This window comes from Cyclopterus lumpus, chromosome 13 (assembly GCF_009769545.1).
Source record: "Cyclopterus lumpus isolate fCycLum1 chromosome 13, fCycLum1.pri, whole genome shotgun sequence".
NCBI lineage: Eukaryota > Metazoa > Chordata > Actinopteri > Perciformes > Cyclopteridae > Cyclopterus > Cyclopterus lumpus.
Window position 1 is genome coordinate 11,175,602 of NC_046978.1, and position 106,915 is coordinate 11,282,516.

At 43.2% G+C, this 106,915-nt stretch overlaps 6 protein-coding genes across 8 annotated transcripts in view; 3 read left to right on the plus strand and 3 right to left on the minus strand.

Annotated features, from left to right (window-relative positions):
• Positions 1–449: 449 nt before the first annotated feature.
• zmp:0000001236 (mastermind-like protein 2) lies at positions 450–35,721 on the plus strand. Its single transcript, XM_034549167.1, is given in 9 exon segments — positions 450–633; positions 1,314–1,488; positions 1,491–1,685; positions 1,687–1,710; positions 1,712–1,771; positions 27,543–28,754; positions 33,821–33,985; positions 34,109–34,217; positions 34,303–35,721. Coding segments are annotated over 8 exon segments (2,739 nt in total). The 5' UTR covers positions 450–633; positions 1,314–1,353; the 3' UTR covers positions 35,142–35,721.
• Positions 35,722–40,398: 4,677 nt separating this feature from the next.
• On the minus strand, positions 40,399–65,146 carry yap1 (Yes1 associated transcriptional regulator). The gene is made up of 8 exons (XM_034549184.1): positions 64,452–65,146; positions 63,094–63,323; positions 54,695–54,813; positions 53,430–53,543; positions 48,044–48,201; positions 45,789–45,916; positions 44,512–44,624; positions 40,399–43,247 (listed from the first exon to the last, which is right to left on the minus strand). Exons 1-8 carry the CDS (start codon positions 64,650–64,652, stop codon positions 43,012–43,014), a joined length of 1,299 nt encoding a protein of 432 aa, XP_034405075.1. The 5' UTR covers positions 64,653–65,146; the 3' UTR covers positions 40,399–43,011.
• A 3,372-nt stretch (positions 65,147–68,518) lies between these two features.
• On the minus strand, positions 68,519–75,906 carry cep126 (centrosomal protein 126). Its single transcript, XM_034548709.1, is given in 11 exon segments — positions 68,519–69,023; positions 69,120–69,178; positions 69,271–69,463; positions 69,629–69,716; positions 70,067–70,184; positions 70,628–72,491; positions 73,413–73,584; positions 73,669–73,780; positions 73,877–74,022; positions 74,743–74,862; positions 75,861–75,906. Coding segments are annotated over 11 exon segments (2,991 nt in total). The 5' UTR covers positions 75,896–75,906; the 3' UTR covers positions 68,519–68,939.
• A 1,257-nt stretch (positions 75,907–77,163) lies between these two features.
• On the plus strand, positions 77,164–85,410 carry trpc6b (transient receptor potential cation channel, subfamily C, member 6b). The gene is made up of 11 exons (XM_034548347.1): positions 77,164–77,221; positions 79,144–79,912; positions 80,088–80,273; positions 81,555–81,771; positions 82,339–82,566; positions 82,968–83,232; positions 83,364–83,559; positions 83,810–84,052; positions 84,294–84,350; positions 84,650–84,725; positions 84,823–85,410. The coding sequence occupies exons 2-11, from the start codon at positions 79,166–79,168 to the stop codon at positions 84,987–84,989; spliced, it is 2,382 nt and encodes a 793-aa protein (XP_034404238.1). The 5' UTR covers positions 77,164–77,221; positions 79,144–79,165; the 3' UTR covers positions 84,990–85,410.
• Positions 85,411–88,304: 2,894 nt separating this feature from the next.
• pgr (progesterone receptor) lies at positions 88,305–93,086 on the plus strand. Of its 3 annotated transcripts, none has more exons than XM_034548166.1 (9): positions 88,305–88,862; positions 88,995–89,182; positions 89,719–89,828; positions 90,766–90,882; positions 91,099–91,404; positions 91,717–91,861; positions 92,040–92,170; positions 92,493–92,650; positions 92,774–93,086. In XM_034548166.1, exons 1-9 carry the CDS (start codon positions 88,305–88,307, stop codon positions 92,927–92,929), a joined length of 1,869 nt encoding a protein of 622 aa, XP_034404057.1. In that variant the 3' UTR covers positions 92,930–93,086. The 3 variants fall into 3 exon arrangements, with proteins under 3 accessions (XP_034404057.1, XP_034404058.1, XP_034404056.1); XM_034548167.1 differs by having other exon boundaries at positions 88,305–88,396; positions 88,766–89,182; XM_034548165.1 differs by having other exon boundaries at positions 88,305–89,182.
• Positions 93,087–93,945: 859 nt separating this feature from the next.
• The window catches only part of LOC117741569 (rho GTPase-activating protein 42), a 70,804-nt gene continuing 57,834 nt past the window's right edge, over positions 93,946–106,915 (minus strand). The window contains 18 exon segments of the mRNA XM_034548679.1: positions 93,946–95,229; positions 96,029–96,108; positions 96,207–96,269; positions 97,412–97,568; positions 97,810–98,199; positions 98,386–98,536; positions 98,851–99,010; positions 99,182–99,287; positions 100,085–100,143; positions 100,330–100,414; positions 101,115–101,189; positions 101,369–101,431; positions 101,740–101,779; positions 102,072–102,150; positions 104,942–105,051; positions 105,603–105,703; positions 106,060–106,165; positions 106,167–106,190. Coding sequence (XP_034404570.1) covers positions 95,141–95,229; positions 96,029–96,108; positions 96,207–96,269; positions 97,412–97,568; positions 97,810–98,199; positions 98,386–98,536; positions 98,851–99,010; positions 99,182–99,287; positions 100,085–100,143; positions 100,330–100,414; positions 101,115–101,189; positions 101,369–101,431; positions 101,740–101,779; positions 102,072–102,150; positions 104,942–105,051; positions 105,603–105,703; positions 106,060–106,165; positions 106,167–106,190 — 1,938 coding nt within the window. The 3' untranslated portion in view covers positions 93,946–95,140.

Consider the following 106,915-nt stretch of genomic DNA (forward strand, 5'->3'; position numbering starts at 1 on the left):
ATGTCAAGAAGCATTTGAAGCGCCCTTCTACTGTATAAACCATATATACATACATATATATTCCTATATATATACGTAAATACTATTCCTATGTATGTGTATATATACATATGAATATATATATATATATACATATATACGTAAATATATTCCTATGTATGTGTATATATACATATGAATATATATATATACATATGAATATATATATAACATAGGAATATAAATATATATATTTCAAACGTAACACTAAATCTGCCTCTGCTTCATCAGCTACTTTCTACCTGCACGCGCACCATTGGTGTCACGCCCCCCGCTGTGCATTGCAGTTCTCCCTTCGCTCCACTAGAGGGTGCGTTCGGACCCCGCAGCGTCCGCGAGAGTGTATCATGTGAAAGGAGGAATGTTCATACAATGAGGGTCTGTGTATTGTAGTTCCGCTATTGCCTCTCGGTGCGCCACACGGACAAACGCTTGTCAATGGACTACTTGAGACGGCTCTCAATCGGCGTCTGCGGCGGCTCCGCGCGGTTCGGTGGCGTGCTCTTTTGACTTGTCATCTGCAACCAGATCCTCGTCCTCCGGGTGGAAAGAGAAAGACGGGAGAGAAAGGACTCAAATCCAAACAAAAATGCCGTGAGTCTCGGAAGTTTCGTGAATGTCGTGCGTTGGTAGATTCTCTTCTTCTGGCGACAGATCGCTCACTCTGAATTCTACAGTTTGCGGTCTCACTCCTTTTTTCCTTCCCTCTTTCCCCCCCGGACTATTTCACAAGTGTAGCCACATTTGAGATAAAGTAGGATGCCACAGTAGCCACGGATCTCCCCCCCCCCCCCCCCCCCCCCCCCCGATGGAACTGAAGTTGTGCGTGCTGTGGTTTTGAATCATCCAAGGGATTAATATCCAATGCAATTTATGTTGAAGCAAGGAGTGGATCCGTTTCCAGCTGTGAATCCACGAGCTCTTCGTGTTTGTAAATCATTTCGGTTTTAATTACAAGCCGACACGACAGCACCCCCGAGGCAGCGGTCACTAATACAATTCAGCAACATTGGGACTTTTTTTGAGTAGCCATTGTGTGAGTTTAGACTGCGCGTACCTCACTTTACAGGCCAGTGTCTTTACACCCCTCATCACTGTAATATTCCTCTCAGTTTGACGAGATAATTGTGCAATTTGTCCTTGAACAAATACCATAATTCCCTCAAGTGAGTGATTGCGTGCAGTGTAGTGTTTTTCTCTCCACATGGGACCATAGCTGAGTGCATACGTCTGCTTGTCTTCCATGCCCGTCCCGTGGTCCATTATAAGCTCAGTGGACCTCAGTCTCTCCAAACTTGACGGGGACTTGCGGGCATGGGAGAAGCGACCCCTGCTCACTCTGCTGCCGGGGCATTCGCACCCATGTTGGGTGTCGGGTTAGGAACCATGCCCGCTGGGGTCGGCAACGGCCCGGCGGTGGCCACCTCCAGAGGCTCCGCGGTACCACAGCCTGCCACAGCGCCATTGTGGAGCGTTTGCGCGCCCGCATAGAGCTGTGCAGGCGGCACCACTCCACCTGCGAGACCCGCTACCAGAGGGGCCAGGCCGAGAGCTCCCGACCGGGAGCCACGAGAGCCACACTTCACCTGCTCAACATAGTCCACCAAGGGCCCGGGAACCGAAAGACGAAGGGCAGCCGGGGATCGGAACCAGCAACCTCCAGAGTACAGCTAGGGTCAACGGAGAGCTAAAGGGCGCTGAGGGCGACCAGAAGATATCCACGCGCATAGCGGTGAGTTGTGGGGAGACCCAGTTGGTGATGGTGGTGATAATGAATGATGATGATAAATCTTGAGGATGACACCATGGTGAATATGTTTATCATGGTGGTCATGATTATTTGTGCTGCTGTTACAGTTAAAGCTCTGCCCAAACATACAGGACAGCAAAACTCAGACCCTGAGACATTACAAGCATTTGTGATAATCTGCCGGTCAGCTGAGAGCTGTAGTTGATGTTTCTATAGAAGAAATGAAAGAGCTCTGCTGTGACCCGAGAGGAACAACCCGTTAAGGCTCTGTCCCACCTTAAGACATTAAAATCAATACCCAATGACAACCATGTCTTAAAACAAGAGTGATACTAGTAATAGTAATAGTTGATGCTCTTGCTGATGTGTGTGTGGGGGGGGGGGGGGGGGGGGGGGGGGGGGGGCTTGAAGTGAATGGGATGGTACAGGAGCACAAGAAGTGGTTTGCCAAAGCAATCCATTCAGAGGAAATTGTTTTGGGGTCATGGGGATGTTTTGCATTTAGCGCAAATCATGTCAGCATCTCTCTACTGTGCAGCTGAGGGATGCAGACGCTTTCTGCAGCTTTTTTTACACCATTTAATATGCGCCGATCTCTCATTGTGCTGTACAGATATGTCAGTTTGCTTTGTGTCGCGTGCATTACCTACATTCTCAAGAGGATGCCACCTGCCATTGAGCAGGTTTTCTCAAAGTGTTTCTTTAAAAACAGCTTCTGTTTCTGAGGGGTTCCTATATCACGTCAGGAGCGGCGCGACCTTAATTCGAGAATCTTCAGAGAAAAGGTTATTGAGAATAAAGGACAGTATAGTTTTTGGATATTGTCCTTGAACAACAGACATAAGGTAGGGACACGGCGGGGCGTTGTGTGTGCCTGCTGGTGCTGATAGGACGGGCTTCCTGTTGTGAGATGCAAGATTTATTTAGTTGTTTTCTTTCATTGGACATGAGGGAGTTCAGCATCCAGACGATGAATTATTTCCCAAGCAGCGTTTTAATATGATGTCTAAAGGGTGAGAGCTCGCAGATGTTCCCGCTCTAGATTTGCTGGAGATGCTGGATGGAAAAATAAACAATGTAAAAAAAAAATGTTTTTCCAGTAAAGCCTAGAGGAGGCAACAATGATTTGTTCCGTCAGCTCATTCATTGTCATCACAGGAATTGGCCAGGCTATAGCCTCCACATGCCATGATTTTCACATGCAAGAAAAGTCAATTTTTCCATGATTTACAGTGTGAATATAAAAAGCAGTTTAGTTAGCTTTGCACATATTTAGTTTTCATGCTGTCAGGTGCAGAACAGCCCTGGAACATGATGATGGGAGGCAAGACACAACATTACAGATTATATTGACTGTCTAAAAGAGGTCAGGGAACATCATTATCATGTGCCGCTTCATTTTTACTGATGTTGACTCTGGAGTAGCGTGTTCTACATAAAACTGATGACTGCAGCAAGATGGTGAGGAGGAAATGAGATCCCGTCGTACATGTTTTTGTCAACCCTGAGGTTAATAAGTTTTTCACAATTCGTGATGATTGGGTGAAGCAGAACAGCAGCCATTGCAGAAATCCCCCTTAATACATTTATACAGCATCTTTCCAGCATAAATACAGCAGTTATTTCTTGAATTTATTCAAATCAAGCCAAATAACTTGCAACTAAATACTAAAAATACAAATATATATATATATATATATATATATATATATATATATATATATATATATATATATATATAATCTCTAGCTATAAATGGAGTGCGACTTGTGTTTCAGATACTTCCTGAGGTGCAGTTGTACTTCACTACATTCTTCTGAATTAAAGAGTAAGGTTTCTACAATGGACACATCTGTGCATGTTATTGACTGTTCACATTGGAATTTGTGCTTGAAATGTACACCGAGCGAGGGGCAAACAACACAATGGATTATGACTGGCTGGGAGCGCAGAGTGAGCAGCACTTAACAACGGTGCTCATTGAGGCCAGATTAACAAAGGATATTCTTTTAGATGAAATTGGAGAAATGGGGAAGAAGAAAGACGAGAGCTTACTTATCTGATGACTCAGGAAAGTGATTTCCCATAATGCCCGCGTGAACTCGTCGAAAGCCTTTTGGATATTTATGGATTCATAGAGTATGTTCCTTTTTTTCTTTACAAAGCGTTTTTCAATCTTTCCCTTCATACCTGTATCAGTGGATACATTCAGTGCAGAAAATGGGTCAGGATAGAGCTTACAACACATTAGCCCCGTGTTACGATGTACAGATGTTAAGTTTCGTCAGATCAGCATTCAGTCAGCCATCTTTCATTGCCTTGACAACCAATGATACAGCCCTGCTGCATGTTGCATGCCATGCACTGTCATGCCCTATTATAAGGCCTTTAACGAAGGGCTCACTAAGCACCTTCTTGAAAGATGCGCTGGCCATAAAACTGTCTGAACCGCAAGGCCCCCATATAAATGTTTAGAGCCACTGAATACATTTCCTGCACGTGTTTACTTAAAGTCAAACCGGCCTTGAAAAAGCAGTAGGCGAGGGATGCCCGGTGATTAACAGCCCTGTGTGCACTGGGAGGATTTTGTTATTACCCAGTCTTGTTCTAGTGACAGATCTGAGAACTATAGGCCTCGAGTTCGCAGGGAAAGTGCTTTGTATGCTGATGTGTTTGCCTGTTGTGTTTGCCTGTTGTGTTTGCCCACTTTCAACTCCACGTGTATCGCGCGGCGGCGGCTCTTTTTTTTTCAAAAGGCGTTCTGGTCATCTCGTGGTCTAAAACTGAAACCGCTTAACCCGCAACGCCCCCGCTTAAAATCTGGCCAAATAACTTTGTCTTTGTAATCCTCTCCTCTCTCCTTATGTTTCCTGTCACCATCGACTGTGAGTGTCCCCGAGGAGGCACAGTGCCCAAATACTCTTCAAGCTTTATGTGTTTGGCACAATTGCAGGATCCTGTACAAAAGGTCAGCACTGGCCACTGGTCGGTTGTGCTTTTGTTGACCGATCAGATGTTCCTAACTCGGGGTTCAGGACCTCCACCAAAAGGTCGCAAGATAGATCTTATGGGTTGCAATATTATTAAGAGGGTAGGAAAGCATAAACAAAACAATGCTATTAACTTTTTCAGACTTTGCTCTACCCCTCTTTGTTCTTTTGATATTCCCATCTTCTGGTCTTTAGAAATGATTAAAATGACTTTGTTGGACAGTTGGACTATAACGGTGAGGTGGGGTCGCAGTTTGCGTCATTTGGTCACAAACCCAAAAGGTCTGCAGAATACAAGACAAATGTGCAGAATGACACTTTATTTTAATAGTAATTCATTATGTTTTTGTTCTTTTTTGTTTTTTTGTATGCATCACATCCTGTACAGCACACGTTTTTGTGTGACCCCTTTTTGTATTTACATTTCAAGTACATGTTGTTAAGCCAACATGACAATGAAAATGAATCGCCACGCCTCTTAATTCAGTGGATCAGAACAGCCTGCTCAAATAGCACGGAGAAGAGTAAATGCCGCGTTACTTTCTCGTTGTCATGTATGATTGATGAAGAGTGTGTGTGTAAGAGTGGGGTGGGGTGTGTACTGTAAGTGCTTCCTGGCATACCCTGTTTGGCTGTTGAACTGCCTGAATCAGAGCTGCCGGTGGTCTGATCCCAGCCTGGCTCGGCTGAGATGTGTAACAATTAGCCCAGGTCTATGGGGGCCACCCACAGTGAAGCCCACACCTTTACCCAGCTCCGTGGATGAAGCAGGGATCCATGTTCATCCCACAGATCACTTCCATGTTATCATGGGAAGGCGAACAATTAAAAAAAAAAAAGAAATGTTATTTTATTTTCGGGCTGGCTGGCTAGTTGGTCTGGATGCTGAATTACCCACGGCTAAATCCCCTTAGCCGTGGGTGCTGTTTTATTGACAGCACGGCTACTCTGTAAGCCTGATGTGATTACGCTTGTCCCTTTTTGTATAGACTGTAGCTGTGAGATGAGTCGTGCAGCTCATAGTGCTCTGATTAAAAGACATTAAGATAGGCCTTCATATACTGTAGTAAAGCCATCTGTTAATCTCCTCCTTCTATTTGGGATTAGTGCTCGTTCCAAGATAGACTTTAAACACAGCTGCAATCCAATTCTACTTGTGCATAGTGCACTATGTAGGTGTGGAAGATGTATTGAAAATGTCCTGTCATCTAAATGTGTTTTTTTTTTTTTTTTTTTTAACAAAGATCCTGTGCACTTCGAAAGCAATAAATGCCACAATATATAGTGTGTGATAGTTTGACAAAAAGTAGTTTCATCAAAAGGGTGTTTATTGACAGTTTCACATACTCTAGCGATGTAATACTTCTTAATACAAACGCTGTGAACCTGTCCGATTGTGTACACCAAATGATACCTTCTGAGAGCAAAGCACACTATGACATGTGATTGGGTTTAGGAGTTATTTGCTACTAAATATGCTAGATTAATTCAGGCAGTAACATTTGTCCGAGGAGTTGAAATACGACTCCCCCCTCCGTACACTTCTGTGTCGTGTCTTCTGATCCACGCCACATAAACAGCAGGAATCATCATTATATTTTGCTCGGGGACACATGACAGCGGCTTTTTTAACTGATTCGCATCAGCCAGATTTACTGACTCGTGTAATAAAAGTGAGGACCATGTAACATTATGTTCTGGACATTCCACAGACGTATCCGATGGCAGTTCGTAAACTTTTAGCACCAACTAGATCTGCGCGAGCACAGCTTGTCTTTGAGGAAGGGGGGAAGTAGTAGGTTCATATCGCACACAAAGCAAACGCTGTGCCTCGTCCGTTTCCAGGAAATTGCTGCCTCTGGATGACCGTTGTTTGGACAGTATGTTGATTCTGACTCTGTTAATGGCTGCAGTATCATCTTCTGGCTAAATCGTGCATGAAATGAATGTCCCTATTCCCCAGTAAACATAGGTTTATGATAACATCAGCATACATGTGTTTTAAACAACTAACGCATAAATTGTGTGGTCGTGATTGCTATGTCCTCGAGGGAGAGCGCGGCACCGGCTTCTCATTTGGTCGTCATCCCAGACTCCAAACAAAGTTCACTGATGAATGTCATTTCTCAGAGGGGCTTTATTTTTCAATCCCTTTTTTGAGTTATTGATTGTATTTACTAAATATATTATAGACGCTGAAGTTACAATCTGATAAACTGCAGCTTTTACTATGTCATGATGGCATAAGTCTGGACCTTCAACAAATCATTAGTTCTAGTATGATAGTGTCCCGAAATGAACCTTTAGATTTTCGTTGTTTTTGTCTTCATTTTGAGGCCATCTTTTGTGCTAAGCCGTCATCGTGGCTCTCTTTTCCTTGTCCGTCCAGCCAATGGTAACCCAGTTCCAAACGTTGTTTCAAGTGTTGTTAATGCCAGAAAACATGTATCACTTCCTGTGCACCAGTGGATTTTCCCCAAAAAACTATGCGACATTATTTACAGTAAAAGCTTTCATGAGCTTAGTGTAATAGTTATATCAGTGAATGATGGAGAACAATGAAATGTCCGAGAGGCAGAAAAGCAGAGTCAAGGTTAATGATGGGCACTTATTGATTATGCTGTTTTAGTAATTCATTACAACTGGGGAAGCATAAAGGTTCCTTTTTAATTCAATTCAGTTTATTTTGTATAGCCCAGAATTACAAATTTGCCTCAGAGGGCTTTACAATCTGTACACATACGACATCCCTGACCTTTGACCTCACATCGAATCAGGAAAAACTCCCCAAAAATAACCTTTCACAGGGAAAAAAGGGAAGAAACCTTCAGGAGAGCAACAGAGGAGGATCCCTCTCCCCGGATGGACAGATGCAATAGATGTCATGTGTACAGAATGAACAGCATTACAGAGTGACAACACATTCAATGAATATGACAGACGAAGCTCAGCAAATGCAGAAGCAGCAGTAAGGTGCCGAAACGCTGCTCTGTGAATCTGGGACATCTCTGTACCTGGCAAGATTTGCATCGCCTTCTCCTCCTGAAATGAGCACACGTTCAGTCTTTTTCTAGACTAATTTAGACTTAGGTAGCAAGAAAAAAACTTGCATAGGAAAAAGAAGAACACAAAGAGAAACATATGAATTGGGGAAGACAAAGCTTCCAGACACCCAGCAGGGCAGTGAGGATGTGCGTGTCAAATCAAAGGCATTCATGGATCATCTGTTCTACAGTATGTCTAGTAGTGGTGTCTTAAAAAAAATCTTCCTCATCCCACTCAACCAGCATCTCACACACACACACACACACACACCCACACACACTGAACCCACCCCACCGCACACGCCTTATGTTTTATTCAGCAGCCTATGGGAAGGCTGTATCTGTCTTTGAAGAGGGCTGCCGAAATCATGTAGTAGACCCGTCTCCTCCTCAGTCTTCAAGGGCTGATACAATATAAGTGTGTACATGCTCAGAGGAACATGGGCCTGTCTGAGAGTCCAGGTGGGCAGGGTCTGCTCTGCTGCTATGATGTATATAACAGCCCGGTCTTTAGGGTCAATTTAGCCTGTAGTCGTACGGGAACGGCTTCCCTGTCTCGGGATAAAAGCCTTTCCTCCAGAGACATCTGGTTGAAGTCCTTGGCTGTGGTCCGCGGCCTCTAGCAGAGCTTGCAAGGTAACGTGGCCTTCAGTTAACGTGGTAGAAAAACACACCATCAGCATCAACCTTGCAACATCTCTCCTCCCCGGTGGTGCAGGTTGCGTTGTTTTTCTGTCCACTCTGCTAATTTACACCCAGGGCAGTAAAGCATAGCAGGTCATGCATCTGAGTTTGGCATTGGTTATTCTCGCATGATTAAAAGAGCAAGTATAATGTGATGAAACTGTTAATTGATTAATCATATAGTTGATCAATAAAACAATTGTCTACAGCAATTTTACATTTTTAATAACACTTCAAGTCAAAATCAGGCAAACGTACCAAATGTGTGTATGGTTTCATCTCCGCAAATGTGAGAATTTGCTGCTATTCTCAGTGGGATGTTATTGTAAATGGAATGTTTTGTGGTTTTGGACTGTGGGGTGGAAACAACTATTTTAGGACGCCCTCTCTCTTGGAAACTGGGATGGACATTTCTAAGTCCTTTCTGACATTTTGTATCACCGCTTGATTAATCAGTTCAGTTAAATGTTCTTATTTGGCAGATTGCAACCAACTGAATACCCACTCCTTACGTGATATGAATCCTCATTATCGTCATCATTCTAAGCAAACGAAAACACACCAACTCTTAGTTTCACATGATTATACACAATTATGAATATTATATTACATATCTGTGAATAGACCCCCACGAAATGCTACACACTGGCCCCTTTTAATTGAAAACAAAATCTACAGATGGGCCTATAAGAAAATACAAGCTACTTGGAGCCTTACATGTGTCTATATGGTATTCATCGAACACACACTATAAAACTGAGTTCCAACGAGGGTGCACAATTGTTTAAATTTTCTTGCTGATCCTCCAACGGCAAATTAGACTGCGCAATAGACTCTTGTGACTGAATACTCGTTTCATGTTTTGAATATGAATTACCCCACTATTCAGTGTTTCATCCAAGGGAACATTTCACTGGGTTGAAATACCTCCATTCCCAAGGGGGTTGGATTAGAGAGTCCCCACTGTATCCCTTTGTTGTTGAGTTGTGCTTTCAGCATGCATCCCGTTGTTGCCGGCACTTTGTTTGAATTCCAAGCAATATGTGGACCTCGAGACACAAACTCTCATCCGCGCCACCGAAATCAACAGGGACTTTTTTGGAGGACTAATATATATATATATATTAGGGCTTCATCGTAGCTATTTAATCCATTTGACTGAGGAAACATGTTTTTTTAAATTGAATTTTTTAAGGCTTTTCATCGTGGAATTTAGATAAACATATATGTGAAGCTCGGGGGCAACCACTTAGCAAGAAAGGCCCGTGTTTATGTACATCTATATCTTCACAGGGGCCTTGTAGAGGTAGCCGCTCATGCCTGATGCGATTTCTTCTGCTGGGAGAGCTCTTTGAGGTTTGTCAGGTTTTTCCTGCTTGACTTAATTGAAGGGAGGGAAGGATTGTGTGTGTGAGTGTGAGAGAGAGAGGGGAGAAGGAGGGGGGTGTATGGTAGTGCTTTGGAGTGTCTTTCCACAAGTGCTTTGCTACCCTGTGCTGAAACTGGAACCCTGTGGGAACGAGCATGTTCAGGTGTATTTTATGTGCGGTGCATGCGAGGTGACTTGAGGGGACAAGTTGCATGCAAAATGTAATAAAAGCGGTATTCATATATTCGGCATTCAGTTTGTGCACCAACTCGACAGCGCTCGAGGTTTTGTTTTAGAGCCGACTGTTGTGCAACGCCGACATAAACAAGACCGTATCTATGACTGTTCTCACACTTATCTGACGATCGGCTTACCTGATATGTCGGCGTTTCCTGGACTTGTTGTAAACAGATCTGAATATCACAGCCGCTGGGTGTGGGGACGTGTTGCCACGTTAACATAATGTCTTCACCTTGCTGTAATTCTGCTGTAATTCTGTAAACAAGATGTTTTCATTAGACAAAACCTTTCCAAGCCGAGTGTGAGCAGCCATCTCGATTCCTCCGCCGAAGAACAATTGGGTTCAGAGCAAAGCAGCTTTCTTTGTGGGACTTCAAACAGACGGTTCTCCCCAGGGTCATTACCCCGCTCAGGAAATGAGAAAGTGGGCTCCTGATGTCACTGGCAAACCCCTTTGCACAGAATTCCGGGTTGAACTGGAACTGGAAGTGAGGAGGGGAGGGCCATGCCAGATCAGAGTTCAGACATGTTTACATTACAGCTCAGGATATTTCTCAGAGCCTGCTGGAGTTCCCAGGCTCCACAGTGCTGCAAAGAGGCTCAAGCATTCACTTTTTCTTCTCTTCTCTCCCTCCCGCTCCTGTTTTCTGGGGTTGAAGTCATAGTTCAACCCCATTTGCATAGTGGTAATGTTCGCTTCTTTGCTACAGTTGTCCGGTGGGGGGTGGGGGGTTATTATAGATGTGAAATATATGTGAGGCGAAAGTCACAACTGCTGTTGGCACACAATGTTTGCGTGTCTGAAACGATGCTGATGACATTGTTTGAGAAATAAATGCTGTGAACTAATAGAAGAAATCCGCTCCAGTAAACAGTGTTACAGTTCCTCCGTCTCTAGTACTTGACTTTTTTTTTCATCATCCTCTTTTTCCTCCGAAGAAAGAGTGTTTAATATGCACACGCCCTTTCTTTGACTCGGCGGTGACGATAACGATTTGTGGCAACGTTGATTGCTGTCCTATCTTCTAACATGAACATTTGCATTGGAGTCAAACGAACATACTGAGCTTATGTCGGAGTTGTATTCAATATTAGATTATTTCAGAATTGCCAGCTTGATAGAGATTCGGGCTTTTTTTTTTTCGACAGCTGCCTCGTTAAATCAATGCAGTGCAATGTGGGGGGATTTTCTCCAGGAGCATTGTGGATGGCACCCCTGCCTCGCTCTGCCTTGTGGAAAGGATTTTTCCCTTTTTTTTTAATTAATTTTTTTATTTGCATAGATTGAGCCTTTGCTTCTACGGTTGTTTTGGAGAATATTGTAGTCTCCTAGATCATTTCTGATATCTGGGAAGGTGGAACATTGCTAATAAAAGAAATACGAGTGTTCAGACATCAGACTGACAGACTTTATTCAGAGGAGAAAACAAAGGAAAACTTTGTTCCCCATACTGTCGGTTGTAAACATCCATTACAATTGAACTGTGACCTACCGTGCTTGCATTGGGGTGTCTGCGCCCACAGTTTCCCAATGCAACAAGGGATTACTAACAACAATAGGGGTGCATTCACTTTTGTCTGATCACTTGACCGCTCACTATTGGCCTCTCGGGCTTGTTGCAGCGAGGCCACTGTGATCCCAAATGAGTACAATAATATTAAAGCCAATTTGTTATCAGACATATGAACTGGAATTTCCTCTTCATGTTGCAATTTCACAAGCTGCCCCAGCCTTCTGAGTGGGACAAAAAAAGCTCAGGGAACATTTACATCATTGTCCTTTTTGGGGCATTAACATTGTCGGCTATGAATTAAGAAAATAGCTGCTGCCCAAAAACAATATAGGTATCAGCCTTCAAAATCTTACAGTTGTCAAATCCTAGCTCAAATGCTTCAGACGGCTAGACCAGCCCGTCTACAGCATCAGATCCGGGTCTAGGGGAGGAACATAGATGGTCTTGTTTCCTGCCTCGCCTCTGCCAATACGGCTGGGAAGTGGCAGCTGGAATGTTTGTGTTAGTGCTCTGCTGTGGTGAGGTGTCACGGTGCTGAGTTATGCTCATGGCGCCTGCTCTCCCTCTCCACCTTACCTCGAGGTACACAGACACTGCTGTGGAATGAGTGAGGTGAACCCGGGGGACGATCTCTGGTCTTCATCTGCCTCGTCGAATCATCCGTGCCGTGGGTTTAACAGGGAGCAGGCCTTCAGTGACACAGGGTCTGCATGGCGTGCTGGATATTTTAGTCCAATTCCACCCTCTGTTTATTCTGGCATGTATTGGTGAGCTATCTGCTTATTGATTTGAGGATTCTGTTTTGATCCTGATACGGCTGCCATTAACAGTCATGCTATTTGTTTTAATATCAAACAAGTGTGTACAGTAGTTAAAGGCAGTTTTTGGAATTCATTTTTACCTGCAGATGTCATAGTGCAGGATGTTGTATGGCCAACATGTTGTCCCCCCCCCCCCACACACAATTCAAACGAGGCCAACAGCTGATTAAAAAACTCGATGAAGCGTGTATAATGTTATGCAATGTCAGCGCAATGTTATCTTTGCATGACAAGTGAGAGAAATCTGTTTTCCTACCATGAAAGGATTACGTGAAGGGGTAATGAGCAGAAACATGGAGTCTCACACGGAGATCTGTGTAGCAGACAGTACCAGCGTCTTGCCTGGATGATTCAATTCAGTTTATTTTGTATAGCCCAATATCACAAATTACACATTTGCCTCAGAGGGCTTTACAATCTCTACACATACGACATCCCTGTCCCAAGACCTCACATCGGATCAGGAAAATCTCCCCAAAAACAATGAATGAGGGAACATGAGCCTTCTGAGTTTTAGTTTAAGTTCTTCCTTCATTCCAGCCAAATTGATTAAGTTGTGTAACCATAGCTGTAACCATCATCTTGACTTCAAGCCGTGTAATTTGCCTAACATTTGTGGCAGCTCGGGGACTGTGATCCTGAAGTTTAAGTATCAGGCACTGTGGTGTTGTACTGGATTACATAACAGTGCATTTCTATAGTTATTAAGTGTATTTAATCTTCAAGGGAAATAACCATATTATTAAAGGGAAGTTCAGGGAGGTGATTACTACTATCTCCGTAAGGGCTTTCATACTCTCCTTCTTCCGTAAAAGGCCTCTTTATGCTCTCACTGTATTATATTTAGTCTTCCTAATTTAAATTGTTGTTTTGGCCCTATTTACTGAGAAAAAAACATCTCGGTAAAGAAAAAGTACAATTGTATATTTAATCCATTTGCTAAAGTCAGGTGGTGAATATTGCCTCCGGAAGATGAGATTGAGTCTTAAAGCAATTAAGGAGGTGAATCCTATAATTACACTGGAGCTGCTTTTAAGCGGCCTTGTTGTAAATCCAAATAGGGCATAATGTTTTGAATAAGCATATAGAATATGTCTTTCAATCAGGGGGTTGGTGGTTCAATCCCCGCCCTAGTCGATGTGTCCTTGAGCAAGACACTTAACCCTGAATTGCTCCCTGTAGCTGTGTCTACGGTGTATTAATGTAACATGATTGTAAGTCGCTTTGGATAAAAGCGTCAGCTAAATGACATGTAATAATGACATGTAATATAAGGTAGCAACGTTAGGGCAAGAGCAGATCATATGCGTAGTCTGCTGGTCTCCCCAAGATCGACTTTGATTAAATGTATATGCTTGCTAAGTGGACCCTTAGAACAAACCTGCACCATATCAGAATATATTTGACACAAGGAGGGGAGATATGCGTCAGGTGTCAAGTGGGGCCTTTCAATGGTCATAAATCAATGAATTATTGAACTCTTCTCCATCAATCAATTTCCCACTATCAGCTGAGATGCCTAAAACACATTTAATCACCCGATGCAAGTACGTAGCCAGAGGGAATGGTCCCTGTAATAGGACCCCGTTACATTTATTTGAGCCGACTGGTTATTTTGAATTGATGGCAGACGATCATTAAGCAAGTAAAGGCTCATTCTCCTGCCGCTCTGCTTGCAGAGAAAAGGGTGATGCTGCATTCTTTTCAGAGCTGTTGGTGAGAAAGTGGGGTTATTATGTGTGCGTATGCATGATAACAAGAGGGAGAAAGCGAGTGAAGAGAGCATTCCTTCCTCACTCCCACTCTCCACCACCACACCCCCATTGCTACTCACTGCCACCCCACCCCCAGTTTCCTTCCTGTGCTTTTTTTAGAGTCTATTGGAGGTTTTTTTTCTTCCCCACATCCGGCAACAAAGCCAGCCTTTTTATGCCATAACCTATGCTGTTCTGTGGTTCGGCTTCACACGGGCATGGTCAAATGTGATACATTAATCGAAGCCCACTCAGTTTCCTAACTTCCCGTCCTTGTTCACTTCCCTTGACAGATTGCTTAGGGAGTTGGGTGGGGGGTTGTCCTTGAAGAGCAAAATGAGTTTCTACCATGTACTGTGGAATATTTTCTGTACAAAGTGTCCTGTAACAATGAAAACTACTAAATGAGCTATTGGTTGTCAAAATGTGGAACATCAGCCTTAGCACTAAATAGGGATTTATATAATATGCCAAGTATGTCACTTTTTTTGTGTGTGTTTTTTTAGCACCTCATGGAACTGGCGTGTAACTCTCAAACTCACTTGTATATATCGGGCTGCAGATTCTCCTCAAGGGGGAGTGCTTGGGTGTGTAGGAAGGAAAGGGATAGCAATAGCAGTAGCGGTTTGGACAAATTTAGACAAATATGAAACCTTCATAATAATTGGTCTAAAAGGTGTCAAAAATTAATTTTTGGAAAATAGGGGATTTTTGTTTTGCAGAGCCAGGGTAAGCCACTGGGGACAAATAGGCAGCAAGGCTGAGTGGAAGCACAATATCCAGCTCATGATGTTGCCCCTTACATGCAAACAGTGCATCTCATTTTTAACACATGCACCACCTATAGGTGAGTGTTAGAACTGCAGTTCTGTGTCAGTGCTATATCTGCAGGAACCTTTTAAACCCCAAGCTATTTTCTAGGTTTCTGCTCGAAATAACATACCTAAACTAAAAAGGGTGTATCTCTGCAACCACAAAGGCTATTTGAATAATGTTGGTGTTATAATAAAGGCAAACCATGTGTGCTGTTGTTCAGATGTGTAAATATTATTATATGTGTTACTGGTTAAGAGTAAACAAAGATGAAAGACAGCAAAAGTTGAATTTCCATGTTCGCCTAGGAAAAAAAGCACTTTCAGGATGATTATCTCTTGGAAGGATGCACAGCAAAGGTTAAAAAGGTTTTAGTACAGATTAATTAGGCAAAATGGGCATTTGGGAAATTTGAATTTTCTCATGTACCAAACCATATATTTCACTTGTATATTACTTATGGTGTTCAATACATCCAAATATCAGTCTTTGTTGATTAGAAGAAGGAAAAAAAAAAGCCAAAGATAAGCACCATTTGTGACTGTAAGCGCTAAAGCGATTCATATCTCGGAGATGCTTTGGTGCAGAAGGATTTGGAAAAGATATTTAGAATCTGTGATGAGTCGTCTTGCTTTTTGCTATCTGTTTTTTTCTGATAGCACCGAGCTACGGGTTGCTAGTTCCGGAAACGTGCTGAGTGGGCTGACTCCTGACAAAATGATGATTATGATATTTTCATAATTCTTTCAGTTGGTGTTTGAGTTGTGTAGAAATGGCTTACTGAGTCTTGTAGCCCAAATTCTCTTGTTTAATTTGATGTATAACATCAATATATTTGCTCATGTTTATTGTAAGGTTTCACACAGTCTAACTATAATGTGTAAATTGCCCCCCAATTGGGTGCCGTGGGGTTTAAAAGGTTACATTGATCTTGTGGCCCTGCCATGAGATGGTAGATGTGGTGTCATGTGCTTTACATCAATAACACCGTTTGTCTTTGTTTAAGGAAAATTACCAACGATACAGTATTTGTCCGCCAAACAAAGATCATTTTTGAGGTCTTTTTAAATGTTAATTTAAATGGAACACTGCCCTAAAGAATATACAATATTTAAATGTATTTAGCCAAACACTCTTTTCAATAGTTACAACATTAAAACAGAATAACTTTTCAAAGCACTGACTAAAATACTGACACTTTATCAGCATTTGTCCTCATTGTCATTCCCAGTGAATTAATTCCCTTGGTGAGAGGGAATTTTCCCCCTCTATTATGCTGCCTCGGCTGAGTTTGAATCACTGAGCTCATCTGTTTTGCCTGAAGTAGTCAAAGCGAGGGAGAAAAAAAACCAGCTGTCTAGTCAGTGAAGAGACGCCTTGCCAGTTGAGCTGTGAAATCCACACAAGCAAGCAGGATAATCTCTTCCACCTAGACCAAATATCATCATTTGCTGGGATGGAAAAGCAGATAGTTCCATATGTGCAACCGTGACCTAATAGGGTATAATTTAATGTGACTGCATTATGTATACTGTAATGAGTACACTGACATTGACACTAAAGGTATGTATTTATTTTTGTTAGAACGGTAGCAGCATACTCATACTGAGGTAACCCATACACTGCTGCATTTTATACTGAAATAATGCACGATAACTTGCTCAGCCTCCGATAACGACATTATTTGAGCTGGGGTAACTGGAAGTGAGAGATTGATTAACTTGTATTTCTACTTCCCAATCCAATTCCTCCAACTTGTACCATCACAGCAGTCTGACAGTTTATCTTTCCCGACAGCCTCCGTCCGGTTAGGTTATTGTTGTTCTGCAGGCCGGGTGGACGGAGCATGACTAGAATCTGTGCTTCCCTCTTTGGCAGTTGCTGTGACGATAGCCACATGGATGTGAATCTCTCGTCTCGGCAGTTTTCTTTGCCGTGTTTTCAGAGTTCACTGTCAATTAAGCTGTGTCATACCAAGCATACATACAAGGGACTTAATATGTGTTACGAGTTTACCAAGTTGTTTTTCTCAGTTGAAGTTCGAAAAAAAAATTAGCATTTAATTATGAAGAATTGTGTCAGTGGCTGTAGTATTTGAAACTACTGACAAATGAACACTGACATGTTCACCATCAAGAACACTATTATTTCTAAACAACGGACTAATTGTTTACTTGACCAGATGCCACTGTAGGTACAGGGGACCTGCTTTTAATTGCTATGGACTATTTTGGGATGAGAACGGAGGCTTAGGGGATCATTTCTTACCACAAGTGTCTTTATCAGCACAAATCTCTTAATCAGGTTGAGATCACAACGGTTGCTTAGTGTTTCCCTCAGCTTTGAAGTAATGGCAATGAGCACATCATGGGAAAGTTGTTTTTTTCCACACGGACAGATTACCTGAGAGACGGGTCTCTCTCTCACCAGCTGCGACATGTAAAAAGACCTAAAGTGTTGAGTCACACGGCCCACTTAGACAAACACAAGAGCTGGCTGCAGGTAGAAACTTGCTCGAAGACGCAGGCTGCTGCAACCTTCAACTCTTCCTGCCACTGAGAGCTTCAATGACACTGGGGAGCTCAGTGTCATTGAAGCCTGCAAGGCTCTATGGGATGGCAATTTAAGGCAACTCTTTTTTTTTTTTATGTACAGGAGAATCCACTTTTTTTTTTTTTAGACCACATTTCAAATTGTGGCAGCAGTAAAAAAAGACTCCTGTTGCCTTTAAACAAAATGCTCAGATGGTTTCTCTCTGTACACAGGAAGTGACAAACGATAACTTAAAGCTGTACAAATCCATGTTTGACCACTAGCGGGCAGAACTGACAAAGTCTTGACATATTATCACCAAGTTACTAATGCATTAACAAACCCTTGCCTTCTACACATTCAGTTGAAATATTAGCATACATGTGGAGTTATTCCTCTGGCCAGAACAGAATTCTAAGTCCAATATTCACTCTTCTTTTAGCTCTGTTTTGGTCTCCACGAAAAACTAGTCAACATTGTTTGTCTGCTTGGTGCTGGGAATGAAACGTAAAGTGGGTTTGTCAGAGCTTGTACATATAATTGATTGTAACAATGAATTCAGCATCATGCATGACTGTATGAAGAAAACCTAAATTCCAAGAAATCATGAAAAGTATGACCTCATCACAACATTTGGCCAGCAGTGTACCAAGTTATCTAGTGCAGCTATTCATTCTGATTCCTGTAGTTTTCATTTTTTTTGTGGTAGTCAAACTTGATCCAAAGACTTTTCGCCTGTCAACAGTATGAAGACCAGTTGTTTTTTAGGCCCCAGCTACCCAGAATCAAGGCCAACAGTTTTAAGTTTAAGTGAATTGTTTGTTTATCATGGATGATGATATCGTACTAATATCTAACATATATCAGTGTCATGTTTTGTTTTTGTCCTTCTGGGAAATGTCAGGCTGATGATACATTTTTAGAGATCACAAATGTTCTGCACTATGATCCCCAATGCTCCCCTCCCCCACCCCCATGACACACACTTTTTCCTGGGTTGGAGTCTGTGAGAGCGTTGCAGTGTTTTCTGAGCCCGTCTCTGCCAGCACCGGTCGACACAGACCTTATTTGGAATGTCAGCACTGATAGGAGTGGGAGTCAAACAAAGCTTCCCACTCATTTATTTTCTCTTCTTACTTTTTAGCTGCAGCAGTCCGTTTCCAAACTGAACTAGCAGAGTGTGTGTGTGTGTGTGTGTGTGTGTGTGTGTGTGTGTGTGTGTGTGTGTGTGTGTGTGTGTGTGTGTGTGTGTGTGTGTGTGTGTGTGTGTGTGTGTGTGTGTGTGTGTGTGTGTGTGTGTGTGTGTGTGTGTGTGTGTGTGTGTGTGTGTGTGTGTGTGTGTGTGTGTGTGTGTGTGTGTGTGTGTGTGTGTGTGTGTGTGTGTGTGTGTGTGTGTGTGTGTGTGTGTGTGTGTGTGTGTGTGTGTGTGTGTGTGTGTGTGTGGTGAAAGCTGAGAGAGATGACAAAACTCAACAAGTATCCCCTTTTCAACTAGTGGATTTTTCAAAGCTTTCTCCATTGAAGCGGTTTAAAACACAAAATGTGCCCCCACACCCACCCTCTAAATTTTAGAGTCTAAAAGCATGAGGCTTATCAAGACCTGGCTGAGTGAAGCAGCATTAGCACAGCATTAACCACTCAGCCCAGGTTTCCCACGGGATATAAAATGGATCCTTGTTTCACTGGGAAATCGCCACAGCAATGCTGCTAGAGAGCACTTTGCTGCAATCACATCAGACATTGAAGCATATTGTTTCCTGATTTGGAACTGCAGGCGCTGTGCTCCAAAGGGGGCTTGGAGGAATTCTGAATGCAAATCGCTGAGTGATGAAACAGCCCATCAGTAGAAAGATAATCTCATCAGTATTTGCTGCAGATCCTCAAACAATGCACACTAGTTGGCTGCTTCGCATTAGCTAGTGAAGCTCGTTGATGGTTTTTCTTTCTAGTGGCCAGAGTTATGGCTGGAATGGCTCAGGACTGTGTTGCTCAACTCAGCAGTGGCACTGTTGGCTCTCACCGTGCTGCAGCTGCATGCTGAAGAGCAGCCAGATGTTTGAGATGGTGAAATGAGCCTAGCGAGCAGGAAACGGCTCTGCATGCCATAGGAATCGTCTTTGAAAACAGGAAGGGAACTTGTTCCCTGCTTATGGGCCTTTTCCTGTGGCATGACCGGAGGCAGGCCTTGTGTTTGACGGTTGCTGGGAAAAAGGTACTTGTGGTTGTATGGCAAAGGCCTTTTAAGGGTACAAACATTTCCGGAGAGCCTCAGACCTGTTTAACAAGGGATTCGTTTTCAGAGAAGCTGAAATCCCATTTTTTCGACTCTCGTATCAGTTTCACCTCTGTAGTTGTTGCAGGCTTGTGTTGTGTGATATAGACAACAACAAAACAATAACTATGGAACTTATTGTGTTAACTAACCAATGTCATATCTCTACAGGCTGTCTAAAGACTCATGATTCAGTGCTGGTATTATTCTGGTGTACTTTCTTTAATTTAATGAATAACTAATCCTAACATGTAGGATTGCCAACTTGAGGATTTTGTTAAATGTTTTGATACTCTCAGTGACCTCTGGTGTCTGCAGGGATTGTCAATTTGTAATTCGTAAGCTTTTGCTGTTTAACGTTCTGATTTGTTCAGCGTCCCACACCCTCAAGTTTCCAAGCCTGAAAATAGTTTACCTCTGACATTTGAATCGACACAGCACACATACAGTATTCCAATTTCTTCATCACAGATGCATCGTGTCCTTTCATTTTTAGTGCGCAGCGTTCAGCACTTTAGATGTGGATGGGAATAGTTCAGAGCTGATAGAGGGTGTTTCCAGCTCATAGGGTGTTTAAGCATGTGTTACCACTAAATTAGACCCTACAATAACAGCTTAGCCTATATTGCTGTTGGAGGGCATGACATGTATCGGTGACGAGCTTGGAAACTGGCGGGAGATCTTCCTGTCCATCGCCTTTCTCTCTCTTCCAATTACAGAGGTGGTAGGCAGAAAAAAATATGCTGTGACTAAAGATCAGGATGTGGCAGTTAAATCGAATTTGCTCAGTGGCCAGTGAATTTGAAAACATCCTGTATTTTCCTACATTAAATCATTTATCAAAAGGATCCCTTCTCCTCTGGAAGCTACAGTGCTGCATGGGGATGCTCCTGAGTGTGGGAGCCCTCAGTCCTCCTCTGTAAATTTCCCTGTGGTTGAGAATGACATGTGGATGAGAGGCGACAGCAGTGTCAGGAGCTCTGTGAGCCACATGGCCATGGGTGATGTGATGTGACGGCTTGTCACTGCGATGTTGGTGACCTGTGGTACGTCTGCAGTGGCGTGGCCTCGCCGGTGCTGCAGTGATGCCTCGGCAGAGTCTGCTTGCCTGCCTGCCCCCCCCCCCCCCCCCCCCCCCGCACACACACCCCGCACACACACCCCGCACACCCCCCATATTTGTTCCCAGGATCACTTCACTGCTTCACTGTCATCCTGGGAATCCCGACTGCCAGGAACCGCAGCTCTTGAACTCTCCCTGACATGAGAATATACTCAATACATATTATGTGCAATTAATTGGCCATTCAACCTACCTGAGCAGGTCAAGAATAATTGGATGGAATATTTGTGTTATAAATCCGCTTGACTAATGACTCTGCTTCGCATACTTTGTCCATTCACTCTCACTTGAGGATTTTTATCATTGTAATGGCTGTGCGGTGACTGCAGAGATACCAGCATTGCTTGTCGACTTTTTGTTGAGGGGCCCCACATATTTCCTTCTGCGGCCCGTACATATTTTCGGAGGAGCCTCCTTTAGTCCCCGGGGATATCACATTAAACTCATCTGCTTGATTTTGAACAAAAGATACGCCAAAGTAGAAAGTGATTGGAATGCTGGCTTTGAATCTCTGCATTTGGATAATGGAGAGCTGCTATTTGAATGGGAAGTGTCTCCAACAGGATTTGTTTTGTGTGCAAGCTGCCTCTTATTAAAATAGCAAGTTTCTCCATGGAATGCTGGAGCTGAGCTACATTAACTCCAAAAAATAAAATTGGCCTTCAGTAAACATAATGGATGATTTCTCTTCAAAGGAGCTCTTATCATCTCTTCTCATTTCCCAGAGGCTGCCACAAAGCTGCCTCTTTCTCTTTTTTTTCTCTTTTCCTGCTGCTGCTGCTGCTGCTGCTCATCCTTCTCTCCTGCCTGCTCTCTGGAGGGCAGCCTCAATCTAATACAACTGTGTCAGGAAGTGTGGGGATGCAAAGTGCTGATGAGCCAAAAGTAGCCCACCTCTGCAGTGTGCTGCTTCGTCCCAACACGCGCCAGCCTGATTAGAGAAGCACACCATGAACTATATGCATATCCCTGTGCAACCTTATGGCACACGCCCTATAGAAACATGTTTCTTTTGTTATTGGAATATGATGTTTCCAAGTGTTCTGTTTGGAAAAAAACGTTAGAACTTAACATGTGTAAAAAAATGATAAAACATTTCTGAGTATCCTTCTAGTTTAGATATACTGTAGGTTCCGTTATAATTGTTTGTTGGTGCCCCACAAATTTTGAGCATTTCCTCTATTTTTTAGTGCTTTGCAAATATTTGTTTTTAATGAAATCTTTGCAGGCCTTAACACCCCCCAACAACTTGTTTAACTTAAACTCCCATTAAAATGCTTAATTGTCAGCATTGTCAGTATTTTTTCTCCTGCTGGCATCATCTAATCATGGTAATTGTGAAACTTTTTTGTTGTATCATTGTGTCAAATAAATTGCGCACACCTTGCGGTTACCTGAAATGTGCTGAATAAAAAAACAAGCCATGACTTGATAACAGAGAAGAATGGGGGAAAAAGAGAACCGGTTCCAGGAAAGGCAAAGCAGCCGCCCTGACCTCATTTGACTGAAACTATAAATTGCCGTGTGAATGTACATATTATATCATAGCCGCCTCAGCTTCCTTACCTTCATTTTAAATAATTAAACTTTTCAAGCTATCCAGGATGTTTTATTCAATTTCTCTGGATATAACATAATGGCTTACAGCTTTAGGCAGCTAGTAAGCCCTATAATTAAATTGAGCCCTCTACACTTTCTCAGCATTCTGCAAGCAGATAGCTGAATTGTGTATGACATTGGCACTGGTCTGTGGGCTCTTGTTTCTTATCTGGCAATAAATGAGCTGAAATCCCCTCTCGCAACAGTATGCAACCTGCAGAACCGCATAAATATTATGTCTCCCTAGGAACACAATAGTCGTATTTATTCCTTTTATTTTGGGACTGTTTTTTCCATGTCTAACGGCGAGAGGGAGGTTTCTAACTCTCACAGGAGCGGATTGCAACATGTTTCGGGCTCTGGTGAATAGATTAAAGGCTGGCGAGCTCCATCTTTTGTTGAGCCACGCTCTCGTGCTCAAACACAAAACCTTCGAACACTCGTAAACCTATACCCTTGGAGCATGCGTGGCTCTGAGGGCTGTGCCACTGGACTGACAGATGGTACCAGGAGGCCTGGTGTTGCGTCCCTGTGATGGTTGACCCGGAGCCCCATCCACAGCGCTCAGCATCACCACACTGCTCAGCTTGACACGCGGGCTACCAGCCCTCCAGCTCCCAGGAATAGATAGCCTCTTCTGACATGGCCAAGGTCAGGCTCCTCACTGCTACAGTCAAAGGGCATCGATAAGCAGCATCGGAAATGTAATGCTCAAAAATGACATTTTGATTCGCTAACATTTTCTTCTGGGAAATTGCAACTACAAAAAGTTACACCAGGTCAGATTCTTCAAAACACTGTATGGTGTGTGTGTTTTTTCCTGATTACTGGAGCTGTGAGAAGTTTACACGAGTGTTTCTAACTGCCAGAGAGCACATTCAGTTGTTGGCCTTTAAGTGTTGCAATAATAAAATCCTGCCGGGTGAATGACATTTTGCAAACTATCCATTTTAAACAGTTATTCTTTCCTCTCCAAGATGCTCAGTATATAATACATATGTTTGAGCCTCTCGTGCAGCAGGAGTCACTTTCAAAGGGATTCAGAGCTTCTAAGCTCATTAAATGTTAATCAAAAAATCTATTTTCAGATCACATGGAGATCTGTCATGAGGATTTCAGGCCAGCTAGGAGGCCACTGCTTCTGAGTGCTGAGTGAACAGGATGGCCCTTTCTTTGTTGGACATGGGAAAAGTGTGTTTGAGCATATATATATATATATATATATATATATATATATATATATATATATATATATATATATATATATATATTGTGTATATGTAAAAGTAATGTACCCAAATGAAGGACGCAGTCACGACAGTGATCCAACCTTGACAATAACTCGACTGCACTTCTTGAGAAGCTTCAGTTTTGAGTCCATTTTTAAATGGCACAGAGGCAGTAGTGAGACAACCCAGGCTGTCTCACAATGGCTTTTTGCAACGCATCCACCGTCCTTTCCATTATTCATGATGTGTTTTCTCAGACAGGGCCTTGAACCATGAGGAGTACTGCTGTCTGTCTTCTCCAGAAAGAGCCCTCTGGAACGAGAGAAAGTGTGCATGAGCTGCACACACTAGAGGGCCTGTTCTCATCTGCATTTGGAGAAAAGCAGATGTCCTGTCGTCTATAGAGACACAATGTTTAATAGTCTGGATGTCGGTGTAGATGGCAGAAGGGAGCTTGTGAATGAGACCTACTGTGGATGAACTTATGGAAAATAACCAAGTTCAAATGGTCTCTGTATTAACTTTGCATCATACGGCCAGTCATTACATCATCTGACAAGATTTCTGTTTCGCTATTCTCTGCTAGGAACTTTTCTACTGAGGTTAACTTTTGTGGAGGAGTAACTTCACAATAATAGTTGCTTTTCTTTTGCAAGCATTGCATTTTCCACTACATTTTTGATGCACAAATGCCTAAAATGATTTAATTACAGACATACAAATGTGCTGTTAGCAAAGACTGAATTGCACTACACTCACAGGACCATGCTGCTTTTTTTTGGGACCACTAAGAGCATATATTATGCATTTTACATTATTAGTTAATTAATTAACAACATTGTTACCATTCATTGCAACCTTTTTAGAACCCAAGCCCTTGAGTTAGGTAATACATAACATTGAACTATTTGTCACCTGTAGTTTGTTAAAATTCAGTTGCTTCATGTTATAACACTCTAACATTTCAAAACGAGAACATTTTATTGCAAGAAACGACTAAATTAATGGGAATCTTTTCACTACCTGCCTCTTAATTGTTTGACTAATGAGTTTGTGCATATTTTCATAAATCTTCTGATGGCCGGGTGTCTTTAAATACACCAGCAAAAAGAGCTTTAAACCTGTCACAACATAAAGTTGTTTAAAAGTAAACTAAGGGGTACCATGCACCCCAGCTCTGTTTGTCTTAAATGGGATTACATTACATTACATGTCATCATTTAGCTGACGCTTTTATCCAAAGCGACTTACAATAAGTGCATTAAACCATGAGTCCAAACTCAGAACAACAAGAATCAAGAAAGTAACGTTTCTTCAACAAAGCCCAAACTACAAAAATACCATAAGTATTACCATAAGTAATACCATAGGTAAGTACCATTCAAGTGCCACTGAAGTGCTAATCGGTTTTTATTCAAGGTATAGTCGGAAAAGATGTGTTTTTAGTTTCCGACGGAAGATGTAGAGACTTTCTGCTGTCCTGATGTCAATGGGGAGCTCGTTCCACCAGTGAGGAGCCAGCACAGCAAACAGTCTGGATTTTGTCCAGTGATTAGCTCGCAGTGGTGGAGTTGGGGTTTTCTTCTCAATCACACCGGTTGTTGTCATGGGTCTCAAAATGTGGCACCTTTTTCATGTGGCTGTCCAATCGGTACTGATCATAAATGTAGTCCACTAAAGAAATATATTCCCCAGTGCATGCTGTATTGACAGATGAAGCCGATCTCTCCTGCTGTGGAGCCGCCTGTGCCTCGTTCTAGCAGGATGCATTGCACGTGACGGCATCCAACAAAAACTTTCCATGCCGACATTTATTTCAGCTGAAAGATTCCGTTTTTTGTTGTTGTGCTTCTTCTGAGGGGAATTTGGTGTTTGCTCACGGCAGCTCCAGTTCTGGAGGGTCCCTGCTGGTCATATCCTCCCCGCAGCTACTGCGGCCTCTCTGCGGCTGAATACAGCCCATATCAGTCAGCCGAAACAATGTCAAATCTAAACTGAAAAACAATCTGCGTCCATAACAATCCTATTTTGGGATGCCATTTTTGCTGTCTGAAAGGTGAGGTGAACAAGGACGTTTCTGAGCGACGTTGTGCCCCAAAGCTTTCAAAGCTGAGGTAGCACTCTTTGGTTCTTCTTGCTTCCGAGTGCGTTGACGGGATGCGCCCCAGAGACACGCAGAACATCAGTAACCACTGCAGTCCTTTTTCACTCTATACAACTCTGATGGGTAGCGATAAAGTTGAAAATCTGCAAGTACGAAATAAAAACTCAATGACCAGTCTATTTGCAATCATACTTAACATTTTCCAAAGCATAGCAGTGTCTACTTCCTCAGCTAAATGCAAAGCCTGAATAGAATTGATCATTTCAATGTCCCCTCTCTCAGCACGCACTTGTCCAATATGTTTTAAACGTTAATTAGCCTGAACAAAGGAAGCTCGGCGAGTCACAGACATATTTGTACCTCGATTTAACTGCGAAGCTGCATCTCTGAACAATTGAAGCATTAGCAGAGGCAATAGAGACACAGAGTAGAAGTGTAGTGAAACTGCAAGATTCACTCACAACCCTCAGGCTATGAATCATCTTAATGTAATGTGCGCCAGCAGGTGGAGATGACTCAAATGTGTTCCCACAGTGAAATATGCAATGCACTCCTCTCCCGTGTTCCTGTTGGTGAACAACCCAAGCCATTTTGTTTCCATGCAGGCACCACATGAAAAGATGGTCAGATAATCAGTCATGTGTATGTGTATACAACAGTGCGCCGGAGACTGCTAATGGATGGTCTATTTCTGAATTAGTGTTAATGACTCAGACTCGTGAAGGGAAAACAATTTGTTGTTTGACACGACGATGATATCTGCAACTGAAAATGTAAATAATCAGTTTAGCTATATTTGCCCTGATAACATGTTGTTATAGTTTTGAATGCTTCTGTTTCATGGAGATGTTACTGAGTGGTTTGAGGTGTGAGTCATGGTGTGTGCTTATTACCGTAAATAAAGACATGGGGAGAGGACAAAAGGAAGTCAGATATCTGCACCAGCATGTTAAGCAGAATCTCAGCCACAAAGGAGAAACTCTATCTAAGGAAGCACAATGGAAGAAAGATATAATGTATGCAAATGAGGGAAACAAAGACCCCGTTCTTCTCTCTGCAGTCTTTCGACTGTATCACATTTCTAGCTATCTTCTCACCCCATCCACTGCGCTGCACTTGCATTACATAAAACCAGTGTGCGTCATCGATGCATTGCAAGTGTTTACATATAACTGCACACATGTGTGTGTTTAGTGAATGTGTCTGGTCGTGGGATTTATGTCAGAATAAAGCATTTGAGATGTCATCACTGTCATCAAATCAAAAGTTATTCTACTAAATTGAAAAGACACTGTCTATTAATAATTGTAATCTTCTTGTCAATTTCAGAAGCTGGTCAAGTGTGCAGCATCTATAGGCCTTGGAGCAAATTGTGTAATTAAAGTAATTGACATGGTGATACTTTTTGAGCTGGATGTCAAAAGATTGTATGTGCCCATCCTCAGAACTATCACCATGATTTAAGATAGCTTTTGAATGGAGTGAAATAATTAGTCTTGTTATGAAAATTATTTCTTTTGTGTTACTCTTCAAACTGCATTACCATGGAGTTTTTTTTTATTTTTAAAAAGCACTTAGTTAATGAGTGCATGAAATGAAGCTGAGGTGAAGGTACCAAGGATATTCTTAAGTGATTTTAATATTCCATTTGTTTGTGTTTTGCAGCTTCAAGGATCTTTGCGAAGGAAGATTGAGGGACATGCCCCAGGACACGCACAGAAGCAGAATGGGCTCTCCTGTGGGTTTTCTGGACCAGACTTTAAGCGGGTGCGTTTGGATACCGGTGGCCTAGGACATGGGGCTTGCAACCACAACTTAACCCAGTCTCATTCCCTGCAAGGGTCCTCCTCCATGGGCATGCAGAGGAAGAATTACATGATGCCCCATGGTGTGGGCTCAGACATATTCAACATGACCCTGAAAGAAATGAAAAAAGAGCCCATTGAAGTCCAGTCTTGTGGCCAGTCGAATGCAGAGATGATTTTTGACTTCAAAGATGAAGCTGGTGGTCAGATTGACCCCGACCTCCAGGATCTTTTTGATGAGCTTACAAAGACTGTGCCGACGCTGAATGACTTGGAATTTGAGAAGATGCTGAAGCAGGATGATGCATTCGGTTTGGATCTAGGTCGGCCAAGCTCCGCAGGAGCAGCTGCCAGTCTATGTTCCCCCATGGATAGGCCCATAAAGTTGGAGCACGCCCCAGATTTTGGCCAGGTTCATGGTGGCTCGCCTCAGCTTCGACCAGCCTCAGCAGGACCTTCTTTCACGTTGACCAGCACCTCTTCTACTACCACGTCGCAGAAAGCTAACACTCAGGCAGGCCACCCCAGGGCCCTGCCCTGCTGGCCAGAAATATCCCACGCAGAGCAGCTGAAGCAGATGGCAGCAAACCAGCAGCAGCCAAGCTCTCTGCTCCATCACCACCACCAAACATCACCTGCAGGGTTGACCAACTGGGCTCCTGCCATGAGCACCCACTCCTCCAGCAGTGCCTTTCCCCAGGACAAGGTCTCGACCGCGGCCGTGCTTAGCCAGCAGAGGATTGGCTCTCAGAGTAAAGGGATCAACAACTGCCTCTTCAAGTCAAATGGCCACAATGGCTCCCATCATTTGGACATGAAGGGTCTCAGCACCAAGCCCACGTTGCATTTCAGCCCCAAAGCACCCCATTCTGCCAGCCAGCCGATGCCTGTCATGGCAGGCTTGGTGAACAAGGCTTCAGCCCAGCAGCAACAGTCTCCATCGACTGGCCAGAATCAGCCACATTCAGCTCTCCACTTCCAGAACCAACAGATCTCCACACCAGGGGCTCTTTGTCTGCAACCCAAGCCGGTTCCCGCAGGGCTGCCATTCAAACTGTCACAACAGCATCAGGTAAGGACTCTGTCAAATGACTTCACACAAGATTGCTCTTATGCAAACACCTTGTTTTGGGAACAAAACAGCCTTGGGCTTAGGCTGAGCAGTTTTGATCATATCAGAAAGCAACTGTGATCCGCCTTTACTGTAAAATTGTGTTAGCCAGGTCGTCAAGCAGAAGAAAGTTATATCTACTTTAATGTACAACCTTGTCTCCTAGAAATTGATGTTCCAATACAACTTGACAGCATTTCCAATTATGTTGCAAGGAAAATGTATTTTTTCATATACACCTCCCTACAGAGGTTAGGATTAGAGACATATTTGAAATGAATACAACAACAACAAAGTAATTCAGAAGAAAATAAGTTTCCCTCGAAATGTAATTCACAATAGAGTTTTTTTTGTATGGAAAGGTGTGCCATCTATTCAAAAAAAAGATCAGGCATTAGTTTAGCTAATGGCAATAACCATAATCTAGATATAGTGGTTGACTAAGTACACATTTCTTGGACCATTGTATTCAGCAGATGTTGAATGACTGGCCTGTGTATGACACTATTTACAAAGTAAATACTTTTTTCTAATGAAGGCATAGTAACACGCTCTCGTCTTCCTCATCAGTTGTTTTTTGCACTTTGCTCTCCTCAGCCAACCTGCTGTCTCCAACCTCAACAATGCAAAGCTGTTTGTTCTGCGACTTACTTCCATTGTTCTAGCTGCTCGACTGTGCCTTTTGCTGTTCCGACTCCCTTGAATATGTATTTCCCCTGAAAGTGTTTTGACGATGACACAGATTGCCAGAGCATGGTAGATTAACATGCAGGACTTCTAATTTCTCTGCTTGTCATGGTGGCTCCCCATCAGGGCACAGATATGCACAGCGGGATTTGCTAATTGGAGGTTGTTGGCTACAAGGGACAAGTGGTGGAAAATGACAGTAATCTGCTTAGCCCGGTGCCCGGAGGTTGAATCGCTGATTTGTTATGATTGGGGAGATTTAGACTGTCCCCTCTTTCATTTTGGCTACAACAGTATGTGTCGCTGTCTTTGTGTGAAATGATAATGTGAGCCACACAAGAGAGCTCTCATAACCTCTACATATCACGGGAAATGCTTGAGTGACCGGGAGAGGGCGGGAAGAGGCACAGAGGCAGGGAGTTACTCATGACATGGGAGTAAACAAGATAGGATGACAAATAAATTATCGCATATGGCTCAAACGGAACCAGTTTCACCACTATACTGTACAAGCGAGCCATTCACACTTTAAACTGAGCGTGCTGTGTGTGTTCATGGGCCGTCTCAGGCTTCTTCTAAAATGGTTGCATTATCAGAAGGAATACATTTGTGGATTATCTTAAGTTAACTATTTTCTGTAAACATACAGTCCATTAATACAATGTTGGAGTTGAATTAGCATTATTATTAGCTTTATTGTCAGCATTGGTGATGATCAGTAATAATATTTGTGTGGTTCTAAACATTTAAAGCGGTACAAAACACAGACAATTACAGTTGGGTGAAATGAGGAGACTAGGCTGGAAGTAAAATAATGAAAAAGCTTTAAATGGATTTTAATAAATGATTTTTAAAAAGCAAACTTTTTTTTCTGCAACTCTCAGAAAGCTCCTGAAAATAAAAGTGGTTGGTCTTTAAAATGCTGAGGACATGCGGGTACGGCTTTTTCCCAAGGACACTGTGTATTAATGTGCAGTTTGTTTGAACAAATAATATATGCAAACATGATGCTCGGGTTTTGATTACAGAACAACTGTGAAGAAGAAACAAAGGCCACCGTATAGTTTTAGAACAAGTGTTCTGGCTAATAATGGAGTTTTTCTTTTTGAGTCGGCATGGAAGGGGTTAAACGTCTGGCTAATGAGGAGGAGACAATTCACAGAGGAGTAGAGAGGGGAGTCTCTTCCCACCGTGAATTGAATTGGTAATGCCAGGGAAATAAAGGTCCGGAAAGAGTACCCGATCCCCTGCGTAACACTAGCAACGAGCAGTGGGCTTCCTCCCACTGAGTGAAGCTGAGGACCTTTTTTAAAAACAGCCAGAGATGTGAGCTGTGGCGCATGTTTGAGGATTCTTACAGTTCAATAATCGGTTGCTCAGTCAAACATGTCAAAATTCAAACCCACCACTCTGCAACTCCCTAGCTATGAGGTCACACACCCCAAAAAAGAAGGATGAATACGTTCTCTGGCAGCTTACAGTAGAGGACACTAATGCATTATGAAACTTGAGTAACTGTGGTTGGCATGGCAATGCCAGTCCAAGGACACATTTTAGCTAGTCGCATCAGCATTGTAGCTGTGTTGTGTATTTAAGTTAAAGATGTATTCATGACAGTGTAACTAGTGAAATGACAACGTCCTTGTGTAGTGACAGTTACTAAAGGTCTCTCTGTTATTTATTGTGTTGTAGTATTGAATTTGCAGAACGATTATTGGTTTCCACCCACCCCATTTAAAAAAAAAAAAAATAAATAAATAAAATAATCTGTATGGAGATTTTCTGATTAACGAAATGCAATACAAGCGGTTCGTACAGATGAATAAAGTACTTTTTTAAGGGAATACTTCATTCTTTTTTTTATGATTTTGTATAGATTTATACATTTCTTTTTAGCTATTTAGTTCTTGTCAGCACCGTAAACTCGCTTTATAACAAGTTTAACCTTTTTGTATATTTAACTTTCAATCTCTTTATAGTAGTCTAATATATGTTTGTATGTTTATTGCATAAACCTTTATATTCAGATCAACATTTACAACATTTAGCAAACAATTTGAGTGACTTTGTCCTCCTGCTCAGCATAGCAAGGCACCGTTGGAGCAAGCGAAGACACTTTCATCATCCTCATAAGCTTCAGCTAATACAGATCCATTTAAATACGACACGGGAGCTTTTGCTTTCTGCAGAATATTGTTCTGCGTTCTTTTCTTGGATTGTAGAATCCCGATTTACAACTTGAAGGAATACTTCATCTACAAAATGAACATTTGTATATCAATTACTCACCCCGTGTTCCCTTCAATTCCTGAAGAAAACTGTTTGGAAATAAATAAATTAAAAAAGCTTTGAATTGAAGTACATAGTGGCCGCTTTTGACAACGGCGAAACTATGTAAAAATATCAGTTTGCAAACACTCACATAACTTGTGCAGTATAATTCCCCCCCCCCCCCCCCCCCAATTTACTTCATCAAGTCTTGGGGTAAGTAATTAATGCTCAAATGGTCATTTTGCAAAAGAAGTATTCCTCTTAAGATCAAGGTTTTGCTCGCAGTAAATAATCGACTCTCCTGCTTTTGTTGGTGATCTGGTGGCACCACATCCCTCAGTCAGGAGAAGAGCGGGGCCATGGGGTTGAGCCTGCCAGGTCATTCTGGCAGTGCTGTGAAGGGAGTACTTGTTCCCTGGGAAAAGGAGCCGCGGCCAAGTCCAGATGCCGAGGCGCTCCCCAGGGACCGCGTCCTGAGTCCAGGCTGGAGGAAGTGCACTGTGAGAGCCGGCAAGGCTGGGCCTGTATCACTGTCAGCTGCCTGCACTGCCGCAGGATGGGAGACTAAATCACTTCGCTCCTTTGCCGAGGCCTGAGCCACATGTGGTATTCGTTAACAACAAGCTTGTGAAGAATGAGAAGGGGGGGGGAGACATGGAAAACAGCTTTATGACACATCGGGATGACGGAGGGGATTACTCAGTTGTACATGCTCAAACACCCCTCATTGGGGTTTTCTTACACCAAAGATGGAATAAGCCCTCTCCAGTGCATCTCTGCGGGGGAAATGTATGTGACGGTCTCAATTTCTCACAGTCTCGATAAATGGAGAAAGTGAATCAAAGCCAGTGACTGCTTTCTAGCGTAACAAGAGAACCCAGTGTTTTTGATGTTTTCGACCCTGTGTAACCGCATTGCCATGCTTGGTTTGCTGTACGGGTTGAACTCGACGAGGAGGTGAATATTAGCTCATGTGAAATGGCTTGTGACTCCTGATGAGTTTCAACTTCCCTTATTCTCTAACCCTGTCTCGTTAGTTCTCCAAATGTCAGTCCCATTCATTATCCTTCGCACACCCTCTATTTTGTCTGTTTTTCTCTCTGGGACCCTGCAGAGATTCATCCTCGGCAAATAATCTGCTGTCTAAGTAATAGCTTCTGCTAAACCTACTGTTGGATTTCTAATTCATTTCACCCTGGGAAACATTTAAAGTCAACACAATGACTGCCATTGTACACACAGCGTGTGTTGACTCGCATTTGGTGGACATTAACCTCCTTCGTGACAAACGCTTGCATTTAGTTGAAGCCTGAGCATAGTGAGAGTGTCCTTGTGTCCACAAAAAAAGGTTTTACTTGGAGCGCTTGGAGGGTGTGCACAGCTGCCGGAAGAAAAGCTATGTAAAATATGTATCGCGAGGACGTATAACATCTCAAACACCGTGATGGGTAAAGTTGATCTGCAAACGCGTACGTTCAGGACAAGACTTCAAACAAAAAGCTAGTTTGGCTATCGCGATTTAATTTGAGTGCTGCCGACTACAACATTTTAATCAATGTGATCGTGTCGGAGCCAAATGGGTTTCTAGTGGATGGAATGCCTCCTCGTCAAACAACACAGTGATCAGTAAAGGAGAGCTTATTAAATGGAGGTAGTCATGGTGCTGGCGCTTAACTCCCCATTGGCACACATTTCCTGCTGTCTCAGGGATTCTTTCCACTCTCTTTAGACACAATTATCAAGGGAGAAGCAGGCCTTGAGGAGAGCTCTCCCCCCTTCTAAAAAATAGCCTCTCTCCCTCTAAGTCTCCCTTTTTCATCTGCAGAGGGAGTAGCCTTGACCACATTATGGAGGTTGAATAGCATCTTTGACCCAGATCTATGATGACTTGTAGAGTTCTGCCCTCTAGTGGTCAGGCCATGTTATTGCATTGTTTTGGTTTTGTGCTTTCATAGCACTTGTCTCCAAACTCCCAGGATTCAGCAGAAAAGATGCAAAAAGATCTATTTAAAAATTCAAAAAAAGTCCACTGACACTAGTATTAACCATCATGTGTCTCTTCTTCTCAGGGTGTTCCTCCTGGTCCGAGGCTGCCAACCAATGGGAACTTAGGAGTCATGTCAACCCAGTCGCAGCCGCTGGTCCCAGTCCCCAACAACCAGCAAAAGGGCCCAGCCAAACCTCAGGCCATGCAGAGACAACTTAATCAACAACAGCACACCATTAGCAATTCAGTAAGCTACTTCTTAAATCATCCAGCTTTCACCGATTTAATAAGCAGCCCAGCCTTTTGTGAGAATTTGGTAGAGTTGATTACTCACATAATCTTTATTCACAACTCTGTCTTTCCCATTAAGGACAAAGACAATGCACACGATCAGTTCAATCGTCATCTCACAAGACCGCCACCTGATTACAAGCAGTCGAGAGGTATGGTGGGAGTTCAGCAGGGAAACATCTTCACAGGTACGCGACAGTCCTGATTAGTCAAACGTGCTTTACATGATGACGAGACACCATTGTAATCATTGTTTTCTTGATTTGTCTGTAGGTCAAAATTCCTCCCAGTCTTCCAGCAATGGCCATGAGAATGACATACAGTCCATGTCTTGTCACCTCCCAAGTGGGTCTGGTTCCAAGATGAGTCCGTCGGACCGCAGATTCGGTATTGCGGCTGACTGTCGTCCGAGTCCTTGTATGGGCCAATTCCAGCAGCATAACAATCTGAATCGAATTGGATTGAATCAAAATAAAGCTCGGTTCCTGGGTCCAAACACGCATGGAAATTCATTTGGGATGAACAATGTAGCAGGTGTACAACACCCAAGAACGACAGCTGACCTGCATTCCTCGGGGGTACCAGGTCAGGGTCTCGCAGGCTTGATGAAAAATGTCAACATGGGCTGGGGCTCGGCCAACAAGCAAGTGACAACTGGACTCGGTGTTAGGCGGATACCCAATCCTCTCCAGTCTCAGGGTGCACAGCTGGACATGCCAAACCTCCCGTACCAACAGAGGATCATAGGCCCTCCCAACCAGGTAGCACCAGACATTGGAATGCTCCCTCTTAACCCTTCGATAAGAGACACAGGCCCAAGATCAAGCCAGTCAATGATGGGATCTCCATCAGCCGTGATGAACCTGAACCAGGCCTCTCCTGAACAGAGGGTACCAGCAGGCCACTTTGCAGAGCCCAGTCCCAGCTCGAGCAGCTTCCAGAATAACCGAGCTAACAGACTGACCTTTGACTTCCTCCCAGAGGGAGATAACACAGTTCCAGGGATCAACACAGACTCGGACTTCATAGACTCTCTGCTCAAGTCTGGTTCTGGAAATGATGATTGGATGAAAGATATAAATTTGGATGAGATTCTGGGCAGTCACTCTTGAATTTGCGTCACAGATCGCTAAAGATCAACCCGCTGCTCAAAGTATAGAGGTTATGGACGAAAGGTGCAAGGAGAAACATTTGTAAATAATGTTCAAATGGAATTTTATAAACTCATATTATTTGTTATCCAACTATAGTGTTTTGTATTGTATTTACTGTGAAAATGAATTTGTGTTATGTCCTTAGTACTTTGCATATTTTATTCCTGGTATATTGGCTGAGAAAGTACTTTTCTTTGCAGTCTTTGCAGTCTGTGGTCTGTTTGTCATACTCATGCTGTATAGGATACAATGCCATATTCACACTGAAAAGAAAACATTGCTGTGTTGCTTTTCAAGTTCACGTTGATAATCCAAGTTAAGTTTCTAAATCTGCATCCACTATATAGCATGATATGGTATTCACCTTCAGACGTTTTGCTACCATGCACACAGAGAATCTTGCCACAACAAATGTGTTCTTACTTATTGTTCATGCTTTTTCATCTGTGGTAGTTGTTGATGCAATTTAAGTAATGTAACCATTCTTCTTTTTTTTTCATGTGATATTTAATAATTATTGGGATAGTAATGTGACATTATGATCATGAACATAAATGTAATTAATAAAATTGATTTCAATAAACGATTAAATAAAAAGTGATGTTTTGGGGGGGCCATTTTTTGACATTTCCAACTCTGGGCCAACGCAAGAGGCAAAACATATATATGTTTAGTCTCTTCATTATGTGTGGCTGTTTCGGCTATTGCATAAAGTAAACCAGAGTGTCATCCCGCATTCCCTTTAGAAGTGCATTGCAATTTTTGGATGAGTTCGACAAATTGGAGAGGACTGAAAATGTTGTTTTTGAAATGCTAAGCTAAACCAATATGGATGGAAGCAAATATGTTTGTAAATGTTCTGGGGGGAGGGGGGAAGGTATGGACGCCCATTTCCGCCGAAGTGAGGAAAAGATTAAGATCCTGTAAGTCATAATTATGAGATGCTAAGTCATTACTATGACTTAGTATCCAACTTCAGGCGGGGCGTAACAACGCAGAGCAGGGAATCCATGGTGACGAAACGGTGAACCAGGTGAAGTGGAGATACGGTTTAAGTTAACTCCACTTGTCACTGTAACTGCAATACAACCTCCACAGGTAAGGAGGCTAACAGCCGCTCGACTAACGTTACATGTAGAAGTGTGATATTTTAAGCTATTTTCACCGCAGTGTCTCGGTATGTTTTACTCGACCACAGAGCGCTGGTTAAGCTAGCAGCAAACCGTTGTAAAATAAGCTAAAGCTGTCTGCGAAACGCAACTTTGTGTTTGATGTCAGCGATTTGTTATTGTATTGACATTTTGAATTTTTGACCGTATATATACTTTCTGATGTAAACATTGACAAAACTTACACTATATAGGTTACTTTAGTAGGTCATACTAGACTGTATGATTGCATTTTCAAATACTGGCATGCACCAAGATTAAGATAGTAAAACCAAACTGTTAATGTTACAAAAATGTATTTGACCAAGACTTCACTGCAGTTACAGCAGCAGTCTGTCCTAAAACTAATTGGAACGAATACCAATATTAACAATATTTTGTGACTCGCCTTTAAGCTACATTTACAACTTTCCTTGTAATACATGCTCACAGGATGGATAATCTAAGTGACTTCTTGAGACAGAGAACTGTTCCTGAGGAAACAATAGAGACCCTGGAGCATGAGATGGTATTTAACTGCAAAAGCAGAGTATTTGAGTCAAACAACTGTTAAGACTGACATTCTGAGAGCAAAACCTCAACTTCAAGTCTTCAAAACTCTAAACACATTTTCTCCTTGGCACCCTATTTGCAACTTAACACAGCACCCCTTCAACACACTGAACACAGTTCTGTACAAAAGACCCAGGAATCTGATAATACTCTTTCAAAACACTGCCATTAAAAGTGCCACACCCATAAACTAATTGACAAAGCACCTTATCTTTAATTTAGCAATGCGATGTGCCACCTGGTAAGATGCACCTTATCGCTTAAGGTGCATCTTAAGCAATACTACAGGTATCACAACAGTAATGGAAAACTAGAATATAGCAGGAGGAAGCTGGTTTTCAAAGACAATTGAATGTACGGAACTGAAAATTCATGCTTTCTATTTTATCTCAATAAATGTTTTTACTGTGTTTATGCACTATATTTAGAATATGCTCTGTTCTGGTTTTCGGAGCAAAATGTACTTCACTCTAACGTTCAACTTTTCAATTCAGTTTATTTTGTATAGCCCAATATCACAAATTACAAATTTTCCTCAGAGGGCTTTACAATCTGTACACATACGACATCCCTGACCTTTGACCTCACATCGGATCAGGAAAAACACCCCAAAAATAACCTTTCACAGGGAAAAAAGGGAAGAAACCTTCAGGAGAGCAACAGAGGAGGATCCCTCTCCCCGGATGGACAGATGAATAGATGTCATGTGTACAGAATGAACAGCATTTACAAAGTTACATAAACACATTACATGAATATGACAATGTATGAATAGAACTCCAATCCATGAAACAGAAGGAGGTAGAGAGGAGGGGGGGCGGGGCGCATCAGCAGGGCCAAGGCAGGAGACCGGCTCACCAGGCATCAGACACCTCCAGGTCCAATGGACCCTATGAGACGTGAAGTCACAAAGACTCCGGGGAGGAAGCAGAGTTAATAAGGTGCAATGGAGAGATGTAAATGGTACTACAAGCTCCTTAAGATATGATGGTGCATCAACAATCAAGGCTCTGTAGGTGAGGAGAAGAATTGATAATGTGATTCTTGATTTTACAGGCAGCTAATACAGGAGTAATGTGATCTCTTTTCTTGGTTGTTGTGAGTACACGAGCTGCACTCACTTATGTGAGTGGTTGTGTGAATTGTGTGTAGTGTTGAGTCCAGTTTTCTAAATCGTGCTTACACAATCGGAAAAAACTGTAAAGAATTGAATAGACTCGCAAGAAATATAGACTGCATTCAAACGTTGATTAACCATTTGAATGTTAACGTTTTGAATGACCCCTTTTGGTCATTGGTTTTAATATAATTATTTCCTTATGCCGTTGACTGATTAGTTGGTCTTCAAACAGCAATGGCAGTTGCGTTGCGCTCTGCATCACCGTGCGGTGTAACTTGTTCTTTAACAGAGAATAACCCAAAGAGATCTTACACAAGAGAAAAAGTTGGGTAAGAGATGGATGTTTTGGAGGCTCCTCCAGCTTTGTTGGAGTTAAAGGAAAACTATTTTTAAGGGCATATCACACTTGCTCCGATATGTGTTTCCTCTCTCTCACTCATTGTATTCTTTCCCACCCTATTAGTAGGCCACGTCTGCTAAGATACTACAATACTACCCGTGAGTATTATCTTTTGTCAGGGATACGCAGATGTTTTGCATTGGGGCTAATTTCAGGAAACGCTTTGCACCGAAGTGGCCGTTGTTCTGTTTGCCTCAAGTGCATGAAGAAGGTCGAAGATCAAAAACGTGTTTATTATGAAACAGAGTGCAAGGAAAAAGGAGTGTTTTTGTATCCACTTTGTCCTTCCAGCACCTACGTCTCTCAGCCAGGTAAGCATGCAGTTAACATTGATTGCTTTCAATTGCCAAAATCACATACCATACTAAACAGCACATCGGAGTAAAAATTACTATTTTTACATTTTCACTGATTACTTGAAAGTTGATTTCCGGAGCCTACATTTATTATTTTCTCTGCCTGGATGCTGGTAGTGTTGTTTTGAGTCCAGCGGTTAGGTCTGGTATTACATATGTAAATAATTAGTTTTATTTAGTGTTTTAAAAAAATATATGTATAGAAATAGTATACTATGGCGTTAAAAGAAAGTCACGGTAAAGAATACCATGAAGTTGTGAAAGATTCATAAAAAAGCATAATGTGCCATAAAATAAATCATAATATATTATGTTATAAAAACATGTAACTGTTTAAATATGCTAAAAAATAAAATATAGAAAATGCCATAAAAAGTCATGCATAAAGTTAATGTATATTATCGTATTAAAAAAATTACATAATATAGCTTGGATGGGTGAGAATCACTAGAGTCAATATTATCCTGGTACTTAAGCCACAATATGATCTTACTGCCACTATAAACATGTTGTACCATGCTGAGTATTGCAATAACATAGATTGCGATATATTGCAATGTATTACCTTTTTTCATTGAATAAGATAACGTTTTCACTCAGACAAATGGGTCATAAATGTTGCATCATGCACTTGGCAAACTAGTCCAATCAGCTGACTTTACCCATGACATCACCAGAAAAAAAGCTCAGCACCATCTAGTGGACTCGAAAAACTATTGTTAAAGGTTAATTTTGTATTTGCAAGGTAATAGTTTGCATAATAAAATATGGATACTTTGCGGCAGTGTATTGCCACGCAAAATATTGTAAAAAAGTAATAAAGGTCATAATAGTGTTGAAGAAGTTGTGAAATACCATTGTATATATCTTTTTTTAAAGGAATAGTATGTAAATGGCATTTCTAATAAGTCATAAGATTCAAAGCATAGTATGTTGAAAATAATTAACAGAAAAGAACTGAATGTAAAGAAATATCTGTAGTGTCCGAAAAAGCAAATGTCATGTCAAAGTAATAAAAACGTAGAAAAAGTTATTTAATAGCCCTAATATAGTATGTCGGAAAAAAAATGGAAAAGTTAGTGTAGTAAGTCAGAAGTCATTACAAAGTAATGTATGTAAAAAAGATTAACTCAGAGCATAGCATATTAATACTAATAATAAAAAGTCATACGATAAGTGACTGTCAAAAAGCCATAGTAGAGTATGTCCCAACAAATTACATTTTACAAATTGCATTTTATAGCATGCCATAAAAATGTTTGTTTGTAAAATCTTAAGTATTAACTCCAGCTGCTACATGTAGAGGAATAAAAGTAAAATATTTCCCTCTGAAATGTCGTGGAATAGAACTCAAGTACAGTGCTCGAGTAAATTAAATGAGTTTCTTTCCACCACTGATTTAGTTACTCAGTGAGGAACTGAAGCAAATGAAAAGCACTTGAAATCTTTCAACATTAGAACATTTCTTGTTAATATAAAAAGACAATTCTTGACTTTACTAGTCATAGACAAAGCAAAACACAACATGATGCATGAGCTAAGAATGTTAATTTGTTTAAAATAGATTCTTAAAAAAAAAAAAAAACGATGAAATACAATGCCACACAAGAAAAATATTACCACAAAAGTATATACTTTATTTCAGGCCAATTTCAAAGTATCATATGAAGCAAGATATAATGTAACAGAATGTATTGTTCTAAAAACACATGCACATATCTATCAAAAAAAAAAGATCATTACTGAATATAAATTCATTTCATGTGCATTTAGAAAAGTCTAAATACAAAATCCTTTAACTTGTGTGATTAGTTCTAGGGCTACAATGACAGTCAACAGCTAATATGCTCAGACAATTACACACTAAGTAAGCATAAAATCAGGTTTGTGTGACAAAATGCGGCATTGCGTCACAATGAAAACTGAAGCCGTGCAATACAAGCACTGTAGTGTACCACTCGTTTTAGTTGCATTGTTCTCACCAACACTGTTTATCCATCTTAAATTTATCATTAACACATGATTTAATGATCAATAAAATCCAAACTAAAAAGAGGTTTCTCACACAGAATAAAAAATTGTTCATGATCTCTGATCTAAAAAAAACTAAAAAAACAAAACAATATTGTTCCATCAAGTTAATGCCACCAACTATTTGTTGGCAACATAATCAGTGCGACACCCTCCAAGGGCATGCACAGCAGGCTGATTATTCAAAGGTTACTGCAGTCATGCAAGGATGTCGTCATGGTGTAAACATCAAAATAATGTGATTATGAGAGAATTGTCAGTGGGTTGTCTCCACTGCAGCTGTAGCAGTTTCCTACTCCGATAATGTAAACATGTGAGCGCTTATAGAAGAATCACTTACTGCTCCGTTCTGAAACCTCATCCTTAAATCTCAGGGTTAGTCACTCAAAACAACCACCTTGTCTCAAGAAGAAAAAGAAAGAAGAAAACAAAGAGTCTCTCAGCTAGACCTATTCATAGACATGTCCATTAACACTTTAAACCTACATCATTTTCTCATTAGCTTATACAGTGTGTTCAGAGGCTGATTTACAAATCATACTGGTTCTGGACTCTGTGAAAATGGAAGCAAAATTAAGTGTTAGCGTCATTACAAAAACATCTTTGGAATCTGCCACAACAATTCCTGACTGAGATAACCGATTGTTTTTTTTAATCATTTCACACACAAAAACACAAAAAAAACAATCCGCGTAACTCACCGCCGTCAGTCAAACCCTGGCCTTCTACACGACCCTCAACATGGCTCTCAAACCTGCTTCGACTTGCCCTAGCTATAGTCCCTAACCCCTCATTTCAACACATGGCGTCGCACAGAGGGGCTCCGCCGCCCCGTAGGAACTGTTGGTTTGTATACTGTACATTGTCACAAGGTTCAATTGATCAAAGAGCTGTAGTTTTGCCAAGAGATCTACCTTTTTGGTTACTGTTTAGGAAAGATAGTAAAAGCTGCATGTGATCATAAAAAAAAAAAAACTAACACTAATATGTATAAAGTAAAATTGGAAACAAGTAGCGAATCAGCAAAATGGTAAAAAAAATAAAAAAAAGAAGAAAAAAAAAGCCCAAACTGAATCATTCTGTGTCTTGGCAGACTTCATTTTGGAGAAATAGTGTGCTATGAACACATTCAACTCCATTAGGAAAAAAAAGTATTAATTAATCTATGAAAGAAATTAAAAACAAGAAGCAAAATGCCATTTGATAAAAGATCATACATATGCAGTAACCTACAAATAAAAGAATACTAAAAAGATTAAACAAAGAATGACTCATGATTTAGGCTTGGATAAGACTGAGATACTGAGAAGAAAGAAAAAAGCAGAAATCCCTAAATCCCCTTATGCGTTTATAAAATACAATTTTGATTATTGAACATTAGATAGAGGAAAGTGTGGCTGATGTAAGCGAACACAGCCTTATGCTTATTGCTGCATTACAGAAACTTAGTAATTGTTCATGTTGCTCGCATCTTAAAAAAAAATACTACTGAAGGCACTTGATCTATCAAAGGTTTAACTTAGACTTGCTGGCACAGCCAAGAAGCAATGTAGTCGGGCCCCAGGCTACAACCCCCCCCAAAGGCAACATGTCCAAACTGGGCCTCACATTACCTTTACTCCAAATCAGTATTGTTCTTTATGCTTCAAATACATCATTTTTGGTTTCTCAGGCTCGTTGAAAACAAACTAAAAAAAGGATAAAAACGTACATGGCCAAATATAAAGCTATATAAGCTAGATGCAATAGTCCCACGCGTGCTGCTTAATGCTATATTGCAAGAAAGAGAAGGCACCAGAGACTCCAGGCGATTAATCGATGACGGCAGTCCTTGCATCAGAGTTCATGCAGCCGCCCAGCTCAGCTTTGAGGGGAGACCAGGGGTGGAAACGACCCCTGCCCTAGGTAAAGACGCCCTAGATTCACTGACAGATATGTGAAAGATTTGGGGACCCTTGCGTTATTGTCTGTTCATGGGCCAGCCTTGAAGACACAGACAAAATAAAGAGATAACACACCAGTGAAAAGAAAAGAACAATACTGCCTCAAAAAGAGGTTGGCCTTACATGCCGAGACAGAAACCGAAGTCCAGAGGGGCTCGCTGAAATGTCTTGTCGAAGCATCTACGACTCCTTCACAGATAAGAGCAGGCAGCAGTTCAGTGTGGGGAGAGGAGTGAGGAGGGTCCTGCTCGGATCGTCTATAACCACGTGAGGAAGCTCTCCTTGTCAATCTTGGTAGCTGCCAGCACCGTTTCCATGTCATTGAGGATGTCGGAGCTCAGGGCCTCCTGGAGACTGGGCATCAGCTCCTCGCCCTCCACCGCCATGCTCTCACTCTCCAGGGTGCCCAGGTCTACGTCTGTTCCCGGGATGGCGTCCAGGTAGTCGGGGAAACGACTGGGCTGTGTTGCCATGGAGGGTGGAAGAGGGTCCCCTAATGAACGGTAAACATATGTTAGAAAAGGGGACATCATGAAACTGTAGAGATGCTCCAATCTGCTTTTCACAGCCTCTACCATTGCTGATCCTCGCTGAACCACATGGACCAATGCAGAGGTTTTCTCTCTCCATTTTACCTTGCTGTGAAAACATCTCCTTCAAACCACTGTATTTATTAAAGTTCATCACACACACCTAAGGAACCACATGTGCAGGTAGGAGGCGGGACTACACGAGGCATGCTCTTGTTGCACAACACTGTTTTTACCCATAACCACAGGTGTGTTGTTATTTTCCAACCTGGATCCTGTTTTACCACGTTTTTGTGTCAATCTAGCTGATTTCTGGTGAATTAATTGGTCCAGTGGGGAAAAGAGACCTACATCTGAACTGATTCAGTCACGGCTTAATACAGTATGTGGATTTTTTTTGACAATATGGGTGGAGGTCTTTGAATTTGACAGCCGCCCATATTTCTTTGAGCCAGAATATACGGATGAAGATCTCCCGCGAATTGGAGAGCAGTCTAGGAGAGACACGGAGGAAGAATGGAACAGTAGGACCGGTTGCTGGCTCCTGGTCGTACGTCAGATGGGGGTGAGGTAAACGATTCTGCATGAGAGTATCTCCAGCCACTTCTTGACCACTACCGTTGCAAAGGTGCGCCACATTTTTCTCGCAAGCCGATCAGAGCAGACTGGAATTGTTGGGGGAGGGGGGACTTAAAGCAACGGGCACTTAAACTGACCATTTTACATTACTTTTTTACATTTAATTATGTAAGCATGTTCTAGTATAAAACTCAGACAACAAGTACGAACCTGCATATTAGTATAATATATCCCCTTTGGATGATTTAGATTAGGCCAACAAGAGAATGTTTGGAAGAACTTGTCAGCTTAGTCCATTAGTTTAGGTAATTGAACCACATTCCTATCTTTTTGTACATACTGTAAATATGAGCAGCCATGTGAGAACCCTCCCCACCCCCCCCCTCCAAAATAAAACAGTCACATCAGACTCCTAGATTAGGGGGAAGACAGCTAGGACATCTGCCTCATGGTGGTGGAAAAAATTGTGAAATACAAACGAGCCAAGATGGCGATTTCTTTTCAACATGGGATCATTCTGGTCTGCCTAATCGGCGAACATGAATACAAAACTAAGCCGGGAGAAAAGAACTGAGCACAGACTACAGAAAGTTAAACAGCCACGCAAAGACGAGTCAGAAAAGATGCCCATTTGGTTTCCAGCCTCACCTGTGTCCATCTCATCCACGCTGTTGAGGAAGTCGTCTGGAGTGCGCGGGACGCTGTAGCTGCTCATACTCAAGCCGCTGTCTGTGCTCTCATCCCTGGAGTGGTAGGTCCCGCTACAAATATGAAGATAAAGCAAAGCTCTGTTGTAAACTCTGCACAATCGCTAATAAACACAATGATTTCCATCAAACCCAAGTGAATAAAAAACCTTTTTGTCTCGGCAGAGTTTGTGGATGACCTTAATGACCTTCACTTCACTACTTTGAAACCGAACTACGTGAATCTAATTAACTGGTCCAACAAAGCAAACACACTGTTATTAAAGGCGCAGAGGCTGAAAAGTAACAGAGTGGCCTTAATTCCCTCAGGGACCTTCTGCATACAGTCACAGTTTCCACAGTGATATTTGAACGACTATGGTGAATAATCCACAGTGGCACTGAGCTTCAATATCTTGCGCTCTGTGGCAGAATATAGGAAAGGAGCCACAATGTAAGAGACAACAGAGAGACCAAGAGGCCGAGAGAGGACATTTGACAAGTCTATACTAATTAGCAGAGGAAAAATATGTAGGCAGAGTATGGCAGAGGCAGGATGAATGAGACCATTGTGAGAGTAAAGGAGTGGAGGCAACGGGGGGAGGAGGGGAGATTAGGTTGGGCTGTCTACTGACTGGACCACATGTTCTCGTGGCCTGCTTACTATTCAGCTCTTTTCTCACTTCCTCCGCTCACAGAAGAACGAGAGCTTGAACTACTAGGAATGATTTCCCAGAATGCCATGGAGCAGCATTTACAGATAGGAAGGGACAAGGGTTATTTTTTATTATTTTTGTCTAACTAAGTGCGGCCGTTTTCAGATCTAGTGTCAGTCCATCAGGTTTAGTGTTGTTACTTATCAAATTGTAAAAGTTGTTCATCTCCACCTAAAACAAATATGATAAAACCACACTTTATTTAAACATGGCTATTTAGCTTCTGATGGCCTCTACTGCAGCAGTTGTACACCAGGGGTCATCATTGTGTCATGACCGCTGCCCCAAAGCTGCAGGTCTGCATGAGACATTACCATGTGAGGAGGGTTAGCCCAGAGACTGGCCTTCTGTTTGTCCTGCTTGTGTAACTGGAGGAGCTCTCACCAGAGCTCAAACATACATCAAGGCTGACGAGCCGGACCAGAATGGAAGCCCTCGCCAACTGCACATCAGCTGTGCTTGTACTGTACTGTCGGAGAAACGATGAGAAGGAGGCTGCCTCTGGGTTTTGTATTGAACCAACCTGTTGAGGAATGGGTCAGAGCTGTTGGCGGTCATGGTACGGGCGTCCTGGGTCATAGGGGAGGACACAGGGTTTGTGCCGCCATCTTGATCCATACTAGTAGGCAGCTGATTCCTTATAGCGAGCTCCTGCGGACGATAAAGTACAAAACCCATGAGCGCCACAATCAACCCCAAACCCTAACCCCAGAGGCTAATTACACACAGCTTCGTAAAAAAAAATTCCTTTCACCCCTGCTGCCACCGCATTAAATGGTAAATTAAGGAATTACACACAGACGGCCAACATGGTGCGCTCCATTCCTCCCCATACAGGGTGTCAAATTACACGAGGGGCCTGACAACAGTTGGACACAATTGTTTTCTACATATGCTCAGATCATGCTCCGATCAGATAAGGCAGCGGATATGAAGTCATACTCTTTTTCGCCTCCTTCCTCTGGAAGTCCTTGAACGGGAAGGTGAAGTGACTCGACCAATGTCACCGATTGAGAGCTCATTAAACGTTTACGGGGTCATAGACGACAAGAGAGGCAGCCACTGGAAGGTTGTTAGTAGAGACGGAAAACCGCCACAGGACACCTTGAGGGCTTATTAGAAGCTTTTATTGGGCGTAGTTGAGGAGAAATGGACAATGTTCTCCGAGGCAAAGACATAAAACAAGATTACCTTTTTCCCCAGCTTTACTCGCAGCAGTGCTGGAAGGCGTTTACTTCTCAAACTACTACATTTGCACACACGTGAACAATCTGGTGTAGATTAAGCGGGGTTATGAGGGCTGTGTATTGTCAACAATTTCATAAGCTTCCTTTTTTGAGCGTTACCGAGCAGCGTTAGCACTGGACTGCCACCAGCAAGTTGCATACATCGCTCCCCCGTTCTTCATCATACTGCTGCCATGTGGAATCCATTTGGGTGTGGCAAGTTTTGCCCTAAAGTTGAACTCCCTCCACAAGCATATAGCCTGTGCACACACACTTGCAATTTCCTACTACACTCGTGCTCTCCTATATTTGCGCACACAGGGTTCGCCTCCAACCTCCTGAAAAGTTACAGACATTTGGGGTTCACCAGATTCTAGTCAATAAATAGCCTGATAGAGGAGCTCTTGAGATGTAAAGCACCTGGTCTGCAGTCCCATCTGTTATTTTCCATTAGACTTTGTTTAACAGGATAGCGAGGATGTCTGAGGTTTGGATAACTGGGCTGCTCATGTGTCATGTTTTCCTGACGAGGTCAAAACTCCAGCAACACTTGTAGTATATAGAACAACTGGTCAACGATTAAAGTTGTTCTATATACTTGGGTTGCTGGAGTTTGGACCTCTCCGTGCACCTTGGAAGTAGCCGTGCCAGAAACCCCCACTCTGCGTCATAATGTTTTCCTAGTAGGGAAAGCAGGAAATAGAAAATGCATGCACTGAAATAACCTGGTTACTATAAAACCTTTGGTTTTGAACTAGTTTGGTTTTAATGCATCTGTTGTGCAGGTAAACAGTTTAGGGCTTTGACGTGGCTAATAAATAGTGATACTCCAGCAGAAACCATATTGTGTCAATTGCATTTCTCTCAATCCCTTACCCCATTAGGCTAACTAGATTTCTCCTTTGCCCGACATGTCAGAATGTCGACAATAACCAGGTCACTTGAGCACTTTCAGTAAGGAAAGTCAAAATCATCTTTTCCCAGCTCCAGCCAGGAGCACGTGCACACGCGGGGCACTTCCTAAATGATGAACTTTAAACAACCCATGGGACTGGCTTGGTAAACAGGTCACCAGCACCCTCATTCATAATAATAAAGCTCTCCTTCTGGCGATATGACACGGCCTTGAGTAAACGACTGGTCTCGGCTGCACCACCCTGTGTGGGCGGCGCAGTGACACATCAGTTAGGAAGTGATAAAATTACCACATATGACTCACGGGACATCATTGCAGGGTGCTCGAACAATAAAGAACGATCAAAGGAGCATGCACCGCTTTACCTATGAATGGTGACTCATATTTTAAAATATAAGGGCATAATCAGGATAGTTCCATCACATTTAAAAGATAAACATTTTCCCGATGATCTCATTCAACTGGGAGCAGCTAGGGATCCGGTGTCCTGCTGCTACACCGAGGGACGTTCACATACTGAACGTATCAACCTTGAGACCTTTTGTTACAAGTTGGCTGTTCCTCCATGAGGCCACGGCGCTTCCCGAAGGCCTCAGGACTTTTTCTTTATAAAAAAAGCTTTAACTTATTCCTGACCTGTGGTCTCTGCCGAAGCAGCTCCTGTTGCTTCAGTCTCAGCCTCTCCTTCTCGATCTGCTGCAGTCTCATCTGGTTGTTGCCTCCCATGACTCCGGGAGGGAGCTGCCCTCCCTGCTTCACTGGAGCACTCTGGGAGATCCTCTGCTGGTTCAGGGCTGCAAAAGAGAAAGCGATGAGTTAAAATCGGTTGCTGCTGTAGTATAGTGTGGTGTTCATTTTTTAAATATTGCATACTTTTGTTACCACTGTATAAATGTTATAGGGTTCATTTTAAACTTTGCACAGCGAGACTGTAAATGGTGCATCTAAATTTTTTAAAAGTGGTCGGTGGCTGCTTGATATCAAAGGAACTAGAGGTCAATGGTAGACTGGTGAATCCACTATATCCTTGTCCAGATTGAGCAGTCTATTTTCTGAAAAGTAAAAACCTAAAAACAAAATGGTCTTTGGAGCAAACAGGGGAAATCTTCAGGGTCTCAATTAAGTGGGATGAGATCTTTTTTTTTCCCATCCCCTTTCTAGGTTTAGGCTATAAAACGATACCAGCAGTTTTAACAAGGACAATTGTCAAAATCGGATGCAGGTTCCCCGTTGGACTAAAAACACTACCGTATCCAGATCGTACACCGATTAATGCCTGGCTGCGTAACAAGACTGACAACTTGAGCGTTTCTGTTGACGTGGTGAACTTGTAAAAGAGCGAAGCCAGTGCAGCAGGTTATGTAGGACAAGGGAAGTCTCCTACCTTCCTGTAAGACCTGATCCTCTCCCACTCACTGACTAAGACAGGCTCTGTTACTTTCGTACATTGCATCAGTTATGACTTGTCCTTTCATTGTGCGTTTTATTTCCTTCTCAACAGATTATCCTGCAAGACCGACTGTCTCTTAACCCTGGCCTGACCGGTCTGTGTACCAATCAGACAAATGCATTTTATAACAGATTAGGTTCCGTAAACCCTATCAACTTTCGTTTGAATGTTCCTTCACCCGAGAAATGTAAGTGCATTGAGCCCCGACAAGTTAACATTATCAGAACAAATGCGTGTGTATTGAAAAACACAGCTGTCCGCCCCCCCCCCCCCAGTGAAATCTTTGTTATTCTTTATTCTAGAGAGGGTGGGTCTAATAAACATGAGTATGAAAGCAGCACAGCAATGCAGCAATCTATGCATGCAAAGCACACTTTGTCGCTACAGTGGGGAAAGAAAAGCAAATGTGCTCGACCACGAGGGGTGTAACAGTAATGGCACCAATGGGGAAAGCTGTTTGCGTATGCGGTTGAAGCACCAACCAAAACAAAGCCTTTGACGGGGGGAGGTGGGGGGGGGGGGTTGTCCTGCCCGCCTCGGCACCTCTCACATCACCATTCAATCACTGTCTGTTTACACTATCTCCAGAGCTGAATGAACCGTGGCTCAGGGCTCTCCCTGGGAAGCTCTGCAGGCCCTGCCCTGCCTGCAGTCATCCCCCTCTCTCACTCTCCGTCCATGCTGCCTCCCCCAACAACCCCACCCCACTTCTGCACACAAACACAGAGCCATGGAGCCACCTCCTCTCTCCCACACACGCATATCAACTGAAGCCATGGGAGAGTGTGTTACTTCTCCCCGCTTCTTATCTTTTACAGATACTGAGGGCTTTTGAGGCTGCCTAGCTCCACCGTCGGGGCACCATTAGCAGTTCTCAAGGTAGATGGTGCTGCACATGGGCCTCGTCAGCAGCTGTAGTTCTGCAAAGGCCTGAGCTTTGAAGCAGAGGCACGAGGAGAAAGATTCATCGATACACAAGGCTGCACATTAAAAAGGAAAAAGTATGGTTTCAAACCACCAGGGTCTTTATTTTCACAGTCTGACCATCGCTTGGAACAACATTGCAATCGAAATGTAGTATCACTAATATGAAGTCCGACAGGGCATTAAACCGCAATCAGACAGCTACACTTATTTGGAACAGAAACTAACTTTTTGTTTTACTTCATTACCATGACTGACTTAAATGTATTGACACTGACGTGCTCCAAGATTAAAGCAACCACAATGGAGAGTACTACGTTATCATAAACTAATATCATAATGTCAATGTAGCCAGATTAGCTACGTCTATAATGCCAAGTCGAAGCCAAAGACTATGCAATTAAAAAGTGAGTCTATTTGATACACAAAACCGTATGTTGACGAATGGAGTCTTACAGCCGAGTTTCTACTGAACCACCACGTCAAGGACTCCCTCACAGACCAAACAGCTAACAGTAACCAATGCTACTGGAGGAACTATGCCCAAACAATGAGCATATCGCTGCAGGGAATTACATTGGTGTCTGAGATAGCCGCGAAGGACAGGTTCAGTTCAGGGCCAGAGTGATAGCAGAAAAGAAACGGAGCCCAGACTCAGCTGAAGAGACGTGTGCGAGTGTATGCGTGTGGTTTTGAAAGGGGCGGTTGAAGTCAGCAGCACATATGGCCGGCGATAGCTGGTGGGCCGGGCAGATTAGAGACAAGTTAATGCTGTCTGCCTTTTGTCTTCTTCACGCGTCCCTGCAACACAGGCCCTTATCAGCCGGATCACACCGTCAGGCATATTACGCCACGAGATCACCTGGGGCTGCTAGGGTTCAGGGTGTGCCACCTGTGGGAAGTTCTATGTGAACAGGGCACAGTACCTTTTGAAGGCATGGTAAATATTTGTCTGTTGTCAATTTAACAAGTCTTTAAAAAAAAAAAAAGCAAAAAAAGAAATACTACTTCTTTTTTTTTTTTAAAGGCCCCTTGCGAAGCTGTTGGGTTTCTATTGTCGAGATAAGCAAAGTGGAGAAACAGTCTGGATGTGATAAAAACACTGTTATATCATCTTGTACAGCAGTAATGTCTGAGTAAAGACAGCAGCCTGTGTCGACCTGGCTCTGCATGGCGAGGAGATCGGGGGCGAAAACCCAGAGACTGTCAAGAATCATCAACATCGTAGCTCAGCATTTATGGGAATTATTTTGCTACAAAACCACTTAAAATTGGAAGTTGTGTTGCATTTAACTGTTCAATTAAAGTACTGTCGTTTTACTAAAAATTAAAACTAGAATGCAAATATTTCTTCTGTAGGCAAATTAACTGGAAGGTATCTCAAAATAGTTGGTCCAAAATGAATAAATTGAATAAAGCTGCTCAAAACAAGGCCAGCAGGTCATCCAAAGTAAATGTTATATTGTTTTTGAAGAACGTTACATTGGAGTTCTTCTAAATTTATTGTTTAAACTTTATGGCACCACAAACTAAATTAATTTCACCTCCATGGTATTGGAGTTGGTGCAAATATCTAAGATGTAAAAAAAAAAAAACATGCACATGTGGGGAAATATGAACTTTAAACTGACTCACAGCTGCCTCATCACACTATGCCAACTTTTCTGGTGAAGTACTCTTGACAGCAGAGGGGAAAAAAACAACCATCACATGACAGTTAATGAAGCAATGTGTTTAGCAAACGGCTTTAGATTAGGCCTTCAAAGCAAACCATTATACTTCCAGTGGGGAAATCTGTGTATTTCTGCTCTCCAGTATCCTCCTCGTATGTTTTTGCCACACTGTTCCTCCAGAGCAGAACATTCAGAAAACAACAATCTACATAGAGGCGGGCGGCCCCCTTTCGAACTCGGCCACAGTGCACTCATGGCTTATTCGCTGCTCACCACCTCCTTGTATGTTAAAGAGGATGCATGCTTATCCCGTCGGCATATTCCCTCTGTTCCTCTGTTTTTCTTTCTTCCCCCTTCGCCCTGTCTCTCCCTGCCCCCACCTCCCCTCTCACATTGGAGTTCTTTGACTGAAAAGGTCTGGAACAGATTAAGAGTTGGACCACAGAATAAAGAGGCCTGGCAGAGATTCAAGTCTGTCTGGAGCTGGAGCAGAATGGGGCTGTGCCTGCACTGGGCCTCACGCAGGGAAAAGCCAGCCGGCAACAGCCCTCAGTTAAAGGCGCTCCGCTGCTTTTCTTCTCAAAGCTCAAATTAGCCTCCATTATCAAAGCAGCTGGCTTATGATCGGAGACCTACATAGCAGAAGTATACATGTTTCTGAAGCCGAGGAGCGCATTGCTGTGCACAAATGTAAAAAAAGACAAAGGAAAATATGATTGAAGAACAACTACAAAGAATATCATTACATTTTCCTTCAACCACCGAGCCTCACTATGAAATGTAAAGCAGTTCGAAGTGCATATCACTGAGCAATCTCAACAACAGCATGGGAGCAACATAGGTGGTATACATGTGAACCATTTAAATTATTAAGCACAGAAAGATTTGATCTCATGTGGTGCAAAATGATGTTTGATGGCACATAATGAGTTAACATGATCTCTTTCTCCCTCTCACTCGCTTTCAGGGGCCCAGCAGCCTTGTGTGTTCAAGACTTAGAAATCTTCAAAGAGCTCCGCCGGTCGGAGCCGCCATCTCTCCCCAGCTCTCCCCAGCTGCCCCACTCCCCTTACAACTCTGTTTTGAACTTTCCTGTCTGCCTTCAGAGTGGAACTCGCAATATGTGACAGAAAAAGAAACCAAAAAACTACTGCGCTTTAGGTGCCCAGGCAAAAAAAAAAAAAAGGGAAAAAAAAGGAGGACAGCTAAAATTAAACAGGATAACAGGCTGCATGCTGATTCACACATGTTGCCTTTGTGAACCAGGGTGAGCCTCCCTGGGGAACGCTGCTGTAATGAAGGGATGGCACCTGAAGCGTAAATGAGTCAGAGTGACATAAGCAGGAACCTTCATCTCTGAGAGTCTTCCTTGCACAGGAGGATTAGCTCATTCCCATGGCCGCAGAGAAATCTCAACACATGTACCAGGTCCTGTCGCTAATTCACCAAACCCTGGCCACCACACACTGAAAGCTGACTGTCAAACTTAAGCTTGGCCTGGGGGATTAATGGCTAACTCAGCTGTTGCTCTAACACTAAAATGGCTGACAAAAGGTTAGGTTCAGATTTTGAGAAGGGGGTGTTTGTGAAATCTGGTTTCAACAACTGATGGCATGGCTAGTCACTCCAGAACAATGTGGTGCGGTGAAATAAACAATGAATCATACAGAAGTGAACTCACTATTACATTGTGGTGATCATTTATGGATTACCCAGAACTTTCTACTGGGAAAAGTAAACTGCCATCTCAAAAACAACATGTCAAGGAAACCTTTTACCCAATAAAAGGCAGTCCCTGTTATGACTCCCTTGTTCAATTTATTATATAATAAACATATTACTATAACGTTTAAGTAGCTGCAATGATTTTTGAGTGCCTGATAATAAAGTGTCTTGATTTAATAAGAAGAACATACATATTATTGTAATTAAATCAAGAATTAAACTAAGAAAATCCTCTCTTTAGCAAACTCACCAAAGCGCGGGTCAAGTCGTGGGTCAAGCCAGGATGTGGTCTTGTTCTTGTGGTTGATGTAGTAAATTTCTCCCTCTGATGTAATAGCTTGTTCCCAGGCCTCAGGGAGAGGACCTGAGGGATGACAGGCAACAATATTGTTGGAGAGATGCTGGTGGTTCAGTCACGCCTCAGATTGTTCTTTGATATCATAATTGTGCAACATATAGCAACGGTTATAATGGTCACACCTGAACTACTGTACATAATTGGGCATAATTACAAGATACTGTTGAAGAAGCAGTAATAAATATACTATATACTATAGTAGTGCATGGATTTGGTAGCATTTAAGACTACACAAATTCTGTACAAAAGCACAAAAAAAAGATTTACTTCCTGGCAACATACCAAAAAAATAATCTGACAGAGAGGAGGTTCATAACTTAAGAGGAAAATGTAATTCAAGTGTGCCGTCACGCCTAACCTTTTGGGTTTGCTGAAAATGAACTTGGGTCCGTTTGCTCAGTTAGGACAGTCTATATGGGCTGGTGGGAAAGCTGTCAATCAAACCCTGGCGTGAACCATAAACAGACCAAGACTGAGAAGTCTGCCATGTCTCTCTCAGGACTATGATTTTGATTGTTGTTAGTTCTTTTATTTTTATTGACATGATTATTTATATATTATTGGGATAGACATTAAGTTCATCTAAGTTAAGGGGCAGGACCCTTTACCTCTGCCTATTCCTTTTCAAACATGTCATATTTATGCATTTAGAATTATATACGTTTACCGTTCATTTTATTGACGATTCTGTTTGGTGTTAATTGAAATCTATCCACCCACCCGCTCATCCATCCATCCATCATTTCCACTAGCTTGGACAAAAACAAGCAGGCCTTTTATAGAGTCTCTTGCAGTTTGCCAGCAGCGCTTTGAGAATACAGAACACTTCATCAGTAAACTCTGTAAACTGTCAGTCACGGATCTCCCAAACATGTCAGACAGGACCTGTCACGTTCTACCTCGGTCTTACCTCACCTAGGGCGAATTCCAACAGCATTGGCCAGTGCTGAGGTACACAGACTCTTCCTGACATGTAAAAACTAGACCAGACTGCTCCTGCCTTCTACTGCATGTGGTACGAAAGTAAGAAGATGGCCCGAAAAAACATCAGGTTTAGTTTAATGCTGAAAATCCCACATTGAGGAACTTGATCTGGAATGCGACATGTGCTGCTTCTCGGGTAAAACTACAACGTAATGAAGTCAACGTATACATACCACTGGCTGGGTTCATAATGTTCTGTTGCTGGACTGGCACAGAACTGGGAGGGGGAGCCTGGTTCATCTGGAGCAGGGCCTTGCGTGGATCCTGCCAGGTTGTGGTCTGATCAATGTGGCTGTAGGGAGACGAGATATCCAAAATAAATAAGTCCTAAAAAAGACCATCAATGTGTTTTTTCCAGCAGTAATCAGTAGTAGGTTCAGACCAGGGGCCATATCAATGTGAAACAGCAGGTCACAAGCAGGAATTGATGACTCTTTGATGAAAACACTGAATCCAATGCCTGCTTTTTGTAAACTATGACTGTTACAGGAAACCAAACTCAGCTGTTTGGACCCAGTCTGAACCCACAATTAAATAGAAGTTGAATCAAAGTGGGCAAACTGCAAATTCTTTGGAATTAAAATAAAATTATAAATGATAAAAGACCCCAAAAAAAAGCAGCAGACTACCACAGCAGACAACGAGAAATGAATCAAGTCAAACATCTGGGACTGTAGGGAAGCTAAACACCACTTCTTGAAAGTGTCTAAAGGGCTATGATTGGCTTCAAAACAACTATTGTAACGCCAAACAATGTTGCTCCATCTATTTTACGGCTCGTCTTTGCCAGGACAGGAGTGGGGGAGCGGGGCAGGGGGGCATTGTGTTGCATTCTGTGAAGGCATTGATAATTAGTGCTTTGTTGGTACTTGTTGCTTGATTAAGATGGAAAGCTAATACAGGAAGCCCTCCTCTCCCGAGCAGGACCCTCTCTATTGAGGGAGGGTCAGTCCCAGGGCTCAACGCAGGGGGTCCTTTTTCCTGGAAGTGGCTCGGACACTGTGGAGTGTCAGGGGCTTTAACAATCTGGCGCCACATTTACAAAGCTTTCACCTGCTTGACAAAGGCACAGACTGAGCTACGACCTAAAACCCCACTATTCACTTGTTCTTTTTGTTTTGTTTTTTCGAAACATCCCATTAAAAAAAAAAAAGACCTTGCCTCAAACTCCAGCAGCTTGTTTTTGCAACGCCACAACAACCCTATTTATATTATTGGAATTATTTTATACAAGAAAGAAAAAGGGAGTTTGTTAATTATGCTTAAATATTACCCTGTTCAATCTATATGTTGTACCCTTCGATAATCACCCTCTTTAACCCAGTGATTCTTTACGACTCGCTGTTAATTTGATCCCAGAGCATTAGCCCAGATTTGAGAACAGCTGGGTGAAGTGAGGTTCTTTTGGCCTCTGCGGTAATCCCAGCCTGCCTGTCTGCTCTCTATCCCAGACCAGAGAGCGAGAGGGCCTGACTCAGCACCCCACTCTACACAATGCAACCCATTTTGAAGCCCCCTCTTGTTTATGCTTTACTGATCAAAGGCGCTGCCAAATCCCCTACCAAACCCTCCCCCAGCCCTCACACTCACACAAACACCACACACCAAGCAAAATAGCTGGAAGTGCTCAGATTGGAGGGGGCCCCTTGAAAAAGAAGGGTCACAGGGAGAGGGGTGAGACAACTACAGAAAAGAAGTGGTGCCGGGGGGGGGGGGGGGGGGGGGGGGGGGGGGGGGGGGGGGGGCATCATCTACGGAAGCAATCCCTCTGAATTCCATTGGCTGCGTGAGTTGCTGTAGTCCTGTTACACTCCGAGCCCCCGCCCTACCCCCACCTTTCACTGCCTCCTTCCCACTCTGGAAACTATGACATTTATTATAGAGGGGAGGGGGAGAACAGGGGAGGAGACTCGGAGAGAAGCACTGGGATATGGGAAGGGAGGGCTTATCATAAATGAGAGGCCTGCACATCCTGGTACACAAACGCTACAAGTGGAAAACACGGATGGAAATATACATATCAAAGCCTCCAAGAACTCTGATTATGAACTCTTATGCACACCCCCTTAACTTGGGCTTCGTCAAGCACCGATGAAAGAACAACTATTGGATTTTCTATCAAGCCTCTCACCCGGGGAGGCCCATGTTGAATCAATCAAAACAGATGTAAACACGGCTTCAGCTGGAAACGGATTGTTATCAAGAAATACACAGGCTGCGAGAGGTTCCAAGCGCGGCACTGTATTCAAAGAGCCGTTAAGTGGGATCTAGTAAATAAGTTACAGGGAGCCCAGTCATTCATCCCCAGATTCTTAAAACTAAAAGATAATCCATTCACTCGACCTGCCCCGAAACCTATATGGCCGGGGCTATACGCCGCTTCCTGTCGCCGAGACATAAAACAAAACAATGTCATGGCAACTGTTGGGACGGCTGGAGGCCACCAGTTGCTGTTAGGAATCGCTGATGATCCGCAACCTCCGCGGTCACAACTGCTCGGTGTTGTCTTTACATGTCATGACACCATGGCGAGCTCAGCAGGACAGACACCCCCACCCCACCCCCTCCCAGGGCAGGGCAGTGAACACAGAGCGAACAAGCTGTGGGTCAGACCTAAAACACGCGTTTCTACTGTTTTTTGGGTCGTTGTCCAACCCGACATGCCAAAACACTTCATGTGTTTTTGGTCACGTGGACCGAGAGCGGAGCAGTGCTTCATGCTCCAGGAGTGGCTACGGTACTCCTGCCATCAAAACCGCTGCTCGTCTTAATGAAGGAGCAAACTACACTCTTTTACACCCACCTTTCAAGCCTTGATAGACGAGACGGCAACTATAAACTATTCCTGTCGACTGGTTTGCACGAGCTCCACAGCACCGTTTGATTTATCAAAACAAAATTACAAAAATGGAGCACTCCATTGATAAACCACTTTCCAATGATTAGCAGGCCAAACCAGTGGAAAAAAAAAAACATCAGTGTGTCTGCATTGTCGTGGATATGGCCTCAGTCTGACGGTTGGTATTCTGTTTGTGAATCACCAAAGACAAACACGGCCCGTCGTTCGCTTCTTCGTTGGGAGACTACGTTGGCTCAGGTACGGCAGCAAAAGCAGAGCAACGCAGTTCATACACGACCCGTTGCAGAGTCGGTTGCCTGTCGAGCTTGCTCGTTTTCTGCTCAAGCCATCATCGTGGTCGACTGTGGCTCAGCACAGAGGAGGACTCTTGATCCACCCAGGCACTTGACATCCCCTTGACTGATGGCCCAATTATCAAGGTGGCGTTTATTGTGTCAGCGTTATTTATAATGCGTCTCGCTGAGGAGGGAGTGGGACCTTTCGCACAAAGACTAAACTTGACGTTGCTTAAATTATTTGGCATTCAACTTTTCCCTTCGGTGCCGTTCACATGGAAGCTGGTGCCCACCAAGGAAATTCAAGATGAATTTGTGAAGCTGAAATGTGGATTCAGTAGCACGCTTTTGAACAGAGGTTCAACATCCTTAAAAAATGTTGCACTCGTTTCACAGACCCCGCCTGATTACTGCAGTACGACTGACCTCCGAACACCGAGATTGTCTGTTTACATCTGTGAAAACTGTGGCGTTCAAAATATCTGAACGTTGCATCCAAAAACAGCTGATCAAAGCTAAATCTGAGGACAGATAGAGCGCTCACTCCGCTTCAAGGCCATATGTCAACATATGCGTTTCACTAGTGTGAAACAAGGGAGTGAAGCTATGGGGAGTGCAGCAGCAATGAAACACACCGCACAGCTGAGTTGTCAAATGTTAAAAATGGGATCCTTAGGCCACAGTGGCTCCACCCAGGGAGTATATGCTTGGAAGGTGGTTGAAGCCAATGACTAAAGGGTGCACTGAGGGAGGCAAGATGTAATCAGGCCTCTAAGATGAGGATGACCACCTCCACTCTGGGGATGCCTGGCTGCCTCTCTATCAGCAGGACATCATCAAGAGAGATTATTGGGGCAACCCCTGTGACCCTATTGTGGCAACCCCTGTGACCCCATTGTGGCTTTAAGTTTCCCTTTGAAGGAGGGTTTGTCTCATCATACTTCCTAACGAAGCAACTAATTCACAAAGTACCAGGGCAGAGCTTGGAAGGTTCAGTGTGACTGCTGCTTATTTTCAAAGGACAATCCAAAAGACTAATTTATTTTAAGTGTCCCTTTAAAAGAGTGCCATGCGAGATTACTCAGACAAAAACTGGCTGCACTAAATAGGCACAATTAAATAAATTGGTAGACTACTTGTCTCACATACATTTTTTAATAGTAAAAATAGTTCAACAATAGTTCAGGTTATGCAACTGACAACATAAATACAAATGTTTCTCTATTTTGTTATCCAATTGCCTTGCCCACGAGGTGCTATGGTTCTAGCAGTTTTGGGAACTCTCGACCCCACCTGAGATGGTCCCCGAGCCAGATACTACATCTCTGTGGAGATGCACTCAGTGACAGTGGAGGCATTGATGTCTGGGACAGAGGTGTTACATCAAGACTTAGGTAAACACTAGCTGGACTTTCTCACAGTCCCATTTGTGTACCGAGCTGACAGGCCCCAGTTGAACAGGAAAAGCCTTGTCTGTGTGTGGTCAATAAACCAAAAGTTTGTCAAACACAAAGTTGCTCCAAATGAGGGCTCCACGCAGGCTTACAGCCCAGTCTTCCCAGCACCATTTGTGACTGGCCGAGTGGTCCCAACAGCTTAATTTGAAATCCAATTTACGTACTTATTATGTCAAGCCTTAAGTAAATTACATAACAGTCGATAATGAATATATTTAGGTATTGCATATAATGCCTACATAAGATGACGAGATCAGCAGGAGCCAAGCGATTAGACAATAGACACTCAGCTGCGATGTAAGATGTCAACAACAAATGCACATAAAAACTAAAATAAATGACTGCAACTGTAGTTTTTCTTCAATCAAAAGGGGACATGTTGGAGATTTTAAAACAAGAACCAGCCATTTATGTTAATATCATAGTCCAAATCAGCACCACATAGATGTGGACTGCATACAACAAGAGCATAAGGTCCAAATATCCACTTTGATCTTTCCTGCTCCAATAGGGCCTCTTTGACTTGTTTTTAGTGCAACAGATGTCCAGGTAACCCCATATAGTGTACACTGAAGCTCCACTGGTTCTCATTCTGCCTAGTGTTCCTAGTATAGAGGCACACTTTATTTTGTTAAAATTAGTAGGAGCCTATAATGCAGTATTACATGTTGGTATTAACAAATCTGGTCACACTGAATATTTTCCTCCTTTTACAAATTCCTGTTAAAGTTTGTAAAGAGGCGAGTCAGCCATTCTGGTTACGAGAAACCAAGCCCATCAAAACAGTTTAAAATCCAATTGAGAAAAGACAAAAGTGTCCATCAACACAGAGCTCTCTCTACCTGCCCCTGAGGGCAGACAATAGCTAACCCCCACCCCCCAAAGCTTCCCTCTGCTTAGGGCTGACTTCCCACGGACTAAAAGCTCATTCAAAGCTGCATTTAATAAGCGCCCGGAAACAGTGATTACCCCTCCTAGTTTACCGGTGTGTCTAAATTAGAAACCTTCATTAGTTTATGACCCAGCCCTGGAGACCGGCCCTGCCCCCCACCCCAGCACCAAGCAAGGTGACCCAACCTCCCTGCCCCTGCTGTCATAAATCAAAGGCCACAGCAAACTGCTGGAAGAAAGAGGAGGAAAGGTCAACAGACTTTGTTGACATTCTCCCAGTGTTCTCATACTTCTCCTCAGCTTAAGGTTCTTATAGTCACAACAAAATAGAGACAAAAACATTTAGAAACTGCAGACGAATATAGTGAAGCATTTTTTTCCCCTCAATAAATGACCAATATGTTGCAAAGAAATTTTTGACTGACCAAGGCAATGATCTACTAATTGTTTCAGCAGTAATCATTATTCATAAGAAGAAGGGAGAAACTTGAAGCCGTCAGCACCGTTTCTCCTGCACAAGCTCGATCTCTTACCATCAACCATTTCAGATAGGAGGAACATGGTAAAAGTGCTAAGAATGGCCTCTCCCACCGCCATCTTTAAAAATTCATGTCAACCATTTGTCTATTTTGGGAAGGCTCACATGAGTCTCAACAGGCCTGTGGTCTGAATAAAGATCACTGTTTCACTGCTGGGACAAAGGGCCGGAGTTTCTCTTGGCCCCTCTTCTAGTCATCTCCACATGGCTGTTATTTAACTCCATTGACACAAAAGAGGCGCCATCACAGCGCCACGGCTCCATTCATGCCAGAGCGGAGCCTGGCTTTTAAAGGGAGTGGGACATCGGCGTCCGATGTGACTCACAGAGCCCGCTCACCCCCACCCGTATGAGTCAGTGGTGTACTAGAAAACAATTACTTATTGAAAATGTTCAAACTTTCACCCCGAGTTGATTTATCTCTAAGAACACCAGCGGTCACCTGAGTGAAATGTGAGCCCCCGTTCTCTGCTGGTGACAGACTCCCAACCCCCACCGGACTTCACTCCTCCTGCAACGCGTCTCGGTCAGACAACCCCTGTTTAGAAATAGGGGAGTGTCTTTTCCAGCAGCTCTATGCTGAGGCCGCCTGTATTCCAGATCACATATCTCAACTTTGATGTGCGGCGTATGGAAGATGTCTCCTGGAGTTTTCCATACCTGAACACAAACACCGGACTACACTTACTCCCGCTGTACAACATGCCAGACGAAACACGGTTCTCAACAGGGACCAAACTAAGCCGTAGAAAACGGTTTTGGAGTTGACTTGTAAACACAGACGAACAGAGACTAACATAAACCCATTTTAAATATGTCTAGGAATATTTAACAAATACCTTTTTAAAACAGGACGGCGTTTAATATCCAGGATTTAGATGAAATTGTTCTTTTTAGTATAGAGTAAGAACCTCTGCCATAGTACAAACCCTAAATTGCGCCTTTATCAATAATCAATCAGAGGCAGTCATTTTTTATCTGCAGTCTCGTTTTGTCTTCTATATAAAAGCAGGAGAAAACAACTCAACGCTTTGACAATTATGCAATTTGTTATACAACAAGAAACTAATTACACATCCTTTCAATTTTCAAAAAGAAAGACATTTTCCTACAAAGAAAACAAAACGTAATAGTGCAACAAATGTTTGAACTAAAGTTATACAAGATTGGCTTTTCCAAAGCTGAACTTTAATTGTGTTTACAATGTTGCTTCATTGTCTGGAGGCACATTTGATCACCGTCTCTAAACATATTCAGTGATCCTAGGAGTCAAGAGAATAGTGCGTTTCTCTCTTCTACTCCTCCTTTTAGAAGATCCTCCTACAAAACGGCCCAGATGTTCTCCAGATGTGACACTTTAAAACATCTGGTACTGAAAGCTTTCTTTTGGATCCAAGTACATCTAAGGCTATCATGTTGGTTCAGACCCCGTGTCAGAGTGTAATATTTGACAACATTTTCCCTCTGAGGGGAGAAAGAATGACGACGTTCAACGTCAAATCAGCTCAAAAAACACGCTGCTGAGCTTTTTAATACACTTTCGAACATTTCACATAGAGCAATTTATTGACGTCACTTTTATGACAGACTCTAGCCACCTTTTTGCAGAACTACAGATAAAGACAAATACATAAGAAAAACCCTCACAACCCCAAATGTCACTGATAAACTGATGGGTGTAACCACTACCTGCTATTTAAAGAAAGTATACTCTGGGTGATCAATGTGGAGGAGATGTGCTGCTTAGCAGATGAGCTTTGCAGAGACGTCTGTCCTTTGCTGTTTGGGGAAGCTACAATGATCCATTGTTTCAGCTGAAACCTGAGCCCAAGAAAAGGAACACCACATACAGCAGCAGCCCCTCAAAAGATGTCTCCCTTGTTTGCAGAGGCCACCAAATGTAATAACCCACAATACAACTATTGCAATTGTCTCTTTTGAGCACAGTGGCCACCATTGTGCACCGCAGCAGATTTGCAAATTATTGTCAGCACAATATGCACTGTACAGAGCTGTACTATGGGAGTCCGATGACAAGGCCACTTCTCCGGAAGTTGGACTTGTATCAAACATTAGCGCAAGATAAAATGTCCCCTTTGCTAAAAGAATAAAAATACATTTTAAAAAACTTGTAATGCTGCATATGTGGCACAAAGGTTCAGGTACATCTCTGTTGAACCTTAAAGAGATGCTCAAGTATTATTTTTAATGTATACATGGTATGGTGACTGGACATCCTGGAGTGCCTCAACTCAACTTGTTGCAATTTTAAGACGTCATCAAATTAAAGAAAAGACACCAGGTTATAAGCAGGTTTCTGTTGATATTGTCAGGTCACAAAGTCATGAATTAATTGTAAAGCCATGCCTGTCAAAACAAATACTTCCAGTACATAGCCTTCACCAAAATGCAAAGTGGTGTCCATAGGACAGAGAACTACTTTCAAAGCCGTCCATTCATTTTTCAAAGCTTCCCAGGTTTCTCAAAGATGTATAAAAAATAAAAATGTATAATGCAAGACAATGTTAACACTTGTTGCCAGCATACTTACTTGAGGAAGTATCTCTGGCCAGAGGCAGTCTTGGCCATTTCCCACCCCGGGGGCAGGGGCACGTCATCGGGAATCTCATACGAAGACTGCCTGAGATGTTGAGGGGAGGGTGGGGGCATGCAAGCCAGGGAGCCACCAGAAACAACTCCCAGCTGAAGGGAGGCCGGGGACGAGTGTGCTCGGACGTGGTGGGGTGTGAGGACTCCGCCGGTCCCAGCGTCGGTGCTGGCCTGTGTTGGGGTTGGAGGAGAAGCAGTATGAATGCAGTCCCAGAATTTTCATGACCCGGTCCTTTTTTCTTTTTTTTTTAAACCAATTTTCATCTTGTGTTGTTATGAAGCTAAATTCTACTTTTGTGTCCAAAAGTAGAATGTAGTATGAATATATAAAGTTCAAAAAGTTTAGAGCTCCACAGTTATCCTAATTGAGGACATTACACAAATAAAAAATAAAAAATAAAAATAGAAAACAATGTATTTGAGGCCAGTTCCCCAATAATAGTAAGGATTCAAAGAACTACAGGACACGTAAAGGATACGTTGTTTTTTTGGTGCACAATAAGTTTGCATGAATTTTTCTAATTTCATATTTCAGCCACGTCTCCCGCATATGTTAGTTGGTTTGTTTCATGTGCATGTGGAGGCAAGTTTGAGAGTCGTTAAAGGATGAGGCCAAGGCCCGTGTGGCAGAGGAGAGCACACAACAGCGCATGCGCACTGAGAAGAAAAAAAAGAAAAGTCCACAGAGACCACAAGCAACAGTTGTGCGTGCGTGCGTGTGTGTGTGTGTGGGGGGTGGGGGGCTTAATAGCAGGATTTAAACTATCGTATGATTTCATGATAGCAAATCATCTCGACTACAAACACACGAAATAGTATTTGGATTGTGTCAACATCAGTTATCTTTTCTATACAACCTGAACAGTTACACATGTACGTGCACGTTGGCTCAAATCCCGTGCGGGTTCAGCCAATCTGACAACTCACTGAAAGTAATAATATTTGTTGTTTTCCACTAATAAAATACAAACAACACGTCTTTTGAGGATAATGTTGTTGACTCTTCCACACAGTTCTACACACAGGCCCTCCGGCCTTTCTTTTGCAGTGATTACAGATCCAACAACAACTTGTTTAAGCAAATGTACTTTTACAGAATATTAAAAAATATAGTGTAGGATAAGTGCAAGTACAAATAAGGGCTATGAAAGATAGAGACGGCCGTTTTAAGCAATGGCAAGATCCGACATGCTAATGTGAAGTGACTGTCGGCTCCCACTCGTGTACTGTGGGCCCCGGGTCCCCACAGGACGGGCCTGTTTCTGGGAAGGGGGCAGAGGAGAGACAGGGCGGGCTTACTTGTCTGGAATGGGACTTTGGTTCAGGGGGTTTGAAGAAGGAGTCTGGCAGTTTCCTCATCCTCATGGGTACGGAAGGGGGCACGATAGTGTTTTTCGGGTTCATCACGGCGTTAAAAAGAGCCTCCAGGTCGGTCTCGGAGTCGCCCCGTACATGGACGATTTGGTGTCCCGCAGGAGGGTTATGCTGGCTCGGATCCATTGTCCCAAAACAGTCTGCGAACTGTATGTGAGAGTGTGGGTGTCCGAAAATGTCGCGTTCAGGAACTCACAAAAAGTAGTTTGAGCCAATCCCAAACTTTTTTCTTTTCTTTTTTTCACACAGCAGGAAATATCGACGACAGTCAGAAAAGGTTATCCCGAGTCATTCTAAAGTTTAACAGCAGAGAACTTTTGGTTTTCTTCCGAAGTGTGTTAGCTGTCGAAGTCTGCAGTGAAAGACAGCGCTTTCCTGTTGTTTCTTGCTGGCATTCTTGAGAATGTAACAAAGCGCATATCTACTCCACACTGGAATCTATGTTGTCGTCCCGGCCCCAAAACTTTTCCACCAAAAAAAAAAGAAAAAGCACACGACGGAGAAAGAAACACCACCACAAACACACTTCTTCTGTGTTTAGGCAAAGTTTAAGCTGTTAGTGAATATTCGTACACGAGAGATTCATGGTACGAAGAACAAATCTCTGCAGCGCACTTTCCAGAAAAAAAAAAAAACTTTTTGCTCCAGTCGGGTCTAAACTTTGGGCAGGACATCAAACTTTATGACTCATGGGATGTCTGCTCCGGGGGCGGGGCTTGGGATTAATTGGGACAAGAGTCTTTAAAGGTACAGTCAGTGAAGTCCTGGGGCCGGAGAAGTTTATCGTGCCAACGTTTTACACTTTTACATTCAACTTCCATACCTCGAAACAAAAAAGACCCGCATTTAATAAGAAATATGTCACGACTTTGTAATACATAAACCCCCTCATCACCTCAAACCAGGATTCTGACAGTCCCCAAGTGACATGGTGACTTTTGGTCATGTTTATTCTATAATCGATTGGGCAACCGAACGGTAATTCGTACACAATAATTAGATAATCTTGGAAACAATTGCCAAATTAAAGTGTTCCCTATTTTGTTGGCAACCCTTTGAATACAACGGGAACCCCTGCTGATGCCAACTGGAGCCCACTTGGGAAACCATTAAATGATGACTCTGCCAAAGTGTTCAGTAAGTATAAACCAAAAAATACATAATTGTCATCATTTGTACAGCTGTATAACCAAAAATGCACACGCATGTGAGCAATAGGTTTGTGGAAGCAATTTCAAAATCTCACCGATTATTATAAGAATATTTTTGATTTTATCTTTTCAATCGTATCTGCTTTAAGTATTTCAAAGGGTTACTTACACATTCCTATACAACTGTGGCCTATTTCATTGTTGAACTACTTATCAAATGTGTTTTTATTTATCTTTATATTTAGTGTTTGTGTATAACATGTTATATATTTTGGCTGTGCATGATTATGCATGATTATTACAACTCAATGATTTTAAGAATAACTCAAAGCCACGATTTCTCTCATCAGTATATAATGGTACTCATTTTTCCCCCTTTTTTTTTTACAGTCCTCATGAAAAGTAGATCCATGCAGTTTCCCACAATTGTTATGCTAATGAGGCCCCTCTTCTATTGAGAAATCATTTTGTCAAGATCCACTCTCTCTGGATACAGAGGCTCTGTTTCAACTCTTTTTTTCCCATACATCCACTGAATGAATGATTACGAAGCCCTATTAAATACCCGCAGACACTGTAAAGAAGATTAAAAGGGATTTGCTCTGCCAGTCACATGCTCATGTTTCTTAACATATGCACGTCTCAAGTTGAATCTGTCTCCATATATCATTATTTATGGCAGGTATTCGTTTTTATTCGATTACGGAAGTTTGGAAACTCCGAATCGAAGATGAGTAAAAATGTACATGTTCAATATTATGACTTCCTTGTATTTCGGCATATACATTGGGGACTCTTCACAGTAATTATTCTAGTAGTGTATATTTATTTTTTGAATCGGTGCAATACTTCTGGATTGTGCCACAACGCCTCCACATATGATGCACGAATGATACGTTGTGTGCACACATGCTGCCAGTCAAGAGATGCGCATTGTTTGGGGGAAAGTGGTCATTTTCACATCATTGTAACGCACTCAGACACATTAAAGAGATGAACTGCAGCCCGGAGGGGACCACCCACTCAGCAGAGTTTGGTCACTTTTGGTCACTTTTGGTCTACATCTCTTTGTCCCTCCGAGGAGACTCAGTGGCACCGACGGTTCGGTTGGATCCTCCGGGATATCAGCGGAAAGGATGTGTTCCCTGCGTGGGCTCGATTTCGCCGAATGTATCCGAGGTCCTCTCGGTTTAGAACATACGTCCGGTGTTATTATTGGACTTAGTGACGCACGGTGTTCTTGCAGACAGCCGGGTAGATGTGAGCTTAAGTGCCCCCTACAGTCTGTAATGGGCACATACAGTCTATGGGCATTTAGATCATAATAAACAAACTCTCTTTTGTTATCTTTTAAGTGTTTTTTTGTTGTTGCAGTTTTATAATTTCATGCCTCAACCCTGTGCAGGTGTGATGTGCATATGGTTTTATGACAGATCCGGCCACATTAATTTCAGTATTTGTCCACCATGTATGCAATGTTGTCAAAAAACAAACAAAAAAACAGCTGTAACCTACTATCAAGTCAGTTTAGCATGCAACAAATTGTTTGGTTTTTCAGACACTGAGCCAGACCAGACACCCATCCATCGGATGTTAAACGGACTGGAACTAAACATGGGAATACGCCTCACAACGGGCCGAAGCACAAGCTTGAACACGCGTCTGTGGAAACGGCTTCCCTTATTTTCAGCACTCTTGCCCTTTCTTGTTGAGTTTCTGGGTGTCGTGCTGGTTGAGGCTTATAGCTCACCATTGTATGGAATAATAACCTTGTTTCTGTACTGTTTTCATGTGAGTTCAGTCTATTTCACTCACTGATGCAAGTGAAAAGGATGGATTTAATGAACAGGATTTTACATTAATATAGCTCCTTATATAACTACAATTGAGTTGATAAGGCCTGGTCATTGGTCTGGGCTGGTTGTTTCCCCCCGGACACACTTTGGATTCAGTGACACTTAAATAAGTTAAGTCTCAGCACTGACCTCTCCAGATAGAGTGTCTCCCCTTATGCACATTGGCTTAGAAGTGACATCGATGTCCCTCCTCAAATAACCACAGCGGACATCTTTTGTCCTTTTTACTAGAGAATCTTTTAAGCACACAACTCCTGAAAGGGCCTCTGCTGCTGCTGCAGGCGCCACCGTCCACCAAAGCCGAGCATATCTTCTCTCTTTGTGTCTCTTCTGCGTTTTTTTGGTGTGTAAAATAACAAGGAGACGGTGCGTGACTCTACATGGCAGCGAGAGACCGCAGTTGAAACACTCAAGTATGTATGCATGCATAGAACCAGAAACCTGCAGTTAAACCCCCACAAATGTCATCACCGATTGGGGCCCGAGTCTTCAAGTGAGCTTGGGCTTCCTCCACCTCCTGAAGCAAGTCCTAGCAGGTTGACTGAGGGGCGAATCCAGACATGCTGGTGAAGGAGGGGCAACTGAACTCACTTCAATAATCCCTTTTTTTTCTTTTTAACCCTGATGCACATATTTTTGTCAGGGGAGAGAGACAGAAATTGGATTAATAACCTTTCTTTCACGACAACTAAGATGTTGCTTTAATTGAAAGACTATGCAATAGGAACTAAAGCCAAAGTAAAGCTCATTGCAACAGAAGGCAAGAAGGCCTCTGGCAACGGCTCACGTTGTTGAGCCAGTAGGTTGAGTCGACTGCACAAGATATAATCGTCCTTTCTACAGCCATCAAAGAAAGACAAACACACCTTCAACGTTGCGACACGTCTCTCTCTATGAACCACTTCCTGTCCCCGGTCCATGCACCGCCGAAGTAATACACTGCACCCAATCAGTTGATCAGTGCGTTGACAACAAGCTTTATTTGGTTCACTGCCAGTTTTGGTCCCAAAATAGCTTTCATCAAATTATAGTTTTACGATATATATAAAAAGAATACAGAATGAGACAGCTTTCTAAATAAATAACAATATCATGCAAATCTACAGTGTATGTAAGGGCTTTTTTTCTTTCCATAAGTGAATAAAAAACAAATATCAAAAGGCACTTACAACAATGTGCTCTTGCCCAAGCAGATAACCCCAAAAAATACAAAACCTCTTTCAGCTCACTAACTTAAAAATATTCAGTTTAGTTTTATTGCCTCTACAGTCCACTGCTTCCGATCTCTTAGCTCTTGGAGATTGTCTTGGGGGCGTATATACTTGAAGTGGTTGGTATTACAGGTATTTTACAGGTATAAAGCACTGATGGGAGAGAAAACCACTGTGAACCACACACGCTGAAAGTCAGATCTTCTTCTGGTACCGAGAGCGGCTGTTTGCCGAGGACGCACGATGCTTGTGATGGCTCGTGACTTTCATTTCCCTCGTCTGAAAACAGTAGAAGAAGGTAAGTAATACAACAAACGACAAAGTCCTCTTGTGTGTTGAAGCAAGCAATGAATCTCTTCCAAAATTCATACTCACAGAGGGTGTAAGGACGAGACCACATGAGCCAGTATCAGCCCCCACGTGTGCCCGCACACCTACAAAGAATAACAGGCAGGAGTGGTTCCTCTGAATGGAAATGGCAACACATTTAATGGCCTAATGCAAACAGCCTGGACAAAGTGCTCACAGTACAGCTGGTGGTTGAGTCTGTCCAGAGAGAGGAGGATCTTCTGCTCTTCCAATGAAATGGCGGTGGGTCCCCGCTGTTGGCTGCGCTGCTGCGCCGCGCCAGGCCTCTGTGTTTGGGCCATTTCCACGGCAGCCACGACGTCCGTTTGCTCCAGCAGGCCTCCGGCACGTCCTGGTTACACCGGGCCGCGCTCACCAAACCTGAGAGCACGTGTCAAGGTCACCTCAAAGGCTTTCGTTTGTTGGGGCTTTTTATGTATTTCTGTGTAAAATAAGGATGTGCTGTTTACTTTCTCCGAGAACAGTATTGGCTAAGGCTTTTCATCTTTTGGGTTAAAAAGCATAAAATCAGAGACACAGGAAACACTCTTACCTTCGTATGGAAAGGCCATGTTGTAAGAACTGGAAAAAGTCCGGACTGGCTTCGTAGTCTGTTTTGTTGGCGCCACAAAACAAAATAAATAATTTGTACGTCTTATATGAATCTCAAATCATAGCCATGTAGTTTATAGTAAACTGCAACAAATATATATCTCAGCGATAGGCATAAAGAACACAACAGGAAAAGCAAGTTGTAAACACAAAACATTACACATCAACGCTTATGGTTTTGCAAAACCCCGACAACTCAAGTCCATCCGGAAAGTCTCGTTTTGGGAAGCGTAAATCATGGCGTCTAGTCCATTTTGACGGCATGAAAGGGACTGCAAAGGAACTGATTCAACAAGTTCAAACACACCCGTTAACTGATCTTTAGCTATTCTTCCCCCACGGGGCGCCCGCATGCATGTACCTGAGAGGGCGCAGGGAGCCTTCTGTGCCCAGAGCCGGGAGGCTGTCTGCTCTGCACCACGCAGGCCTTCCTCACAACCCGCCCGCTGTCCAGGGCCTGTCTGCGAAGCAGATTTTTTGCTGAAAGACGATGTACACATACATACACGTACACACCCACACACACACACAGACACACACACACACACACATACACACACACACACACACACACAACATCAACATAAATGATAACTTCTTGAAAGAGGATACACAACAACAACATAGTCGTTAGCCGGCAATAAAGATGATAATAAGCTTGTGAATAAGAACTGCATGTGCGCATTATTTTTCCTCAATATGCAATACTCCTTATAATATTGCACTGCAATTGTTGTTCTGTCTTGTTTCTCGCTGAGTTTGTCCCGCCAAAAGTGAGGTTGCAAGCTGAATCTAGTGTTTCGAACGCTTCTGAAGAGACTATCATTGACATGGGGACTGGCTGGCACTGCTTTGAGTTTTCAACATGATTAGGAGGAAATCCCGTGAGACTGTCAACCAAAATATGAAAATATCAACCTTACCCTCCTTGGTGGCTAAGGCACTGCGGACACCGTGCCAGAGCTGTGAGATCTCCTCATCCGTGGGAGTGCAATCGAAACAGAGGCCCTTGTCTTTGCACACCATCCCTCTCCTTCTGCTGCCGCAGCACGGTGTTTCCTGACGGCCTGAGCTGGGCGTGCCCTTCGTGTTGCCCTTCGAGGCAGAGTGGGTGCACGAGGGTGGCATTGGTGTGTACATAACAGTGCTATCTGTTCTCACTGCGTCATGTGTGCGAGGTGAGAAAAAGGCGTCCTTGTGGAGGGCCTGCTCGGCCAGTGCTTCTTTACAGCTGACACCGGCACGATCCACGCAGTAAGGAGTCCTGGCGATGCTCGGCGTCCTTTCCCATTCCGTCCTCGGGGGTGGGCGGGGCACCATGATATTCCCTTGGGTTTTGGCAATCTGACTCACCTCGGTGGCAGATTGAGGTCGAATGACTGTGCCCTTTCTAGTCCGCGAGGAAACAGGACCCCCTCCAGCTCTGGCGGAGCGCTCTCTCCGAGGGACCCTGGGGCCACCGGTCCTGGTTGTGCTCCGCGGCACCTTGACCTCGTCTGCTCGTTCTTGGGGCGCGCTGACTTGAACCCCGACATCTGCCCACGCTTGCTTTGTAAACTGATAACCAGTGGAGGCCGGTGGGGTCACGCCGGGTGCAGGCTTGGAAGCCCCTGAGACTGCAGCGAGACTTAGCTGGTGGTCCTCTGAGTTGTTGTTAAGCTTGGGAGACTTGCCTCTCATCTGTTTCACTGCGCTCCGCTCGCTGTCCTCTTCCTCTACATGCACCTCATCAAACCAACGCAGCTTCTTTTGCACGGCGTTGTTGCCCTCCACATCTTTACTTTTGGTCCTCGTCAGTTCAACGCTGTCTCTGATTGCTAAGGCTACTTCTTTGGCAAAAATTAAATGGCCTGGGTCAAACGCACGCGTGGTATCTCCGGGCATATATTTGGAGGTCTTTTTGAGGATTCCTTTAAGGAATCGGACTTCACACATCGAATGAGACACCCTTGCAGAAACAGGCCCGCTACAAGCTTCCTCCTCCAGACACTTGAGGCCCTCAGGAGTGTCCGACCGAATGTTCGACAAGCATGCGCGTTGCAGCGACGCTGCATTAATGGGCCTCCCAGTCTTGGGCTCTGAGTTTGAAACCTTATTGAGGTTGTTTATGGAAGCACTCGTCTCTTTCTGTGACGACAGACTGTCGCTCAGGACAATATTGTTCTTTGGGGGAGGCCCAAACAAAAAGTCTCTGCTGTCGCCAGTTTGAGCAGGCAGAAGAATTTCTGTGGCTGACGGATGCTTTAAGTGTCTGTCATCATGGAACCCGTACAGCCTGAGTCCTAACAGAGCCTCCTGTTTTGGACATGAAGAATCAAGTGCTGCGTTGCCGGGGGCAACTCTGTTTGTAGCGACGATGTCGTCACTGGGACAGTTTTGTGAGTTTAACTCAAAGTGCTCCGGGCCTGCACTAACAATTTCACAAAGATTGAATAAGTTGCAGTTGTGCAGAGCGGGCTGCGTTCTAGGCGTGAACCCCCATGATGCTTTGGGAACGTGCATCTTATTATTGCCGGGCCCTTCCGAGTCCGCTTGTTTTTGTTGCTCAGGTTCTCGCAGTTTTGACGGGGATAAGTCATCACCAAGGGGCATCGTGGCTGAGAGAGAAGTCAGCTCTGATGTGGGACACAAATCATTTGTCTTTCTCACGTCTGGGTGGGGTTTCTCTGAGTCGAGCAGGAATGACGAATAGGAATACTGTAGATTGGTTGTGCTGTGGTCCTCATTCTCTAAACTGTCTTTACTTGAAACACTTTCAGAATTTCCGCAATCAGACAGTTGGCTGTCCTGAAATATGGAAACAAAAGAGAGGAGTTGATGAATGGAAAGTAATAAGATGAGTTACATCTTCCGTATACAGTTAATACGGAGGAGGAGAGACTGGAAAAGAGAAATTAATGGTTATTTTTTTGTTTTGCTACGTTGAACATGGCATGTAAACATTTCTGCTTTTGCTAGCATAACCAAACAGCACACAATGAATGATACATATGAAATACAATTCTATTAATATCTTTAATATCTATCTTCTGGACATATCTTTGAAGGGGTTTTGTCTCCTCTTTGGAGCGGTACTGGATCAGTTCGTTCAAACTCATTTGATATTGCAGATATCACTTTTTTTTTGGTTCAAGCATATAAATTCAAGTCTCATTGAATTAAATAACAACTCAAGAATTTCTGTGTCAAATAATATTTTTTTACACAGCTATTCACACATTTCAACACAGGACAGGGTGCTGAAGCCAGTGGCAGGAAAGGGATTGTGTCACACTGCTGCCCCCTTGCGGTCTACTTGTGTATGGTGAGATATAAAAAAAACAACAACAGGCATTTGAATTGCCCAAGATGGAAGCCAAGTGAGTACATATAACTTCATCAATAACATTCAGACGTCTGGATGAATTGTCATCTGATCATAGCACAGAGACTCTTCTGAGCAGCCTTTTAGCAGCAGACAGCGGTCGCTCCGATGCCCAAGTATTTTTTATCATTTTAACTTTCTTAAACCTTAAATATTAAATCTTTTTTTGTTACGGTGACCTGCCGAGACGGCGGCATAGTTAAACACTGAGTGCATGTCCATTCCATACAAACAATATGAAAGTGGGGTTTGTGTGATAGAGACAATGCAGCATCAATGGGGAGGGAAAAATATAAATTCCAATACCTTAAAAATAACCTGCACATTCAAATGAAACAACATACCTGATGACTGCGATCGTGTTGCTTCTCTTGTGCCTCTTCAGTTTGTGGACTGCTCTTGAAGCAAGTCAGACTCTGATCCTGGAGCAGTTTACTGTAGGCCTCCACAGCAGACAGCACCTGGCGGTGAGAGGATCTAGAAACTGTGGGCGGCTTAGGAGAGTGAGTGCAGCTCCTTTAGGAGAAAACAGAACACGTGTTACACTCATCAAATAAAAAAAGTCCAAAGCATGGAGGACAGATGGATCAGACTTTTTACCTGCTAATGTTAAAGTTGCCGGACAACCAAGAGGATTGCTGGGGGGATGAACTGGAGGAACCTTGAATTTGATTGAGCGCATCTTCAATATTTGGGACATTTCTTCTAAAAGCTATAACTCCGGGGGAAAGCAGATGAACAAAGCGTTAAGACTGTCAGTGTGTTATGTCTCAGTTCTCAACAGGCACATGTTGGATCGGTCACTAACATTGTCTGCGTCTCTGAGAAGGGGGCAAATGGGCTCTTTGGAAGCGCTCGGTTGCATCCTGTACTCGCTCTCTGCGTTGCTTCAGGATGTTTTCGACCAGCTGTTGCTCGAGCGCGTCCCGCTGCTTCTGTCTTTCTTCCAGAGCCCTGAGCCGCGAGAGAGAGAGCAGCGCGTGAAACGTGGGGCCCATTTCAATTGATCAAGTGCAGGCCGGCCACGATTTAGATACAGAAACCCGAGAGTGTTCATCCAGATGTATTTCAACACAGTCATCAATAAATTAAAGCTTCCACTCAAGACCGGGTTCACAGAGGAAGTCGGTAACAATATCAGGTCAATCCAGATTTAGATGACACATTCCTTTCCAATTCAAAATGAACAGATTTTTTATTATCTTAAAAAAAAGAAAAGTGATCTAATATCTTTATTTATAAATGCATTAAAGTTTTGGCTTGATTAAAAAACTCTGATAGTCTGTTGGACATATTCTGTCCATTCTTTTTAAAAAAATTTACAGGCATGTGTTTAGTTATTTAATGATTAAGCCTCTGCCGTGAACCCACATTTAGGAGTTATTTATACCCGTAAAGGACTTGAGCCCTGGCTGGTGCTGCTCTATTTAGCAGCTTTAGTTGTCAGCAAGGTGACGCTTCAGCCACTGCTCTGGCCCAGTTACCCTCTGGGCCAACAGATCTATTTCCAGGTCTAGACAGAGCAAACCCCCGTCAACAGCACCCATCCCTCAAAGGTGCTAAGCCCAGGACAGAACCATAAGCTGCTGTCCAAGATGTGCATTCAGTACACCAGCAAAGCAGGGCGCGGGTTTGGGCTACAGACTGAGATGACATAATTCATATAAAACTGACCTCCTGCGTCGGTTGGTTTCGAGGGAGAACTTGCGAGCTCGGGATCTACACAACTTTTGCTCTTCGACCAAAAGTTGCCTCTCATCTTCGAGGCCTCCGTTGGCTCCCAGCCTGTAGTTTCTGGAATAGAGCCGCTAAGGAGCGCTGCTACAAAAGGCAGAGAGTAGCGATGTGTCACCTCTATGTGCCCGTCGACTTGAGAGCAGAAAACTGATTGTCTTTGTGTTCTCAGGAATCGTACAGGCTGATTGACAGCGATGGAAAGTAACGTTTGAGGTACTCGTACTTTGATTGGGTATTTGCATCTCGTGCTATACTTCTACTCCACTACATTTCAAAGGGGAATATTGTTGCCTATGTTTTAATTCACTGCATTTATTTGATTTTTTTTCTAATTACTTTCCAGATTCAGATAATGAATGCAACAAATATATAATCCACAATAAATTATGATTATTATGGATGAAGATATAGTATTGATCCCATTATGACATTCCTAAGCTCCCAGGCAGTATATACAGTGTGTAAATATATGTTGTTATATATGTATGTAAATGTATTATATATATGTATATGTATATTTTGTTGTATATATTATGTTATAAATAAGCCCCACCTTCACAAGCTGCAACATTACTGTAAAGTGCACATGAATATATATATATATATATATATATATATATATATATATATATATGTGTAGATATATAGATAGCTATCTATATGTATCTATATCTATATATAGATATATAGAGATAAATATCTCTCTCTCTCTATATATATATATATATATATATATATATATATAAATAGATAGATATAAATAAGTCCCACCTTCACCAGCTGCAACATTACTGTAACATGAATGCATCAACAGTTAATTGTAATTTAATAGCCTTGATATTAATGGCTAATATATCGATGCTAGCTTTAATACATTTGAACATGCATCACGTAACATTTTGCAGAACTTCTAACGTTACTTGAAAGACAGTAACGTTTCTTCTACTTGACGTTACTGTGAACTTGATACTTGTACACAGTTTCTCGACATGAACACAGTGAGACGTGCAACACACATTCCTATGACATCACGTAACGTAGCGTTCAGAGGATACGAGTGGTAGAAGAAGGGGCCCTGGACATCTTGCATCCTCCTCGTTGACCCCGGGCAGACATACACGTCCAGCACCTCGCAGAGCTGCTTTTATTTTAGCTAACGGAAGTGGTGCTCCGTTCAGGCTCCTTCAACCCCGTGTCGGGCCGGAGATAAACATGCAAACGACACATCGCAGCAATGTATCCTGAAGAACGAGAGCCTCATCTGTCGTTTCAGAAAAAAGAGTCCGAAATAAAAAAAACACGGCTGAGTTGAGTTGAGTCTGTGTACCGGCGTCCCTCCTGCATAGCAACCGCAGACGCAGTTCCATGACAACGGAGACAGGTTATACCCGCCATGTCCAGCAGAGGGCCCGGGCTCAATACGCGCCTCGTTGCCTTCAGGTACTCCTGGAATAAATGCACTCACATAAATGGGTTCAGACAAATAGCAAAGGGAACAGTGTTGCTATGAGGTTCAGACAGTGTATGATGTCTGTGTGATGACTGTTTTCAGTTATGTGCCCTCTCCTACATGTACATCGGCAAATTAAATGCATCCTACTGTAAAAGTGTATGAAATAAACCGAAGTCCAACAACATATCTTAAGCTTTAGAGTTCAAACATCCACAACAACTCGAGTTATGCGTATTCAAATAAATATATATGGTGAACTTGTGGCCTATCGACACTTTCATCGTCTCTTTATCTGCAATCATCATTGTTTCTGCATAGCTTATATATCTGCTCGGGGCTGGTGCCCCCCGTGAAATATAAAGGAGCGTTGTTCTGACCTGTTACATTTGATTGCACCATTAGTTAAGAGGATTTATGAAAACCTTTCTTCCAGATTGTTTAGGCCTTTTTAGAGACGGGGATACTCCATTCAATAATCTTTCCTGCAGCGTGCACACATTATGTACAGTATGTAATTAAACCATCTCTTAATCCTCTTCCTCGGAAAGGTCTGAGTATTAAATACTGTATTAGTTTGACAAAGTGCTTTAATATCTTTTGTTGTGCGTGGGGGGGGGGGGGGGGGGGGCTAACTGGATACATTAGTGGTAAATTACGGAAATTAAACTGAGATATAACCAAGTTATATAATCTCCAAAACGGGGATCTACAGCTCGACACCTGCTAATATTCTAGGTTACAACACAGCGGTGAAGCTGCTCGGAACCCGCCCACCGGGCAGCACCGTCAGCATCAAGGTGGGACGGGACGAGGGGCGCCGTCGGTCAGACAGGTGGTCCCCGGGCTGAGATGAGTCGGGTGTAACCGGGCTGCAGCTGAACGCGCTGACACGTACGTGGTTCCGGATTTCTACGACCCGGTGAAGTGAAAGTCAAGTTATTTGGCGCATCCGGCTCCTGTGAGGTGAGCGATCCTATCAAGAGTTTCTTCATTTAGATTTGACACATATAAGACGATTCATAGATCATGACATCCGTGGCTCCTTTTCAACGTGTGAGTGAGATGTGTCGGTGTGTGGTGAGGCTTTTGCGGTGAAGCCCGCATGATATTCCTATAGAAAGTATGACAGTCCTCAGTGATCTCATGCTGCAGTGTCCCATTTTTCAAATGTGATAGTGTATTTTAAACACACTGGTGTGTTCTTCTCTGCGCGAGGGAGCAGCCGTGACAGGACACATCTTCTTCTTCTTCTTTTTCAGTTGCAATAAATATTTAGTGTTAATATACAAATGCCCACAGCTCAATTTTGAAAATAATTGCAGGTATATATATATTTTAAATCATCAAAGTAGTATTGTTACTGCCAGTTGTGTACTCTTATCGTGTCACAGCATTGGTTGTTGTGGTTTGTTGCAGCAGAACAGAAACAACAAGGCATTCTCAGAAATCCAGGTAAGTAAATCCACATGGAGCAGCATATGTCATTTTAAAAGGCAAACAACAACAACAAACTACGCTATTGATCCATTTTATTTGTGATTTTCACACCTTCCCTCTGGCTGAACAGCATTACACCGTTTTCATTGCATCTGGTCTCAGCTGATATATTAGATGCCAAAGATGAATCACTAGTCTGTATTAGAACTTTCTCTATATAGCCTACTGCATGCGCTCATCAGATCACCCAGTTGTGTAAAATCTTATTAACACTAATTAAGATTGAATGAAGGGACGTTGTCATCATCTATCATCATCTGTGCTAAATTAGCTCCAGAGATAACCATGTTATTCAACTGTATTTACTGAACAGAAAGTAGATTGACTTGTTAGGTAATGACGCAAAACATATATACAGTACATATTGCTATTAGAGATGGTCACTGTTGTATTAGTTGTATCAGTAAATACAGTTTTCCACTGAACGCTTGATGACATTGTGTTTTGCATGATAGTAACAATTCATATTAAAATATAAAATGTATCTGGTCAACTATCATGCAGAGGCTCGACCGTTCCAGGCCATGAAATGAAGGAGAGCAGATGCTGACTCCGTGGGTGGTGTCACACATGTAGTGCGAGTTATAATTCAGCTGAGACCAGCTGTCATCGCACACTGTGGCCCATTCACTACTTAGGTCATCGCTGTCTCCTTCCCAAGGACTTCTTTTTTGGAATAATAGATTGAGCTGATGTTACTTTACCTAAACCAGTAGACTTATTAAAGGGAACACATCATTAAAACATCACTTGTTCAGTGCTTGTGCACATAGAACTGGGAAGTGCCAACCGACTCACAAAGTGAAATAAGACAACCCAGTCATTCTTTTTATGGGCTGCAGAAAACATGCGATTTGACAACTTCCTATGTCACATGCAGGCTCATTCCAACATACGGCCTCCACCTGAGTATCTCCACCCACGGCTGGAGTACTACCTTTACAAAGGAGACTTCACGTGTCATATGATTGGGGTACAACACATGCACAGTAAAATCAAATCCCAAAAGGTCACGTCTATGTTCTGTCAGGCCGAGCGTAACCAAAGAGCACCTGAGGGGTCGCCATCCTTTTTTTTATAGCGCGACCTTCAGTAACCCTCCAACAACGCAGCTCCAATCACACTGCGCATTTGTCCTAGTTCGTCAGTCCAGACCTAGTCCCTGCAGCCTTCATTTATTTCAATAAGCTTTGTACCAATGTGCGCCATATTTTCAGAGCAGACTGGGCTTTTGGGAGGGGGGGCTTAAAGAGACAGGCGTTGAAACGGAGCGTTTCAGAGAGCGGATGTATCCGGGTATATTCAGAGTATGAGATTTTGCGTATTTCAGCATACACAAATACATTTACACAGACAAGGTCTGCAGCAATATGTTCACCTGTGTTTAGGTGGAGGAATGAAGGGAGAGCCATGATGCAGCAGCAAGTTGGGGCCAAACTCCGGCGCCAAGTCTTCCGGGGAGCCGGTTACCTGTATCACGCTCAGTCCTCCTCCTGCCTTTCCACAACGGAGGAGCTTTTCTTAGATGCTGCAGAATACGGCAACGCTTCCGAAGTGAGGCGGATGCTAGAGGAGCTGCCGGAGCTCAACGTCAACTGCATGAACTACATGGGCCAGAATGCGCTGCAGCTGGCGGTTGCCAATGAGCATTTAGAGGTGACTAAGCTCTTACTGAGGAAGAAGGACCTCTCCAGAATAGGAGATGCCTTGCTGTTAGCCATCAGCAAAGGCTACATCCGTATAGTGGACGCCATACTGAGCCATCAAGCCTTTGCAAACGGAGAGAGGCTGACCAACAGACCCAGCCAGGTGGACACACACGATGACTTCTTTGCCTACGACGAGGATGGCACGCGTTTCTCTCAAGACATCACTCCAATCATCCTGGCCTCCCAGTGCCATGAGTATGAAATCGTGCACATACTTCTGATGAAGGGGGCCCGCGTGGAGCGGCCCCATGACTACTTCTGCCAGTGCAGGACCTGCAGCGAGCAGCAGAGGCATGACTCTTTCAGCCACTCACAATCGCGCATCAACGCGTATAAATGTCTGGCTAGTCCGGCATATCTGTCTCTCTCCAACGAAGACCCGGTGATGGCGGCTCTGGAGCTGAGCAACGAGCTTGCAGTACTGGCCAACATTGAGAAGGAGTTCAAGGTACTAAGTTAAATGTACCTTATTGAATACTCAAATTACAGTGGCTGCATGTCATGTTGATTCAAAGGTTGCTGGCTGCAGTGATGACAGGATTTGAGTTTTGTTTCCGGTGATATTGGTGATTCATTAAAGTATATAAATAAGGAGCTAGATATGTTGCCTTTGTCTGTTGTAGAATGATTACAAGAAACTATCCATGCAGTGCAAAGACTTTGTGGTGGGAGTCCTGGACTTGTGTCGAAACACAGAGGAAGTGAAGGCCATCTTAAACGGGGACAGTGAATCATGTCAAAGCTCGGAGACCTTGGGCAGACAGAACCTTATCAGGTTAAAACTTGCAATAAAATATGAAGTTAAAAAGGTAAGCATGTGAGAAAAGCACTTGAATTGAAATACTTGTTTTCATATTTAATCTATTTTTGTAGTTTTGTTTTCCTTAAAATAATCCTTCTCCCTTGATCTCCCTCTCTCTCTCACACTCACTCACTCACTCACTCACTCACTCTCACACTCTCACACACACACACACACACGCACACACACACACACACACACACACACACACACACACACACACACACACACACAACTGCTAACGGGGAAGTTCGTGGCACATCCAAACTGCCAACAGCAACTCCTCTCCATCTGGTACGAAAACTTATCGGGACTACGTCAGCAAACCACAGCAGTTAAAAACCTTCTCGTCCTCGGTGTGGCTGCTGGGTTGCCGGTTCTGTCCTTCATATACTGGATAGCACCATCGAGTAAGGTGAGCCGTCCCCACTTAAAGGGGAAAATCCTGCGCCTTTAATGTGGGTGTCTAATCCAAACTATAGCTTTCTGTGTTACGCTGGCAACAAAACCACTTAGTTAGGTTGATGAAAAACATTGTGGTTAGCCTTAAAAAACTAAAACTTTAACGACGGAACAGAAGTACGGAAAACAAGTCACATTTACTTTGGGACGCCTACTGGGTGAAAGTCCTGTGTTTGTTTGACTCGGCCTTTAACCACAGGGTTGGTGGTTTGATCCCCGGCTCCTCTTTTTTCACATTTCAAAGTGTCGCCGAGCGAGACACTGAACCCCGAGTTGCTCCCTAAATGCTTCACAGCAGCACATCCACATACAAGGGGCCAGATCTTTCATTTAATAGTTTGGTTCTGCATTCTTTTATTCACGGTCTTGATTTGTGTTTTCGGGAACATTTTTCATCCCTTCTTCAACTGAGCTGAAATTAGAGTGAACACTGGACGTTGACGCGGCTTTAATGTTGCTCCATGTCTGCTTGGCGTTTGAATAGGCCAGTGTTGCTCGCACATTAGCCACGAAAAACGTTATAGGGGAATAATATGTCACGGCTCTTTTACGGGTCTGTCAGCTTGTTGTGGAGCTGCAAGAATAATGACGCTTTAACAGACTTCATTAGCCGCGAACGTGACACCTGAAAGCTCTCTCAGAGCCATGTTTCGTTTTCTGATTTGCTTTAAAGAGTTTCATGTTTTAGTCTGAAGTTTTGATTAATCTCTTACCGTGTGCAAAGCTGTTATGCTTGTCAGAGGCTGTACCCATACAATGGGAAATTAATTCAGTGCAGCTTAAAATGACGTTTGTCCTGTTTGTCGCTCTCTGACTTCTCCGTCAGTTAGGGAAGCTCATGTGTGGACCTTTCCTGAAGTTTGTGGCCCATGCAGCCTCCTTCATAATGTTCCTTTGCCTGCTGGTCCTGAACGCGGCGGATCGTTTCGGGGGAACGTCGCTGCTGCCCAACATGACCATCCACGATCACCCCTCGCAACTGTTTCGTATGAAGACCACCCGCTTCACCTGGATGGAGATTCTCATCATATCCTGGGTCATAGGTCATGAGTGTAAAAAACCCTTCCCCCCCCACACACACAAACACCATATATCTTATCCCCATTCATTCACAATGATTAGCTGTCCAACCCTTTTCTATGACGTTGGTATATCTCTTGTTATGTTAACTTATTCCTCTCCATTCTTCCTGACACACCCACACTTTTACAATTACACCACTCGGCTGTGCGCTCAGGGTCAAGGATGTGACACGTCATTGATGTGTTATAAATCTCCAAACATCTTTCATGCACGGAAATTGCCCCTCATTGATAATTATGTATTCCCACCGCGTTTGACACAATGAATCAGACCGGTGATGACTTTCCAAAAACGGGAAAAAATGGCAAGGTGACACTTTCACTTATCTCTGCCGGCGAGGCTTTGGAGCCATTCATCACGCTCGCTTTGCCAGTGACAGCGACAGTAAATTATATGTGATTTGACTACCAATTCATGTTATGATGTTTCTATAAGGCCAAATCACATCAGCCATTATTTCATTTGAGAGGGAAGCGGTGTGACTGTCCACCAAATGTGTGATCTTTTTGTTTTGTTTATTCCTACAGGGAAGATCTGGGAAGAATGTAAAGATATTTGGTCGCAGGACATCCGGGAATACATCTCAGAACCCTGGAACCTTCTTGACTTTAGTATTTTGGCCATTTTCATGACCTCTTTCGTTGCCAGATTAATGGCTTTCTGGCATGCATATTCTGCCCAGTGTTATGTTGACAAGCACCACACTGACCTGTCCAGCATAACCTTGCCCTCTGAGATACAGTACTTCCAGCTGGGTAAGTGTCGACTAAAGAATACATTTGTATTATAGGTTGTAGTGTTTCAGTAGATGTTTTTTGTATACATATTGTATAACCTTACATTTGTATTAAATAAGATCTCTTGGTTCAGACTTAAATTTTAGATTGCATAAGTGTTACACTTTTTAAGTTTTTATTTCTCCCCCATAATTTTAGGCAAAGAACCAACAAAATAATAATACTAATACTTTCTCTGCCAAAATGTGCATGGTATCATCACAACCTTTTCCGGCTACTTGATTTTCTGGCTAATTCGCCATCAAAATACGCAGGCTAAGTGATATTCTCTGGATGAGTTCTTAAGGCAGGCGGTGATCTAAATGGAGTGAAAGTTTACAGCATGAAAACCGTCACATTCAGCATCTGTCTGTTTTCAGCCCGAATCAACTGGATGCCCTCTGACCCGCAGCTTATTTCTGAGGGCCTCTACGCAGTCGCAGTGGTGCTCAGTTTCTCCCGCATTGCATACATCCTGCCCGCCAATGAGAGCTTCGGGCCATTGCAGATCTCTCTGGGCAGAACAGTGAAAGACATCTTTAAGTTCATGGTGATTTTCATAACGGTTTTCGTGGCTTTCATGGTGGGAATGTTCAATCTGTACTCGTACTACCTCGGAGCCAAGCACAACGATGCCTTCACAACGTGAGTGTCGACTACAGACTGTTGCCTGAAAAAGCTTTGAAATTGTGCCTTTGGATACAATCTGCGACTAATGAATATGATGTAATCGGTTGCACTACACGTATTTAATTCCCCTTTCTCTATTCCTCCAGGCTCGAAGAGAGTTTTAAAACGTTGTTTTGGGCCATCTTCGGCTTGTCGGAAGTGAAATCAGTGGTCATTAACATCGACCATAAGTTCATTGAGAATATTGGCTATGTTCTGTATGGAGTGTACAACATCATCATGGTGATCGTCTTGCTCAACATGCTCATTGCCATGTTCAACAGCTCCTTCCAGGAAATAGAGGTACGTCTCAACATCCATAAATAAGTGTGCATTTTTGTGACTGTTTTGTTGTAGGACCATAATAATAATAATTAGAATTTAAATGTCAACAGATGTTATAGACACAATAGTATTGCAGACTTAATGGTTAAGTGTAGATTAGAAGATGGATGTTGCGCAATAGAAATGCAATCTGTCAACTTCCGGTCGCTCGACAAATGTTTCCCCTGGCTCCTCCCCCATCCTTACCGTCTCCTCTCTCTGGGTGCAGGACGACTCTGATGTTGAGTGGAAGTTTGCCAGAGCAAAGCTTTGGTTCTCATACTTTGAGCCTGGTGGCACACTGCCCGTCCCCTTCAACCTGGTCCCCAGCCCCACGTCTGTCATCTCCCTCTTGCTGGGGCTCAGGGAGTTTCTCTGGGATGTACCTGAAGGCAGAAGCCGAGAAAATTCAAACAATGAGATGGAGCTCAACAAGGTGAGGCAGCCGCTGCTGACACGGATGATAATTCAAGCAATGAAATGACAAACATCCTTTTGGTGGATACAGATGCAAGGCTCTAGAGGCAAATACCTCCATCTACGCCTTTTGTAATTAGTCTGTTTAAGATTATCTATGTTCTTTGATACAGGTCTACAGGGCCCTCTTGTGTTACATTTAAACGTTGCAGATGTGAGAGTGTTCCTTGAAAGCATGATTTAAAGGTGCTTCTTCTCTTTGTTGTTGTTGTTGTTGTTGTTGTTTCTAATCTTAGCTGAGGCAACAGGAAGATCTGAGTGTGGAAGCATCACTTTGTCCAACCCGTCACCAAGTAAAGCCATTTTTCCCTAATGATGAGGAGCCTGTTAATAATTGCGCTGTTGAGTCTTAGAAACAGTAAAAAAAGATAATGCAATGTTAGTAAGTTATTTTAGTATCTTATATCTTGAGGACACATTGAGGTATTAAAAAAAGTGTTGCTGTATTTCCGGATAAGCAACAATAAAATGTAATAATCAAACATGCTCATTAAAAAAACTTGGCAGCTGTCGTTTCCCCTTAACCAACTCTACATTTTAGGAACCATTACCTCATCGAGTTAAGACTGAAATCCTCTGTTCCTAATCACAGAATATAATAAACCGCCTCATCAAAAGATATATCGTAAAAGCCCAGAGAGATAAAGACAATGATGAAATTAATGAAGGTGAGTTCAACACATGTTGTGCATAAAGTGCTTTTCTTATCTGGATCACCGAATTACACTTAGTGTTTTTGACGCCGCCCTACTTACTGTCTCACAGGTGAACTGAAGGAGATCAAACAGGACATCTCCAGTCTCCGCTATGAGCTGCTGGAAAGGGCGAACCACGACATGTACACGCTGGCAAAGCTCATTAGCCAACTGGGAGAAGTCATGCAAGCTCGCCAGAGAGGAGAGAAGAAGAATGAGCTCGCTACACTGTCTTGAAAACTTAAAAAAGAAAAAGATTTGAGATGTATTTACATGACACGCTGTACTCTTCTCATTAACGAGGAATTCAGTGGAAGTCAAAGGGCCGTTAGCCACAGATATGTTTTTGGACACAAGCAACTGATGAAAATGGATATTCTATCCATGACCCCCCGTCCCATCCCTGAGAGTAAGTGGAGCTACCTTTGAGGGGAACTCAAATTCTCTTTGTCCCTGTATCTGTACAGTTAGTCACATGGTGGCACTAATGGATTTTTAAAAATCTTGTTTCCATAATATGCACTAATGACTGCTAACATATGCTGATGCTGCCTGTTACCAGCTGTTTGTGTGGTTTGCTTTTGAGGCGATCTTTTTAGAGATTTGTAGAGAAGCCATTTAAATAAATATACATAAAAAAAGAAGCATATGTTTGGATGCGTCAGGCTCATAGTCGGACGTAACGCAGAAACAAATGAAGGCTTGTTGATAATTACTGCCCTCAGAGCTTTCTGTGAAACTCGAGAGGTACCGTAAAACCAATCAACAGGACTCTGGTTTGAATTGTTCCAACACGACATTAACTTTCAGTTTTTTTTTTTTAATGTTTATAATCACTGAAACGTAATATAATTACAATGTGTTTATTATCCTCAAGTCATGGCGTTACTGAGGTTTTATGGGTTTTTAAAAACCATTGCAGCAGATGGTTCTCTCTCTTCCTCTCCCCCTCTCTCTCTCCTGTGAGGCAAGACAAATGTCTGAGTACAGTCTGACCTGTCAGGGTCAAATACCTCCATCTACGCTCGGGCCAGGAGTGTAAAAGCCAAAACCACTGATGTCCTGCAACAGAGCTGCTGTGAAGCATTTATATGGAGGAAATTTCCGTTATTTCAATATCTACACTGATAAAATAACCACACAATTACTGCCTAGAAGATGAACATCGTGGGCCCACAAATATGCAGAATTTGATGGGGGGTTGCAGAAGAATTTAAGTGTGGTGGTCACCATGAGCCACGGGCATCACATGCAGATTATAAGGCTTGTCTGAAACGTAGGCCGTTATTGCATTTAAAGAACACATCCTAAAGATTTGAATGTGAAACAGTTATCCAAGAATTACGCCAGGCCACAGCATGAGAAACCCCTCCGATATTGTCGGACGACTGACGTAGGTCGGAAATAGGGCCAAGGCCTATGTGTGCATCATAGCGACGTGAATCAGCAACATTGTTATCCAACCGAGATAACGGAAATATAAATTAAACTAAGGCGGTTAGATGGCCAACGGTGTTTGAGAAGTGTGGAGTATCATGATACAGAAGATGCATTGGTAAATAGTCTTTACTTTATCAAAGGCTGTTCATGTGCATTTGGTCAATTAAACAGAAAAAAAAGCTCTTGAATTAAAAACTTTAGAAGCACATCCTCCAAAATCCTAAATAAACTCCAACACATCCAGAACTCTGCTGCTCCCCTGCTCCCCCACTCCTGTGATCACATCACCCCTGTTCTCCAGAGCCTTCACTGGCTCCCCGTCCCACAACGGATCCAATACAAAATCCTTCTCCTCACTCACAAATCCCTCCATAATCAGGCCCCCTCCTACCTCACCGACCTGCTCCACCACCACACTCCATCAGGCCCACTCCTACCTCACCGACCTGCTCCACCACCACACTCCATCAGGCCCCCTCCTACCTCACCGACCTGCTCCACCACCACACTCCATCCCGTCGGCTCCGCTCCTCTGATGCCAATCTCCTGTCCATCCCACATAGGACCAGGCACCGGACGTGGGGTGACAGAGCCTTCTCCATATCTGCCCCCTCCCTCTGGAACTCTCTCCCCAAACTCATCCGAGACTGCACTGATCTTTCCTTATTCAAATCGCAAATCAAAACCCACCTGTTCAGAACTGCTTTTAATGTGTGATTGTGTGCTCTGTTTTTATTGTATTGATCTTTTATGATATTTTTAAAACGTTTGTAAAGTGTCTTTGAGTATTATGAAAAGCGCTATATAAATCAAATGTATTATTATTATTAACTTAAAAAAGATGCAACTGGCAAATTGGAAAATATCTGAAATGGAAACAAAGAATTATCCTTCTTAATAATTACATTTCTAATTTCATTGACATTCTTACTCTCCATTAACTTAACTTGGGCCTAATTGAACGGCTCGCTGTCACTTAGATAGGAAGTAAATAAAACTTCAAAAGCACAACGGAAATATTTGTTCTCTGATTCTCCCATCTGTCTTCTTGTTAAACCCTATTATCATGGCTGAAATAGATATTACTCATAATAATAAATAATATATAAATATATATCGATATTTTTTAAATATATAAATAATATATATTAATATATATATTAACTCTGTTCATTCTGTACACATGACATATATTGCTTCTGTCCATCTGGGGAGAGGGATCCTCCTCTGTTGCTCTCCTGAAGGTTTCTTCCCTTTTTTCCCTGTGAAAGGTTATTTTTGGGGAGTTTTTCCTGATCTGATGTGAGGTCAAAGGTTAGGGATGTCGTATGTGTACAGATTGTAAAGCATTCTGAGGCAAATTTGTAATTTGTGATATTGGGCTATACAAAAAAACCTGAATTGAATATATATGTATATATATATATATATATATATATATATATATATACACATTATATATAATACAAATAATAATAAACAATATATAAATACTAATAATGCCAACATATTTGAGTCTTGGCCCTCAGCAGGGCTGGTATAGCATGACTAAGGAGTGTTGAAATAATGATTAACTTAGCGTCATCTTTCAAGAGGCAACTCGTCTCTAATACTTTCTCACATGTATCTCCATCCATGAACAGGGTGGAGGCATTGAAGTGATCCCCTCTCCTCATTGGCTGTCTGTCACACCGTCGGTCTGCTGCCCCTCCATACATCTGTGGAGGGGCTCCGCACTGATTCTTCCCCTTGGCATCCTTCGGAGGATTGGTCGTGCGGTCTGAATGAGGACGGCTACTGGAGATCTGTAAAAAGAGGAAAAGAGCACCCAGTGCGCGTTGAAACATGACAGCAACACTCCGAACAACTTGTCATTTACTGAAACACGCCAAGGGTATCTTCTGAAAGAGTTCACTCTTAAAACACGCAGGCTCAAACTAACTGGTCTCCGCTGTCCCGGACATGAGAACGAGAGACGTCTAGTCACAACGTCTCTCTCGACCGGGAGGAGGATTACCGGACAGCCTGTGAGCATCCACCGTTTATCCGACCGCGTGCAGCCTCCGGGGCGCGCGTCCTCCAGTCTCCGTTGCGCACTCCGCGGTTCGGAAAATGGAAAATAAACTAAACGGAAGGATGAGCGCCATCAGCACCTCCATCGCCGACTCCACCGGCACGAGAGCAAGTGACTTGCTTGAAGCCGGCTTCATTAATGCTAAGCTATGCAACGAGTCGCAGCCTCTCACGTGCATGTCCTCCGCCGCGCGTCATTTTGGAAACGTCGGCGCGCTGTTCCACGGCTTGAATTCGAGCGGCGACGGCGCCGTTTTCAAAGACTGCGCCGTGCTCGACGCGTCTTCGCCCGCTGGCAAACAGTTCTACGACCGCGGCGGGGAATATCTCAAGTGCGACGCGGTGTCGTGGGAGGATTTTGCTAAAGTTCAGAGAAGCGTGGCCACGTCCGAAAGTTTGCCCGGCTGCGCGAGTTTAAGCCTCTCCTCGGCCAACGGAGCGTTTAAGTTCATCAAAGACGAACAGGAGGCCTCTGTGATCATGGACACCCCGTGTCCCAACTTCGACCCGTCGTCGGAGATGCCGGCCCTCGACACCTGCTGCGACACCGACAGGAAGCTGAGCGACGGGGAGTCGACAGGCTTCGCGCCGGCTGCGGCGGGATCCCCGAACTTCTTGCTCGAGCTGAACCCGGCGGAGCAGCTCCCGGCGCTCAGCCAGGTGAGGACCGACTCCAAGTGCGGCTTGTCCGGGAAGGCCGCCGTCAGCTTTGACGCCGACACGAACAAGGGCCAGCATCTGACGGCGTACAAGAGCGAAGCCCCCCGCTGGCAGACGCAGACGTCTCCGGCCGAGCCCCAGTACTGGTGCCAGTCCGCAGGGGGGACCGAGGACCTGCTCGCGCACGGCAGCTACGATGGGTTCCAGACCCCGGCCCTGACCCACAGGAACCCATCCCCTTACTCCGCATTCCCCGGGTAACTACTCCATGAATGTGCACGTGATGTTCCATCTGAAGTGTTCCATGAACACCGAGTGTGCTGCTATATGAGAGGGACACTTAATAAAAGACTTGCCAGATCATAGGCCTTAATACACTGATGATCAGATAGTAATTCATCACGTGTAGATTTGCCATAATTACCCGTTCACAAGTCAGTCCACTTCTGTGGAAATAAACTAACTTTTCATCTCTTTCCTCTTTATCTAAACTCTTTTACGGAAACGTCCATTTGTCTGTTGAAAACACCAAAGCCTGGGTGAGAAGATCTTATCCAATTTGGTCTGGTATCAGTTTTATAAGCTTTAAATGATCCCATAACAAGCCAATTATTAATGCCACTGTAGCTTAATTAAAGGCACATTTACTTTGTACAGTTCATCTACATGTCAATAAGTTTACATGAAGGTTTGAGATCAAGATGTTCTGCGAAATATGTCAGAATGAATCTGCAGTTTTGTATGAACTCAGCTTCATGGAAGACTTCATCAGCGTGTGTTTATGTTTCCCCAGCATGCCACCTCAGAGACTGTGTGTGATCTGTGGCGATGAGGCATCTGGTTGCCACTACGGAGTCTTAACCTGCGGGAGCTGCAAAGTCTTTTTCAAGAGAGCAGTTGAAGGTGAGTGAAGAAAGCCTGTTTCTGGAGATGTTATGTTCCATCTAGCAAATCATTAAAATAAATGTTTTAATCTATCCACCAAATCATTTTGAGAAATGTTGTTTTAACTACGAAATCATTTTAAGCGCACATTTAATGTCTTCTGTTCTTTTCTAGTTGTGCTTGCGTTCAGTCACGATTGTCTTAGCAACACATGTACCATATTGGGATTGTTATGAAAGGGAATAAACGCATTAGCAGCAGATAATTTACCTGCTTTCTTCCCAGAATACATTTTATTTCAAGATGTCTTTTAACATCTGGCCAGCGACATCTGATCAAACATTCCTGTTTCATTAACCCGGCCCCTTTGTCTTTTTCAATGCCCGACTCCAATCTACACTGGGACAGTGCACTTCTTCTGATACCCGTATCTGGGTCTGTTATTGCATTTGTAATAGTATAAAATAAACTAAAAGATAAAAAGGGATACAAGATTTTAAAAAAAAAACAACACTCATATTAATCTCTAAAGTCAGCAATCACAAGTCTACAGTAAAGGCTGTATCACAGTAAAGGGGAGTTACCACATTAAATGTGACTGACCTTCTATGGCAGTTAATAAAGGTCATTAGCAACAGTATCACATTAACCAGCGTTCACTGTGTTCTTCATCTCGGACTTGTTTTTCTCGTTATCTCGCGGTGCGCGATAGAGAAGAGTCACTATGTCTCACCACGGCCGTGTCACTGTGTTCTCACAGCCTTACTTTAATCTAATTTCCTTCTTCAGATCTCTCCTCAGAGCGCCGCCTCGGTGGCCCCGTTAATAAATCGAGAGCCCTTCAACACTTCTGCCAGCGCTCTCGTTATGCGCCTCTCCATCCGCGATACATATTTGAGAATCAAGCGCTCGTTAAAATGGGGTGCGTTGTCTTGTCCTCTGTTTGGCTCCACAGGCCATCACAGCTACCTCTGCGCTGGGCGGAATGACTGCATCGTGGACAAAATTCGGCGGAAGAATTGCCCGGCGTGCCGCCTCCGAAAGTGCTACCAAGCGGGAATGATGCTCGGAGGTAACCACTTGGTCGGATTGCTTTTTGCACGCCGACATGCAGAAGTTAAACCGGTTGGTTATGCAACACCGGCTCTTTCGCAATTAGCATCAAGTTGTATTTAAACAGGATCCTTTCGCACATTGGTCATTGCCCTGGCATAGATGAAGAAGAAGAAAAAAAGAAGCTGTGATTTGTTATCATCCGATTTAACCGAGCCTTGCACTCATGTCACAGGCAGGAAGCTGAAGCGTTTCGGGGCCTTGAAAGCCTTGGGTTTCCCCCCGTCCCTGATGTTCCAGTCCCACTTGGCCATGTCCAGCGACAACCAGGCCTTGACCTCCATGTCTTGCGTACCGGGCATCCGTGAGGTGCAACTCTCCCAACAGATCCTCAACATCCTGGAAAACATCGAGCCGGAGACCGTGTACTCCGGCTATGACAGCAGCCAGTCCGAGGGGCCGCACATTCTGCTCAACAGCCTCAACCGGCTGTGTGAGAAGCAGCTGCTGTGGATTGTCAAGTGGTCCAAGTCCCTGCCAGGTAACGGCCCTCCGCAGCTCAGGGTCAGCACAGCTGTCGTCATGGCGACCCACCGGCAGTACTTGCCGAAGGTCTCAGCCTTAAGCTCCGGCCATAGTTAGAAGGCCATACTCATTGGTTAAGAGAGAGGTGATTCCAAGTGGGAGGAAAAAGCATTTGTTTGGAACAGGAAATGGTAACATTAGAGATTTTGTTGAAAGCTGGAAACAGTACTGGTAAAGCAATGGTGTTATGACAGGTTGTATCTGCTATGACATAATATACATACACAGACTCTAAACGAATAACAATACATTCTCTTTTCTTCCTCAGGGTTTCGTAATCTTCACATCACTGATCAGATGACCCTCATCCAGTACTCGTGGATGAACCTGATGGTGTTCTCTCTTGGCTGGCGCTCCTTTCAGAACGTCACCAGTGAATATTTGTACTTTGCGCCTGATCTGATTCTCAGTCAGTAAGTCACCGTCACCACACGGGCAATTTGAGTTGGCTTTTCATTCCTGAGGAACAAGAGTTACGGTTGTTCTTCACAAAGCAGTGGTTTGGTTTGGAATGAAAAGGAGGCGTGAGGTTTTTCAGAAGCATTAACCATTTTGTGTTTTTTTCTTCTTCTTCTTCTTCTTTTCTGTCAGGGAGCAAATGAGGAGATCTCCGATTTACGACCTCTGCCTGGCAATACAGTTCATCCCCCAAGAGTTTGCAAATCTCCAAGTGACCCGCGAGGAATTTCTCTGCATGAAAGCCATAATTTTACTCAACACAGGTAAAAGCCAGCAGCCTTCCTCAAGATGACTCACGTTTGTGCACAACCTTCTCGTTTGGATTTACCGCACACGCAACTGTTGCGAACAGAGACGCAGCTTTGATGATCGTCCACTGCAGAGCGGCACAATGAAAAGGGAGTGTTTCACAGGGCGAGCCGGACCGCGACGAGATTTATGTAGCAGCTGCCATCAAGACAGATACAAAAACATTGTTTTTAGCAGCAGCATGTGACCTCTTGTTGAGCTTTTGTTTTTTACATTTTAAAAGTGCCTAATAAAAAAATAAAAAACGTTTGACCTATAAGTGTCCTCTGTTTTCAGTGCCTCTGGAGGGACTCAAAAGTCAGGCAGCATTTGAAGACATGAGACAAAACTACATCCGGGAGCTGACCAAGGCCATCCACGTGAGGGAGAAGGGCTTGGTGGCGAGCTCACAGAGATTCTACCACCTCACCAAGCTGATGGACGCCATGCACGATGTACGCCCCCCTGCCCCCACAGATCTGAGCACAGCAGCACTGACTCACGTCTTAATCTAACCGCTACTTTAATGAGTGCCAAAACAACCTCTTTTTTTTTTTTTCCTTCTTCCCTCTTGACAGATTGTGAAAAAGGTCAACCTGTTCTGTCTGAGCACCTTCATCCAGGCAGACGCCATGAGGGTTGAGTTTCCAGAGATGATGTCAGAGGTCATTGCCTCCCAGCTTCCCAAGGTCCTGGCCGGCATGGTGAGGTCCCTGGTGTTCCACACCAAGTGACGAAGCCAGCGCACACGTCATAAACCGGCGGAGACTTCTTGTGAATTATTTACCCCACAATTACTGGATTCTTTGTAGCCTTCTACTATTGTAGTCAGTCATTTATACTTTCCCCAGTTTACTCTAATGGTCTGTAATGGTGAAACAGAATGTCATCCTTTAAAAATATGTTTTTCAGTACAGAGCTATCTTGAATATTATAAAGTTAGAAGCACCAATCAATAAATCTCCTGTTGAAGTCTGGTGTATCCAACCGTTACCATCCTACAGCTCGGGTATAGACGTTACAAACTAGCTGATGGAAGTAGGTTTTGAGAACCACTGAATTATATTTTTGTATTGAAGCTAAACAAAAAAATAATAATAAAAAAGGTTGAATATTCAGCATTCTCACCAACATTTTATTCAGGAGACACTGAAACCTGCCACTAATGAAATTGTTTTAGGGTGACTCACTGCACCAGTGTCAGGGAGGAGAAACTCAAATTATCTGTTAAATATTTGATTAAAAACAAGCCAAAAATTGCTATTTTCATTTCAGAAGGTGAGATTTGAAGTGAGTGCAGAAGTTCATAAATTGGCCCGATTTCACAATAAAATGGCTGGATCAGCAAGTACAAACAAATTATCTCTTTCTCCTCGAAAAATAAAAATGAACTACAACTAAAACCAGTTCACATGTTTTTTAGCTGTACAGACAACAAAAATAAATGTGACCAAATATATAACTTCCCTGGTGGAAGTAAGAAACATGTTATTAAGATGTAAAACTGCATCATCTCTCAGTCTAGTCTTAGCTTTTACCTTCCAGCAGTTAACACCCTCACAAGTTGTTCTCACTTCCTGCTGTTGAATTTAAGAGTCAAGCTGCAGTGAAACTCACCAACTGGGACAAAGGATTTGGACCACAGGTCGAAAGAATCACGCGCTTTATTTAAAGACATGTTTATGCACCGTCAAGATACAGTAGATGATTGCAAGGAAACAAGATTGTATATATATATATATATATATTTTAAAACAATACCAAAATGTTACATATTTAGGATATGAATATCACTTCCCCTGCAAATTCAGACTCTAAGGGAGTATTCCAGCATGAATGCTCGAGGTCGCCTCGCACTCTTACAAATGTAAATGCAAAAGAACATCATGATCCTGACATTTGGAGTACATTTTCAGTTTGTAATAATTGAATAGCGTGTGTGTTGTTGATCATTTGCTTTCTTTAAAAAAAATTTTTTTTCTTGAAATAGTACCACTGAAGTTACCTTCTTTTCAATAATCGTGAACATTGTACTCTGGAAATGTTGTGACAGAAATGAAAAAAAAAGTATTAATATAAAATAATATCTTTACCATAATATAATCTGTCTGGTTATCATTACTTTTGCACCGGTGTACCAGTGAGTACAGTACCACAGGAGACATCAAACTACACCTTGTGAAAATAGCATTCATGACATTCTAAAAATATTTGACACAGGATATATTTGATGTGATAATTTATAGTAATAAACAGTTAAACAAAGTAAATATTTTGGATTAGCAACTACAGAAGATGTCATGAGTGCTACTGTAGAGTACAGTACTGTGCACTGCAGCAGCAGTGAGCCGGTTCAGTGGAGGAACAATGATCACAGGCCACAAACATGGACGTTAAGGTGCAAACACATTCTGCTTCTCTTTATTAGATTCTAATAGATAGATCAGTATCACTATTTTAAAAAAAAATCCCAGTTAGTTTCAATTACGGCTGATAGAGGATGTTTGTGAAACTGCAGATTTCCATTGATGAAAGGAAAGTGTTATGTCGATATAATGAGAACGTTAAAAGATAATATATCTCTGAAAATAAAACTTGTGAAATTAGTTGTGATCGTTTTGTGATTCTGGAGGCGAATACTGGGATTTAAAACATCAGTGCGGTCGACGAGTAATATATTTTCACCTGACAATAATTTGTGAATCTCTGCAGATTCAACAAACATTTCACGATTAGTCAATGCAGAGAGGGAGGTACATTATATGGGATGTATAGATCTGTCAAAGCAATTACTGCACTGCTTCATACCTGGTCAGACTATGCAGAAACGTCAGTTACCAGCAATAATAGAAACATTACAACAATCAGCCACATCGTGTATCGTCTGTATTCTTCTTGTTTTTCTTCATGGATACCATGAAAACGATGCAATGTTGACCAGCTTGTTAGAGGAAGACAACATAATTCTCAGGGATTAAACCGGTTTTCCCCTCGTACGTTGCTTGGAGCCAGCCGGGTTCAACAGAGGGGTAGACTACGGGACAAAAAGAGAGGGAACACTCAAGTTGAAGAGAAGCCACAAGTAGATTCTCGATCTGATTAGAGTCTCTGAGCCGGTATTTGGATCCATTATGTCCCAGACTTAGTGAATAGTCGCATACAAAAGGGAAATTAAATAATAAAACGTGGAAAGCAGATTGAAAAGACTCCGGGTCAGCCTGCTCTTTTCATTCAGTCCCTACGAAGTATTTCAGCATGGCAGGAAAGAAGATCCGCCTAGCCCAATCACACACATACAGTATAAGCCTTAAAAACGGCAACGTTTATCGTTGCTCAGATGCAGGAGGAATAGCTTTAAAAATTATCTGCTGAAACAATCTGGAAGAAATATATGCTGAATAAGAATGTGGAGAAAACTGGCCCGTCAATGGCGAGAGCAATAAAAGTACTCAAAGTACTGCTTGCTGGTAAGTGGTGGGGAGCGTTTGTTGACGTTTTGGCGCTGCTGCCTGTGTTAACAGGGAACAGGCCCTGGCGCCTTCCATCACTAGGTTACAGTGACCTGCCTGCACTGGTTGTGGGCCAAGTCATCTCCTGGTGGAAACGGCAAGAAGGCATAACAACTAATAAAATCCCGGGGCTGTTTATACGTCAGCAAAGCATATGGGGGTGTCCCGCCAAGAGCAAAATAAAATGGTTTATGCCTCCACAAAAACACTGGGAATTAGCCAAGCCCTTGCTGAGTGCTGCCAGGACACAACACTGTCCGAGTGTCCGATCAGTCTACAGAAGGAGGCACATAATGTTTTGCCGTGTGCGTTGGCGCCGCTTACCGTTTGAGAAGTGCGCCCCCTGGGGGAAGCTGAGCTCGTGGCTGTGCTCGGCCTCGCAGGAATACATCGCCTTGGCATCTCTGTAACGACAACAAAAGCAGAACACAGGCCAGAGTTGAAGCAATGAGAGAGGTATGGATGATGGGAAAACTGCTGTAGATGGCGTCATGTAGGGTACCGGCCGACTGGAACAGACTGCGACGAAGAGGCGTTTTCAAAAAGCAGGGCTCTGGCAGCGACCCTGAAACAACATGGGGAAGTTTAGTCCACCTGATTGTATTAGAGGTAAAATAAACAGCAGGTTTGGTAAATGTCAAAGGGCAAATATACTCCGTGATCACATGGTCAGTAAAAGAGTAAAAGTGTTTTCTATTTTGATACATCATTATCTATAAAATGCAATGCCGCCAGGGAGAGAAACAAAAACAAGTCTGTCCACTCTCTCTCGGCCCTGCCAGCATTCCTCATTGTTTTAGATTGAGGTGAAATGCATAACACAATACGGGAGGTTTCCTTCCTCCAGCGTGGCGAGAATCGAGTTTAAACCACATGACAAGGCTGCACACCTCGGAGTCCAGGGGACAACAGCGCCCAGGAAGAGCTGGGCGGGTGCTATGCAAGGAAACTACTTGAGAGACTGTGTGACTGGCTTCTCGGACAGGACAAGTCAAACAATCTGTGCAGACCGCTGCTGGGTCACATCAACCCAGGAGCAGGCGGAGCGTGATTAGAGCCAGCTCTCCCACCAGTGAGGAAAAGGCATAAATCTCCAAATGCACACTCATCTGATCTCAGAGAACTCTCAATGCTCATAAACAGAAGGAGGAGGAGGCTGATGACTCAGAGGGGAGAGACGGAGCAGTGAACTGAACTGTCCTCAAGCCTTATGGGCCTGCGGTTATTTAGTTGAAGGACATTAAACTGCACACAAACACATTGCCCTGATATAAACTGTATGTCCACAATAGGCATCAGAGGACAGCAACCAACAAATACTTTCCTTATCAATTGATCTGTCTGTAGTTTTAGAATAATCAATTAATCATTTTGTCTATGAAATGAATGAAAATAGTAACAAATGCCCCGTTACGTTGTCACAGAGCCCGTTTTCTCAGACAAACAGTCCAAAACCCAATGTTTATTAGATGAATAATGATATAAAACCAAAGAAAAGCAGCACATCCAAACCATTGAAGGTTTGCCGATAACTCAATTATCAGTTGTTGATATTCTGACCATTGGCTCATCAATTATTCAACTCATATTCAGCACCGGTTTTTAGGCGAGTAATAAATAATGAATGAAATGTCCACAAGATAAGATTCCATGGATGGCATTAAGAGTTCTAATAAGCAAAATGACGAGCGTTTTAAAAGCCTTTACACTGAGCCGGGCCTTTGGTAGCCGTTGCTGACTGAGGCGTCGACTCTGCAGCGGAGCTCTCGTTTTGGAGGCAGGTCTGGGAGCTCCGAGGGCCTCAGACTCTCGCCGGGCTCCAGTGTTGACAGACTTTGGACGGATCCAGAGCGGCTCCTGTGGCCTAGAGGGAGACATGCAAGTAATATGTCTCCTGGTAAATGACACAAAGACATTCAAGTTTAATGTCAGCACCAAGTGACAGAATAAGTCATGCAAATCACATTTCACCACTGCGGTTTGAATTGTGCTAAAGTCAAGGGAGTGCTGTCAGTCTGAAGTCCTGCAGGAATAACTAATGAAAATATAACCATCTCGTTTAGGAATTTCATGAAGTTTCTCTCGTTACGTGACGATCCTCCTACCTTCAGAAATATGCAGTGATTTCAGGGAGGGGCCAGCGGAGCGGTTCAGCAGCGCTGGCCTGAGGTCAATGCGGCAGTGCGGGGCTTTTTTGGGGGCGGGAGACAGCCAAGGCGCTGTGCTCACTGAGGACAGGCTGAGAGCGTCCTCCGACTCTCCATCTGTACGGCCCGGGTCCTCCCTGGAGCTGGACTCCGGGCTGCTGACACACACGGCGCTCCTGGGGCCGATTGAGAGCTGCGATGGCATTCGGCGGAGGTCCAGCAGCGACTTGTCCTTGACCTGAGCAGAGCAGGCTGATTTGGAAGAGCTATTCTGCTCAGAGGAGTGGGAGGACAAAGACTCCATGCTGCCCGTGGGGGTGCTGCTTGGACTGCTGCTGAAAGTGTCACCTATGCAGGGGCCAGAGAGGAGGCATACAAGGCCCTCATTAAAACCTTCTAATATGAGGTCAAGCCTTCAGAAATGTGGCGAGACAGTGTGTGTAGACGGCGGAGAGATTATTAAAAGTCGCCGACGGGGTTTTGTTAAACTGTGGTGTGATGGCCCGCGGCGGTAATCACTGCGTTGGTACTCACTTTCTGCATCTGCCAGGCACAGGGTTGGGGTGTAGAGGCTGCGGGGCTTCCTGGGCCCCGTGGACAGACAGATGGCCCTGCTCCTGCGAGAGCCGGGTCGGCTCTGGGGCTGGGGCAGGGGCATGTTGGGGTCCGGAGGCTGGTGGAAGATCTGGAGGTCCAGAAAGGAGCAGTGATTATGGTATTCACATTGTGTTTGAGCTTTGTTACAAACATGTAAGACTCTCACTGTCCAGTATTGAGGTGGAGGACATTTCTCAATTTCATTTCCAGACAAATTTAACATATCAATTTGCATTTACTGCACCGTGATAGAATAAACTATCCACATTGCCCACCTGCATGCAGTGTCATGCTCAGTGTGTTTTACTCAAACATGAAAAACAACAACAGGGTTTTCCCCCATAAATGTGTCGTAAAAATGGAAAAAGCTTGTGTAAAATTTAAAAGGAAAACGCAACTCACTTTGCTGAAGTTCTCGATTAGTATCTCCATCACTATGTTCTGAAACTTGATGTTCATCATGGCGGCCACGGTTTCCTCTTGTGAGCGCATCAGGGTGGGCCCAAAGATGACACCCAGGTTGGACACTGTCATCAGGTTGGACTGGCTTTGTGTGGATACTCTGCAGGTCGAGGACATGGGTGTAAGATGCTGTTCTGTCTCGGTTATGAAAACACAGACAAATGCATCAGCGAACTGTGAAGACTATTTAATCCGTCTCAGCAGTTTCTATCTTCTCTTTTTTTCTTTTTAAAAGGCTGCAGTGTAACCGATTCATTACAGGAATACGTACGTGACGAGGTGCTTTATAAGCAGCGCCAGCATTTCCTTGTTCCTCTCCGGCAGCTTGTGAACCAAAGCATGGACAGCACACACCCGGTAGTTCTGGTCATCCGACTCTGAGGAAAGGCAAATGGATATCAAATGATCAAGTGGCTCATGTACTAACGCAAAAAAAAAGCCAATGACCTGACAATCATTGACTTTCAGAATGGTAATATTTTGTATTAGGGTTACTGCGAACAGAGGGATAGAATATTGTATTGACTATTTTGTCACATTAATGTGCAGCAAATATGAATACAGCTATACATCCACTTTTAACGTTAGATTTGAGCAACTTGAATTACACTTGTATGTAAATAGAAAAATGTCCACTTGAAATTGTGGTAAAAAAAACGAAACCATGTCAAATTTAGATCTAGAAATTCACATTCAACTTGAGACACTATATTCACAGAGGTGTAGAAACAACTCTCAAAAGAAGAGAGATTAAACCAGTTTAAGAGAGCTTTGTAATGCATATGGCATGGAGCATGGAGACAGACACTTTTTTAATTGGTTTAATGTCTGCTCATTTCATTTCACCGCTGCCTGGCTGCTGCAACCACAAAGTCTTCTCATTCTAAATAAATACATTGGACATGCAGTCCAGTTTAAACTCAGTCCCCCTTAAAAAAGGGTGGATACAAATTCACTATGTCAGACAAATTAAATCTCCACACATAATTTTCTAATCCATATGCACTACCAAATGGCACAAACACAATTAACCCATTCTTAATCAAACATCCCACAGCAAACAGAGGAAAGGTCTTAAGTTTGACCAACAATCTCTTTCAGAAGACAATAAATGGTGAAATATGTATACCGTCATAACCAACTACAGCCCTCATAGTAACTTTGCTTAACTTACTGACAGCCAAGATGAAATCTTTGTGGAGCTTGAAGGTCATTAGAGGCTCAGAGAGACATCTGGTGAATGAAGAGTTGGCATTTACTTCCTGAGTGACACGGGTCTCTTGAATGCAGCCAACTCTCTTTGTGAGTGACTGGCAGCGCACAATGCATGACTAACACCGGGTAGCTTTCAAAGAGGCATTATGGAGATAATGATTATTCCTGAAAGCCGAGGACGCGCAGCCACTGGGGCAAGCTGACCTGAGGTAATTCTTGAGACCGCTGGTAATAGTTTTGTTGTCCCACGTCTCTGGATCCAGGTCCATATCCACAGGAGCCCTGGATGCTATTGGAAACACATTTTACTTTTACCACAGTGCGTAAGCTGTACATTTCGTGGAAGAAACCAATACAACCAGACACTCCCTGACAGGTTGCCTCGCAGAGCATTAAAAACACCGTCTTCCTTCCTATGTGGAGACTGGAGAGGAGAATCTGAAATGAATGCACATGTACAATGTGTGGTGTCTCCCGGAGATGGAGATCAAGCTTGAGGGGGAATTTAATGAATCCCTCAGACATTTTCTGTTCAAATGTACATGCAAACAGGATTACCCTGGATCATCTAATAAAGTAATGACAGAGTAATATGGGACCCAGTGGCTGTTACGCTGTCACGCCACAAGGAGGACCTCTTTCCTCACTCTGCAGGCTCACATTGTGTTTGCTAAAGCTCCAGATTCAACTTAAGATGGTGGACAAAAAGAGATGAGCTGTTCATCCACGAAAGCTTCACAAGCTACAGAGAGACATAAATGGTCAATCGGGCATTTGGAAATGACATAATTGTCTATTTTTGTTTTGCTACATGACACGTGAGAATGCCATTTAATACTGTGTATACACAACACTAAGAAATACTCGTGAAAAAAGCCTCAACATTAACAATATCTTTTATAAAGTTCCTTTAAACACAGGGCTCATTAGTCATTTCTAGTCTCCTGAGCTGTGTAAACGCATTATTTTCTGATTTTAAGGTTACTTACAAAAGACTGTGGTCATCAGCTTCTGTACTTTGGAGTTGACTCCTCCAATCCTGTACAGTCCCATTGTATTTATGCCTGTGTGGCAATGAGAGAGAAATTGAAAGGGTTGGAACAAAGATTTTTCTGTTTAGTTAAGGCTTATGCAAATGAATGTGTTGCCATGTCCACTAATGAACGAAGCACATTGATAGTCATAATCACAGCCAGGCTGCACTCAGGTGACAGATGAAAGCTGAGAGATGTAAATGCCTCACCTCTAATCTCCACCAGGTCGATGCATTTCCTTACAAAGTTAAAGCCCGCCTCATTAAGAAATGCTGTAATACAACATGAGAATAAGGTTGACGTGTCAATTACCAGCCGTGTAAAGCATGCATCGTGCATGAGTAACAATATCTCGCCTCTGTGTTCGGGCTCTAATAATGCACATTGTGGTGAAAGGCGTCGCTATGTCTGCTGAGTGGGTGCATGTCAAGTTATTGTGTTAATGAACACGACGTATGTGTTTGATATGTGCAGGCTGGGGATTTTTATCCAAAGTCTTGGAAAGCTAAATTTACACATTTCAATGATGAAAGGAGATTGGAATGATATATACATAAAACATTTTTAAAAAAGCACTTACTTTCTTCCTTTTTGCTTAATATTGCTGGCAGGTTGTAAATCTAGAGAAAGTTCACAACATTATTATTTTAACGAGCCCTCTGGTTAAAATGCATTAACATTTTTTTTAAAAAGAACATCATTCTGGTTTTCCCAGAGGGTCTGTTCAGCGGACTGTCCTATTATTAGTACAAGTGGACAGTGAGGTCATGGACGTAACCTAAACCCTCCAGACGAGGGTGCCAGTGACAAATAAATCCGCTTGGGTATTGTTGGGTATTGTTGTTCCTGTCTAATAGCAGCAGCCTGCCTCACAATGAATATTTTCAAAGACAAACGGGCAGAGTTCCTCACCGGCTCCTTGCCATCCATGGCCTCCAGCCACAATCTTCTGTTGGGCTCAGAGAGTGCCTGCAGTGTCATAACGCCATGCCTGGAAAGATTTCATAGAAAAGCTGCAGTCTGATCTCATTGCCTCGGGGGCCCTGAACAGACCTTGTTTACATTGGCTCAGACCACTATAAAAAGGACTAGTGCGACTAAAATAGCTCATGTGCAAATGCTTAAATTCAAACTGTGCCCTCGCTTGGCTCGGTGCTTCGCATTCCACTCCCAGTTAAAACGCTACATGTGCTTAAGATTTAGGTGATTGGTTTTGATTTTCTTTGGCACCCAACATGCATATAACACCTTAGGATTTCTTCCTCGCCTCACTCATCGGTGCGTAGCTTGGAAGCTGAGCATTACCTGCAGTCGATACACAGCACTGCCAACATTATCTGAGGACACTGTCAAAGAAAAACAAAGCCCACCCGGTAGTGATAGTTAGTACTAGCATGGAGCCATGTCACGTGGCATGTGTTGCGATTAACGGGGAATATTAACCACGTTTTCAGTGATGACCTCCAGTGGCATCTCGCCATGCAGATAGTTTTGAGTAGTTTTCAGACATTAATGCGTCTACCCTTGAATACAGTGGAGGGATTTACGTTTATGATGCTCACAACACTGAAAACATTTCAAAGATTCAACGGCGACACCTTGACACCCCCCCTGCTGACAGTGACTCTTTCTAGAGAGACACGTTGCTGGTGAATTTATTTAATTACACTTTGTTTTCATTGCCATGAGCACCACAAATTAAATTCTATTCACTGCGTAAATCTGTGCAAATGAAATGAAACCATTTGATGGCCAAATACCCCTTTAGTAATTTGCGTGAAACAACTCTTTAAAGAGTTTCTGAGGAGGGTTTGCCAGAATCCGGCGGGGCTATAGGTGTAACAGCATGTTTATTATAATGAGGATGAATAGATGAGCTTGAAGCCGACAGGAGCTTGGCTCACATTGTCCTTGTAGTTGGAACAAGCACCTTGGGGCCATCGCCCGTTTATGATAAATGAGTTGTCCTGCAAATAAACTGCAGTTGTTGTCCATGCTCAGCAACACCACGCCAAGGGTGAGCGGCGCCGGCCCTGGTGATGGGCTGGCTCTATATTCTGGAGCACACGTCCCAATAATGAGCTCATTCCAAGCCCTCAGAACTTGACCGCTCCCGCCACCGTTCATCAGAATGCTCCTGAAGGTGTTTGATCTTTGGCCAAACCCGTGTCCCATTCCCAGAGTACCGCGTTAAATGCAAATACGTTATGAATGATCCCGCACCGCTTAAAGATTTCAAACTTCTGAAAAGAGGCGAAATGATCAATTGATTCTCAGGAGGACGTAAATAAATGTGTTATTTGAGCAGGCAAGTAGAAATCATTTCAGAATATGTCTGTGTCCTTAAGCCCATATTGACCACGTGATTGTGTGAAGCGCCAAGACGACGACAGCATTCCATTAGAGGGTTTGGATTAGAGATGGAGCGGGTGACACGATTAGCAGCGCACATGCAGCACATGCAACTGCCCCGAGAGGGCAGCACTGGTCAGTTCACATACCGGACTTTATAGAAAAACTGAAGCGGCCTGAAAAGAGTTCCACGATAGATGTCATTTCTACATTGACATGAACACAGAGAAAAGACGGACTGGGTAAATATCGATGTTGTGGACACACAACAAACAAGAGCCTGGGAAGGAGGGGACTTGAGGGACGTGCGGGAGACAAACAGAGCTGAAAACATCTGGTACACAGGGAGTCTTTGAAGATGTTAATCAAACCTGAACGGTTCTTGCAATGCCGAGCACTCATGATAATCTAGGTTAATTGCCAGTATATCAATTGGGTTCAAAAAGACACAAAATGCATGAGCACAAGAAAATTCCCACGTGCACTTTCTTAATCTTCAAATAGGTTAGTTGTTTTAAAAAAAAAACACACAACAAAAACATTCTGTCTCCGTGGGGTGACTTTTGCTTTTTATATGCAAAAACACTGGTATTTTTCAACCGGAAATATCCCATGTTTTGTGGGAAAGTGACCAACATTTTTTGAAATTGGCATTGAGGGTGAACGCTGTACCGGCAGCTGAGCTGAGAGGGCATGTACCGGTATGTCTGCTACAAGTGCTTGTTTTTGCCATCGAGAGGCTCGGAATGTGTAACGTCATGGAAAGTACCCTACAGAGAAATAAAACCAGTGTAATACAAGGGAACAAGGGTATCAAGAGACCCCTTGATTGACACTTCAGACAGGGGTGAAGACTCATAAATCATAAGACAATTATATACCACTCACACCCACTTCCCACTTTTTCTAAAGCGTAAGCTTGGCCAATAGTTTTACATAATTCAAACTGCACATCATTTATTCACAAATATGAATAGTGAGTGCGAGAGGTTGCGTGAAGCGAGTCTGTCTTCATGACTGCCCTGTGTGTGTGTGTGTGTGTGTGTGTGTGTGTGTGTGTGTGTGTGTGTGTGTGTGTGTGTGTGTGTGTGTGGGGGGGAGACACCCAAAACTGGACCAATATCAGACATTGTTGTCCCTATTAATCAGTTGCACACAGAAACATGGAAAAATAGGGTCCAGGTTGAAAAATACCGAAGTTGCCCTCAAACTTCAAACAAAATATATAGTTACGAATGCGATGCCATGGAGACTTTAATTATTTGGACCACCGCACCGCAGCATACTGATTGGTTACACACTGTTCCAACTCGTGATGGAAGACAAATGTCGACATGCTAGGAGGTGGTGTTATTATGTTTTCTGGTTGTTTTCAGTCCATGTAAGTGTGGAAACCTTTTTGGGAACACGTATATGATCCAAACAATCACCTCTCCATCACTTCGATATCAAAGCAGAAACGCTTGTCGATGGAGTCCGTTTTCCTCCGAATGCAAGACTTGAGCTTGAACATCTCCGGCTGGTTCAGGACAAGACCGTTCTAAAAAAAATATATATACCGTACATCAATAAATAAAAAATAAAAAAGACAATTGAATGCACCTGTGAAGCATTTATCTTTGATTCTTTCCTTCGTGCACATCTAAGAACAGCAGTACAATCATCTGATTGGTAAATGCAAACGTTTGGTTGCCGGTGGTTAATCGAATACACAATTACATAATTATAACTGGATTATTTGATCTATATGAAGTCTCGAGAACTTTTCACTCATATGTGAGTGCAAATGCTTGAAAATTAAGCAAATCTGTTTCGTTGACGCTGAAAAAAACAAGACACACTCTGTAATGAGGTTATTTTTATTCCTTAAGTCCCCTTTCTTGTTATTTGTGGATTTTGTTATCTTTGAACCATTTTTTTTTATCCACCTTGAGTTAACAAGTCTTTTGTTTTCTGTCCTGTCATCTTGATTTCTTTTTTTCCCCCTGTGGGGCGAGGCAGCCGTATCAGCCACGAGGGAGTTCTTCAGGTGATGTGTGCTCAGGCATCTGTATGGGCAACTAAACTGAACCAAAACTAAAACTAAAATACCTGTTTGGCGGCCGCTTTACTTTCAGTGATGCTCATGCTGAAGGTCTTGCTGCCTTTCTCATATGTGCAGTAGTGACGCGTCCAAGTGCATCCCAGGGGCCCTAGGACACAAACACACAAGTGCTTGAGACAAAATATTTTCACAGGAAAGACTTTTGAAAATCAATTTGCAATTAAAGTGTGATGAATCAAATGTTGTTTATCGCTGCTGATAAAAATCTACCATTTTGGTGCATCTCCCCCCATCCTCGTGTTTGAGAGCACATCACAGTGAATCGGTAAACAGGATGAATTATGAGCTCTGAGCGAGAGGATCTCCTCTGCAGAGGCCTGGGAAAGCTCCAGACATGTTTATGTTGATGGATGTAAAACCATGCACTTATAAGTGAGGTCTGAAGGAGTGGGGTGGGGGTGCGGGGGACTCTGACTGACTGGCAGCCCGGCAAGAAAGACTCACGTTTCTCCTGGACGTACAGGAAGCCTTCCATCGTCCACTGGCCCGGGGGTTTATAGTCCTGATCTGCAGACCGTATCCTCTTCATCAGCTTCTCCACTTCCTGCTTAGGTGCTCACAAAGTTGTTTCGGGTCTGCGCAGGATTGGATTGTAATTGCATTAGCAGAGGAAGTCTTGTGCGACTTCATTTCTTTCCTTGCAGTTTCTCATCTCAAGTACCCTTACTCTGCCTGCATCAAGGCGCAGACTGAAACCAACAAAGCAAAACACGTCAACCGATGATAAATGCTTCACATTTGTTCAACGGCGTGAGGACACCTAGGGGAAAGAACGCATTGGCAAACTGTTTGGAAGCATCCAATTCAAAAACACTGGATTCATATTGGAGGAATACACTTGAGGTGGTACACTTTCAGGACTCAATCGTTAGGCGTCCTCTTTTTTAATTTATTTTTACTTAAAGAGGTCAGTGTGAGGCTGTCTCAGATCCCCTGCTAGAGAGATGCTGAGACAGCCTCAACTTGTCCAGCTCCTATTAGAGCCCTCTGCATCTGAGGACATGGAGAGAGGGTCACGGGAGTGGAAATTGTCAGGGCAACGGCACTGACATTTTGGGTCAGAGTGAAATTTGAGCCCTCGGGCTGCGAGTGGTGAGGTCATGGTGATGGAAAGGAGAGGGCACGGCAGCAGCTGTAGCTTTACACCCAGTTCTACCTCTATTATTATTTTTTAACACAGTACCATTACATGGCCTGCAGTAACTGCCTGCAATACAACACTCTGAAACTATTGATCCTCAGTGCAGCGCAGAATCTCATTTAAATCGCGCATCTATCCATTTGTGAAAACTCTTGCTTG

Excerpts from the sequence above, each read along its gene's own strand:
- yap1 (XM_034549184.1), bottom strand. The coding sequence starts at position 64,652 with ATGGATCCGAGCCAGCATAACCCTCCTGCGGGACACCAAATCGTCCAT. Across the intron at positions 54,814-63,093 it reads GGCCAGAGATACTTCCTCAA|CCACATTGATCAGACCACAA; the intron begins GTAAGTATGCTG and ends GTCTCCCTACAG. Across the intron at positions 43,248-44,511 it reads CGTGGATGAGATGGACACAG|GGGACCCTCTTCCACCCTCC; the intron begins GTGAGGCTGGAA and ends ACCGTTCATTAG.
- pgr (XM_034548165.1), top strand. The coding sequence starts at position 88,305 with ATGGAAAATAAACTAAACGGAAGGATGAGCGCCATCAGCACCTCCATC. Across the intron at positions 92,171-92,492 it reads CATAATTTTACTCAACACAG|TGCCTCTGGAGGGACTCAAA; the intron begins GTAAAAGCCAGC and ends CTCTGTTTTCAG. Across the intron at positions 92,651-92,773 it reads TGATGGACGCCATGCACGAT|ATTGTGAAAAAGGTCAACCT; the intron begins GTACGCCCCCCT and ends CCCTCTTGACAG.
- trpc6b (XM_034548347.1), top strand. The coding sequence starts at position 79,166 with ATGATGCAGCAGCAAGTTGGGGCCAAACTCCGGCGCCAAGTCTTCCGG. Across the intron at positions 79,913-80,087 it reads ACATTGAGAAGGAGTTCAAG|AATGATTACAAGAAACTATC; the intron begins GTACTAAGTTAA and ends TGTCTGTTGTAG. Across the intron at positions 84,726-84,822 it reads CAATGATGAAATTAATGAAG|GTGAACTGAAGGAGATCAAA; the intron begins GTGAGTTCAACA and ends ACTGTCTCACAG.